We start from the raw sequence: 118,802 nt of genomic DNA on the forward strand, positions 1-118,802 counted from the left end.
GAGAGGAGCATGATATTGATGGTGGGGTTTCTTCCTCCTCCTTGCTATCAGGAGTGAAATAGCGCTGCTGATTTCTTTCTCCTCACTCTAGGATCTGTTTGGTATCACTTTTATATGCTTGTTAACGTATTTTACACATTGCTCCTTCTTCATCAGACTGCAAGTCCAGAGTAGATAAAAATTTACTGTAAGACATGTTTTACATATGTTGGGTACGTGTTCTTTGTTCTGTTACCACTAAGGCTGCTTTTACCCAGCTCCCGAGACTGCACTCCTTTAATGACCAGTAATAGATAAGGACGCCACTGTCATTCTGTGCCGAGGCCTCGTCTGTCATCCGAGTTCTCTAGCCTTCAATGCTGTGTTCTGTTATAGGGTTTGTTACAGTAGGCTGCAACTTGAGTGTAACAGTAGGCACTGCAACACAGCGGTGCAGTGCTAAGCAAAAGATAAAGTATAATACAATAATAGGTAACAGGCACCTAGAAAAAATATAATACAATAATAAGTAATAGTCACCTACTCCTTAATACTAGTTAATTACCAAAAGAGTTAGATAATTGGTCATAGAACAAAACAAACAAAAGCAGAACTTCTGACAGGCCAAAATAAATCCAGGCAAGCCCTAAGGCTCGTGTTGTTTGCTTAACACAAAGTCTGTGTCCTATTAGAAGCAATTGCATGCCACATTTACTGGGCTATAAGGCTACAACTTGAACAGAACTAAAAGCTAAGAAAAGCCCAGGAAGCACTGCGCATGAATTAGAGTAAAGTTTGCAGTTGCTTGAATTATCATCAGCATTAGCTGAGCTTGCAGACCTCATGTTTGCAGGATACATGTTTTTAGCTGATGGTCAGGAGGAGGGAGGTTCCTCTGTCAGGGCCATGGTATATTAACACTCCAGTGGCTGTGCAAATTAAATTGGGGATTGCCTTTGTCTGAAATAGAAATATGATTGTAATGGCCTCAGTACTTCCAGTGACAGGACGTGTGGGAATAGCTCAAAGCCGCATCAGTGGAGGTTCAGAGTAGATACTAGGGAACAATTCTTTACCAAAAGGGTGGCAGAACATTGGAACAGGCTTCTTAGATGGGTGGTTGATGCCCCAAGCCTGTCAGTGTTTAAGAGGCATTTGGAAAATGCCCTTAACAACATGCTTTAACTTTTGGTCAGCTCAGAAGCAGTCAGACAGTGGTACTAGATGATTGTTACAGGTCCCTTCCAACATTCCATTCCATGCCATGCCATGCCATGCCAATTCATTCTATTTACAGCATATTACTATGCCCACCATGACAGACCACTTTAAAAACAATTTGTGAGAGACAATTAAGCACTCTGTTTTGTTAACTAATGGCTATTCTGATGACTGCTTGCACACAAGGTTTCTGTGCTTTGTTTCAGTATCTGATTATAAGCTTAAATATATGAAACTTTCATAGCTGTATGTAATGTTATTTACATAACAGGTATGTCCTGGTTTGAGGTAAAACAGAACCCATTTTCTTTTAAGTAATTTTGATTTTCAGCTAAGCCTCTTCTAACTAACTGAACTCTCTGAAATTAACAGCATGTTTTTCAGACACTGTCCACTTCCAGAGTGATAAGACATGATTGTTTATCATTATACCAAGGAATGGTATGCAGAGAGGCTCTTTGTTATACTTACACTTATTGCTATAACAACTAAAGTCAGTTAACTTTGTTATTTGCCCTCTTGGAGGGTCGGAAGTGGAAGACCTTAGAGGGGTCCCACCTGCAGGGATGAGTGGACAGGACAGGTGTCTGTTCATCTGTCTTTGATCCCGATCCGTGGGTTCCTGAATCCAGATCTGGAATCTAGTCCCCATCCACTGATGAGTCCAGTCTGGGACTTCCCCAGTGCTTGCCAGTGACGTGACTGTCATCCTGGGAGCTCGGTAGGGTTTTGTATATACGGTATATATTTCATTATTTTCTTTTTATTATTTTATTAATATTTTCATTAAAGTAGTTAAATTTCTTTTTTTAAACTCATAAGTCTCTTTTCTTTCTCATCCTTCTCTTGCTGAAAGGAGATGCTCTCCCTACTCTGAAGGGGAGAGAAATAAAAGGGAGTGTCTGTCATTCATTTTAGTGGCCAGCCCAGCGCAAACCACAACACTGGTATTTGTAGCTAGAGCCACAACAGACCCAGCACAACAAAATCATAGAAGAATAGGTGTAGTATAGTTCAATTGACCTTACACTACTTAAAAAAGTCTTGGCTACGAGTACAAGTATTGTATCAGCCTCTTGCAGTAAGATAGGTATTAAAACCTTTCAGCAGAACAAGCACATTATTCCAGAAAGAGGGCACAATATATACCTGCATTCTTGGTCCCATATCTTGCATCCCATTTTTGGACCTCCTCTATAGGCCTCTGGAACTTACTCCTGATTTATTCTAAAGACTGCCTATTCCGTATTGGAAAGTAATGGGTTTTATTTCATGTAAGAATCAAGTCTCACCACTGTCGCTCTGGTTGTTCTGTACATGTGTATTTAAAGACACTGCCTGAATTTGTATTCAATATGCATTGACACAACTGTAGGCAAGTAGACAATGTTTTCCCTCCGTTTATGTTATAATAACATTGATTCTCAGTTTCCATGTTCATTTATTTTACTTCATTCTGTAAGTAATCTGCTCTGATAAAGAAGGAGTTATAAACTAGGCTCAGCCTAACTCTGTAGCTGAACTGGCTCTTCTCATTTGTTGTTGAATCTGGCAGTTTGCAATAAATACGTTGAAGTTGTCTTTAACTAAAATCCCTATCTAAGTACAATAAAGTATCACTTCCTGAAGGCAACATAAGACACTTCTTCCAGCTGCTTAATTGACCTGCTATAAGTGATTGTGATTTTGGTGTGCAGTGATGTCATTCTGAGCATTTATATGTCCAGTGTGGTATAGAACTATCAGCCTTCTGTACACCATGCCTGCCATCCTTCATTTCTGAAAAAAAAGTACATTTTTTAAATCCGCACGGTACACGCACTTACATGTGCATTACATTCAACACACACAGACCGACACAGTCGACATATCAGATAGTAACTATAACGTACTAAAACAATTAAGACTGAAAAAAAAAAAGTGTGAATGTTGAATGCTATAGTGACATTACAATATTCAATAAAATAGTTCTTGGACATCAGTGGAGTTTTATAGGAGTAAGGGATGTAAGATGGTTTCCCGAGAGAATTAATCTGTGACTGGTGACAGAATCAGCCATTATCTCCATTATTTTTATGAAGCTTTTATTTTAAAATTTTGTGTAGTTGTCTTGTATTTAAGGGAATTAGCTGAGACAAAAAGGAAGAATTAAGTCATTTCATACTGCTGTATGGGACATAGACTACAAATCTAAGACATTTTAGGAATTTTTCTGAGACATTCAGGAATTTTATAACTCATGTAGGTGATTTTATCAGGTAGTAGACTCTGCAATAAAATCTGTTTAGGAATACTGCTAAGATTGCAACCAAATGGGGAAAAAAAGAGAAATAAAAAAGGCTCTAGCTTTTCAACACAGGATGTGGATTTGTGTTACACTTTACCCATGATAACTGAAGACCCTGCCTTGTATTAAATTGCGGAGATCATACAATCACAGATTTTACCATCTGATCAAAAAGTAATACATCAGAAAAATTCTCTGTAATCAGCTCTTTGATCTGACATATCCTGTAGTAACCCTATTGCTAGATCTAATTTAAGAAAGGAGTGAGCAGGGCTGCCTGCTTTAGGGTCAACTTGCTGTTAAAAGTAATGTGAATCCACAACTGCAAACTCAAACTGCTGCAAGGACCAAAGCACACACTGACCGACACCTCTTGGTTTTATCATTCTTGGCTCCCACAAGCCGAGCATTTTCAGTATGCCTCTGTTCCTGAATTTTCTTTGTGGTGTTGCCTTTACAAGTTTTGTAAGAAGGATGGATTACGTGGCATTAGGATGACTGTGTCAGTCACTTGGTGTAGCGCATTATAAGAGGATAGGAGTGCCAGAATCCAACCCAATTAATTTTAATTTTTCGTCAATATACTCTGGGGGGTTTGGGATTTTTTGTTGCTGTCGTTGCTGTATGTAGCTGCTCCACCGCCTCCTGCACTCGCAGATTATCAGCCACGCTTTTGTACAGGAAATTGAAGTACACTGGTTTGGGAGGACACGTCGAACTTGCAAACCTGCAGGCCACAAACGGAGACGTTTTTCCATTTGTCCTGAGCAAGGTTTCCTGAGGCAGAGGAACTCGTCTCGGGCAGTTACAACACGGTAATTCCGTGCTCAAGGAAATGCAAAACCAGAGAGCGGTAAGGGAGCCATCCAGTGGACTGTTGTGAAACGCGCAGCAAAGACGAAACAAATAACCTCAGAGTTTTTTCTGCCTTTTTGGTTGCAAGATGTTGGGAGTTGTCATTTTGTGCAAAACCTGTTTGTACTGTTAAATGCCAAGTTCCTTCACTGTTTGTGTTCATTGTAAATGACTATTTTTCCCCAAAACGTGAAAGTTTTTGAAGACCAGGATGTGGAGCTCTGTTTTCTAGAATACTCATTCAATTAAACTATGAACACCAAGCTCCTTTTTTTTTCAGTTTATGTAACGGAAAGAGAAATGTACCATATAAAAATGAATGAGGTTGGACGATATTAATTCATCACTTTGATTTCTATTCTGAAATACAGTTTAATCCTAAATTTTTAGTTTTAAGTGTGTGATATTTTAACTGGCTTTAAAGGCTTTCCAAATTCTCATTAGAGATGTATTTAGATTTTTTCAAATTCTTAACGATGATTTATGGATGATTTATGTATGATTTGTTCACTTACCAGAGTAAACTGAAAAGCAATGGAAAATATGACTTTTAATGCTCAGCATTAGCATTAAGCAACACAAGACCTGCAATCCAAAAAATTTTAGATTATAGCTCAAGGAGTAAGGAGAAATTGCCAGTCTTTCCTAAGCTTGGAGAACACGTTAATTGGAAATAAAATTAAGATTTATCTTTATTCACGGAATCACGGAATCTTCAGAGTTGGAAGGGACCTCTAGAGATCATCTAGTCCAACTCCCCTGCTAGAGCAGGATTGCCTAAAGCACATCCCTCAGGGCTGCATCCAGCCGAGTCTTGAAAATCTCCAGAGAAGGGGACTCCACAACCTCCCTGGGCAGCCTGTTCCAGTGCTCTGTCACCCTCACCATAAAGAAGTTTTTCCGTGTATTTGAATGGAACTTCCTATGTTCTAGCTTGTGCCCATTGCCCCTTGTCCTGTCGCTGGGAACCATTGAAAAGAGCCTGGCTCCATCCTCCTTAAACCCACCCTTTAGATACTTGTAAACATTAATCAGGTCCCCCCTCAACCTTCTCTTCTCCAGGCTAGAGTCCCAGCTCTTTCAGCCTTTCCTCATAAGGGAGGTGCTCCAGTCACATAATCATCTTGGTTGCCCTTCGCTGGGCTCGCTCCAGTAGTTCCCTGTCCCTCTTAAACTGGGGAGCCCAAAACTGGACACAGTACTCCAGTTGTGGCCTCACCAGTGCAGAGTAGAGGGGGAGAATGACCTCCCTCGACCTACTGGCCACAGTCTTCCCTATGCAGCCCAGGATGCCATTGGCCTTCTTGGCGACAAGGGCACACTGCTGGCTCATGGATAATTTGCTGTCTACCAGGACCCCCAGGTCCTTCTCCTCAGAGCTGCTTCCCAGCATGTCCGCCCCTAACATATACTGGTGTTTGGCATTCTTCCTTCCCAGGTGCAGGACCCTACACTTGTTTTTGTTGAACCTCACTGGGTTCTTCTCTGCCCAGCTCTCCAGCCTGTCCAGGTCACGCTGGATGGCAGCACGGCCCTCTGGAGTGTCGGCCACCCCTCCCAGCTTGGTATCATCAGCAAACTTGCTGAGGATACACTCTGTCCCCTCATCTAGGTCATTAATGAATATATTGAACAAAATTGGTCCAAGTATTGACCCCTGAGGGACACCACTCGTTACAGGCCTCCAACTGGACTCTGTGCCGCTGATCACAACCCTCTGAGTTCTGTCACTCAGCCAGCTCTCGATCCACCTCACTGTCACCTCGTCTAGCCCATACTTCCTCAGCTTCCTAATGAGGATGTTATGGGAGACAGTGTCAAAAGCCTTGCTAAGGTCAAGGTAGATGACATCTACGGCTCTCCCCTCATCCAGCCAACCCGTTATAACATCATAGAAAGCTATCAGATTGGTCAGGCATGATTTGCCCTTGGTAAATCCATGCTGACCACTTCCAATAACTTCCTGTTCCTCTATGTGTTTGGAGACGACATCCAGAATGAGTCGCTCCATTACCTTCCCAGGGACTGAGGTGAGACTAACCGGCCTGTAGTTCCCTAGGTCCTCCTTCTTGCCTTTTTTGAAGATTGGAGTGATGTCAGCCTTCCTCCAGTCCTCAGGCACCTCTCCTGTTCCCCATGACCTTGCAAAGACAATGGAGAGTGGTCTAGCGATAACATCTGCCAGCTCTCTCAGCACTCGCGGGTGCATCCCGTCAGGGCCCATGGATTTATGAATGTCCAGCTTGGCCAAGTGGTCTCTGACCCGGTCCTCCTCAACTAAGGGAAAATCTTCCTCTCTCCAGACCTTCCCCCTTGCCTCCAGGGTATGGGATGCGTGAGGGACGGCTTTATCAGTAAAGACCGAAGAAAAGAAGGCATTCAGTAACTCTGCCTTCTCTGTGTCTTCCACCACTAGGGCACCCGTCTCATTCATCAGTGGACCTATATTTTCCCTAGTTTTCCTTTTTCTGTTGATATACTGGAAAAATCTCTTCTTGTTGTCTTTAACTGCAGTGGTCAAGCTGAGTTCTGATTGAGCTTTGGCCCTTCTGATCTTCCCCCTGCATAGCTTTGTTATATCTTGATAATCCTCATAAGTTGCTAAGCCCCTTTTCCAGAGAATGTAAGCCTTCCTTTTTTTCCTGAGGTCCAGCCAAATCTCTCTATTTAGCCAGGCTGGCCTTCTTCCCCGTTGGCTCGTCTTTCGGGACATGGGGATGGCCTTCTCCTGTGCTTCTAAGAGCACCTGCTTGAAGTATGACCAGCTTTCCTGGGCACCTTTGCTTTTCAAAACTGCCTCCCAAGGGACACTCTCAACCATGCTCCTAAACAGGCTAAAGTCTGCCCTTCGGAAATCCAAGGTGGCAGTTTTGCTGGCTCCCCACCTCCCTTCACCAAGAATTGAAAACTCTATCATTTCATGGTCACTCTGCCCAAGACGACCTCCAACCTTTACATCCCCCACAAGACCTTCTCTGTTAACAAACAGTAGGTCCAGTAGGGCACTTCCCCTAGTAGGTTCCTTCACCAGCTGTGTTAGGAAGTTGTCTTCCACACACTCCAGGAACCTCCGGGACTGTTCCCTCTCTGTTGTGTAGTATTCCCAGCGGACATCCGGGAAGTTGAAATCCCCCACAAGAACAAGGGCAGATGATCGTGAGACCTCTGCCAGACGCTTATAGAATACTTCATCGGTTTCTACATCCTGATTAGGGGGTCTATAACAAACTCCCATCATGATATCTGCCTTGTTGGCCTTCCCCTTGATTTTTATCCATACACACTCAACACTGTCATTCACACTGTTGAGTTCTAGACATTCAAAACCGCCCCTAACATAGAGGGCCACCCCACCACCTCTCTTCCCTTGCCTATCTCTTCTGAAAAGCTGGTAGCCATCAATTACAGCACTCCACTTGTGTGTGTCTTCCCACCACGTTTCCGTGATGGCAACCACATCATAGTTTCCCTGCTGCACGATGGCATCCAGCTCGTCCTGCTTATTCCCCATGCTGTGTGCATTAGTGTAGATGCACTTCAGTTGGGTTAATTGTCCTGCCACTTTCTTGGGGTACAGGCCCTGATTTGCACCTGATCATTCTCGGACACTACTGTAGTTACCAAATTATCACTACTCCTTGTGTCTATGCTGCCACACAATTCACTATCCCCCACCATTGCTGAGACAGGCTGCAAGACCTTGCTATCACTTTTACCCATGAGCACTGCTATGTTGCTCCCAGGCACCACTTTTGTGATCCTGGTTTCGTCCCCATCCCCCATCAAACCTAGTTTAAAGCCTTATGGATAAGCCCTGCTAATTCTTGTCCCAGTCTCTTTCTTCCCCTTTGGGTTAGGCTTCCCCCGCCTGATGCCAGCATGCCTGGTTTCCTGTAGATCAGCCCATGTTCAAAAAAGCCAAAGTCCTGCCGGACGCACCAGTCATGGAGCCAGGAGTTAATTTGCTGGCTCCTCCTATTTATCCCCTCGTCTACCCCTGCAAATGGTGGGATAGAGGAGAACACTATTTGTGCTCCCGATCCCTTAACCAGCCGTCCCAGGGCCCTAAAGTCATTCTTCATTGCCCTCAGACTTCTGGTACCTACCTCGTCACTGCCTACCTGAAATATCAGTAGCGGATAGTAATCTGATGACTGGACCAGGGAAGGGAGTTTCCTCCATATGTCCTTAATTCTGGCCCCAGGGAGGCAGCTGACTTCCCTGTGGGATGGGTCCGGTCTACAGATAGGACCCTCTGTTCCTCTCAGAAGGGAGTCACCTACTACAATAACCCTTCTTTCTTTCTTTGTTGAGGACGTCCTGCAGCGTGGGGGTGAGTGACGAGCACTGGGCATTTCACTGTATGGATCAGCTTCTCCATCCTCAATCGCCTGCTCCTCAATTTCCAGAGCCCCATACCTATTACGTAAGGGCAGTTGGGATGGTGAGGGGGGCCGTGAGAGGTTTCGCTTACCTCTCCGAGGAGGGATCTGACACCACTCCCCCTTATCCCTTGAGTCCTCTCCTTCTGCCTGGTGACAGGAGGGAAGTGGGTCATCCACTTCTGATAGAGCCTCTTCCTGCTGCCTTTGCCTCAGGGTATGGCTCCACCAATCTATTTTGTTTTCGCAGTTCCTAATACTTCTTAACCTTTCTACCTCTTCCTTCAGTTCAACCACCTTCCTGAGCAGATCATTTACTTGATCGCACCGTATGCACACAGTGTCTCTGGAAGCCTGTGGGAGCAGCGCCAGACTCAGGCATTCATTACAGCCCGAGACCTGCACAGCCACATGCTTGCAGAGGAGCTCAGTCTGAGTTCCCACGTTCTTCCTCGCAGAAGCTTTTGACTGTTTTGCAGCCATGTTCTTTTCTCGTGCCGGGAGATGGAGGATCTCTGCTGTTCGCTTCCCTCGCGCCCTGAGCCGGTGCCCTTGCACGCCGGTGTTCCTCTGCTTGTGGTTGCCCAGCTTCTGCTTACCTTAGACTCAAGGCTTCCAGTGACCCACCGTACGAAATGCTGCTCCTTGTTCGTTCGCTCGCACTGCGGTGCCGCCCTGGGTGACCCACGTAGGCTACCCGCGTGCTGGGTGCGCAGCGGCCGGCCGCTGCGCTCCGGGACCACCCGTTTAGAGCTGCTGCGTGTGATGCTGACGCCGCCCAATTATTCCACTTATTCCAAATAACCTAGCATGTAGTGAATTTTTCCTATCATTCTTACTGATCAAAACTTGATCAGGGATTGATCTTCAGTAAAAAAAACCTTGACTTTGTTTCTTGGCAAAGAATGGTTTAAATAGTTGCCGTGTTAAATATAATCACAAAGTCAGCAAAACATGCAACAGAGCAACTGTCATTTGAAAAGATAAGAAGAATTCATCACGATACTGGAGATGGGTTTCAATTTTTTATTCCCTCCTGTACAGTATGTACCTCAGAGGCATGTTTCTCTTCTGATCACCATTAAAAACTGACAGTATAAACCAGAATCTTTTGGTGAAGCTCACCTGACATAACAGTAAGTGTAGTTTATGAAGTAAGCCTGTCCTTAACTTTTTTATCTGAGGCAACTTCAAGGACTTTGTCTTTTTTTTTTATTTACTAAAAGGTAAGCAAAGCAAATTTTAGATAATCTTCATGAGTAGTCTAGGTAAGTATGTAAAAAAAACACTCTGAATTTAGCCAGGTTACAATATCAAATAATTGATCATGTTCACAAAATTTAATTTTCTTGTATTATGAATATGATAAGAAAGGTAGGCAATGTTATTTGTTACTTCACTGTCTTTTTGATGTGAAAATTTGAGAGCTTTAAGGATGTTTTAATCACTCTTTTAAACTTGTTTATTTATTTTACTACAGAATCTGGAAGGCTATAAGTCTTTTATGGGTCAAAACCAAATGCACACACAGGGTTGAAAACTACATATGCAGTAGTGCAGGGTATCATTTCTTAATGCTGTAGTATATGAACTATAGCTCTGGCTGACACAGCGTTGCAAAGACTTATGTCAGTTTGGTCAGCAATTTCCTCCTGTGAATTTTGTCATACATGCCTGTGCAAATTTCCCTGTTAGACAAATAAAAGCCTGGCTACAATTCATCTTCTTCTGTGTTGACTGAGAGCTGTGTTTAGAATCACGTTAGATTGTTACGGTCATGTTTTTCTGCTGTTCCAGTTGATTCTTGGACTATTTTGGGAGCACCCCTTTAGTTTATGAAAAGGAATTTGCTGATGTTGTGCTCAAAATAAAGTTATTTTATATTTCAGAGAGGAAGAAAGACTGGATTGGATAATACTTTTTATATTTATGCTGATGTTAGTAATTTGTTTTTCTTGAGAAACTAAAGCACTTGAAAATCATCTATTCCAGGGAAAAAACCTCTTCCTTTTTCAGTTTTTTATTGCCGTGTAGTTTAGGGATGGTTGGCTGGTAACAGAAAACTGAGCAGGTGCTCTTCTTAAATGCAGTTTTGTCCCTATTCTTCACATGACCACCAAATGAATTCCATGTGCAGCTCAGGTGGTTTCCTGGTATTCCACAAGTCTAAACTGGAAACTGCCTTTCTGTAGGAAAACCGCAGTAAGTAGGCTGATCCCTTTGATCAAGAAGGGCGATACCTTCATAGAAGCTGCTGCAATAGGTATGGATTGTGTCTGGACAGAGTTGTGCATGTGTTGATTCAAAGGGCACAATGCAATCCTGTGCTGAATTCTCTCATTTAAATGAAGTGAGGCAGAAAGTCATGGATCAGGATCCCCTTCACCAGGAAGCGCCTCCCATAGTTACCTAACTATACAGTAAGATCAGAACCTCTTGAAATGTGGTGCAAAGTGATCATATTTCACATATTTATCTCACGGGAAGTCCAGTTCTGTATTTTGAATAAAACAGTGACATTTGATTTTGTTCTTTCTTTCTGTCAGTCCAATAAAATCCATTTCCGGCTGTTTTAAAATGTATTTTCTGCAAAATAACTATTTTTAAAAGCAAACATTAAGGAATTGTAAATAACATACACTTAGTTAAAAGGAACAATTCGATAATATAATTACTGCTGGCAAAGCAGTTCATGCTGCTGTGAGATACAAGGCTTTCAGACCTGATACAGTATACAGCGCGTGCCACGTTTCCTGCAAACTCAAACCAGATAGAAAATGGTGCTTTCTCTTTTTTCATGGTAATTTTATTCCTTGGCCTCCTTGCTTCTTGTTTTTCTGTTTCTATTCTTTTTTCTTTTTTTTTTTTTTTTTGTAGTATTGGCTAGAAGAATACAGTTTCTTGCCAACACTGGGCTTTTATGTATGTTGGGAGAGGAAAGATCAACAAATAGACCTTCTGTATTGATTTCCAGCAGAACTGAGAGGAAGTAATCCGAAACTTATCCTGCTTGCATCTGTTTGTAAAGGTCTAGGGGTGGTGAAGAAGTTTCACTTTAGACTATAATAATAGGTTTTTTAAAAATGGTAATTTAAGAACATGTAATCATTTTCCATGGTGGAGCTGATAAATAAAATACTCGAACTAAAATTACTGTTCTCTTATACACTATATTTCATTGGCTTCTTTTTACTGTTAGAAATATGTCAGTATATTATAGGATTCATAGCTACTATATGAGCAACTTCTTTATAGAAACTGAATTGCTAGATGAGAATGTAAAACAGTCCTTCATATAATCTCTTTCAGCATCTAAAGCAAACCGGGATGTATCTTTCCATCTAGGGATTTGGGTTTTTTATCATGTCCCCATGCAGTTTTCAACAATGAAGCAGAATAGCTGATCTTTATCTACACTTTGATTATGGGGCAGCACCAAGCTGTATTTGATTCATCTGTTTGCTGATCCTAACAGTTACTGGAGAATGTGAAGCTTTTCCATAGCACACCCTGAGAAAGGGGCACTTTGTTTCTGACATTAAATCTTAAGTCCATGAAATCAAATTACGGTTAGGGACCTATATTCAAAGTAAATCAATTTCAAAACATGAGTTGAAATTACTTTCAGACTTCACATCTGCCTCTGACTTTCTCCTGCCAAAGACGAGGATTTAGCACTGTATTTTTATGTTTTAAGGAAAGTTATTCTCTTGTTGCTAGGTTAAAGACCCATTCAAACAGAAGAGGACTGAAATACAGTCTTCATTGTGCAGCTGAACCGGGAAGTGCTCAAGAAACAGAACCGTTACTAGGAGAGCTGAGAAACCGTAACTCACAGTAGCCCCAAAGCCTTTCTACAGTCTGTCTCTGCCAACAGTAGCAGGTTCCAAACGAAAAACCTCAGAGCCACTGTTTTCTTAATGCCAAGTCCTCAGCCCTGCCACCCCACCCTGGTTAATCTGGCCGGGAAACTGAAATGCTTCTGTTTTAATTATCTCAGGCACTTGTGCATTACTAGTATGCACCACTGTTTTAAAAGTGTGGTTGGTGATTTGGCCTAGTTTAGGCCACAGTTAAGAGCAGCGTAAACAACATTGGTGCACCAACACAAGCTGAAGCGTAGCATTCAAACGCAAGGAAACTGGTGGTAGCAGCACTGCTTTCAGCAGCACAGTTGCCTCTTTAGAAGTAGCTGAACTTTACAGTTCAGTAGTGGGATGTAGAGGACTCAGGGGCAGTCCCTAGTTTTCCATTTTCCATTAGGGACAATGGAGTTCATTACCACCACATCTTTAGCACAAATCACCTTGGTAATGTCTGTATTTTCTTTGTGCTGAACAGAAGCACCCCAAATGCCAGCAACCAGGTGGGCATCATAGCCACAGAAACGGATGGTGCTGCAGCCCCCAGGGAGGTGAGGGCTGGCTAAGAAGCATCACAATTGCCACTGTTACATCTCAGAGCATAGCTCACATTGCAATCTCTCTGTCTTAACCCCAAAAAATGCCTTCATCAAAATGCCTTCTGTCTTCATCCACAGTTAAGTAACTCACAGAATGGATTTGTGTAATGAAATTATTTTAATATTAACCATTTATAAATTAGCATCTCAGCATACAGCCAATAGTCTCTTTGTTTGCCAAACGCACATCCCCCTGTGATAAGGTGTATGTATAGTTGAGTTTAAGAATGGAATTATACTAGTACATCTGTACATTCTCTTATCAGCAATGTGTTAGAGAAAGAGTAGCTGTTCTGTTCGTTAGCAGTAATACCACAGAACTGCCTCCAAAGTAGCTCCACGCTGAGAGTGGGAGAATTGCTTGTCAGCAGCCTGATTCACCCTTACTGTTAAAAAAATGTTACTATCAGAGTTGTTAATATTTATATGTGTTCATTGTATTTATTTAGCGGTTAAGGGTCTGTAATCAGAACTGGACCTCATTGAAGTGTTATTCAAACACAGTTTGTTTAGATTTCTATTTAAAGTAAGGCACGATAAGAAAGTATAACAACCAATAGAGAGAATTGGATTATAGACAAGAAAGAATAAAGGTTTTGGTTTATTTCTGTGTCTGACCTGTAGAGCGTTATACTTTTTGTGGATTTTAATGCATTTTCTGATTTAAGGGGAAACATAGGGAGTAAAAGTCTTTCTGGGCTAAATGTCTGTTATGCGTCTAATTTCACAACCAGACTTTCTGACTCAGCTGATCCCTTCCATTTCCATGGCTGTTCTGTATTTACACAGGTAGTTCATAACTTTCAGCAGTCCATGGTAAATTGCTGGCCCTATGAAATTCAATTTCAAAGTCAACTTCAAGTCTTATTACTAGGCTTAAGGTATTACGAGATGGAAGCTGAAAAATTTTGACAAATATATTGAGATTAATCTTGGGTTGTAAATAAAAAGATTAGTTCATCATCATGAATTAAAGTAGTGCTTTCAGAAATTGAAGAGATGACTAAAAGACAAAAGAGAACATTGTCGTATCATCTGTTTGCCCATAAAAATGGCGGGCCCTGTCCTGCCATAAAGACTACAGGACTGAGGCCAAGATATAGTCGCTTCACTGTGAAGCTAAATACACTGGCACTTTGGTTTGCAGGTGACTTATAAGGAAGATATGGTGTATCTGTATTTCTAAACCGTCAGTTCAAAGCTATCAAAGCTTAAATCTGTTTTAAGTAATTAAGAGGAAAGCTGCATGAAGTTAGTTCGTTTTTGCTGATATTTGTCATCTATTAAAAAGTACACTGTAACAGACTTAAGACAAATGTAGGTTAAATTGTGTGACTAAAATTAAAGCAAAAAAGGATTAAAGAAATAGAAATAGGGGTAGTAAGACAGAGCACATTAAATATGCTTTGACTTAATCAACTAGTTGTTTTATAATAAACCAATTATTTTTTTTATGTCTGTGTAAGGAAGATCGCGGCAGGGCCTTGAGCACATCAGCAGGCTCTGTAACCCTCTTTCTCTGTTACTCCCCTCTGCAATCTCTTCCCCTCACTGAGTGCTTGACTGCTTTTATTTAAGGTCAGCTCACTTTCCCTTGCAGAGAAGCTGACCCTTGCTGCTCTCTGGCAGGTTGTCTGCCACTTCTTCCTCCAAACGTCTGTTATTAAGTGCCCCAAAATTGTATCTCCTCTTTTTAATAAAAATAAATGCAAATTCCAGGAAGTTCTCTTATAGGTCTCATAGTCAAGTTAAATTAAATAAATTGACCAAAATCTTTTTGAGAGTAAGAGCTTAACAAAGACCCATGATAAATATTTGCAGTAAATAATTCTCTGTCTCTCTGGAAAGAAAAAAAAAGAAAAGAAAAAAAAAAACAAAAGAAAAAAAGAAAAAAAAAAAGAAAAGCTGTGTTTGGAAGGAGAGATCAGGTTTACTTCAATGAGGTTTGCCAAAATAGATTATAATTAGAACACTGACAACAACTAAGATGACAGCAAATTTTGGTTGCCTTCTAAAAAGCATTTGTGAACCTTCTGTTAAATTTGCTAATTCTCTGGTGTCTGAATTTCTCTATACATTAATTTCTGCATTACACTAAAGGCAGTGTAAAATTTTTCTATTTTTAACCAGTTTCTGACAATTAGACTTATACATGAAACCTTGTAAAACAATAGTGGCAAGACTGTGCCTGCAGTTAAAAATTGTTAAGTTTATTGAGGTTTATATAGTACACATATACCTAAACACTGTAGATCACCTCATCTGTTAAAACTGAGTTCAGGTTGAAGTCCTTTCTAGCTTACTGTCAGTAACTTGTTATGTTTCATTAGGAGTAATAAAAAAAATGTATGAAATTACTTTCATTTTAGTTTTGAAAAAAGCAATTCAATACTTAGAGGTCAAAGTCAATCCTGATTGATGCCTTTGCAAGACACTTTGCTTTGCTTTGAAGTTCATACTCTAAAGTGTTCATATTCTGATAATTATGGAAAATGTGTTAGAATCTCACTATTTAGCTGTGAGAATGTGTGCGAATGTCAGACATCCAGCAAAGCTGCAATTCTGCACTGGAACAATACCGGAGGAATGTCTGCAGGACCGGGAATCATGAGTTAGTTAGAATTTTGCCATTTGCTATTGCCTGGCCTTGGCTAAGTAATTTTTCCGTTCCTAGTTTCCTCAATTTAAAATGCACACAATAAAACTTGTATTCACCTTTTTTGTATGGCAACATTTTACAGAATTTTGACTCATAAAGTACTATGGGATTGTGAAATGTTATTTCAGGCTGTGTGACTGTTTACAATACCACAACTTCAACCATTTTGCTTATTTACAGTTCTAAGATGTGGAAATCAGTGGAAAAAGTGCAGTGGGTTTCCACCCAATCGGTACATTTGGACCATGATACACATCCAATAATAACTTAGGAGGAGTTAGGGATTAACTTTATCGTTTGAGTACAGATGGTACAGCTACTGTTGTCAGAATGAATTTTTCAGTTACCTCTAAAAAGAGTAGATAATGCAATACTGAAAACACCGGGCACAGAATTACAAAGACATTGTACTTACACTAATATACTCTACCAACAAAGAGATTACTTAGGGTTCATATTTGAGGATTTAGCTCAATGTCCTGCCGCACAGAAAATTTCATACAAACGTTTTATTCTCACCCAAAGTGTTTTTATCTCATTTCCACATTCCCAATGTTCCTCCCAGAAGCAATTTTTCCAGCCCTCTTCCAGAATAGAATCACCAGGAGTTATCATGGAGTAATTTAGGTTGGAAGTGACCTCTAGAAATCACGTAGTCAGCTCTGCTGCTCAAAGCAGCGTGAACTCGAACGTGTTACTCATCATTTGTGATGCGCATCATCACTTTTTGTCTAATTTGTGGCTGATCTTGAGATCCATCTGATCTTGAGGAACAAATCTTAAAGTTCTTGTTTTCATCTGCTGCAAGAAGTGGGTTTTGTGCTTCATCCAGATTATGCTGTGTAAACTCCAGTTTACAAAAACATGGAGCAATTATCCCTGTTAATTATTAGAGTCAATTAAATGATAGAAAGTTGAGAAGAACGAGTACTGTCCAGAGACTGAAATGCCTCTAAGATACTTTGTCAGATGGTCTTTGAAGGCATAGCTAGTTGTTACCACCTGAAGAACATGGTTTTGGAAAAAAAAAGTACAGCAAAAGCACCTCAGTGTGACGTGGTGAAATATTAATTTTTTTACTCTCGAGTTAAACCCGTAAAATACTTTTAAGGCTTATTTTAAGAGTGAAGCTTAATTGTGAGCAAAGTTTGCTTGACGTTGCGAATACAGAACATATTTGTTTATAATGTTAGCAGTCAACATATGGTATTGGTTAATATTAGTCCTAATACTAATGTATTGGTATGACTAATAGTCTAGTGTTTAGTATGACCTTATTCAAGAGAAGTACATAATTACGAAGAAAATATTAAATTAATTTCAGAGGGAAAATGTGGAGCTACCAGTAAAGGAAGCAGCAAAGGTCAAAACTTATGGGTCTTCTAAAACTGTACTTTGAATTATATATCCCCTATTTCTAAATACCAGCTTCCTATATAGAAGCTCATACTGAAAACAAAGCAAACTCATAATTACTAATTAACTACTTTCTGTCTTTCTAAGTGATAAAAAACAATGAAATTGAAACCAGATTGAGAGATCCTGCAAATTCTGTAGTAAAGCTGCAGCGAATAATGAAGAGTATATGACTTTCTAAATAGCCAAAATGGAAGTACCCCACATGCGTGGATAGCTGTATTTACTACTTTTTTTTTTTTTTCCCTGCATTTCTTCTCATGCAGCATAAAAAAGTCATTCGATATGCCACTTAGTTAACATAATGTCTCCTGAGGAGCTAAATCTTCAAACAACAGGCAATAGATTTCATTTCAGTTGTATAAGAGCACATACCTGTTCTCTTACAAATACACCCCAGGGCACCGTTTCAGTTACTCTGATTTGCAGCTCCCTGTACAACTGTGGAATAACTTGGGGCCAGAGGTGATCACAGGGGTAAAAGAATTTGTTTAAACATAACTTTGGGACTTCTTTGAACTGTGGTTTGCACTCTCTTGGGAAATTACTGGCACTATGATGAAAGGGCTTTGGGACCACTACAGAGATTTCAAGACATGTCCTCTGCTCAGCTATGTGGGAACTACAGATTTTTACCTGGGGTTAGTGTAGGTATTTGTTATACCTAACTCTTCTATTTGTTAGTTTTCTAGAAGGAGGAAGAAATGCACACAGAATCACACTATTTTTTGTGCTTCGTTTTCAAACTTTTTCTTCATGTCTTCATTTTATACCTTTTAGATATTTTTTTTTTCTTCTGTATGTCTCCATACTGTGTCTTTCTGTTCTCATCTCTTCTCTTTCACTGTATTTTTCTCTCCAATTTCAATCCCTTTTCTAGACTTTCTCACCCCCTTCTTTTTAGGTACTTCTTAGTCTCTGTAAACCACCTTAGAATCCCTTTACAAATAAACTGGCAGCAAAGATGTATTAATCAACATTTTACTTTTTCTTATCAGTGTCTGCTAATTGCTTCAGTTACTTGCCTTGACAACAGTTATGCTTGAACCCCACCGCACCAACAACTTGACTAGAATACTGGAAATCTAATTGCTTTCTCTCTGTAAATATTTTTATGATAAAGCAATGCAAATGTCTGGTGTACTGCCTAACAGGACAGTCGTAATGTTACAGAAAATGTCATGCCTGTCAGCCACAACTTCGATGTCCATGAGAGAAAAATCTACTTAACACAGGAATGAATTATTCTGGTAGTAATTTGCATAACTTGTGGAATTTAGGTAACTCTTTTAGCTAGATGTATTAGATCTTTTTGTTTTTAACATTATTAGAATACCTAATAATGTACTTTCTGATTTCTTTAATAAAACTGTAGTTTACTCATTACTTTTAATAGCTGCAGCGGGGGGTGGAGGGGATCCTCACAGAACTGACCACACTTCAGTACAATGAGATGTGCCTACTGTATTTCCTGAGATCATACAAATATTGAAAAGACTATTATTGCAAGAAACAGTACACCAAAAACAATCAGGTAAAATGACAGAAGCTTTTAAATTCACCTGATAATCATATTGCGATTACTTTTTATTTTCCAAATGAACCCTTGTTTTCCTTATGCAGTTTTCTGCTTTGAAATAGCCCATGTGTTTTGATTTGAGTTTTCTGGAGATCAAGAGGGAATCTTTCCCTTGTTATGACGTTTTTTCTGACAGTGAATGTATTTTCCTTTGGGCTTAAGCCTGCATGCAGTCATGAAAGCATTGTGCTTTGGGATGAAATCAATAGGATTTCTTTTGATTGCTTTTATGTGGTTCTTCTCTATGCTCGTGTAGGTTGTATTGAATACCTTTGCTTAATTATTAAATTATTAGATTAAATATTCTGTAATTTCTAAAACAGTGAAGCTGCCTTTGAATCATAGTATCACAACATAATTTACGTTGGGAAGATCCTCTGGAGGTCATTTTTTCAAGCCACCTGCTCAAAGCAGGCTTACCTTCAGTGTTAGATGAGGTTGCACAGTGCCTTGTCCAGTTGAATTTTGAAAAACTACAAAGACAGACACTTTATAATCACAAAACCTGTCCCAATGCCTACATATCCTTATAAATCTTTGTTTTTCTTTAGAGGCAGGCAAAATTACCCTTGCTACAACTTGTGACTGCTGCCTATTGTCCTTCTGCTGTGCACCTGCTTGGCTGCCCACTTCAGTCATCCCAGATGCAGGAGATCTAGGCCCTATATCAGTCGGAAATAAGTATCAGGGTTTGGAAAAAGAAAGAAATTTTTTGTTTTCAGCCGCTGAGGACTTTTTTGTAGCTTGCTGATGTAATAAAAGTTGAATAACAGGTTTCCTACCATTCACGAGGAAGTCCACGAGATGGTGCTAGAGAAGGACAGCTTCAATGAACTGTATGTTAACACAGGAGTTGTGCTTTAGTAGCCGCTGTCTTTTCGTTCTTCGTAGTAGTTCACCCATGTAATTTGTCAGGATTAATGAGGAGAGGAGCTGGTAGAGAATCTGCTCTAAGGAATATGAGGACTGCTTCTCTGCAGCTATTCATATATGCATGGAATATGCGGAGTCGCGTTTTAAACACTTAAACGTCGGAGGAATTCAGTGTGCTTATGATTTCTTTGGTTAGGCAAATCATGGGCCAATTGAAACAAAAACAAGACAACATTAAAAGATTCTCTGTTTATACATATCTTTTACTTCAAAATTCATGCCATATGTATCTAAAAGCAGCAACACTTAAGATAGAATACTCGTCTGGCTAAATCAGTGGGGAATTATGAGATATATGTGTATTATTATATCTGTTGTAATGGCAACATCATCACATCATCCTATCTAAGAAAAAAGGGCCTTGACCTCAGACTGCGAGTGAATGGAAGAGTGAGAACCTCACACCAGGGAAGAGGCATAAGTGAGTCTTCGTCTATTGATGTGTTGTGTTACTAAAGATCCTTCACAGAAACTGTGTGATTTGGATTACTTATGAGTTTTAGTACTGTCGGAATTGCACTAGTGCTAGATTGTTATATTTTGTCTAGACTGTAAAAGCATTCATTAGACTAACAATTTTAATTCTTTTTTCTGTTTCTTTTGTCTAACCATAATGAAGGTGGTATGTAACACACTGTGTACTAGGCACAGGTTTCAGGGCTAGCAAGGCTGGCTGCCAGTCACTTGCTTTAATATATGACAATTGTTACTAAACTCACACTTTAATGCAGTCATTCTTTTACCAGTCTTCAGTGTTTTTTACTGTAAATGTTTTTGTTTGTGGTTTGTTTTTTTTTTTTACTGTAAATGACCATTCCTTTCTCCATGATTGAAAGAACTCTGGTTTCCTGAAAAATTAACACATAGATCCTAAGAAGATACAGTCCCCTCTTTTACATACGTTATTTTGGTTAGCTTTTGTCAGATTAACTAACATAAGAATCACATTCTTTATAGTTATTGAAGTTCTCACAGGTTTTATTCTAACAAGTCACAAATATGGTCAAAGTACTAGAAGTTATATATGAAGAATACTTGCATTAAATTGTTCCGCAGCAAACAGAATATGCTATTTTCTTTAAGGCACAGCTTTTGAAGAGGAGAAAAATAAGAGCAAAATATTTGTATTAATATTTTACTAATCATTACGTCTGCTAAGTAAAAGTTAAAGAATAGCGGTACTGTTTTGAAAATGAACTGCAAAATAGTAGTTATATTTCATATTCAACTGTTAGACACATTGGATAAATGGTTTTTTATATTGTAAGTGTTAGAGGCTATATTTTTCTAAAAGACTCACTGACTTTAATTTCCTATTTTTCAATAAAATTTCTACATGCTTTCCACCTCACAAAATAAAACCTTATCTGCCACTTATGAGACACTCAGATTAGTGGGAATTTGAAAGTGTCAGTTTGAAGAGTTTGTATGAGCAAAATAGAAATCCAGGAAAGATTAGGATCCAGAAATTGTAAACTTGTTTTTCTATGAACATTTATAGTTACAAAGCTGGCTGAATTTATTGTGTTTTCTGAGAAATATTGTCAAATAACATTTTTATCTTATATCTCAAATCTAAAACTTTACAAAGATACCACTGCTGCTTTCCATAAGAGCTTTTGTCCTTAAAATTTAAAAAAAAATCTGATTTTTAAGGTAGATGGTAAAAGTACAAAATTCTGCATATAACTGTAATTTAAGTTTTAATGATAAAATAGATTCAAAATTCAAAATTACTTTTTTGCTGACACAGCAATGCTGATTTCATTAGTGTGCTTTGTATGAGATTTATGATGAGTTGTTGTTGTTGTTGTTTCATCAACATACCATCTAGAGAGGATGTTCAGTAATTTAGTAAGGTGATCACATTGCCAATAATAATGTATGGTTATGAAGTGTTAGTGTATCAGTTAGTGAAATTATTGTAGTTGATAAATAATTGCATTTATTTCTTGTGCAACATAATAGATAGTGCTAAAATACTTTAATTCTAGTGTAATATATGCTGAAGTCAATATCTAGAGTTTGGGACATTTTTCCTCCTACTGACTTCACTGAACTCTTAACAGATCCAGAAGTTGTAAATATTATTTAGGGAATACTCAAAAGCTCTCTTCTGTTCAGTCAGCATTGGAAGCAACAGAATGATTTTCACTACTTGAATAATACACCAAGCCCAGCAGTGAAACTCCACACTGACAGTAGGGGGAAAAAGAATCTTCTAAGGTCTCTCAGACCTTTGGAGTTTGGTCTACTATAGATAATTGCCTTACTCTAGTGTGCATTGGCGTGATTGACTGACGTTAGGATTCTTATTTCAGGTATGCATTGTTTATTATACTTGCACAGAACAATTCCTACAGGTGCTATGTAGCTTGTAGGTTGTTCCACTGCAACTAAGTGATAATCTCTTGGCATAGGTATCATTTATACGCATACGTGCCCAAATGACTTGCATCAGTGAAAATTGCCACTAAATCACAGTGGGACTCCATGCGCAGCAGTAGAGAAACAGATCTTTAACACCTAGTGGTCCTGTGTACAATTTTGGTTTGTCTCCCCTTGTATTTCAAGTGTTTTGTGCCTTGCAGAGTACGGTCTGTGGACTTTTAAGTGTGAGCATATTTCATTTCCCACTGACAGACCCTGTTGCTAAAAGGTGGGTACTCTCACTGCCCCTCCATCTTGCTTGACGTAAGCACCTAGTGTTTATTTCATTCAGTCATTTTGAACATTTAATTATTTTTCAGATGTTGTTCTGCACTCTGCTTTGCAGCTGAACACATGATTGCATTTCCTTCTGTGATTCAGAGGTGGAAGCCGATATGTCAGGGTAATTTTCTGCCGGTGTTCGCTGGCATCTGTTAACGCCCCGTCAGTTCAGTGTGTCGCCCTTCCTCTGCCGGCATTTGTGACTCTCACGCTCCGAGTACATTTTCTTAGAGAGCTGCCGTGATGGGTGGATGCTGAAATTGCATAATGGAGTATATAGTCTGACTGGGAGCTGCAGGGGCAGAGAGATCGTCTGACTAATCTTCAGCCGCTTCTTTCATTCTCGGTTAGACCTGAGACACCCTTTCCGCTGCTTTCCCAAAGTCAGTCAGTCAGTCAGGACATGCACATATGCATTTAATAACTTCTACATGTTTTCTTCTCGTAAGAGACATTTTTTAAAAAGTTTACCACACGAAAAACTAACTGTGCTTTGTATTTCACATCCACGTATTCTTCCTTCTTTATCCCCTATATTCAAATATCCCCTGTGTATTTTTCCCCTTCCAGAAGAATTCAGGTCCTTAAAACCATACTTGTGCGGGTAAGACATAAAAAGACTGATCAGTTAGTATGCTTTTCAAACTTAGCCTTTCTCTTGTCCTGTTGAAAGTACAGAAAGAAAGGATGTTACTCATGCAAAATGGTGACTTAAGAAATTAAAAAAAAAAACAACAAAAAAAACCAAAATGGAAATAAGTTGATCTCAATGTTCCTTCTCTTCCATTAGCTGTATGGACACTTAGGCCACTGAAAGGTAGACAAGTTACTTTTCCTGTAAATATGACACCCTAAAGTAAAAATTTTTGTCCTCGTTGGGTTCTTTATTTTCCGGCTTGCGAATATCGAGTGAGTCGTCATTCACATACAAGTAGTAACTTCTGTCTTCATAGCACTGGAACTGTACTGAGTCTCCTTGGTAATGCATGATGAAGAAGTGATTATCTTCACTCAGCTATGAAAACACACAAAGTAAAGAACATGTTATATTTTTAAAGCCTTTCTACGGCGTTTCATGTGACAAAAATTCATGTATGTTGCTGGCTTGTTATATTTTGAATGCTTTTCTCCAGTAACACATATTCACCAATTTTTATGATAAATCTCTGGCAATACCTAATAATTGTGGGACAGATTCTGTGATAGCTATGAATAAAACAATACCCGTCTCCCTCAAAGGACTGAGTATTTCCAGACCCATAGTTGCATTCCTTTGCTTCACTAAAAGACCAGCAGAGTTTTCCTCTGCAGTACACCTGTTATTGGGATAATTTAGGATTTTTATCTGGTTATTTTCTTACCACAGACCTACCCTGTCAACTGCCAATAACAACAAAATTCGATCCACAGCTTTTCTTGCCTCTTCTGGAGTAAAATCAGAATCATACAGTACCACCACTGTTCTATTACCTATGGTTTTTCTATACCTCTCCAGTTTCCAATATGCCTTTTTTTAGATCCATCTTTGGAGGAATGGAGCAAAACAGCCCCTCTGTGTGTGTGTGGATGTGTTTGGGCTCTCCAGGCACCTCAGGGTGAGGATGGAGAAATAGTGACCAGAAAACACCACGCCAGAGAGAGGAAGAGTATGTGCTGCACAGTAGCCTCTGAAACCACAAGCCCTGGAGACTGGTAGCCCTGTAAAATGAGCAAAAATTGGTAAGCTCAGGGTACCAAGGAGGTGCTGAACCTGCCCAAGGCCTCCAGCAGGCACTGGCACCCATGATGGCGCATGTAACCCACACCACACCCAAGAAGGCAGCGGCGGCTGTAGGTGGACAAAGATTACAGGGCAGCATGTGTAAGCACATCTGCGGAAATGAGGGACCTCCTGTGTGACTGTGCACAGCTGCCTGGAAACCCCTGGAGTGTGGGTACGAGGCCCTGCTCCTGCGTGTGTGCACCAACTGAGGGAGCAACTGAGCAGACTGTGTGAACAGTTATCTGCTGCTGATAGTAACAGCTTCACTAGTAAAAGGCTGAGGTTTGTGTTTCCTCCAACTCACCCTCTTGTCAGGGAGCAGGGAATTTGTGGTACCTTTCGGGGAAGACTGAGGTGGTAAATGAATGCATCATAACCAAATTATTTCCTCTTCCCTTTGGAGGGATCTTTTCGAACACTGTCATCCTACCCACAAGACAGTTCTATAAATCTGACCAGCCTGGTGTATTCTGATTGTGTGCAATGCTTAAGGGGATCTCTAAAACAAAATGGAATGCTTGGGGAAAAGCAGGAGGATATTAAAGGGTACTCGCTATGCTGGAGATTACAGCAATGGCAACAACCACCTTTTCATGGAAGGAGGAATGTATCCTTTTAGCCCATATGCCGACAGGGGATGGAAAGAAAATGTCCTGCAGTTATTGCAGAGTTCACGGAAGAAACTTGAGGATACACCTCCTGTATTAGCAAAGCTATAACAGGAAGCGCTAAAACTTCCGGTCCGGATCAAGCCAGTGTAACAGCAGAATATCTACAGCTTCGATCAAAAAATTCTCTTTTAAGAAATGCTATTAAGAAGGTTGAAGACAATTTGTCTTTAGGAAAGAACCACCTTCTAGGGACTCAAAAGTGTAATATGGAAATACAAATAGAATAAGAGACTCTGGTGACTTCATGAAAAAAAAAAAAAGAAGACAGAAAACCTGCAGAAGCAAGAAGAAGGATTGATGTGTATAATGCAGAAATTCACCCTAAAGCAAGGGAGACTCCAATGGGATCTGGTAAATGTGAAGCCAAAATTAGGTGCTTGCAAAAGCAGATTGAGATGCAAAAATTAAAAATACCTGCTGTATCTGTATGAAATGGTGGAAAATCAGATGGAGATCCATCACAGGAAGATGATTTGGGGAATGATATTGTGTGACTAAGAGAAGAAAGAGATGCCGGGAGGAGAAGCATATCCAAACACTGCTAGGGCTGGGAGTTGCAGCGGGTCATTGAAAGAGCTCTTAGAACAAGGTGTTTTGCAAGAAATCATGATACAGATAATTCCACATTGTGGCCTAAGGCGTGGTTAGGAAGGTTAATGAGCAAACCTGGAGAATATGGTTCGGACTACTGACAGATGAAGTTGATCTTGAGGACAGCGACAATGACAGTAGTCATGCCTCAGAGAGCATTTGCAAGTTCCAAGAAAAAAACAACTGGTTTTCAGTTATAGATCTTAACTGTTTCTTTGCCGTTGCATTAAATGAAGAACCAATCTGCAGGTTAGTTTCCACATTTAGTGACAAAAAAATACACCTTTGCTCATGTCCCATAGGTGATTCACAATGCACTTGCAATAGCGTATATATGCTCATGTTAGGAAAATGCTACAAATGTTGTCTCCACAGGCTAAAGAAAAAAACATTGTCATATGTAATAATATCTCAGCGATGGAAGCTACAGAGAAAGATGTTATCCAACTTTTAAAATAAATAGACTCAAAATGACCTAAAGTCAGTTTGAATAAAGCACGATGAGCCCCAGGCTAAGTTCAACTGCTGCACTCTAAACCAGGAAACAGCTAAAAGATAAGGAGGAATGGATATGGAGGCTAGCTGAAAGAGAACAAATCATCTTACATTGCCACGGCATGTTACACAAAGGAGTACAGGGCACACTACAATCTGCATTTTGCCTCAGATGAAACAAGGAAATGAGCACATGATCAAAAACTGCATGAGTCATACGATGACGATAAGCAAACTAGTAAAACTGAGCTATTGCCTTGCTTGCATCAAAGAAGCTCTAGACCTTAGGAAGTATTACAAATGAGTTATGCGGACTTTGGATTTGTTTTGGCTGTTGCTGAGCATGCACAGCACCAAGACCTTCTCTTTTTCTCACTCTGCCCCAGCGAGTAGGCTAGGGGTGGGCAAGAGGCTGGGAGGGGACGCAGCTGGGACAGCTGTCCTGGGCTGGCCAAAGGGATACTCCATGCCGTGTAATGTCACGGTCGGCCATAAAGACTGGGGACTGAAAGAAGAGAGTGGGAATTTTTTGCTTCCAAGGTGGCTGTTGCTCAGAGACTGGCTGGGCCCCGATGTGCTTATGGGAGGAGGTGAGTAAGCACTTTTGCATCACGGGGGTTTATCTCGACTCACAAGTTTTCTCACTTTTGCTCTTGCGGTTCTCTCCCCTGTCCCACTGGTGGGGAGCGGGACTGAGCAAGTGGCTGTGTCAGGGCTTGGCTGCTGTCTAGGGCCAACACGCCTCAGTGCTTTTTTTCTCACAGCTGGCCCTGTCCTGACAAACAGTAGGGCAGCGCTTCCAGACCTGGGGCAGTCGGTTCCAGCTGTATTGTACAGCCCTCCACGTGGAAGCAAACCGTGGCCTGTACCCTGCTGCCAAAGGGGTCAAGAAAAATGCTTTGGCAATATCAGCTGTAGCATATACTCTGACACATTCAACTCCTGTTCTTATTGGAGCTCTAGAATGTCTGATACGGCAGCACTCAATGTGGCATTGCTTTGTTTAGGCCAGAATAGTCCACTGTTGGCTTCCACCCTCAGACTTTCCCACTGGCCGTATGGGAATACTGAAGGGGGAGTGAGCCTTGCTGATCACTCCTTGGATCTCCAATAGGTTAATCAATTTATGGAGCCAAAAGAAACCTTCAAGCTGCATGCCGGGTGCCAAGAAGGACTGCAGTAGGTTGACTCCAGCCAGCAGCCAAGCACAATAAATATGGCATTGTCATAACTGACAAGGTCAAAAGTTCTGAACTAAGGTAATTCTGTGCGCCTCACTTGCCAGATTTTTCCTGTTTGGAGTTTTGTTTTCTTTATTTTGGCCTATTTAACTGAAGAAAAGAGTAAGTCCCTCAGTAAGATCTGTCATGACTGCGTAGCTAAGCTCTGGCTTAAACTGTCTCTGTCTTGCTTGGCTTCATCTAACTACTCAGGAAAGTAGAGAGGAAGCATAGAATAAAAACTGTTACATCTCTTAATGGATCTTGGAGAGCTGCAGCCCCTCAGATCTCAGTCCATCCAGGCAGGGGAATTTCAGTCAAAGTTTTGGGAAAATGCTGTTGAGTTATAATTACCTAATAACACTGCATTTTCCACCAAGGGACAACAACTTGAAGAGGAGCGGTCGAATCTAGTGATAGAATTGTTGACTTCCGTAATCTTTCAAGCAAATCTGTCAAGTCAAGAGGGAATTTAGAAGGGGTATCAACCAGGAAAGGAAAGAGAAAGGAAGGTTTGAAACTGAGCGAAAACTGAGTGCTACTAGTACATAATAAGAGCTGAGAGGGTTAAGTATGCATATGCAAAGGACTGAGGGTGGTAATGTGTCATGAATAATAAAAGAGATGTGTACTTCTCTGATAAGCAACATAAAATCACTAAAAACTGCACTTCTGGAAGAATTAAAAAGTGATAGTAAAAATGTATAATTAATAAAAATGGTAAAATAAGAACATTAAAACCTATACATACATGTAACAACACAGAATGTGAACAACCCTCCTTGATAATTCCCCCCCATCCACCCCATTTTTTCCCCCTGTACTGCCTGCTCCTACTATCTGTTTAGCTGCTTGTGTCCCAAGGATACAGGACCAGCTCTGATATGACGAGGCTGCCTAGTTTTGGTCAAGACTTCTAAGGAAACTGCTAATTTAGAAGACAGCCTGCAAGAAGATAAGGCATGAAACAGTATCAGTCCAGTTGAGAACTCTTGGTCAAATCTAGCCATTAATGTCAATGGTGAATGTTAAATAAAACTCATTTCAACATCATAAGCACATGCTGGTTTTTTTCAGAAATTACTGGGATTAACACTTTCCTGTCCATGGACTCCATCAAGTGACAAAGTTTGTAAATGTAATCTTACTTGTGCTAAAAGAAACCATGCTGGCTAGTGGGAGAATTATAAATGTAAAGGAATGGGAAACATCCCTTCATTGTCAACATGTTGTGGGGACATAGATGGGAAAAACTTTTCTGTGAGGGATCTAAAGGGAAATGACACTCTGTATGTCTTAATTCATTCTTTTGTGTGGTTAACTGCGTTTGCTTGTACAGTATTATTAATTATTGTAAGAATGCTCTATTACAGAGTTAAATAATTACAGTTATAAGTAAATGTAAGCCTGCTCCTGAGTGAACCGCTGGGGTTGACCTTTTGGCTGCTGCTCCAGCTGGGCCCTGTGGGTGTGTGCCCTGCATGAGGCAGTAATGGCACGTATGACGCAGTCTTCTGCTCTTGCCAGCATAGTGTTGCAATAAATACTGGTTGCGATCCGTGTTACCTTCCTGACTAAAGCCCCTATCAGAATAAGATGTTGTTATAAACTATTATTTGCTGTTACGAGCTGTTATTATATTATTGTGGTAGCAGCCGCCTAATTAATGCAAGATGTTTTAATAAATATTGATTGTGAACTGTCTCTCCACAAGACTGGGTTAGCCACATGGAAATTTACAACACTGCGTGCAACTCTTCCTGCTGGTATAAAAGCTGGCTCCACAGATTCTCGTGTTTCTGGTAATTCTACTGGCAGTCTTCCAATAGAAGAAGGAAAATGCCTGTCTTTAAGACTTACTGTTAAGTGCTAGCAGCCTAAATATCACATCGCAGCACCACATACCTTTGTTATTGGCCATAAGAAGTATTTTTCCATCTCAGTCAGCTACTCACACACTTTTTCATCCTTGGGACAATGGAAGCTTGATTCATCTCACCAGAAATTATTTCCTGATCAGTGCACTCATTCTAGAAGGTTTAGTAAGAATCTCATGATTCAGACTTGACTATCATTTTCACGGCAAAATGTTCAAGTGCCGGCCACTGTTTTCTCCTCACACAAATGAGTAACTTTTTCTTTTTCCTCCTTGAAGGCACCAGCAAGAAACCATGATGAGTGGATCACTATCTGTCTTGTTAGGTAATAGATAGGTTCTCAGAATGAGTTTTTCATTCTAATTATCTGTTTAGAAACCCGGTGTGATGAATAAGTCTCTCCAGGCGACTGTTACACCTCTTCTTTGCAGCTGTCCCTCAAAACGTGCAGCCATCAAGACATTAATTCTTCCCCTATGAACAGCTCCACAGAAAAAGGCATATCTTTGTCTATTAAAAAGTGCATGAAATAGGTTTTAGAAGAAGGCAATATGACTGTGACAGTTTACATCACACAAGGAGGGGACTGGAAGTGGCCTTATAAATTTCCTAAGCTTTGTTGCTTTCTCCTGTGTAGAACAAAGGAATATTTGTGGCAAGTAAGTACCTCAGCAAGGACCTAAACTGAAGGACCCTCTTGCATTGCCCAGGTTCAGTATGCAGGAGATTTGATCATTAATTATTAATTTAAAAAAATAAATAGTACTGTAGCTCATACCTTTGAAAGATCATTTCAGAATGACTTCAAACAAAAAACTTTTTCTAATTCTAAATGAACAGAATTCCTTTCTGATCTAGGAGAAACATTAGCAATGTTAGAAATATTAGGCTGGGAATTTTAGGTTTTCAGTGTTTCAGATTCACTTTTATGAAGTTCTGAAAGCTATCTGATCCCTTTAATTTTGCTCAGTGGAATTGGAAAGATTGTCTTTTCAATCCCCTTAGACAGTAAATCGACTGGACTACAACACTAACAAAAATTAGTCTTAGCTACATTTACTTCATTTTTCATTTTCTCTAGCTTAGAATATCTGTCTAAGGTATCTTATTTAACAACTAGAGTAGTTTCCTTCCTGTGTTCACGATGTTTTACCATTTCTATCTAGAGAAGAGCCAACAAAATCAAGCTTTGGTGACAAAAACATGTTAAGAAACTACTTGGCTACCTGTATTTCTATACACAATGCATTACTCCTGATTTATAATCATCTGCTAAGAGAGAATTCAGTCTGAAAGTATTTTAGGGACTACTTTTAATTTCTTCTTTATATTAAATTATGTATCTTTTATGGTTTTATTATTTCCCAGAAGTTTTTCATTGATGGATTCACTATTTCTGAAAAACATCGTTACTCTTGTAATCTGACCCTTCTAGATCTGCTAATACACTCATCCAGATTTTTCAGACATTGTCTAAGAATTTGTACCAGGTGAAAACTATTTTGCATTTTATATAAGCATAATAATACAGGAAACATCTTTGCCTTTTATGTTTTAATTGAAAGTTAGATATTTTGCCTGTAGATTGAAGGATGTACTCATACATACAAGTCACGTCAAAGGTACGGAACAGTTCTTATTTTCCTTTTTCTGAGGAAAATGCTAAAAATCAGCTGAAGTAGTAAACAGTCACTTAATGAGTAACAGCAGGGTTGCATTTAGCTACACTTTTTTTACACCTATGTTTGCATACGCACAATCTCATACACATTTTTTATTTGTTTGATCAAGATTATATACCTGTTTGAAGTCAGGATCTTCATGCTCACATGTTTTCATGTTGCATCTTTCCACTGAAGGATAATCTGGCTCTGAACAGGATGTTTTTAAGACCTGTGTTTACAACAACCCAGATTGGTAATTTTGTCTTCATATTTTGCTCTTTTAATCCACCAAATGCAGCATTAATTCTAAAGAAAACTCTCCTTTTTATGGAGTTCATTAATGATTACATTCAAATTATCCACGATGAATAAGCTGGTAAATTCTTGAAACACTTCCAAGAATATATTTCTTTGTTACCATTTGCAATGCAAAATGAATTGGGTTGAAGGCAAATGCTGAAGACAGTCCTTCAAACTGTTTAAGGCCCACATTCTATTTTGCAATGCAGCCAAGACTGAACCATGTTACAGTAGAATACCAAAACTTTATCACAGGTAAGGAGCCTTGTCATCTTCCATATGAGAATTTCCCTTGAGATTAAGAAGATTATTCATATTCTTCTGGAAAGAAAGGTATATGATCCTTCCAAGTTTTTTACATATTTGGGAGACACTAAATATGTCTTACCTCATTTTCAGATAAGAACTGCTTTTAATCATGTCAAGAAACATAATCTGGTATAACCTGGTACTTTAAAATAGGGAATTGGGAAGTAAAATCCTTTAGGGCTCAACACTCAGTTCTTTCTCTGATTTGGTGGAACACCTTTCAAACAATTAATTTATGAAAAGGTAGTCTCAGAAAAATCCTTTCAAAATAGTTGTTTTTTTCAAGGGCAGAAAGGAAAATCCCAATGGGATAAACAGTTATAAACATAACAAATGGATCTTGCAACACACATTTACACAAATAATTTCAGGAAATAGATTTTATGGAAAGTCATCCGTGAATTAAAAACAAACAAAAAACATCAAAGACTTAATTTGAGGAAGTATTGGGCAATTTACACCATCATGCATGGCCAGTATTAGATGAAGGGTCATTCTTTATCTCAACATAATCTGTGTAAACTGAGCTTCTTAGACCTTTGCCCTGTTTTAGACCATAAATTCCAACATAAAGTTCTTCCTCAGACAGATTTTGGTAAAGGTTATAACTCTCCAATAAGGAAAACTATCCTTGGCTGCTCTTCCTGTGATAAACAAACCTTCACAAGACTGGAGAAAATGGGAATGCTCTGACACCAGATGGTAAATGTTTAAAACAGAATAATACAGTTCAGCTGTATTTTCTTTTCGTCATATTCCTTATCCTCTAATTCTGGTTGGTTAGGAGAAAATAATTCCCCTCTTAAACTAATCTCTTTCCAAGACAGCATTCCTGCTTCTTCCTCCCCTTTTGTTTCCTGCGTGTTTTCTGGTTAAGAAGCCCCCTCTCCCTCCACAGAGACTGAAACCCAACATTCCCAACATGCCCAACATGGCTGAATACGAGCCAGCAGTGTGCCCAGGTGGCCAAGAAGGCCAACAGCATCCTAGCCTGTATCAGGAATAGTGTGGTGAGCCGGACTAGGGAAGTGATCATCCCCCTGTACTCGGCACTGGTGAGGCCCCACCTCGAGTACTGCGTTCAGTTTTGGGCCCCTCACTACAAGAGGGACATTGAGGTGTTGGAGTGTGTCCAGAGAAGGGCTACAAAGCTGGTGAGGGGTCTGGAGGACAAACCTTATGAAGAACGACTGAGGGAGCTGGGGTTGTTTAGCCTGGAGAAGAGGAGGCTGAGGGGAGACCTTACCACCCTCTACAACTACCTGAAAGGAGGTTGTAGAGAGATGGGGGCTGACCTCTTCTCCCTGGTGACAAGTGATAGGATGAGAGGAAACGGGTTCAAGTTATGTCAGGGGAGGTTTAGATTGGATATTAGGAGACATTTTTTCACTGAAAGGGTTGTTAAACATTGGAATAGGCTGCCCAGGGAGGTGGTAGATTCACCATCCCTGGAGGTGTTTAGAAAAAGGGTAGATGGGGCACTTAGGGACATGGTTTAGAAGTGGCTTTTGTCAGGGTAGGGTAAAGGTTGGACTTGATGATCTTAAAGGTCGCTTCCAACCTCAGCGATTCTATGATTCTATGATTCTCTCCTGTCTTCTAGTGACGGTAGTCAACTACCTAACCCAATGATTTTTGCAATAACCTACTTTAAATATTTCCCCAGACAGAATACAGTGGAGGTAGTCAGAAGCTGTGAAATGTGGAATATGGTAAGTAAAGAAAAGTAATTTGAAAGGGTCTGTGGGAGAAATAGTCCTCTATTAAGAAAGAGAATCCACAAGTTACAAAGGAAATAAACTCCTTACCTTCAGAGATAGCTGTTTCTGACCCTTGCACAACAGGACAAATTCATTAAGTTTTGACCTCTGCGTGAGGATCACCAAATTTTTAGAATCTGTTTTACATAGAGGAAAATATTGTAATAAAATATATATCGCTTTGTAAAATGAAGCATAGCTAAAAATATTTTGTAAAGAGACAACATCCAGGTTCACTTTACATTGATGGGCATAGGAATAGAAACAAATATAATCACTCTTGATATGATTCTCGTCTATAAAGTATTTAAAGTCTATGACTTTATGATGCTCTAAATTTGCCGTATATATACTTTCTTTGTCTATAGTTAATGTATGGAATATCAGTTATACACAAATAAATATAAGGCATTTATATTAGTACTGAATGCATACATGTAATATACATGTTTATGCAATATACCTGACTATGTATATGTCACTATGGAAAATGTAGGAGTTTTTCCTTTTTATTTTCTGCATGCTTTCTATGTCAAAATCTTTCCACTATCATAATTGTGGGTGCATTGGATTTACTCACTTTTGAGATAATACTGTTCTTTCAGCTGCAGGAAATGTCACATAATGTCATAATTATGGAAATGTCATAATACAGGACACTCCTCAGCCTGATACACCAACAACATTCATTACCTTTTGGTACTTCAGGGCCTCAGATCCAGATACGTAGAAAGTAAACAAATTAAGGCTCCTTTTGTCAATTCATATGGCATACGAGAGTGTTATCTCACAAAGCCAGTGACATTAACAACTACCCAATGGTGCTATAACTGTAACATTATCCAAAGGTTGCAGATTTACTTCAAATAATACTACTTGTGCTTTTAAAAGTATCACAAGTGTACTGCTTAAGACAAAAAATATAAAAGAAAGTAGAAGTTGATCTATATGTGCATCATTGCAGCAACTGAATACTAATTTTACAGAGGTTAGGTAATTATGCATTAACAGATGCACTTAAGAAGATATTTTTCTCTTGTTACCAAAGGTATTTTTTAGCCTTTGAAGGATATTTGGAACCAGCAGAACACTCATCTCACCTGACCGGTTTTAGCCGCTCCAATCCCGGCCCTGATTTTAGTTACCCTAACTTACCCTAACTGTAATGCTTTTGTGGAAGCCTTCTGAAGGTATTTTTTGTGAGCCAGTTACAGCATGAAAATAACATTAAAATCCGTGTTAAAAATTGAGACACACTCCAGCCTAGTGCGTTTTACTCAGTTTACGTATGTATTCAGAAAAATGTAGTAGAATGTAGGAGGTCTAAAATTCCGCCATTTGTGTTATTTTTTTCTGACATCAGTTTAGATTGCCTCAGCCGCAACTGTCCAACTTCAGCTGCAGCATGTAAGAGGCACATCAGCAGGCAAGACAGATTTCATATCCAAGCCAAGAGTGTTCTGACCTAGAGGCATCCCAAAGTGGGATGCAGGAGTCCAGCCAGTGGACATGGAACATATGTCAGCAGGAGTTGCATTCTAATTATCCTTGGCTGCCTCTGTCTACAGAGTTTATTGCAACTTGCTTATACATTGTTTACTCTGAGTAAATGCAAAGGACTCTAACTTTCCCTATCACCTCTGAAAAACACGATGACCTGATAGGTCATCTGCCTATCAGGCAGACAGCGAGTGGCGAGGAAAGTAAGGAACCTTTCCATGATTTCGTAAGTAATACTTCCACTCCCTGATGGCCTTTGGATGAATTCGCTGGCCTCTTGGGTTACAAAAGCCTTACAAGAGTCTAAGGGGCAATTTTACAAATTCATTCAAAATAAATGCTTTGAACTCAACTAAATACAAGAAACCACTTCTTGCTTGGGGTGGCCCTGAAATGTGAAGTTGTTAGGGTTTGGGAGGATGTCAGTATTTTATACCATTACCTAGAAATCCTCATTTAGCCATTGTGCAGTCCTGGACTTGACGGATATTTGCTATACGGTTGAAATTGGAATACATTTATCTTCTACTGGAGTACCTTGCACTAATATATCTTTGATTTTCCCAGTCATTTCTCATGTTTACAATATGGAAGTTCCAAAAATGTGTCTCCTCTTTCTTCATATCCATTTCTTTTTGGTTTTCCCCTCTTGTTACAACAGGTCTTTGTTAGCTAAGACCCATATGCCAGCAACAGAGCACACACACTTTTCTTAAACAAAAAAAAAAACAACAACCAAACAGATTTTCTATCTTGTATACATTCTATTTCCTCATATACATTTGTCTTCAGGCCAAGCCATTACTCATAATTTGCTAAGGCAATTTTTGTGACGTCAAAGATTTCTTCTCATGCAACACAGAAAGGCTCTTTAATTTTTAGAACTGTCCAGCAACCTGACCTAAACAAAAATCTGGTATAATATGTTCCTTCCAATGTCAAGTCTGTGTATAAAACATTGCTAACTTCTTTTCCTACCCTCAAACATCTCTTCAAAAACAGACCCTAACAAAGAGAATGATGCCTTTAATTCCCATAGGAGTCTTACCAGTTACTGCTGGTTCATTCCTTGTGAACACGCTTAACCACGCAATATCTAAAATAAAAGATAATTAACAAATATGTGGAATTAGATATTTACATTCTTCAAATTTAAAAACACCACAAACAATTGAAAGAATTGTTCTGAAACATAATCTGAGTGTGTCTAGCAATAGGCATCAGGCTTCATTTCCTGCAGGTCTCTGAATTCATATAACCCCGTTAAGACTGTACAGTTAGACTCGTGAACAGGCACCCTGAAGTCTGAACTCAGAGTCTAATAAATACATTGATTGATTAACTGTCTTTTGCAAAAGAGAGCGCACCTGAGGAAACAGAGATCAGTAATGAGACATAAGGCCTAAAGAGAAGCCTGAAAGTTTTTGGCAGCAGATATGAGGACCCTAACACAAAATGTGCAAGATTGGAAAGTAACAGGTAGCAATGGCGTGGGGTTTCTGGCTTTTCTAACATCAGCCTGAACCACGTAGCCAGATATCTGGGGAAGGCATCATCCACTTCAGGCCAAAGTCACCAGCATCCAGGTGGTGGATGGTTCCTAATACGATGTTGACTTAACTGTACCATGAATATATGTTTGTGGTACTTGTGTTTACACATACAAGAATATCACATAGCATTGCCTTTTTTTTCTTTTTCTTCCAGGAACATCAGTATCTTCTACATCAGGATTGTCACATGACAAATCTATCCGCAAACTACTTCTATTGTATACCTACACAGGTTTGGTGTCTGTTCATAAATCAGCAATACTAATTGTATGAGTTACTTCAAAATTCCATGAAGTTATCAAGTAAAAGACACTTCAAAAGATGTAAAGCACACTTAAATACCTTATCAGGTACAGCAGCTGTCATTATTCACAATTTATTAGAATAAAAATAAATCAATTTAGTTTATAAATATATCAAACAAGCCTTTCTACGTCTTTATCTGAACCACATGTAATGGACTTCTCATTCCTGTAAAAGCTGGCATTTTTGTAAAAGATAAAGTTTTGGTAAATTGATAGCTATCTTCCCGATTTAAACTTTTTCTTGTCTTTTAGTTAGAAATATGGTTTGTTGTTTTTTCTCTCTACTTTCACATCTCTGGAAAATGTATAATTCTAGAATAATTGCATTTGTTGTTATTTGCCTCTTCTGTAACAAAAGAATAACCTCTAACAACTACTTCTTTGATGTTAGTTGTGATACCATTTTTGGTGTCAATTAGAGAAGCCGCATTTGAGATAAAGGAAGAGTTCCATGAAAAACAAAATAATCTTGCAAATTCCAAAATCTTCTCTATTTTTCTCCATTTAGCTCTTGTCTCTAAGGAGTATCTTTGTTTTTACCGACTTAATAGCCAAGCGTCTAGACTTACCATTAACTCAAATGGGAGCAAATAAAACAATCTTCTTTAAATTTATCATATACCTACTGTAAACTGGAATAGAAGTTTTCTTTATATCACTATCAATATTCATAAAGATGCAATATAATGTTACATGCCCCTCAGTGTCTTTCTTGTAGTGAGGGGCCCAAAACTGAACACAGTACTTAGTGTATTTAAAAATGTCTTATAGTACTAAACATACGGTTAGTGAGTTTTGGTATAAAAAGCACACTACCTTCATGGGATTGTGAATCCTTGGTTGATATTTCGTGATGACCATCTTCATCTATGTCAAAATGCACTGTTTTTGAATCTTCAGTCAGTATATAGCATTTCAGTGTTTTTCGCAGACTAAACCCTAAATAAAAATGAGTTGTAATTAATTTTACTAGCAACAGTAAAATGGTAAAATTCCATACTAAAAAGATCAAATATATTTTTATAGCAATCTTTGCTTGATAATCTATGTATTTTTGAACTATGAACAGTATAGCCAACACATAATAGAAATTATGCAGTGGGATTAAGCAATTATTTTGAGCCTTGGTGGTGTGAACAAGGAAAGCAAAGATTTCTTTGCTTGGAAGTTTATTTCAGAGAGAAGAAAAGATGCATGCTGAACCATTTGGAGAGTTAATATGTGCAAAAACTTGAAAAAATGGCTTCCAACCCAAGAGCCTGAGGGACAGTGTAAGAAGGGTGACTGTGGACAACCCGCAGATAGCTGTGTTGAAGGAGACTAATGGGGACAGGAGGAATTTGAACTCAAGAGAGGGGGCCTGAATTAGCAGTTGGCTGGTGAATGAGCAGTCTTACAGTGGGGGAAGGAGCCCTGTGGGGAGCCAGAGCCAAAGCAAGGTTGTGCACAGGAGCCTGCACATGGAGACAGGTGTGAAAAACACAGAATTAAGTTTCAAGTTTTTATTCTGAAGAAGAGGTGAAGTAGGGAAAGCATCTCTGCAGCATACTGTTTCTAGACTAGTTTCCTTTATTTTATAGATAAGTACTTGCCTGTTTCCCAATTTTGCACTTTGAAAATTGGATCTGTGTACAGACAAGAGTTTCGGGTTAGAGTGCATACGGCTACCTAAAATAGCAGCATTTATTCTGGGGACCTGAAATCTCCTACTGTAAAAAAAAACAGGTCTTGGTTGCTAAAAGCTGTCAGGAGTGTAATTGTTCCCCGTCACTACTGAACACAACTGTGCTGTCCTGAATGTCAGAAGGATGTAGGTCCAGCCACTTAGGTGTCAAACACCTACAGAATAACACTATAAGGCACAATTTTGATAATGTTAGCCTGAACATTTTTTTACCGAAGTAGGTTTGCTACTTTCCAATTCAGTTAAGACATTTCTGAGACCACACAGACCTCCAGGACATGCTTGTAAGATAAACACTCCTTTCTTTGCCAGAACAATTAGGCAATTAAAAAAACAGGATACTCAACGTGCACCAGCAGTGACATAATGTTCTGGGAATGCTTGACTTCGCCGAAAACATTGTTATTCATTTTATATTGATGTACCTTCTCTGAAACATCTGCATTTAAGCAGACATTTTGAAAAAAATAAGAGTTGTGTCGAAGAAGCTTTCTTCCCACGCTGTTGAGCCCGCGCAGAAACTCTGCGTGTACAGTCAACAAAAGAGACGGACAACGCACACCCTGACAGCCCAAGTCACACCCTCCAGAAGTGCCACCCTCTGACATGTCCTGTGTTGGACCTTCGGCATGGGCATAGCTGGTGTATGCATGGGCAAGGACCTTCTCTTCAAAGGTCTGTCAACTAAGGCAATAAGGCTTCCAGAAAAAAAAGAAGGGTTTTTTGAAGAAGCAACAGGACAGCAACTACAATAATCAATACAGCAAATCTTTTAAAAATTGTTATATTATAATAGTTACAGTGTAAGAATTCTACTTTTAACTAGAACTATAAGAACTAGTACAGTGTCCAAAATAAAATGGTTGACAGCCCTCTATATCATTCACTCTTTTCTAGGGAGGTATAGATGTACTTCGGGAATTACTGGTCTCAGTTTGGTGGCATGAAAAATCTAATGTCACGATTTGAGGAGTATATCTGTGCTGGTTGTTTTAAAGGAAGCTTTCAGTTTTTTTGTTCCTCCAGGTATTTTTATTTTTGAAATTATTATAGATAAGCCATTCCAGATACTTAATTGGATCTGCCTTGGACTGGAATCATCTTTCCAAGATTACAAACATACCTGTCGCTCGGGAAAGAGTTACCTGAATTTCCGGAAGTTTTTTTCACAGTTCTGAGCAGAGATTTACCCTTAACAGGGTGCCTTTTATGGAGAGACACTTCATATGGCTTTCTGCGGCCTGAGCGGAGCAGCATTGCAGAAGCACTTGAGAAATCCTGATAGCCTGAGTTGCGTCTCTTTTCCGTTCCTAAAGAAGGAGTTAAAATTTGTCACAATACTTCATGTTTTGGTTGAGAATCAATTTTGAAAGAGTATAATTTTGATAAATGACAGTTAAATAAAGTAGGATAAACTCAATAAATGCTTGGCTCCTTGCATGACCCATGCCTGTGTCTTGCAAGGCAAAAATGATGTTTCCAGTGATGGTAAATCAGTTATCTATCTACACTTCCACTAAGATCCAGGTTATCAGGGATACAGTTGTGTTGAAGGAATATATTTTAAAAGACTTCCCTTAGATAAAATATAAGCGGTTTATGTGACTTCAATTTAATTTATTTATGCTTCTCAATCGTAGGAAGCTATCTAGACTTCACTAGCTGGATTGAAAAATCGTATTTTTTTTGTCCTTCATAATACACTCTACGATAATTTTCAAAGTGGTCACAAGTGACTGAAAATTATGGCAACTCCAACACAGCATAAGCTGACTTTCTGACTTTCATTAAAGACATGCGGCCATATTGCAATCTTAAACCAAGGTTCAGGAAATGTTACCTCAGGAATGAGGACTGGAGTTTGGCAATTTGAGGAGTATAATAGAATTACTAATGAATACAAGTGACCAGAAAAAAATCAATCCCCTACCATTAGCAACCATACACATTTTCAAATGATTAATGTTTCGTTCACAATTCAATAATTTGACTTCAATGTGCTCTGCATTTTTTAAATGATATTGTATTTGTGACTATATTTACAAAAAATAACGCTCTTCAGTCTTTGAAGCTAGATGAATAAAAGGATTTAAGCATTACCTAGGCTAGATATTCTAAGGAGAGGTTAGTGTCTACGAATGGGAACTACATTGACTAAGGAACCATCCAGGCAGCTAATAAGATATCCTGAGGACACAGCTTAAATCCCTGCATTTCAGAAAAGCTAATGAGCTTACTTTGGTTTGAAGAAAGGGAAACAGGAATTCTCAAGTCTAAATACTCTTCTGAAGCCAATTGTTTACGACAACTGTTTATGGCACGTGCAGACTAAAGAAAACATCGCGCTTCAATTTTGTCTGGTACCCTGGTGAATGAACCAAGCGAAGAAGGGTGCAATTTTAGCCCCACGCAGCTTTGCACAGAATAAGTAAATATTAGTTAGGCCAGAGGGACCTTGGCTCTGACACTAATGTAATGATTTGTGAATTCACATGGGGACGGGAGTTCCATCATCTGCTTTGGTTCAGTTCACTGATTCAGAATTTCACATTAAACATTTATGTGGAATGGTAGAAATGAAAGACTTCTGTCCCTGGCAGTTCTCTTGTTACTAGACTACAAAGGCTAACTAAGGCTCTTTTTCACTCTCTTTGGCTTGCTAGTTATAAATAAACATTCAGTTAGGACACTGAAAAGTGAAACATTTATTAGAAACAATTAACTCACTCTTCCTAGTAAAGATGTCTCGTTTTTCAAATGTCTGATAGCTTGTAGCCAGAGGTAGAAAATAAAGCCTGTGTCTTCGTCCTCTTGCTGAAATTGCTTTATCACTGAGCCTGCTAAACAAAAGAAAAGACCCTTTGTGGTTTCCCTGACTGGGTCCTAACTGGGACCTGACCTCTACAAACATCTAACTGAATCAGGCTCTGCAGAGTATGTGGGCAGTAATACCAGCTTGTGCATCCTGAGAGACGTTAGTGTGCCAGGTGATCAGCATTAACAAAGCATCAAGACTTCGTTAGACCTAGGATGCTCAAAACCAAACATTTAATCCCTTAAAGAACATTTCTATTGAAAATACAGTGCCGTGCTTGATCAAAGTTCTGAAGATCCCAGTTCCTGATTTTTATACCCAGTGAAGCAGTCAGGGAATTGTCTTCTGCTGGATTTGCCCTTCATATACTGCAGTTACTCATGCAAATTTATGTTGAGTTGGTCCTAAGTGCTTAATTAAATTATTTTTTAATTTTTTTTAAAACCAATGTGATATCGTGCAAACCATCTAGATTCAGAGTCTTGCATCCATGTTGCTTACACCCGCTGCTATAAGAAAAGAGGGAGGATGATTACAAGCCAGGACCACGAAGAATTCCTGAAGAGGGCAGAACAGTTCAAAGAAATTTTCAGAAGCATATTTAGGAAGTGGATAAATTCTTAGGAAGCTTTCTATTGAGAAAGACAGACAGGTAATCTTGATGTTTTGAAGGATCGTACTTAAGTTTAATTATTTTGGCTTGTTTGAACAAGTAGAAAATGGACAAGTCAATGGTAGAACTTCACCTCTGTTAGATCTCCAGAACAAATAAAACTCTGCACAACAAATAACAAAAGCTTCCATAGCCTGAATTTCCTCACATGTCCCTTAATACTGAGTGACATATAAGTACTCCCATTTCAATAAGCCTTTCCTTTCATGCCATATTCTTACACAGATGTCACCTACTCCCACTGTTTTCATTCTTACTCATAGTTGTAAATGTTGTGTGTCTCTCCCTACGTCTATTTCTTTGTTTCAATGTCCTTCATGCCCATTTCTTCAGTTCTTTTCTCTGTTCTGTAAGGTATATGCTACTTGAAGAGGGCTTGGAAGAGCTGGATGCTGTTCTTGGCTGAAAACCTAGTCAAACACTGTTTGTTTTGGAAACTTGGGTCTGTTTTGTTTTGCTCCACATCTAAGCTAAGTACAAGGGAAGCAGAAAACTCAAGCTGTATCTCTTTAAACTGCTGTAATCAGATATACTTGAGCACATTTGTGGCCAAGGGCAACAAGATCACCCTAAAACCACAGGGAATTTGAAAATTTTTCCTGCTACACAGACCATATCAATTCATTTCTATGAAGGCAGCAAAGAAAACCTGTTACATAGCTTCTCTTGCCCCCTTAGTGATCTCGATTGTTCTTAGCCATCATTCTCTCTTCCACTTACCCCCAGACACATGTGATCATAAAATTAAAACAAATTCGAATTAAATTAAATCAAATCAAATTAAATCAAATGAAATAAAAATTTCAAAGTACATGAAAACAGAATTAAAAATTTTGGAGTTCATTCACATGGTGGTATGATCCAAATAAAATTTCATACTATATTGCGATGTTCATAACAAGGTATCACTAAGACTGTTAAAAGATCGGATCGTTTGTGGTTTAATCTATTGGGTTGCAGCTGACAGTCCTGCTTCCAAAGAACGAAAGTAACCCCTCCAAGTTTGTTACAATTTAACCGTGGACTAAAAAGAACTTTTGTCACCCTACAGCTAATAAATACTGAGGTTATCGTCTCTTTCAAATCAGACGGACTTTACGAAGTCTATACACTAAATACAGGACTATATAAAAAAAGACACAAACCAGACTAAGGAAGAGATTTCAGAAGAAAACTTTAAAGTCAACTAAAAAAATCACTATTTGTTAAAATCTAGACAAGCAGTCTGATAAAATAAATTGAAGCCTATTGAAAACCCTGCTGTAATCTTCAACTCTTGCTTACCTTGTTTTGCCTCCTATTGTCTCTGCTGGGATACTTCTACTCAGCGGAATGCTAGAAGCAGCTCTGTTACAGCCAATTTATTGCCTGAACACATGGCAGGAAGCCAAACCTCCGAATAAAAGAAGTCTGACGCGGACCTAGTCTTTCAGATTAACTTTTTTACATCATTCCATTAACTTTTTTACATCAGTATTCTCCTGGTTCTAACTACTGTGGGAATTCCAGTGGTGTTGGAAATAGTAAGAACAAACTTTTAAACGTCTGCTTGTCTAAGACGACACAGAAGCTGTCTTCCCTGGAACTGTATGCAAATTTTTAGCCAGTAGTTCTGTATAGTGCCTGGATATATTCATAAATACCATTCTTATATTTTACGTCACTGATATTGTTCTTTCTATCTGTCTTTCCTTACAAGGCTGATTCAAGGGCAGATGCTGGGTTTATGGTACTATAGCTATATCAAAAGTAGGAGTGTAGCCTCAGTTGCATGGAGCTGGAAACAGGTTAACTGCTTAAACATTTACCCAGCTATTAAATGGGCTTTGCAGGCATTGCACCAATGGCAATAGTTGGAGTGCTTGTGACATGAGTGAACTTGTTTAAAGCGGATGTGCTGTTTTTCTTTGCCCATAAAGCCCAGATAATGGTTTTTATCATACAAGAGCTAGCTCTTTCATTATCGGATTTGGCATGTTCAGTTGGCTTTATCTATTTACCTACGTACATTGCTAACCCTTCACTCCCTTATTGGTCCTCTCTATTCATACACATCACATCAGATTTGTACTAATAAGTGAGCCTTCCTTTTTTAAAGGAGTGAATCAGAGTTTTATATACCTCATTGAAATAATGACATTCCTCTACAAACCATGATGACTTCATTTTTGCCAGAGTTTTCTTAAAAACAAGGAGCTACTGCTTTTATCTAGAATTCATATATTATGTCAAGAAAGTTCTATATTTTAATTGTGGCTGGTTTAGGGAAAGTCTTTCTTAGTTCATTAAGTCCTCACTGGACATTGGTCTAGGTCAGTAGAAAGACTTTGTTAAAAGATGTATTCAATGACAGAGCAATGTGAAACTTTGAAATCTCAAGTCTTTGGCTATTACTCAAGCAGACTGAAAAATGTGAAAAGGATTCTAAATGTTATAATGTAAGACTCATTACAGGAAAAATACAATGAGAAATGTATGCTGCAGCAAAAGCTTTTCTTTTTTTCTTGATACAGCTGTTCAGAGGCTACATGGGGTCAAGATCTGATGACGCTGCAGCTGCTGGTAAGGAGGAGATGGATCCAGGCTGCAAGATGTAGACAGCATGTCATGTGAACTGTCCTTACAGGCTGTATCTGTTCCTTTGCCATGAGGTAACATTCCAGGTTTAAGTGACATGTTTGTAGTCCCTACAGCCCACAGAACAATTTTTTTTATTTTAAATGACCAGCTGTATGAAAATTATAATGCACTACACCAACTCTACTGTAGATTAGCTAAATAACATATGCCATCAGCAGCCACAAACAGAAACAACCTTTAACTAATTGTAATTGACACAATCTGGGTAGATTAAGACATGTAAATACTGAGGATGCATCCCCATTGCTGCTGACCTTCCATCTTAGCCTTTACAGTTTATTTCAAACTTTGTTGTTGTTTAGACTGTAATTTCCTATGTCATTGAGGATGTCTGTATCTGAAAAGTCCTTCTAAATCCACATCAGTAATGGCCTTCAACAATAAGTAGAAGGTTTTCCTTAATTGTATCCCGAAGTTTAGTGTTGGCAGAAAGTTCAGCAATAAACCAGCTGTACAGCACCTTCCCCGGCCAGCACCATCCATCAGCAGCTACCATCAGCAATAACAGCTTCAAAAGAAAAAACAACAAATGAGGAATTTGTGCAGGTCCTGAGGAAAAATATCAACCTATTGTGGGAAAAGTACTATCGGGGGGACCACCTGCTCCACGGGAGAGGGAACTGGGGAAAGACATTCATCTGGGTAGCCCCACACACTTCTCTTACTGGCTGGCCACTGGGAAGCATTTTCCATTCTCTCTCTGGCTCTGTATCTCTCTCCACCTTCCCCCTCCCCCATTCTATCTTTTTCTTGGCACTTTCATCTCCCTTTTCGTATTCCTGGAGATTTCCTCTTCTTGCATTCTCTGCCCAGTCTCTATCTGTGCTTGGGATTGCCCAACCCGTGTGCAGGACCTTGCACTTGTCTTTGCTGAACTTGTCTTTGTTGAACGTCATGAGGTTCACACGGGCTCACCTCCCAAGCCTGCCCAGGTCCCTCTGGATGGCATCCCTTCCCTCCAGTGTGTCAACTGCACCACACAGCTTGGTGTCATTGGCAAACTTGCTGACAGTGCGCTCGATACCACTGTCCATATAACCAACAAAGAAGTGAAACAGCACTGGTCCCAATACCGACCCCTGAGGAATGCCACTCGTCACTGGTTGCCACTTCGACATTGATCTGTTCACCGCAACTCATCGAATGCGACCATCCACCCAATTTCTTATCCACTGAGTAGTCCATCCATCAAATCCACATTTCTCCAATTTAGAGACAAGGATGTTGTACAGGACAGCGTCAAATGTTTTGCACTAGTCCAGGTAGATGATGTCAATTGCTCTTCCCTTATCTGCCAGTGCTGTAACCCTGTCATAGAAGGCCACCAAATGCACAGTTGTCAGGCACGATTTGCCCTTAGTGAAGACATGTTGGCTGTCACTGATCACCTTCTTATTTTCCATGTGCCTTAGCATAGTTTCTAGGAGGATCTGCTCCATGATCTTGCTGGGCACAGAGGTAAGATTGACTGACCTGTAGTTCCCCGGGTCTTCCTTGTTTCCCTTTTTAAAAATGGGGATTATGTTTCCCCTTTTCCAGTCAATGGGAACTTCACTGGACCACCACGACTTCTCAGATATGATGGATAGTGGTTTAGCAGCTTTATATGCCAGTTCCCTCAGGACCTGCGGATCGATTTCATCAGGTCCCATGGACTTATGTACCTACAGGTTCCTTAGGCGGTCTCGAACCTGATCTTCTCCTATAGTGGGTGGTTCTTCATTCTCACAGCCCCTGCTTTTGCATTCTGCAACTTGGGCTGTGTGGTTAGAGCCCTTGCCAGTGAAAACCGAGGTGAAAAAATCATTCAGTACCTCAGCCTTCTCAATAGCTTGGGTGACCAGGTGTCCTGTTTCCTTCCGAAGAGGGCCCACATTTTCCCTAGTCTTCCTTTTTTCACTGATGTACCTGTAGAATCTTTTCTTCTTGCCCTTGATGTCCCTGACCAGCTTTAACTCTATCTGGGCTTTAGCTTTCCTAACCTGATTCCTGGCTGCTCAGACAATTTCTCTATATTCCTCCCAGGCTACCTGTCTTCCAGGCTTCTACCAGGCTTCCACCCTCTGTAGGCTTCCCTTTTGTGTTTGAGTTTGTCCAAGAGCTCCTTGTTCATCCGTGCAGGCCTCCTGGCATTTTTGCTTCACTTGCTCTTCGTTGGGATGCTTCGCTGATGAGCTTGGAGGAGGTGATCCTTCAGTATTAACCAGCTTTCTTGGCCCCTCTTCCCTCCAGGGCTTTATCCCACAGTACTCTTCCAAGCAGATCCCTGAAAAGAACAAAGTGTGCTCTCCCGAAGTCCAGGGCAGTGAGCTTGCTGTGTGCCCTCCTCGCTGCCCTAAGGATCTTGAACTTCACCATTTCATGATCACTACAGCCAAGGCTGCCTTTGATCTTCACATTCCCCACTAGCTCCTCTTTGTTGGTGAGAACAAGGTCCAGCATAGCACCTCTCCTCATTGGCTCTTCTATCACTTGGAGAAGCAGGTTACCACCAATGCATTCCAGGAACCCCCTGGATTGCTTATGGTCTTCTGTGTTGTCCCTCCAACAGATATTGGGGTGGTTCAAGTCCCCCATGAGGACCAGAGCTTGTAAATGTGAGGCTGCTCCTATCTGTCTATAGAAGGCCTCATCCACTTGGTCTTCCTGGTCAGGTGGCCCGTAGCAGACCACACTGTAATGTCACCTGTCCCTGCTCTCCCTTTAATCTTGACCCATAAGCTCTCAGTCGACTTCTCATCCATCCTCAGGTGGACCTCCATGTACTCCTGCTGGTCATTGACGTAGAGGGCAACACCCTCTCTTTGTCTCCCCTGCCTGTCCTTCCATTCCAACATTCCAGTCATAAGAGCCATCCCACCATGTCTCCGTGATGCCAATGAGATCATAGCCCTGCAGGCATGCACACGTCTCCTAACTCCTCTTGTTTATTCTCCATGCTACATACGTTTGCACAGAGGCATTTAAGTTGGGCAGCAATAAAGCTGACAATGTGTGCTTGCAGCCCAGAAAGCCAACTATATCCTGGGCTGCATCAAAGGAAGCATGGCCAGCAGCTCAAGGGAGGTGATTCTGCCTTTCTACTCCCCTCTGGTGAGACACCAGTTGGAGTACTGCCTACAGCTCTGGGGCCCCCAACATAAGAACGGCATGGACCTGTTGGAGAGAGTCCAGAGGAGGGCCACAAAGATGATCAGAGGGCTGGAGCACTCCTCCTGTGAAGACAGGCTGAGAGAGTTGGGGTTGTTCAGCCTGGAGAAGAGAAGGCTCCAGGGTGACTTTATGGCAGCCTTCCAGTACCTAAAGGGGGCCTACAGGAGAGATGAGGAGGGACTCTTTATCAGGGAGTGTAGCGATAGGACAAGGGGTAACAGTTTTAAACTGAAAGAGCGTAGATTTAGATTAGATCTTAGGAAGAAATTCTTCACTCTGAGGGTGGTGAGGCCCTGGAACAGGTTGCCCAGAGAAGCTGTGGATGCCCCATCCCTGGAAGTGTTCAAGGCCAGGCTGGATGGGGCTTTGAGCAATGTGGTCTAGTGGGATTGGAACTAGATGATATTTAAGGTCCCTTCCAACTCAAACCATTCCATGATTCCATGATTCTGTCACTCGGTCTCTCCATCTTCTTTCTTGTTTTTATATATTTTCCTAGCTACACCATTAGAGTCGATGCATTTCAAGAGCTGCAAACCCTGCTAATGACTGTATCCCTAGAGTTACAATGCTAGGGCCAATCTATCACTGGACATATCTTCAAAAATTTCTTCTAATTCAAATTAATATCTCATATTAAATTATCTTTAAAGGGAACAGCCTTTACAAAACAGTCATATGGAGAAAAATGTCAACAAAATTGCTATAAAATTAGTTTTAGTATAATTATTAGCTTTTAAATTATTTCTATTGTAAAGCTTTTTAGCCAAAGTTGTTGTAAAAGTCTGTTAAAACTTTTCATCATAATTTATTTTGCCAGGTAGTGCTTGACTTCTTACTGTTGCCCAAGAGAGTGATGACAACAGCCTAGTACCTAGGTGTAAATCTTATTTCTAATTCTGACTCGAGCATATTGACAGATTTACACTAGGGAGAAGTTAGATCACAAATATTACTATTCTGAGGAAAGCCTATCCAAAACATTTTCAGTGAAAGCAATTGAAAACATTAAAACAGATGTGAAAGACAGGATTTTCAGATTTCGGAGATGTCAGGTCAAGAATAGTCTAGTTTTGAATCCCGAGTTTCTAGTTAGAATTCAGTGACTTACTATTAGAGAGTACAGATTATACCTGAACATACATTATTATTTTATGAAAGTTCCTCTTTTTCTTCACATTGAGGTCTTTCTCCCCAGAAGTCATGAAGATACCAAACTGAACATATTTAGCAGCTTACTGAAACAAACTGACACAGCAATCTATCAACACGCTTTTTTCTTGGAAACTGTAAGGTTTTTTAATATTCCAAGAACACTTTAACACGAGCATGTAACAGTCAACTTTATCTTACTTCGCATCCTGTTTACATGCCATGCCAAAGACATATATAGGACTAAACTGAGTCTACTGTAGCCTATCTATTGCTTCCAGTACTTCCAAACTGTCATTAAACAATTCTGTTCTACTGTACAGTGAAGCTTTCTACTACTCAAAACTGCAGGCACTTATTTAAACCTCCATGTGTTTCTGCATACAACAGAAGACTAACGACTTTGCCTCTTGCAAACTGGTACGTTAAAAAGGACATAAATGAAGAAGCATTAAGGCAGCGAAGGAGAAAGGAAAGCGATAACTGACTTTAAAAGACTGCAGAGAGGAAAAGAAATATATAGACTAGCTATACTTATAAAAAGGGGACGAAAGCTCTGAGCTATAGAGGAGGGAGATGGCATAAGAAGTAATAGAAGACTTTAGACAGATTTCAGGCTATGGAAGTAAGTTTTATGGAACGGCAAACACAGGCAGAAATGAAAGCTCTTACCAAGTTTTTAACTTGGTAGTAGTATAACAAGCATAGTAGCTTCCTCTGTTAAATGAGCCACTGTCTAGTATTGCAAGCATTGCAAACTTTCAGAAAACTTGACAGAAAATAATTTTAAGAAATAGCACATATTTTGCAAAGTCAAGGGAATGGAAACTGAGAGAAACAAGAGAATGTCGTCTCCTTTCCCAAGTAATAAGCAATAGGACGAGAGGAAATGGCCTCAAGTTGTGGGAGGGGAGGTTTAGATTGGATATTAGGAAAATTTTCTTTATCAAAAGGGTTGTCAGGCATTGGAACAGGCTGCCCAGGGAAGTGGTTGAGACACCATCCCTGGAGGTATTTAAAAGATGTGAAGCCACGGTGCTTAGAGACATGGTTTAGTGGTGGACTTGGCAGTGTTAGGTTAACAGTTAGACTCGATGATCTTAAAGGTCTTTTCCAACCTAAATGATTCTATGATTCTATCATTTAGTAAAGCCTATGCTGACCACTGTTGTGAAGTCTATGATTTTTCCAGAAACCTCTATTCTTAAAAATGTACACACAAAAGTGAAAAACAACACTGTATAAATGGAAGCTATTTCTGCTCCAATGCCATTTTACTGTTTTTTAAGATTTCTCAAAGTCTACAGGTCTTACACTGAATGTTCCTGCATTTGTTTTTTATTCATTATGGGTTACATCATTTGGTGCTTCCAAGAATAGCAGAAGGATGATGTCTTTTGAACTTGAGATCACAAAAGATGAGCTCTCTTCACTCTCTAGGGGACACAGGTCCACAGAAAGGGTTCAGCAAAAGTGGTCAACTGCACAGCAATATGCTGCCTTATCCAGCAGTGTTATAAGTTGTGTGCTTTCACTGCATATGGAGAAAAACCTGGAGGCTGTCAGGACATCTCCTTGGACTACAGTAGCTTCGCTTTCTTACCTGCAAAATTGAGTCACGTAACTTTGGCTTTTGCCCTTCTATTCCAAAGAACAGTAGGGTTAACTTCAAAAGAGGGTGGGAGTGACACAATGTAAAGGGACATTCCGTAAGTTTATATTTTCATATTAAACACAAAGGCTGTGCCGTATGTTTAAAAAGAGATCAGCTCTTCTCCTTTTCTTTAGTTGTCTTGATTTCAATGGGGATTTTCAATGAGGCACAATGAAGACTTATCTTCAGCAGAGAAGGATACAGTCAGGGAACTTTTAAACAAACTGGATGTAAACAAGCCCTTTGGACTTACCAGAGTGCACCCACAACTGCTGAGGGCACTGGGCAATGTCATTGTGAGGCCACTCTTGGTTATCTCTGAAAAGTCGTAGCAACTGGGAGACGTTCCTGGAAGACAGCAAATGCCACTCCTATATGCAAGCAGGACGAGAAGAAGGATCATGGGAAGTACTGACCAGTCAGCTTCACCTTGACCTCAGAGAAGGTAAAACAAATAATACTAGAAACCATTTCTACACTATACGAAGGACAAAATGGTGACTGGGAGTAGTCAGCATGAATTCATGAAAGGTAAATGATGCCTGAAGAATCTGATAGTGTTCTGTGATGAGATGGCTGGCACAGTGGATCACAGGAGAGCAGTGGATGCTGTTTATCTTGACTGTAGTAAGATTTTAGACAGTCTTCCATTGCATATCTATTGACAAACTGATGAAATATGGACTGGATATGTGGTCAGTGAGGTGGGTTTAACACTGGTGCCAGGCTTAAAGGGTTGCAATCAGTGCCGTGAAGTCCACCTTGGAAGACAGTCACCCATCATGTACCCCAGGGCTGGCACAGGGGTTTAACATTTTCATTCATGATCTAGATGATGGGGCAGAGTCCTACCTCAGGAAGTTTGCAAACAACTCAGAATGGGGAGGACCAGTTGATACACTGGATGGATACACCAGGTGCTGCCACTCAGAGGGAGCTTGACAAGCTGGAGAAACAGGCTGACAGGAACTTCATGATGTTCAACAAAGGGAACTGCGAAGTGCTGCACCTGGGGAGAAATGACACCCCACACCAGCACAGCCTTTGGTCTGATTGATTGGAAAGCAGCTTGACAGAACTGGAACAGGTTGTTTGGAGAGCTTGTGGAGCCTTCATCCTTGAAGACAGTCAAAACCCAACTGAACAAGGCCCCTGAGCAAGCTGTTCTAGTTGCCCCTGCTTTGAGCGTGGAGGCATAGAGGCAACAGACCTCCAGAGGCTGTTTCAACCTCAACTATCCTGTGATTCTGTGAAATTAATATTAAGAAAAAAAATAATTATTTATATGGATTGATTCATTTATTTGCTCTGAGTTTTCTAAATCTCCTATTTGGAAATAATTGTGCTTTTTTCTTTGAATATAGAGTCAAAACAGATGTACAGAAGAAATGTGGTTAGATGAGACTGAAGACTGTTACATTTTAACCAAATTTTACTGATGGATTCCTACAACTTTTGTGAAATCACTCCAGAACAAGCATCGGTATTTGTAGTTATCCAGAAATACAGATCGTCCTTTTAATTTACACTTTTCAAGTACTGCCTGGTCTTTCCACTATTCTTCATTGATGGACTGGTACAGTACGATACAAGTGTCATCTTGTATGCGTGTTCAATGTGAAGGTGATTAAGCACTGCCACAGCTTCTTTTGTTTGACACCAGCCACCAGGCACAGTGATACACAATGCGTACTCTGTAAATGTTGACAATGTGAGCGTATTCGGAGGAGTTCTTTTTTCCCGTCAGAAGCAGACATTCATATCTAGGTGACTGCAGTTTTAGCCCTGGCCGTGATGCATCTTCTGAGATACTGTAGAACATGGTCTTTACAGTTAATGACAATAAAGGAATTGAATGGGCAGTGAACGGAACAAATGCTTTAGTTCTCTAAGCGTTGCCTCTCTGTGTACTTTTAAAGTCTGTATCTATCTATTAAAGTCTCTCTTTGCTAGTAAAATTATATCCTTGTATTTTTTTCCACTCTTCATCAATGGGAAAGGGAAATAACTGCCATTTCTATAATACCAGAACAATGAAAAACAGGTTTCAGCCCAGCAGTTGGACATAGTTAAGTATAATTGCAAAACCTTCCACATAAATAAACGTTAAGTCTATATGAAGGAATTTTGTCGTGGCTTTTCTTGTGTTGCACAATTACAGAGAGAAGAGTAAAAATTTACAGTGTTGGAGATGACTAAGTTCCTGTTACCCTGATTTTCTAAGGAACTGAGGCTTATGCAGTTGTCCTGTCTGTCTGTCCTCTCCAATCACTTTTTAACCTGCTGGATAATTTTGACCAAGTTTAGCAAGGGCATGGAATGAGGAAGCTTAGCTGAAAAAAATATGGATTCTTTCAAGTTTTGTGAATGACAGCAGCTGAATAGCAGGCAGATCGACAAACATTGCTGAATGAAAAGCTGCAGCCTGATCTCCACAGTTATTCTTTGAGATCAGACCTCAGCAGAGTCTCACTTCTCTTTGGTTAAGGACCTAATTATCAGCCTGTAGGTACAGGCTGTCCAGCTGCCCAGGAGCAACACAGTAAATGACAGCCCACAGTGGATCTGAACACTGGAGTCTATTGCAGAACCAAAGAGATTAGATCTTTTACCCTACTTGATTATTCAGCACAATCACTCACTCACGTCATATTCCTAGGTCTCAACTTGCGTCCTCTGTAGGAAGGTCCCTGCTGGTCTGGGATGGTCAGGCAGAAAATCATGTTGGTTCCTGCTGTGCCGATTCCTGCAGCCTCCAGTCTCGGGCATTACGACGAAGGTCCCTGGGCATACCACAGCATTCACCTCCACACAGCTCTACCATCTCCAGGATCTTCCCCACTTACTGGATCTTTCTTCCAGCCAGGATTTCACCTTCTGCTTTCTGGGCCCCTTTCCACTTCGTGATACCACTTTTATTCAGGGACCCATTTTTGGAGCCTGCTCTTTCCACGTCCCCAAGTCCTCCGTTTTCTGATAGTCTAGCGCAGAAGCACAATGCATGATCTGCCTCCTAACTGGTAGGTTTGTCTCTTTATTAACTGGAAGGTTCAGGACACGCCACTTTTATTTTGTCCAGATACTACCAAAATTTACAGCCAGCCCGTATCTACTGCACCTAGCAGGTAGCAGGCTTCATCACCACCTCAACATGCAGCTATTGTCTGCCACCTTTCAGCGTTCACAGTTTAAGGTGTTTTTTCATCTGTGACACCAGCAAGCACACATGTAGCTGAACCAGTCACTCTTGCCTTGCTGTTAATGGAAGGTGTGGCAGGGAATGAGGGAAGGTTTAAGGATGTGAAGATAGTGCAGCAGAGTAACTTCCTATCACTACACATCAGTTCACAGGGAACCAGCTGAGGTCAGTTTTACCATTCAGCAGCCAATGTCAGAGCTACATCTATGTTCTGCCCGTCACATATTTAAGCGACAAAAAGCAATTTTGATGCAGAGTTATGGAGAAAAAGTAGATGGCACTAGGTGAGTGAGTTATAAAATGTAGAAATGGGAAAGAATATAAAACTTTAAACTTTTAGAATAGAAGAAAGATGGCAAGTTCCATCACACTGCTCTTCAGGAGGAGCCTAGTTTAGCAGTCTAATCAGAAGTAACTAGATCACACAGTGGACTTCAAAGGCAATCTGGAATCAAGAAAAAACATTTGAATTTGTTCAGTTGCTGTTATGGTTTGAGAAAACCCACAATAATTTATTGTCATTTAGACAATCATTCTATCACCCAATGACCCCTCCCCACCCAGAAAGGGGAATCGGGGAAAGCAAGGAAACACAAGGGTTGAAATATAAATAGATTTAACAGGATAAGACTAAATAATTAACAATAATACTAAAGAAACAGTATTGATCCCAATACTAATATAAGATATACAAGAATTATACTCAGCCAACTCTACCAGCAGGAAGATGCGCGCTCCCAGCAGTGGACAGTAAATGTGGGACACTGCAAGCACAACGGCTTCGGTAGGAAGGGAAGGGCTATGGGGTCTGGCACTGGGGCAAGGAGTTTCTCTGGACCGCCGCCATCAAGGGAGAGAGAAACTACACAGCAAACTTTCTAATTTCTATCGAATGTGACGTTCATGGTACGAAATAATCCTGTTGGCCCGCCTGAGTCAAATGCCCAGGCCTTGCTCCTCCTCATCCCTGGACCTGATAAGGCCTGAAAACACTGAGACCCTGAATCCCACCATAGCCTAGCTGGCTATAAAATAAATATTTTCCCAAATTTAGACACTGAAGTCTTCCAAAAGTGGAGTTTTGCCCAGCGTTAGAAGAGAAATTAGTCCTATGTCGCTGAATCCAGGACAATTGCTTTATTCTTTCTCTACTTCTACAAAGATATCACAACAGAATTTTGAATCGTAACATGTCATATTAATAAAAATTCAATACTTATTCATGGTCTTTGTAAGAGAATGGATTTTTGGTGCATGGTAATACATTGTAAAATTTTACTTGTGCTTTCCTTTAAGTTGCCAAGGATGACTTAGAAGATGTCTTTAAGGAGAACTGTAATTTTTCAGCACTATTTACCACAGAACTTTCGCTGGAAAACACCTTCAGCTGTGAGAACTCAAAAAAGGGGAAATGCCTCTAAAGTGCAAAATTCAAGGATGGTTTCTTTGTTTTCTGTCAGCTTGTGTATCTAATCAGCAATGAGGACAGCATTAGCAATAAAAAGTAGTATTGTATCCCTAAATGGGAGGAAGATCTAAGTAATGCTGGTGGGACATGTGAGGAGATGAAAAAGACCAGCAGAATAACTCATCTGGAACATATCAAAGATTGGTCATTTTCTTCACACACCAGAGACCCTGTTCGCTAAGAATTTTTGTGCAGCTGATAAAAAGGAAACTTCAGGCGGAAGATCCTCAAAAGAAAAGAACTTTGACAGCATTTTCTGGATTTTGGTGTTGGTTTTATTTACCAGCATGTGGTTATTTGGGCACACAGTTTAACTGTTTCTACTGGCAGTGCTCATTTAGTCCCCTCACAGAAGAGCTCCAAGGACCCTTAATGTGGGCCATCTCCTATTTCACAGCGGGGGTCACATCAGTAGCAGAAAATTGAATCTCGGATCCATGGGTTTAACGTATGAACAGCAGAATCTGTTCATGAACATGAAGAAGAAGAATGAAGGCAATCGTAAGCTAACCAGTCACTATGATATGCCAGGAGAAGAAGAAAATGATACACTGAGTGGATGTGTGTTATATGAAGAGCAGATTTTTTTTCTGGTATGTGAAGCATAACCTGAAGTTGAAGGTGGAAGATACTTTTTGATCCCCCTTTACTGCTCCAGAAGCAAATAGATAACATTATTTCAAGATTCATAAAGTCCAGGACTTCATGGTAAGAAACAGACAATTTTACTCTTCTTCCTAAACACTCTTTCTGTGCTGCTGCTGTGGACATCATCCTTCTTTCTTCATCCCACACCCTGAAACAAGCAGCTTCTGTCCATATTACGACACAACCTTCCAGTGTCCTAATATGCATATTATAATTCTGCCAGACTAAATGATTCTTTGAAAGTGGAGGAATGGTGATATCTTCCCTCTCAAAAACGCTTTAGTCCTCTTGAAAAGGTTAGGATAGACAACAACTTGGGCTCGAGGGCCTTTGGATTTAAGAGGTTTAAACTAGTTTCTGTAAAATGTTTTACACATTTTCTGACAATTATGTATAAATCTGTGAGAATGCACATATAATCTGTTGCTAAATATAGACAATGGCCACAAGTAACTGAGGAAGTTAAAACTTTTCAGTTTTACCTAGTAGTTCATCTTACTGTATATAATATTTGTAGCCATTAGCTGTTCCTTTATGGTCTAATAACAGATTTCAGTTTGAGAGCAAATGTAAAGGCAAAGCATCAGGTTCAGGCACACTATAAAAACTTTAGAATAATATCCAAATCAAGTTTCAGGAAAAGAGTAAATATTTACATTGTCAATGGGTGCCTGTAGAATTCGTGGATGCTTTCACAGCCAGCCTAAAATATTCTCTTAACTTTAAATCCCTGAATTTGGCCTCCATGACCTGCTAAGGTTCCCTCACCCAACAATCGTATCAGAGGTACAGGATACTGGTCATGTGTGATAGTTTTTTCTATTCCTTTACAAGATCATTCTGTCCTTTGTGAACTTTATATGGAAGATTATTCTTTCTCAAGCATATCTCACATTTCTCCCTCATGGTATACCTTTATCCACTTGACATTTGCACTCTTCCCTAAATACCTCAGACACTGGGGATAACACTATACTTGGAAAATTTCTTGCCATCTCTGTGGTAACATGAAGGCAGAGGGCCTCATTTAGTGTCACATTCTGTCTTAGAGAAGATCATGCAGATCCACATTTTTTTAATGGTTAAAAAAGATGTAAAACTATATCCTGATTTTTTTAAAAAACAATATATCAAATTCAGATGTACAGAGATAAATTAGAATAAGACTCATTGAAGTGTTAAATTTATCAGCTCTATTTATCCAGAAAAATTTTTTTTTCTGATATGTAGGTGATTGATAGGTCCTGTTACTAATACTGAATGTGATAAAACACAACTCCGTTTATCGCTGTTACATATTTATAAAGTAAGTTTGGTTTTGTTTCAGCGGTTTTATCCTTGTTACATCGAAATGGAGTACTACCTCTAACTTAAAGCAGGAATGGGGTATGGGTTTTATTCAACAGTGCCCTCGTGTGACAAGACTTAGAAAGTACATAGATAGTATAGTGTGGGATTGATTAAATGAAATGTATTTTTTCGTTACAGAAGAAAAAATAACATATAAAAGTCATTGTAGATAGATACAATGATCTGTTCTCCAGTATAATTCATTTCAGGTACTTTTTTTATGCTTTTATCCTACTTTGATTGCATACTTAGAAAAAATACCCTTTTTCAAATATTTTGGTGATACAAGTCACAGCTCCCAATAAAGGATATTATCTCGTTTGGTAGTATGTGGTCCCATTCTTCACTGGAAATTTAATTTCGGAGGGTAGTCTTGATATCTGTATTTCTTTCATCACCATAAACCAAACGACCTGTTTTCTAAGGCAGACCTGAATATAGTTGAGATGTTATCACACCAAAATCTACAGACATAATATTTTGTGGCTTCTCAGGTAACTAGTTCATGAATTGTATGCAGAATTCTGATTACGAGTTCTCACAGCCTCAAGGCAAGGCCAGATGTATAGCAAGAAGTATCAACTTTTATTAAGCTACCTGGTATTGTTGAAGAAAGTATAAATGAACTTCCACGCAAACAAACCCTCCTTCCAAAAAAAAAAAAAGTGGAGTTGAAAGCTAAACAGCTAAACATTCATTGAAAACAATTGCTCTTATTTACTTAGATATGCAGCATATGATATAACCATCCATGTTATCTCAGTCCTGACTTGCAGGGAAGACCTACAAAACACTTTCGAAGACGAGCATTGAACCAAAATTCTAACTTTTTGGAATACAAAAAAAGTGGAAAACAGATACTGGCTTTGTGGTTCATTATAGTCTCCCCATCACAAAGCTGCATGTTCCAGAGACTACAAATTCTTTTTGTTTCATTAAGAAGACAGACACCTCAAAGAAATCACAATAGGCACCTGTACACCGAGAGCTTTTAGACAGCTGGAGAGATGGTAACTGATTAGCTGACACAAATCAAATCGACTTTACTGTTGCCATCTCTAGTCTTTGTGAAGTTGTATTTCAGGGAGAAAGAAATCCTTTGGAGCACACCACCCACATTTTGGGCAATCGCAAGCAGTGTAGGTCAGTATAATGTAAGCGTTAGGGAGCAGATGGCTAGCCAGGAGCAGAGAGACACCACAAGGCACGCAGGGCAGAGCGCTCACGAACAAGAGCTGCAGTACTACAGCAACCAAACAAGAAGAAGAGGACTTACAATTCCCTCTCTCCTACAATTGTTCATGTTAGGTCCAACTGAAATAGATGGACTATCCATAGTCTTGCAAGGCTTTCTTTTGCTCTGCCATTTCGCGTGGCTAACAGACTTCTTGCAAAGTGTCTGGCTGCCGGCAGGTCGCACAGCGGGGAGACTGCAAGCAACCACAGCTCAATGGGTCTGGAACACAGGAGAAGGACATTCACAGTCCTGAAGAAATAAAAGCCTTGTCTTGAAGCCTACTAGAAAGTGGATCCTCGTTAATCCAGGGCAGGCCTGATCTCAAGACTTGTGAAGACCCATGGCCTTATGTGTTGTTGGGCCAGGGATTGAGAGGAGCAGGGAAGCAACTGAGTGTCCTGTGGGAAGAGGTCTAGGAGTTCTCCTTGGATGAATTTTCCCATCTGGCTGACCCAGCAGTACGTGAAAGTGAGTGTTGCTGGCCGAACAGCCCAAAGCCACAAAGCTGATAAAAGAGCTGCCAGTCTAATCTACTTTTGTTCAACTTATACTAGAAATTCTCAGTGTCACTTGGTGTCATGGTTTAGCCCCAGCTGGCAACAGAGAACCATGTGGTGTTTTGCTCGCTCCCCCTGCAGTAGCGGGATGGGGGGAGAATCAGAAGAAAATGGCAAAACTCATGGGTCGAGATAAAGGCAGTTTAACAGAACAGCAAAGGAAAGAGGAAAAGGACAACAATAGAGGAATATACAAAACACGATTAATGTACCACCACTCACTGACCCCAACCCGAACCCGAACCTGCTCCCAAGCTTCAGTTTCTGACTTCTGCCCCCTCACCTGGCCAGCTCCCCCAGCTATATACTGAGCATGTCCCTCACATGGTATCAAATACCTGTTTGGCTAGTCCCATCTCAGCTCCTTATGAAAATTAACCCAATGCCCACCAGAACCAGGACACTTGGCTGGCTGCTTTCCATCACCTTCAATCATCCTTTTTCAACCATCGACTTAATCTCCACCTATGTTGCAGGAAGCCCCCCACTCTTCTGTCCTCCTTATGATGACCCTCCACCTTCGGCTTAGAGCAGGAATTAGACAAGCTGAACGCTCTTCCTGAGATAAGTTATTGAAGAAAACACAAGACAGAATTCCCTCTGTTTTGCACCAGGACACGGCGGTCCATTATGCTGCCAGTAAGAAAGGCATTCAGACTCTGCAAATTATCATTTCAAATGCAATTTATTAGAGTTACACCATAAAGAAATAGAGAACTGTTATCATACAGCATCACAGATGCCACAAACCATGAGTAGTGCAGCATCAAATGAGCCTCTGAGGAGGGCACACCGTAAAGACCTTGTCTGTGGAAGGGCTACCCCATTGTGGTCATTCAAGCTGTTAGAGGACTTTCTTAAAAGAAAACAACTCTATTCATCATTTCTACTGTCAAACAGAAAGGATATTCACATATCTTCTTGCTGCACTTTTAGATAAAGGCAAGATCACGGCGGTGGTGTAAACAGGCATGAAGGTCACGTTTGGCTGTTGCATGGGTCACTAAGGTCTCAATGCACTGTGGTCCTCCAGGAAGGACCATCTCCCTCCAATGTGGAGGCACGCAGCAGCTTGTGCTCCAGTACCACGTCTCACCTCACTTCTTTGGAATCTGCAATTCAAGAGGAGATTTTGGGCCATAAAACTAGGTAGCTATAATATCAGTAAGTGATCAGGAGAGGAGGCAGGACCTTGGGGATCAGCCTTCATGCACACGCTGTATTGGGATAGGCTTTGTAGACTGGGGTTGGAAAATGGGGCTAGAGGGGGATTTTGCTAACCTCACGGGACCCAAATGTCTGTCATAGAATCATAGAATCATAGAATTGTTGAGGTTGGAAGGGACCTTTAAGATCATCAAGTCCAACCTTTACCCTACCCTGACAAAAGCCACTTCTAAACCATGTCCCTAAGTGCCCCATCTACCCTTTTTTTAAACACTTCCAGGGATGGTGAATCCACCACCTCCCTGGGCAGCCTATTCCAATGTTTAATAACCCTTTCAGTGAAAAAATGTTTCCTAATATCCAATCTAAACCTCCCCTGACGTAACTTGAACCCGTTTCCCCTCGTCCTATCACTTGTCACCAGGGAGAAGAGGTCAGCCCCCATCTCTCTACAACCTCCTTTCAGGTAGTTGTAGAGGGTGACAAGGTCTCCCCTCAGCCTCCTCTTCTCCAGGCTAAACAACCCCAGCTCCCTCAGTTGTTCTTCATAAGGTTTGTCCTCCAGACCCCTCACCAGCTTTGTAGCCCTTCTCTGGACACGCTCCAACACCTCAATGTCCCTCTTGTAGCGAGGGGCCCAAAACTGAACGCAGTACTCGAGGTGGGGCCTCACCAGTGCCAAGTACAGGGGGATGATCACTTCCCTAGTCCGGCTCACCACACTATTCCTGATACAGGCTAGGATGCTGTTGGCCTTCTTGGCCACCTGGGCACACTGCTGGCTCGTATTCAGCCGGCTGTCAACCAACACCCCCAGGTCCTTTTCTGCCGGGCTGCTTTCGAGCCGCTCTGCCCCAATCCTGTAGCACTGCATGGGGTTGTTGTGTCCCAAGTGCAGGACCCGGCACTTGGCCTTGTTGAACCTCATACCATTGGTCTCAGCCCATCGGTCCAGCCTGTCCAGATCCCTCTGCAGAGCCAACCTACCCTCAAGCAGATCGACACGCCCGCCCAGTTTAGTGTCATCTGCGAACTTACTGAGGGTGCATTCAATCCCTTCATCCAGATCATTGATGAAGGGCCCAGGCCACGGGGGAAGTGTAGCAGTGTGAGTGCTACACCTGCAGCCTCCGCTCAGGCCCCTTCCACAAAAACAGCCTGACAGAAGCATTTATGAGTGCCAGCTGTGACCAAACAAAGATGAAGGGGACCGAAATTTCACAGTGTCCTTAGAATAAGAAAATACAGTAACAATAGGAGAGTGGTTCTACATCTCTTTATGTTGCAAAGTCTGATTTATTCCCATCAAGATGCTGTCATTGTTACCTGAAATAAAAGCTCTTGAAACCAAAGGTAGTTTAGAGAGGAGGTATTGCTTTATTCAATGTCAGGTGCTAGGGGGGAAACCCACAAATCTAGCACACCTTACCGGGGATATTCACCCATTATTTATTCACAAAAGATTCTCATAATTCTGCCTACCTAACACATAACTCCACCTAGGCTTATGTATTCTTTAGGATGACTGAAGAGCCCTTTTGCACATGCGTATTACATTTTGCTGTGTCAGCAAAACACTTCCGTGCAAACGTGAGCTTCTCGGTGGTCGTTTGGGTAAGGAGACCCTTCCTCACATTATCCTTTTAAGATATTGAGTCATCTCAGAACAGTAAAAGTTTACTGAAAGTTTGCCAACTTCTTGAGGATGATAAGGATGTTCCTTGAAGTAGCCACAGCTCTGTCCTAATTGGTATAGGAGTACATACTTGACGCATAAAAGAACCTTGAAGTGATTAACTGCTTCTTGTTATCCTGTCCTTGGTGATTAGCTACTTCTGGCTGTCTCCTCATTATCACTATCTGTAGCATCAGCTCAGTGACTATTTTCTCACGCTCTAAGAAGGTCAGTAATTAGCTATTTTCTCACACAGTAAGAAGGGTAGTAGGAAACAATCAACATTTTAGTTACCATATCATTATAAACAAAGCAGAGGCCTGTCTTTGGTAACACCATGAGGAAGGTCTCTGGCATGATCTCTGCAGAAAGTTACCTTGCAGAATGGACAGGAATGCCCCTATAAAAGTAGAGTCTTGATCAAAGAAAGCTTTTTGAGCCTTGTATGTTTTTTCACCCTTCCATTCATTGCCTCTCTCTTAGCAAGGTACCTTAAGTGTTTCAGAGTTATGTACGTTGGGGGGGACAAGCTCAAAACTGTGCACGCAAATAACCTACTCCCCAGTGCTGAAGGCTACGCCTGTGGGGTCCCCTGGCGCCCAGGCAACGTTCCTCAGAGCGCGCTTGTGAGGGTGAGCGGGACCTCACAGCGCCCAGGGCAAACCGGGGAGTGCTGCTGCAAGCGCACCCACAGGGTGGTCCAACGTGGTCTCCAGCACCTTCCACCCACAAAACCTCCTCGGGCAAATGCCTCAGCAGTTATAACTGAACGCTTCGGCAAAACCCCTCGCGCTAACCGCTGCAACACCTTTGACGCCGGGGAAATCCGGGTGTCCTTAGAGGAAATCTCTTAGAAGAGCAAACGTCCCTTTACGCTTTGGCGCGGCTGGTGGGTGCCATTACGCCCCTGGATCGACAGCTGCGCTGTCTCCAAGACAGCGGGAAGGCCCGAGGAACGCAGAACCACCGCCACCACCGCCGCCTCCTACCCACCCCATCCTTATCCTTCCCCTTCCCCTTCCCCTTCCCCTTCCCCTTCCCCTTCCCCTTCCCCTTCCCCTTCCCCTTCCCCTCACGCCGCCATTCCCGCCCCTCGCGCCTGCGCGCCAACAGCCACCGCCCCGCGCCGCGCAGGCGCCCTCACCCTCCCGCGCCCCGCCCCGAGCCGGGCCGGGCCGGGCCGGGCCGGGCGCCCACTGATGACGCCACCTCACCTGGCGTCCGGCGCACCCGGCGTGCCGCCGCTCCGGCGCGTGCGCCTTAGGTGGGGCGCCGCGTCCCTTTTCTCTCGCCTCTCTCCCGGGCCGCAGCGCCACCCCCTCCCCCACCCCGCCCCCCGCCACCCCGGGGCGCGCGCAACGGCCGTTAACTGTCACTGTTGCCGGCCGTTAACTGACACCGCTGCCCGCCGCGCTGTGAGGCGAGGAGGGGTGGTGGTGATGATGGGGGGGGGGGGGCGGGAAGCGCTTCGCCGCACAACACGGGCCAGCCGGGGGCGGCCAGCGCGGGGACGGCACCTGCCGCCCGCTCCTCCCCTCTTCAGGAGGGGGCCGCGGTGGAGCGCAGGAGGGAGGCCCCATCATGGGCGGGGGGAGGCCGGAGGGATGCGGAGCTGCCCGCCGCCGGGGGCGGCCCCCGAGGGCGAGGGCGCGGTCCCTGGGCGGGCGGGCGGGGCCGTACGCAGGCCCGGGCGAGCCAGGCAGAGGCCAGGGGAGGCTGGCGCCGGGGAGAGGCGGGCCAAGCCCGGCGGCCGGCCGCTGCCTCCTCTCCGGCATCCGCGGCCTTCTTCCCCCCCGGCCCCCAACCTTCACAGCTGGGGGCAGGGCTGAGGCCGTCGCGGGTGAGCGTTGGCGAGGGACTGAACCGTATCTCTGTGCATAGGTGAGCCCGATGTCGATTCGCCGGCTGGGCGAGGGGGAGCGCGGCTGTCCCTAGCTGATGCTGAAGAGCCGGCCCGGGGCCGGCAGTCCACCTGGAGCCGGCGGGGCCCTGTGCGTGCGCGGGGTGGGAGACATGGACTCGGCAGAGCCCGCGGGCGGAGACCTTTCGTCCGATCGGCCCGCGGCTATCCGCCTTCGCTACGGGGAGGAAGAGCCGGACAAGGAGGGAGATGATGCGGGAGGGAAGAGCGGCGGCTGCTCCTGGGAGCAGAGCCTGAATCCCGAGCTGCAGCAGGGATACCGCATCTTGCGCGAGTTTCTCATGGAGAAGTACCGGCCGCTGACAGCACCGTTTTTGAAGCCTCTCGCGGAGCAGTCATCCATCAGGGAAGAAGGAGTTGGCTCCCTCTCCGGTCGCAACAGCAGTCACTCTTCTCAGCAGTCGCCAGCTGGAATGTGGCTGTTGAAGATGGAAGAGAAATTTTCCAGTGGGCAGTACACAGGCATAGCAGATTTCGTGGGTGACTTCCGCCTGATGCTGGAGACGTGTTACCGGCTGCACGGTGTAGACCACTGGCTCTCCAAACAGGCCCAGAAGCTGGAGATGATGCTGGAACAGAAGCTGGCGCTGCTGTCCCGGTAGGTGTATAAAACTCTATAGGGGTCCTGCGAGATGCCGTTTACATAAAGTAGATCAGGAGGGTGCCTTTCTTCAAGTAAAAAATATCATTTGAATGGTTTTTAAAAAAACACACAATAAACCAAATTTGAATGGTTCCCATGAACTCTCAGTACTTCCACAAAGGGGAACGTTTCCTACTGGGAACTATCCAAATCTGAATTCAAAATGCTTTGGAGATTCCAAACCCAAAAATACTAAAATGCAAAATAGGGTACAACATTTCCTGGCTAAGATTTTCCTTCTGAAAGAAGGCTTTATGAACATGGAAGCACACTTGTTTAGACAAGATGTCAAATGCTCCTTTCTTTATTTTATGCTGTCAAAAGCAAGTGAAACTACCCAAACTCTGTATAATATAAACAACTGTCACTTAAAAATTGTGATTTTTACAGTCTGTGAAATTTTTAGTGTCTTCCAAATAAGTAGGAAAAAAATCTTCAGCCAGAGTATGTGCTTTGAAATGGGTAATTTAGTGTCAGGATATTTTTTGATAATCATAAAATGAAAGGTAGTGCTTGGCATGTTATAGTCTTGAATGGCAAAATGGAAATTGTGACATGTTTAAATATAAGTCCCTGGCAGGAACTTGTTTATCAGCCAAAGCAGCTGAAGCATAGAAAGCTGTCAAACTGTATAGTAGAAAGCCCAGCATAAATCACAGCTGAAATACATGGTTTCTTACGAGTCTGACATAGTCTTAGTTTGGTCATATTCAGAAAACAATGGTTGCTTCTTACAAAGAAAGGGTCATCGGTCTTCTGAGTGACATAATATTTTGCATGTAAAAACCAGGAGGATTTTTTGGCAAAGGGTGAAGGTGAAGAAGGAACAGTATTAGGAAATGTGTAAAGCTGTGCATGTCCATCAACCTTAAACTTGCTAGTGACACAGAGCATTAGCTGCCAGCTGGTAAGAAGAACCTTGCTTGTGTAGTAGGAACACTTGAGGAGCATGGTGCAGAACTCAACTGAATACGCTGGAGTTAATGTATTCTGTGTTGGTGTAGCAACACTGTATTTGAAACTTTTTTTGTGTAACAGCAGTTTTAGGACAGTTTGGGAGCAGAACGGAAGGAGTTGAACCTAATGGGGCACGAATGTTGGTAGTTTGCTTGAGTAAAACTTGATTATTATTATTTTTTTTAAATAAGCAGAATTCCTGGCTTGAAGAGTTACTACTGGCAAATAAATAGGTAACCAAATGCAGCTTGGAAGATTTGTGCCAAGTTCCTTTCTGTATGTTGTGTGACTGTAACATCTCAACTGTATTGAATTGAAGGGCATTTTGTTGAAGGTTCTTTGTTGCATTATGACTGCTCATTGGATTAGGTAGGATCTGAGAATGCTCAATGCCTTTTTATTAGAAACTCCATAAGAAAGCGGAGTCAATTTATGTACTGTGTCATCAAATAGCAATATATGTATTTACTAAAAAAGTTCAATTGCTGTTGTAATTCTTTCACAAATGCACAGTCTTTGTTCAAATAAATACTAAGAAATATTAAACTGACTAAAAATAATCCTACCTCAATATATAGTGAATTTCTCTTATATTAGCTCTTCAGAGATTTTTAAAGATTTTTTCAATTTGTCTGTGTACACTGTCTTGGTAGAAGTTTTTAAGAACTATATATAGAAAGGATTATGGAATCTAGACTTCTCAAAGTTCCTTTTCAATTTTTGCTCAGATAGATTTGTTTTATGTGTGTAACTAATTTTATTAGTAAAATGAAATTCAAGAACTACTTCTTGGAATAATCATCCTTGCTTCATTACAGAGCAGCATTTAGCTCAATGATCACCATCAAGTGACTCAAGGGAAGCAATCAATGTTGGTTATATGATTCTCAGGTATTACAAACCATAGAAAGTTAACTTAGAATGGAGGTTGGCTCCCTCCCTCCCCCCCAAAAAAATGTTTTCAGAGGTTGTGTAATGGAGTGTTATTTCTCATACTGGTTTTGCTGGAGAACTATAAAACAGTGTAAGATGAAATGTAAACTTTACAACCAAATTTGTGGTGTTTTGCTTTTCATCTTTTTAATTTTTAATGAAACTAAACTGCTGTTTAACACTCCCTCCTCCTTCAACCCAAACCAAAAAGTGCGCTTTTTTTTTCCCAAAATATTTTTAAGTGTCTTCTGAAAATAATAGTTTCTTATCTCAGGTCTTGTGAAAGTATTTTATTTTCAAATATTTATGGATTAATATAGAAAATTCAATCTTCAAATAATGTTGGGTTGCTTGAGATAGATCTCCACCATTTTTAAGAGATGTGAAAACATAGCTCATGTTAGCATGTTGGTTTTAAACTTAAAATTTCGTAAAGGAACGTTCAAAGTGGAAAAAATGTCAGAGGAAAAGTCACTGCTTTTTTCTGCGTAAGTATGCTTGATCTCTGATTGGTAGTGTAGGCATTGAAGTGCTGTTGGTAAGGGAAATTGTAATTGTGAATTAGCTTGCTTTTTTCTTCTAGGCATTTAAGAGAGAAAACATCGATAGCTGTAACATCTAGAGGATGCTATGGGCTGGAAGATGAGAAAGGAACAGCATGCATTTCAACAAGACGTCGTTCCACACCTCGCAATTTAGTAGGCTTGTCAACAGGCATGTTTGAGTCTGTGATGGTTCAGGTTCTAAGACAAGAGGAACAGCTGAGAGCAAAAGAGGAAAAGAGGTAATAGGAAAAGCTGTTTTGTTTTGGTTTTAAATAATTATGTATTCCTAGTTCTCTACAGGGCTAGCTCCTTAAGGCTTCTCTAGGTAAATAAATGTGTCTTAAGTTCATGAATGAACCTAGGACTTCAATACAGTGCATCCACAAATCACGAAATTAGTTTTTGATTTACCACGTCATTGAAAAATTGCTAAAGTCATATAAGCTTTAAAATAAATTAAGGCTGCTGTTATTTCAGGATTATGAAACTGTTAATAGTAACTGAAAGCATCCACAGCAATTTCCCGTTAGCTCAGTCATGGTTTATCATGCCTCTCCTTGGACCGTTTTCCATGCAACAATGAGATTAAAAACTATCAGAATGCTAACTACAGTTTAATTCTGTGATCTTGTCACTGCTTCCCTCACTGATAGCTAGAAGCAAATTACCTCTGCCAGCGCCACTCCTGTTATCTCACTGATGTGGCATTTCAGCTTCTCAGTTAGGTAACAAATTTAGAATGTGTGTATAATTAACTCTGTGGGCTTTTGTGGTTTTCATAAATTGAAGAGGTATATAATTCCAGGCAGTGTTTAATGTTGATTGTGATATGTTTCACTTTGAGGAAAATTAAGCTTATAAGCTTATATACTTTAACAGTAACTTGAGAGACTGTGTCTGAAGCATGGAACATGGTGATAAGACAGTATTAGCTTTAGGAAACAAAATATTTCCAGCTTTTTTCCCATATATAACCAGTTCACTCTCATTTTGCAGGTAATCTTCATTTTCAACAGATTTGAAGCCATACAGTTTTGGCTGACTTCAGTGTTAGCCAGTACCCTTTCCCTAGAAATGAGTGAATCTTTATTTCCACCTCGTACTTCGCAAAAAAGCAAAGATCACTAGGGTTATTTTTTCTCTGTTAAAACTGTCTTAATTTCTGTTCAACTCTGTGCTCTAGATCACTGAACTTGATGGCACTGTTCTATGATTCTTAGAACTAAAGTGCTACTTTAGTGGATACAGAGTATTTTATTGATTATTATTATTATTGATTGTTTCACTTAGCCTTTCATCACAGTTGTAACAGAATGTCTGTCCAAATCTGTTGCTATAATACAGGGTATCCTATGTCAGAGTATAATTATGAATGACTGTAATGGTCAACTCAAATGAGTGGGAAAGCTGTTTAGGATTTTAGTTTCTGCTGTACTGAAATTTGCCTTCCTCCTGGTCTTGTTCTGTTGCTCTTTTTCCCCATAAAACTGTGTATAGTGTGGTAGTATAACTTGCTTGTGTGCTGGCAAATCAGTTATGTTTGGACAGTCAGCACCTCCTATTCACTCAACTTGCAGATGAGTTATCCGGAACATAAAGTACTCGCTTTCTGGCTGTCCAGCTAAGCACTCAGTATACCTGTACTTTCTAGCTAGTAATTATCCTAGTTTAGGCTGTTTAGCTGCCTCACTAGAAGAAGTTACATACTTTCGGCCCTAGATAAGTAAGGCTGCAAATGCAAGTGCCTTTCTACAAAACTTAGCCTAATACATAAAGAAATTGTGTGTGGAAGTCCAAGTTAATATCTAATCCTTTGCTTTGGATATTTAGATACTCTTGTAAGGCACAGGCATCTTATGATGAGTAGAAAGAACTGCAGCAAATGAAATCTTTAAAATACTTTTAGGTTTTTTTTCCAAAATCCTTGAAACTGATTTTACGAGCCTGTTTTCAACTGCGTGTTTTGGAAGAATATCCTGAATGTGTTTTTTTATCTTCTTTTCTGTAGCTAATGGCAATCCTACTCCAAGTCCTTTCGTTATTTTTGTTATATCCTTTGTAGAGTTATCCTTGTCTTTCTTGTAGTTTATCCATTTCTTGCATAATCTATTTAATTTTTTTCTTTATGTAGTGTTTTATAGCCTCCCCCAAGTGACACATGGTAGGCTTGATATGTAAAAACGGAGCAGATGTCTTTGCAAAGCTGATTTCACTATTTTGCAGTTAATAGTTTCTGTACAGCAGCAAAAGTACTTCCCCCCCGCCCCAGCTATCTGGTTTACTTTTCATGTCAGTTTTGTTTATAAACTTTCCTTTTGTTCAATTTTTCTAATTATCAGAATATTGAATATCTTCTTTGGATTGTTAGTTACATTTCCAGGAGGTTCTACTTGGCTGCTTGGTTACATGCTAATTAAATAACATGTCAATATGCATACTAGCTTACATATTAGTTAACAATAAATAATTATTATATAATTGATAATACTTGCCTATACAGGGGCATTTAGATACCAAAACATAGAGGTGACTCCTACTGAAATTTTTAAAAGCACCAGTGAATGCCAGGTGATTAAATGATTGATTTCAATGGGAATTAAGTATCTGTATGACTCTGGTTTGTTGAATATTATGCTAGGCAGCTCCATGTCTTTACCATCTCTGAAAACATGATCCTGGGGTAAGTTTCAGACATGTTCATTAAACATTTTAAGAATCCAATTCTGTTTGCAAGTTAGTTGTTTAACATTATAGAAACAGAATTAAGGTCACACGGGCATCTCCAAATTTAATATCTTCTGACTATTAAATCTCGATTTAACTTAGAATAATAAGTAACATTGCTATTTTGTATGTAGCTTTCTAGTTTGTTTTTTTTTTAAAGAAAGTTTATAAGAACGAGTTATCGTAGAATTAAAACAGTTCTCTGTACCTTCTCATCAGAGTTCCAGTGCCATACCTGTGAAAAATTACTCAACACTTAAGTGGGTTAGAAGGTGGTAACTGGGGGGGAGGGAAATACAGTCTGGTCTTTGACACCTCTCCCCTCCAAGTGAAATCTCTTGTTGCAAGTGAGAAGGAATTAGCTGGTGAGACATGTCTGTTGTCTTAAGGAAGAAAATGATAAGAAAAGTGGGGAGTTATATCAGGAGTCTGGTTTAGGTAGTATCTTTACTTGGGGAGCATGTCCGATGAGCTTTAAGGTCGGGTGCCGTGGTTTTATCTGCTCAACAGCTGCAAAAGTGCTGCAGGCGTGTTCTAGGAGTATGTTTGTCCTTTGTTAGTCTGGAAATGTCAGCCTGACCTTAGAATAGTTTTGTGTTATTATTGTAAACACAATACATGCCTGCAAACATATTCCTGATGAATGTAAATAAAAGTGTGAAGCAACCATATTTTTTTTTACAATTGCTGTCAGCATAAAAGCCAAATATGCTTGTCCAGAGAATTTCTCAGTGTAGGGATATTTGCCCTGCTAAATATCAAATGTTTCTCTCTGTCTCCCCTCCACCCCTGCACCCTTGCCCCACCTCCTCTCCCGTCCTCATCCCCATCCTCTCTCTTAAAAAAACACCACAGGAAAAAATTATGCCCCCCAAAAGATGGGCAGCTAGTAGGAAGACTTCAATAATGAAGATATGGAAGTGTGCTATTATTTACATTTTCCCTTGAATGTCTACTGAGAATGGACTACAGATATTGTGATAAAATTATAGCTTTAAAAAAAAAAAAGGGAAACTTTTTGCAGGTGAAACAATGTATGGTTTTCTATTTTAAAACATCTTTAAAATACTGTAATGATTGTTATTTTATGAAGTGCGAGACAGAGGTGAATCTAGGGTATTGTATTTATTTTGAGAATTTTACCTTAATTTGAATTACTAATTGATGGTAAGTTAAAACCGCTTGCAAAGGCAATATTTTTAGATCATCTGCAGCCTGTGTTAGACGATACTGGAATGTGATTGTTTCTACAGATGTTCTGTCTCACTGTCTATTTATTCATATTTAAGCTTATTTCCATATTTTAATAGAGCTCACACCTTTTGGAGGCAGCGGGTTATTTGGAAGTATGTTTTACACTTAGGAGGGAGGAGGGAGTGGGATTCAGGAGTACTTTGAAATTTATTTTTGGGAACACTTTTTACTTACTATAGTTTCTTCCTCTGTCCCACTTGTTAATTATTTATTTTTATTTATTATATTAATCCATGGAAATAGGACAAAAGACAGAATTAAAAAAAAGCCCACTTTACCTACGCAGGTTGTATTGTTGAATTTACTGGTTTGTTCACCTAGAATGGCAAATGGGATTTTGTCATTAGATCACATTCATTGTGTGTTTAAATTAGTTGTGCAAAGTGGGATTTTGTCTTTAGATCCCATCTATTATATGGTTAAATAAATGCTACATTGGGAGAGTGAAGTTGAGAATTTACTGACCTGTTTGCATTTGCATTTTAATTTTATGTTTTACATGAATCTGTCTTTCTGCATTTGATGGGTACATAAATAACAAGGATGCATGTATGTGGTATTAAAAAATTCTGTTGAAATTATGGTAACAAGTCACTTGAAATTTAATTTAATTATGTAAGGTAGAGCATTCAGTGGAATCTTACTGTATTATATGTCGTATTGCATACACAAAGGATGCAAATTTTAAGTTTGTGGTCATGACTTATATCTCCTGCATTGATACTAAAATATGGGCTAAGCTAGGTTTGTTGCATTTTTTACATTATGAGATACCTAGTCAATGCTTCAAAGACACATTCTTCATGCTAGAACCCACTATAAGCTTCATGTTGTCAAAAGAAAGATTTTAATATACCTTTACTCTGAATTTGGAAGGCATTGATGCTTTGCATGGATACATGGCATTTATTTGCTACTGGTATATAAAGAAATATTACTGGAGGTTAGCAATCTGGAAATAAGGACTTATAAATTCCAATAACAGGTCATATTAGTGATACATGCAGGTGATTGTTTCTAGCATTGGTCAGTGATAGAAGCTTCAGAGAAAAAGATATGAGAAACTTTGCATGAGCTCTAGAAAAATTTTCCTGTAAGTACAGCTGTATCCTAATCCTATCTTTTGGAATTTCATCATGTCTTGAGGCAAAAATGTTAGTTTACCATTGCAGCATTAAAGAAAAATCCCTCCTGCTACTAGTAACCCTTGGTAATTATGTGATTCATGCAGATGTCCTCTTTTTCACTTTGGAACTAAATTAATGTATCTTGTGTTCTAGTAAGTTAGATGGTAAGATGCGCATGATTGTTTATCCGAAGTGGAAGCATTTCTTCCTCTTAAACTTGTTGCCTTTAAATTTCATGATCAATTTACAAATAAAAGTAATTAGAAGTTCCCAGTCTATCATATTAGTTTTGTATATTGCTGTCATGTTTCCTCTTGCTAGTGTTTTGTGTAGAGTCCCAGATTTTCAGAAGTTTTTACAGGCCTCTGATTACTGATAATCTCTTTCTCTGAATACCCACTATTTCTGCTCTATCCTTTTTTTAGATAGGGGGACCAGAACTGAATACAGTTTTTCAGGTGAGGGCAAACCATTTATTAATGTAATGACATTTTATTTCTGGTGTTATTTTCCATCACATTCTTCATGCATCCTGATATTTGTTTCTTTTTTGACCACCATTACAAACCAACTAGTAACACGCCTGTGGGTGGGAGGGAAAATATATGTGAATGAAGCACTTAACAGTTAGGCATGTATACTTGTGTATTGCAGAAGGGAGTTACAAGGTAGGTGACACAAGCCACAAGGCAACCATTTGAAAGCAAGACTTACCTGGAATTCGTTTTCAGAAATTTTTATATGGATAGTTTGTTGGAAATACTTAATCCTGCCAGAAAGACACTGGGGAAGGGAATACATTTTTTAAAAAAATCTGAACTACCTGAACTATTGATATCTGCCAGGTTTTCTTCTTACCTTTTCCCCTTTTTTAAACTAGTGGTCAGAGAAATAAAAGACTACAATTTCCCATTTTGGTGCAGTGATGTGTTGTGTAATCCAAATTAAGACAAACTGAATTAAAACTTTGTGTATTGTGTTCTTTATTACTTCTAGATGAGTATGTTTGTCATGATGTAGTTCTGATTTTTTTCTTCTCAGTTTCTTTTTGTTCACCTGATACCTGAATTTTCATGAACTTTCTTTTAATAGGCTGAGAGAACAAGAAAGAAAAGAAGCAGAAGAAGCTAGTCAGAAAGAAATAGAAGAATGGGAAAAGTCACTTTTAGCTCAAGCAGCACCTACAAGGATGGAGACAATGTGGGAGATTCCAGCTATTGGTCATTTTCTTTGTTTAGCACAACAGATCTTAAATTTACCTGAAATAGTATTCTATGAATTGGAACGTTGTCTTCTGATGCCTCAGTGTAATGCTTTTTTATCTAAAATAATGACTTCTTTGTTAAGTCCTCCTCATCGCAGATCTACATTACATCGCAGGCCTACACTTTCTTACAGGACTTGGGAAGCAGCACTCAGACAGAAGGTACAACACTGGTATACCATTGTAGGGCAGACTGACAATCCTAATAGCTCTGCAGAAAAACTTGGATTGTGTCCACAGTTTTTCAAAGTCCTCGGAGAAGTTAATCCCTTGGAGGAAAAATCATTTCATGAGCTACCATTCTACCAAAAAGTGTGGCTGCTAAAAGGTCTCTGTGATTTTGTGTATGAAACACAAAAGGATGTTCAGGATGCAGTGCTAGGTCAGCCTATCCATGAATGCAGAGAAGTAATCCTTGGTTATGACTACTTGGAGAATGCATATGTTCATTTTCCACAGTTCTGTGGTGCAGACGTTCGGATTTACAAACAAAAACCTTTTCAGGCTCCTGAATTCCCATCTCCTCCCATCAAAGTTAAAAAAGTGTCACGTATTAAATTGGAGAAAGTAAAACATGAATATGCAGGCAAAAGCAACGGGGAGGTCAGTGCTGGTGGTAGAGAAGAGCTGCTACATCATTCCAAGACAGAAATAGGGAGAAGCATGGACTCCATTGTTATCTGTCCAGAAAAAAAAACACATTTAGGTAGCTTTAGAGTCACTGCAGAGGAGATTAAGATTAACTGTGAAATCAAGACGTCAAGAGTCTGTGACATCAAAAAAACTGATTCCTATAAAGAGAACTTGAGGAATTCGATTAGTTCAGGAGAGATTGTTGGTATGGGTAGTCACCCTAGTTCAGGAGAGATAAGGGCTGTGGACAATGGACAAGGTTGTGCTGAAGTAGCCAGAGTAAAAGCTGAGATCAGTCCATTCAAGGAGAACACATTGAATGCTTGCCAGATGCATGTCAATGGTGCTCAAAATGACAACCAAGACGTAAATTACCACGAATCTGCTAAAGACATAATGCTAGAGAACTCGCTGCGAAATCATAAGAAACTAAGTAAGTTGCAGGCAAAAAAGAAGAAAAAGAAAAAAAAGAAGTTGAAGGATATTCTAAATGAAAATCTACAGAGAAAACTTGATGACTTGCAAAGAAAGCGTGAGATTCATCTTCATCCATTCAAATCTTACAAATCTGAGATCCAGAACAAGTTGTTTATAATTAAAAAGAAAGCAAAACACAAGAAGCACAAGTCTGGTAAGTTGACATTTTCATCTGTAGTAAACCTTAGGAGGGTACTGATTTTTTAATTTTTTTAATTGTTTTCTTAGCTAGTCTACATTTTGTTTTGTGAAATATGACAACCTTATGGCATTAGACTTTTCTGATGTTACTTTTAGCGTGAAAGTCTCCCATTCAATAACACAAGCATATAAAACAGGCTCATTTGCTGATCAAACCATGATTCATTTGCGGAATGTATCTTTAGAGAACAATTCATTGGAAGAGTTTGTTGCAAAAAATACTTAGGGGAAGGAGTCTGACTGACGGGTTAGCATCAGAGAGTGTAGCTTGAACTTGTTTTATGCTGTCTTATGTCATAGCAATTGTGGAAATGTATCTCCCCTTTCTGATAATACTGCCTTATCCAAATTACAAAGAAACACAGAGTAAGTACATGTGATCATGAATCTAAAATCATTCCTACTGGAACTGTGCAGTCTTAGGTCACCAAACAGTACTGCGTTGACTGTGGGCCTGATGATATTTCTGCTTAGTCCAACAGTTGAGATACAGAATTTATGCAGGTAGCATTTTTATCACAGATGTGGGCAGCATCTAGTTAAGTGTTTAAGGTAGGTGATACACGATCCAGATTTCAGTTATCTCACTGGAAAATTTTGAAACAATTTTGAAACAGTAAAGTTATGAAGTCCTTTAGTGAGTTCAAATTGTTTGGTAGTTGTAGTATTTTTGATGTCATATGAAGCACCATAAAGCTTGATCTGCTATCTTATTGAGTCATGCTATATTTTAGCAGACAGCTTCAAACATTACATTTTTTGAAGCAATGAGCTTATTTTTAGAACAGTGTAGATTGACAGGTAAATGCTGGATTTCATCTGAAAAACAAGAGTCAAAACCAAAAATCTGTGTAACAAAACGTCTTCTAAACGGTAAGAGAATTCAGAGATCTGCTACCAATGCATTTTAGCTAGGAGTTGAGTGGACATTTAAAGCTAATAAAGCAAGTAATATTTAGATCCCAAATATTTTTGCTGAATACCCAAAGAATTGCATTGCCATATAAATCACAAACTCCTCCCTCCAAAAAAAAAATTCACTGCACATCTAAACATAAATTTTAAGAGTTACAGTCAAAGTTCTTACATGTAGTAAGTGTGTCAGCAGAATTTAACGTGTAGCATGTTAGCAGAATTTTTTTTCAGTTACAAATTATGTTTTGTTTTTAAAGATGAAAGACAAATTTTGAAGTGCTATTAGAAGAACTGTAAATACTGGCATGTGAGTTTGAACTTTTTTTAAAGAAATGCATCATGAACAGCTATCACAATGTTTGTATTTATAATAAAAATATATAATATAGTCTCTGAAAATTATCATGTTTTTAATTTCTAATTTTTAGTCTGTAACATTAAAGAATTTTTGGTCTTGGGTAGATCCCAGACTAAAACCGACACTGTTAGTGGAAACTGTAGTGCTTACTGTAATATGCTTAATCACGCTACTTAAATACAGGCGGTTCTTTTGGTTTGAAATTCCTATCTTTTAATTGACACAGCAGAAATTTAACTCATTGACAAAACTGGAATCACGAGAGTACTTTTCTTCAGCCAGTTTCCTTTTTGTATCTTGCATATGATGCATGGATGCTAAGTGAAAACAGAAACCCCTGGCATTTCATTATCCCAGTTACCTTACATATATTGACTTGTGTAGTTATTATGTGATCTCCATTTCTTCCAATAAGTTTGTTTTGTTTTCTAAAGCGCTAAAAAAAGTTTGGCTTTTGTAATATCTTAATACCAAGGCTCATCTAATGCTGATCTGATACAGGATTATAATGGTGATTATTTATCCATTTATTGTCCTTTGTGCTTCATGCTAAGCTTTATTGGAATGTATTTTAGGACCCAAATATGCTTCAGAAACTTATTATAAAACAAGCTAGTGTTCCATACCACTAAAAACATGGGAGTTAAAATAGTTGTTCTTTCAGTTTTAATTTGTGGCTTTACATGACTGAATATTAAATTCAGCAGTAGAATGCTACGTACCTCTGTTTTTTCCAATTCCATATTGTGTCATAAGGAGCTTAACATTATCGGAGCTAATTTAATATAGAAAATAATTAGTATATAGTTTTGTTAAGAATATGTGTCAGTAACTATAGACTAGTACCAGATGATTTTAATCTTCTGAGCTTAGGTTTTAATTATATATATTTTCTTCATCAGAGAATGCTGCATGTATAGTATTACTCCCTTTCATTGTCAGTTTCAGACAGGAAGATGTGTCAGTGCAGGTGGAAATCCAGAAAAGAGCAACAAAGTTTTCTGTCACACATTCTATTGGTGTTTGCAAGTTTTGCAACCCTGACTACACATGGGGACGTCACGTATGTCTAATCAATGAGAAAAGATGGAAATTCCTCTTCTCCACTTTTAATTTTCCCGTGTCTCTTACCTACTTGATCTGCTGGATCTAGTAGCCTAAGTTAAGCTCAGATGGTGTGTTTGTTTCCACTCAGGTGGAGGGCATGATACATTCTTTTTCATCTGCAGGTGACAGGCATTGTCCTAGGCATGATATGATTGGTCCTTTTTCTTATGGTACTTTCTTGTCCTTTATCTTTTAATATGTTGAGACTTTTCCCTTCTTATTCTGACTACTTCGTCATTGCAAATTTTGGCCTTACTGGAGAAAATTTTCCTAATACATTGCAGTATTACAAGAAAGAGCTTTTCTTCCTATGCTTGTTAAGTGTCCGTTAATCCTGGAGCTGTTAGGCTGAAATGGATAGGATTGGATTGAATTCATGATAATGCCTTATTGTTTTGTAATGATTCATGAAGTTTAAGACTACGTAGTTTTTCTTAAAGCTCTTCTGAAATTTTACCTTCTTTTTAAAGATACCCTTACAATGTAAAATAGAGAAAGAGATTTGGTAAAACTTGTTCTGAATTCACAAAAACATTTGATTTAAATCTGGTTATACCCATAATTGCCCTTTACAATGTCCTTTAAAAGTACAGGAGGTAGAAGAGCGCAACAGGAATGTAAAAGTGAGTACCTGTCCTTTTTTTTTTTTTAACAAGGTGATTATTTTTTTTTCCCCACTATTGCTTCTCTAAGACATCTAAATGTAACTTTGAGTCATGGTTCATGTTTCTAGTGAGATGATTTGCACATTCCTGACTTGCTGTAGCAGTGATACCCAAAAGATACTGTTAACGAATATAGACTGGTTGTGCAGTTCTTTTTATCTGAAAACTTCTCATAATTTTGTGAGCAAAACTCCCTGGAGAACACAGCCATGTTTTGAGCATTGACATAGTTATGAGGTTTTCTTACAAATTATGAAAGGGAAGATGTAAGCACTTTATTGAATCTGTGTATTTGAAACACAGTGATGCTTATTGCTGTGGCAGTGTTCCGTGTCAGTATTTTTGACAGAGTAGTACTGAATATAATGGAAGACAGAATCAGTAGTTCTGTGAACAACTTGCATGCTACGCATTCATTTTACGTGTTATTACTGGAGTTAGATAAATTAGGTTGTAAATCCTTCAATTACACTGTGACAGTGGTGATAGGCTTGTTGGATCTGGGCTAAGGCGGCTATGCTGAAATAAATCATTGGGTACAGCAAAGATTGCAGTGCAAGGCACAGTACAAAAGCATAACAATTCCATGATTACATGCTTGAAACAGGGATTGTATGAAATTCAGAACATCCATAGGGTTGAGAAAATAGGAGGGACCAGAGGCTGCTTGAAATAACTATGATGTGCCTGAAGCGGAGGTTTAAGTAAGTGTGAGTTGAATCTCTTTTATTCCATTTGGTATAGAAAACACCAATATAGCACATACCTTTAGAAGAACTTTGATGTAAATTCTATACCATATACTTGTGCTCTGAAAGATTTATAGCAGTCCACCTGCTTAAAGTCTATTTCATAGTGTATTTTATTTCTTTGGAGTACCATTACGTTTGTCTGTGAAATCAAACATTGCTTGAATGTGAAGAACTGAATTTAACAGCGTGGCAGCAGTTTTGTAGTGTCTGGTGTACTGTCCTTGGGAGTTTAATCTTCACTTTCATCTTCGGAGTTGTAAAACCGTCCTTGTAGTGTTGTCTAGCCTCGAGATCTGGTGTAGCCTGTTAACAATGTTGAAAATTAAACAAAGTATTCCACCAAGTTGTAGCAGTGTATTCAAGCTCTGCCTTAAGCTGCAGTGTCAATATCTTCAGCAAGGTGTACCACTGAGGTTTTATTGGGTTTACCGAGGCTGTTCTGTAAACCAGCATTATTAATGCACTTGTTCAGACTTTGCTTTGCTGCTTTGACTATATAAAAGCTGTGTCAGTGTGGAAGCTTCAAATGTCTATAGTAACGCATCATTTTCCAGATTATTGTACATTGTACCTCCTAAAAGAGGAGCTGTTGGTAGCAAGATAGAAGATTAGGAGAATAGAGAGAAAACAAGACAGGCTCAGTAGTTGCCAAATCTTTGAAAGGCATGAAATGTGTCTTACGGATTGTGAACAGGAAACTTCAGGCCAGTTTTTCAATTTGAAAACAGTGAAGTTGCTGCTAAAATTTAATGAGAAAACAGGAATTCTTGCAGTTGCGGGGGGGAGGGCAACAACTTTATTTTATCATGACAAATACTACTGAGTAAGTGTTTGATGTCAAAAACATCCATTTCCCCATCTGGGGAAATGAAGCTCTGCTGCATATGTGGTAAAGATTGCATTTTTATTAGAAATTATTATTAAAATAAAATTTTGTTAAAAATTGCTCAATGTTGTCACTTTATAATTTGGAGCATGGGTTGACATTACTTCTGTCCTTCAAGGAGGAGCCATGAGGACTCAAATATCATAGTTCATAACAAAGAGTTTTACTAGATCTGTAAAAATGTTCCTGTTTTCAAGTCAAAATGATTTATGTTATGATAACTTATAAATTGGTCATATTGTCCTAGCTGAGGTAATTTAAAAATGTCAAGAGCATTTCTGTTGCTTAGTGTTTTATTTGTCTACATTTCTTTCTCTCCAAAATAGGACTAGAAGAGATCTGAAATAACATTTATTTATTTATTCCCCCTTCTTCATCCTCAGACAACAAGACCAACTTGAGATGGCTTCTGGTTTAGTTGCACCAAATCTCCCTAGTGGGTTTTTTGGATGCTCATAACTAGTGTCCAGGCCCTAGTTTTTATGTTACCTTGTTAATTGCCTGCACATCTATTCAGTGATAATGTCAATGGAATTTATTTTAGCTTGAAATGAAAACCTGGGACAGCCAGATATCTTCTGGACCTGCTGATCTTAAATAACATCTAAGAATTTTCTCAGAGCTGGCTAAGGGGGATCTTGGCTAGTAAAATGTTGATTTCCAGTGAATCTTAGAACAGAAGTGTTCCAGCAGTGATGTTATTTAAAAGGAATAAACTTGAAAGATCTGTAGATCTGGATTTGTTTTTCACTTTCAGCAATGAGTTTGTTTAACAAACTATTTTATGGCAATTATAAATATGTAGAAGGAAATTTGATAAAAAACCATCTCTTAACTATCAGTCAAAAGTATAAAATAATCCACTCTCTTGGGAGTGAGATTAGAAAAGATGATAACTCAAAACAGTATTAACTCAGGGAAGTCGTATTTCTTCTGCTCCACCTATTGTGATCACCATTGATTTAGCATTAAAAATTAAAAAAACAGTCATGTAAAAACTGTTCACCTTTGAATTATTTTACTTATTTATTTTGGTTTACTTTTGGGAGTTTTTATGTAAAGTACTGTCTTCACTCTGAGGCAGAGTCATACATGAAACGTGGAATACACTATTTCAAACAGCACAGATATTTCAGTGCTTTCCAATACAGTGTTCACTTAATTTGACATCAGCTTTTCTCAGAAGAGCATTTGTTTCACATTGACTTTAGTGCTTTCATTAACCTCTGCTATTGGCTAATACTAATACTCACTCTACAAGTTTCTGTCCTCATCATCCTTCAAGCACCAAACACTGTCTGGGTGGACAGGGCAGTGTACAAGTTAATGTTACTTCATAGAATCATAGGGTTGGACGGACCTCTGGAGATCATCTAGTCCAACCCCCCTGCCAGACCAGGGTCACCTAGAGCATGTTGCACAGGAACGTGTCCAGGCGGCTTTTGAATGTCTCCAGAGTTGGAGACTCCACCACCTCTCTGGGCAGCCTGTTCCAGTGCTCTGCCACCCTCAAAGTAAAGAAGTTCCTCCTCATGTTTAGGTGGAACTTCCTATGTTCAAGTTTGTGCCCGTGACCTCTTGTCCTGTCACTGGGCACCACTGAAAAGAACCTGGCCCCATCCTCCTGACACCCACCCTTGAAGTATTTATAAGTGTTGATAAGGTCCCTGCTCAGCCGTCTTTTTTGCAGACTGAAGAGACCCAAATCCCTGAGCCTTTCTTCATAAGAGAGGTGCTCCAGTCCCCTAATTGTCTTGGTAGCTCTCTGCTGCACCTTCTCCAGCAGTTCCCTGTCCTTCTTGAACCGGGGAGCCTAGAAGTGGACACAGTACTCCAGGTGTGGCCTCACCAAGGCAGAGTAGAGGGGGAGGATGACCTCCCTTCACCTGCTGGCCACACTCTTCTTGGTGCACCCCAGGATGCCGTTGGCCTTTTTGGCCACAAGGGCACATTGCTGGCTCATGGTCATCCTGTTGTCCACAAGGACTCCCAGGTCTCTTTCCACTGAGCTGCTCTCCAGCAGGTCAGCCCCCAACCTGGACTGGTGCATGGGGTTATTCCTCCCCAGGTGCAGCACCCTACGCTTGCCCTTGTTGAATTTCATAAGGTTCCTCTTTGCCCAGATCTCCAACCTGTCCAGGTCTCTCTGTATGGCGGCACAGCCTTCCGGTGTGTCAGCCACCCCCCCAGCTTTGTGTCATTGGCGATCTTGCTGAGGGTGCGCTCTATCCCCTCATCCAGGTCATTGATGAATATACTGAAGAGGACTGGACCCAGAACTGACCCCTGGGGAACACTTGTGTCTGCTTAATACAGTTCCCAGATTTTTTGACAGATGAGTAAGGGCTTGCTCAAGTAAGTTTACTGTGGAAAACCTGTATTTTACCGCACGGTCCCTTACTGCAGATTGTATGCATTTTGACAGTGTTTGTGTTTTAATTTAATATTCAGCAGGTAAAGTCAGGAAATGTGCAAACTGAGCTTTTGGGCTCTGATGCTACCAGCTCTAGGTACAGGTTGGTAGTGTGTTATTGCAGAGAACTATTACCTCAAATCACGGAATCACAGAATCTTCAGAGTTGGAAGGGACCTCTAGAGATCATCTAGTCCAACTCCCCTGCTAGAGCAGGATTGCCTAAAGCACATCCCTCAGGGCTGCATCCAGGTGGGTCTTGAAAATCTCCAAAGAAGGGGACTCCACAACCTCCCTGGGCAGCCTGTTCCAGTGCTCTGTCACCCTCACTGTAAAGAAGTTTTTCCGTGTATTTGAACGGAACTTCCTATGTTCTAGCTTGTGCCCATTGCCCCTTGTCCTGTCGCTGGGAACCATTGAAAAGAGCCTGGCTCCGTCCTCCTTAAACCCACCCTTTAGATACTTGTAAACATTAATCAGGTCCCCCCTCAACCTTCTCCAGGCTAAAGAGTCCCAGCTCTTTCAGCCTTTCCTCATAAGGGAGGTGCTCCAGTCCCATAATCATCTTGGTTGCCCTTCGCTGGGCTCGCTCCAGTAGTTCCCTGTCCCTCTTAAACTGGGGAGCCCAAAACTGGACACAGTACTCCAGTTGTGGCCTCACCAGTGCAGAGTAGAGGGGGAGAATGACCTCCCTCGACCTACTGGCCACACTCTTCCCTATGCAGCCCAGGATGCCATTGGCCTTCTTGGTGACAAGGGCACACTGCTGGCTCATGGATAATTTGCTGTCTACCAGGACCCCCAGGTCCTTCTCCTCAGAGCTGCTTCCCAGCATGTATATATTCTATATTCTATATGTTCTATATTCTTAGTTCATGGCAGATGTTAGCCTGGGAATTGTGTCTTATATTACCTATATTCTAGTAGGTATGCTTTATGATAATCCATGTGTCATACTCTATTTTCAAAGACTTTTTGTCCTTGATTCAGTTTACATAGAAGGTAAGGCTTACTTTCCATGTGCTTCTAGTCAGGTTTTTAATTCTTGTTCTGGCTGTTATCCCGGATCTTCCCTGCTGCATGCTTTTCACGTGCTCCTGCAAGGGAAGAAATATTTGCTTTCTTCCTTTGGTAATTAATTGTAATTCTTCCTAAAAATTTTTCCCCCTTTTTCAGAAGGAAATATTCGGGGAAAGAGTATATTTCTGTTAACTCTGTTATTTTTTGAAGTACACTGCATCATACAGCACCTGATATTGATGCTCAAAATATTCAAGTAAATATTTGCTGAAAAGTGTGTTGAAAATATTCAAATAAAATGGAAATTTTCATTTTAGTCATATTCAAATCTTTGTTATTGTAAAGAAGCAAGACAGTGTAGCTGCCCCATGTTTTTATCCCTTCATATTCTGCCAGATAACATTCTTCTACAGGACTATAACAAGGAACCACCTTGTCACCAGACTGCTTTTTGACTCAGTTTGTCAAAAAAGCTTATATTAGATGTCTGCTTTAGTTCTTAAATGAACAGCACTGTTCTCAGTAGTAGCAATTATGTTTTTAATGCAGCTGGATTAATAAAATATATAACAAAAATGTGGACCCATTGTCAAAACATTTGGGTCATTGTTCTAATAAACATGCATCTCTGTTTTACCGCTGGTTCTGTAATGTGAAGTCTTATGTGTGTTTATTTTTGGTAGTTGAGGTCTCTTTAAATTCTGTTATGTGTTCAGTATGTGGAGTTTCAAATCTAGATCTTTTCAGCCCTGTGCTCTGTCTTTTAAGTGTGTTTTATTTCAGATTCGGGTAGGATGTTCAGGAAACTCACAGTGTGATAAACTGAAGTTATTGATGCCTAGGCATCTATGAATAGGTGTATGTATATGTACATACTCATTTGCACACACAAGCAAGCATCTATTAGGAAAAAATTAAATGCAATTCCTGCCAGTATTTTCGTTAATATAAATATCAAATCTGCCTGCATTTGTGTTATTACCAAGTGCTTGTAATGATTCTGACAACAAATTCCACATGATTTATTTGATATTTTATTTTGGTTTGTTTTGTTTTTATATGAGCACAGCAGTAATCTTAGAGTGATGGTTTTGATCTCAATTAACAGGTCAAAAGTGGACTTGTTTTAATTTACCATGTGAGTATAGAAATAACCATATAAGAAACTCCACTATCTGGCATATCTGGCTTGGTGACATAACTACTTGATTTGAGAATTGTATGTGACTTGTGAACCCTGATACTATAGGCAGTAAAGCACTTGCCTTACCTCCAAGAAGGTTTTTAGTTATATCCATGTTCTTATATAGCACAGTTGGGTGTGAAGGCCATTATCAGAAGGTGTTTGCTTTCTTCTAAGATGTTAGGTTTTGCCACAGCTGGAAAAAAACAAATCAGTAATCTGATTTCATTGGTAACTTCAGTACGTTCATTTGGGGATTTCTAGATACTGCTTGTGCTTTGAGGGCGTTTTTTACTATCAGATACAGAGGTCCCATACGCTAATGTGTGGTTCGTTTTACAGTGTCATAGAGCAAATCTTGCAGGTAAGATGCTATATTTCTTAAGTTTGTGGCATAAGTTCTGGATTTCACTCTTTTCAGAACAGTGCTATGAATGTTTCTTTTATGACTTAAATGTTTAGGTGGTATATTATGAGCATTGTAATGGGTTTGTTCTTTTTTCTCGTTCTTTCCCCTTTTTTTTTCTTTTTTATTTCCCCCCCCCCCAGAAAGACCGCCCTATACAGATATTTGTAGTTTAATGTGTTCTTTTGCTGTGTCTAGTTCTGATTCATCATGTTTACGTGACTTACTGTCAGCCGTCTGTTAGTTGTAGTTTAACTTTTCAAGTCTGTGTGTAATTTGATTTTATTAATGAAGTACAACAAACAGCATTATGAAGCTTTTCTCTTTTAATCTTACAAGGAAAAAAATCGGTATCTAAAAAAGCAATCACAAAGAAGAGGAAAGGTGTCACAAAGTCTACCATACCAGAATTTCAGGTAAATTATTTTAATTTTTGTTTTAAGCACTTGAAATCTAAATGTCTGTAAAATAAGTTCTTTAATTTCTGATAGAGACCTTGAAAATCCTAATCAAAAATGAATTTCCTTCTTCTATTTCAAAAGGTTTAATCTGATAGTGTTTCTAAAAGAGCGTTTCACCTTTTCTTTGTAGAGAATGTTTTAGCTTTTTTTATGTGCAGCTTACACACTGGTTCGCAGTATTGTTTAAGATCCCAGATAAATCTGTTACAGGACAAAACCTGTAAAAACTAGGAGTTGTTCGTGGGATTTTTAAGGTAGATATAATTTTCTGGGGTAAGATTACTTGGGTTTTGTATGAAGTGTGACACTGTGGTCCGTGAACCGAAATCTAGCTTGATTTACTGACAGACTTCCAAAAACTTTTAGGCTCCTGTGCTCATCTTGTTTGCAACTTTTACCCCATTTCTGCGTGGCCTTTAGACCAGAGAGCAGTAACAAAAGAGTGCTAATTATGATAATGTGGTTTTACGGTACTGTGATAGAAGCGTTGAAATGTTAGAGTACTTCAGTTCTAAGGCGCAATTTATTTATGTATTCCTGCTTGCATTGAAGTTCTCCTTTAGCTATATTTTTTTTTCAGAAAGCAAACTGTGCTATTCTGAGCAGTAGACCCACATTAAATCATGACTGTTCTGTAAAACCCTCACACTGAATCATTTAATTCCATGATGATGATGTGTTTCAGGCGGAGCTAGTAGAATTTGTGGTGATAAAATTGGTTAGTAACAGTCAATATTGAGAAAAGACTAATATTTAAATATACACTGACTTTTGGCTATATTCTAGTGGTAGTGACTAAAATGTTTCCTAGCTCCAAAAATAGGTAGTATCTAAAAATTTTATTTTCCCCAGCACATTATCTGCATGCCATGGATGTACACGGTTAGGTTAGAAATATTTTTTTACAGTATTAAACTACTGCTTTCAAGTAGTCTAAAACATTATCTAAAACTTAACCCAAATTTTTATCTAACCAGGGTAAACTGTACGTGTACATATCTAGCTAAATGTAAAATTAATGTTATTACATTTACCTATTTAAAGTGTTAATTAAAATGTAACAAAATAATTCTGTCTCTTTTGATCAAGCTAGGCTTTGTATCTGTTTTAGGTGAAGCTAAGATTGATTAGTAAGAGTAGTTTCATCTTATTAGGGAACTTTTTAACAATTTAACCTGCCTTTTTCAAGAGGAGGGGCAGGACTGGTATGACTGTCAGAAGTATTTGCAAATATTAAAACATTTGCATTTGGAATACTACTAAGACTGTTAGAGCCCAGTAAAGTATGCTTGGAGATACTCTGCTCCACATATGTGGATGGCCAAACTTAATAAAATTCTGTAACGGTTTGAAGGTGAGAGTGTATTTTTGAAATATTTGGTAAGACAGCTTGAGTGTATACAGGCCATGTGAGGTATGCAAGGGTGGGTATAGCCATAAGAATATTGCTATTCATATCTAAACATCAGTTCTTTTGGAAAGAAAGGAAATAAATTAAAATTTGTAAGATGTTTTGTGTGCCTGCAGGCTACACATGAAAAAAACCCCAAAACTTTAGGCACTTTATTTCGTAAGACTAGATCCTGTATTTAAGTATAGATCCTTTACCTGAAAATCATAACTTGACATTAAAGCTGAGAAAATTAGTATTAATAAATCTTTTCATATGTGCAGTGACCCCAAATTATACATTAAAATAAATTATTTACAAAAAAAATCAGGAGATAATTGTACTACTTAATCCTAACATTTGTAATGCTAATTTAAAACAACCTTTTGAGGAAACATAGTGCACAGATTTTCTGCTCTCTATCGTAGTTTGAATGTCCTGGACAAAGCAGTGAAAGCATAGATCAGTGAACATCATTCCTTCTTTGTATGTGATTTCAGACCTTATATTAATTTCTTAGCTCAAGGCTGCTTTAAAAAAAAACACAAACAACAAAACAAAACAAAAAACAAATGCAAATCAAAAGCAGATGCAAATTAAATCCTCTTTGCCAAATAAAACCATACAAAAAACTTGTACTGTTTTTAATATTTTGAAAATTATTTGAGAAGTAAGTTTACAGATTCATAGATTGTGAGTTAGTTGGCTGTTGCATATTTCCTTTTAAAAGAAATTCTGAGTTCCAAACTTATTATTACTGTTGCTCATTAATGTTTTAATGAAACGAAAAATTATATTGCTGTACAGAAGGGGCGCTAATGTGTGGCTTTTGGGTTTTATTTCCAGTTACAAAGTACATTTAGGTTTGGTAACAAGTGCTTTGTCTCAGTGTTCCCTCCTTTCCCCTCACATATATACACATATAGCCATATAGACCTACATGTATTATAACTAAGGAAAAAAGAAATGTGCACATTGTAAAGAACTGGGCTAACTTCAGCTTTTCTGTTTAACTGTTTCAATTTTATCAGCCATGTTTTATAGTAAATACAGATCTTGAAAGGGGGCTATCTGGATATTTTCCATATGGATATGGCAGCAGTAAAAATGCAGATTCATAGGTAATAAAAGTATAGCTTACAATCATTACACAGATAACCTAAAGCAGGAGACCCCACTAGAGTTAGTAAAAATTATGCTAAAAGATTGGCTGAAGTTAAGGAGGGCAAGGAGGGAGCATCAGTGCTCGGGGGGGTTGTACTGGGTTTGTATTTATGAATAGATCCACAGATTAGACTTGGTTTTACAATGATAAATAGTTCATAAATTCCGAGAAATGGATCACAGGAGAGTCCCAAGTCGGAATAGAACTTGGCCCCCATGGCTTTCCTTACAAAAGTGAGAGGAGATTTGCTGTCTTTCCTCCTTGAACTTCTAGGAATCAGTGAGGGTCTTTGAGAGATTACTGAGATCTGAGATTGTATCCTAACAGGAAAGTTGAACACCAAATTTGAAAATTTACCGGAATACTGAATACCTGGAGCTTCCATTGTATTCAGTTGAAAAAAAGAATGCTTATTGTCTATGAAAATTAAGCCCATATGTAGTAAGTACTGTGCCTGATGTGAAAACGTCTGTGTTGTAGTTAGCATGTACATAACTAATTACATGACTTGTACATTAATGGAAATATTTATAATCTGAATCTTTAAGACACCATGTAGTGTTCTGGAGAATAGGAACTAATCTTTCACTACCTCTGATTAAGTCATAAAGGAAACATTTTTTTCACTTCAGATTCTTTTTCTTTTGATAGATGATTAGAAGGCATCTTCAAGAGCAGTATGTGAAACTACCAGTGAGCTATTGGAATGTGACAGGATGATTAGATTGTAACATTAATACCTTTCTTTTTGCCTTCACATTAACTTACCTGTTAAAACGTACAGAGCAATTTACAAAGGCAGTGTTTGCAGGAAATGGAATTACTAAATTCAGCCAATTAACAACCATGAACACATAACACTGAAACATACATTAGAGTCTCATTGTGAGAAATAGCAGCTAGATTCCATATGAAAATGATCATACAAAATACACTACATTTTTTTTATTACTGTTCTTTTCATCTTTCCTTCAAAATGCCGGCTTCATTATGCAAGATCGGAAATGACAACCAAGTGAGAGAAGTTTTAGAAATAGCTTCTTCCCAATCAGTGTACATCTTTAGTACCTCATCTCAAATCCTACTGTGAACGAAGAAGTATAATTTTTTTCTTAAACCTTTTTATAGTGGTTTTCAGTACAGTATTGGAGTATTTTAAATGCTAAACTCATTTTGACAGTATATACTCTAAGCTGAGCTGCTGTTACCCTCCTTGTTTTACCAATGAGTAAAACACACAGATATTAGCCTCAAATGTACACCTCTGATGAAAATTGGGACTTAGAGATTTGATTATTCTTCCCTGTCACCCCCAGCCCCAAAACAACTAAACTATATATTTGCATTGGTTTTCCCATTGATGTAGTTTGGATTGATGCACACTAACAATTTTGCAAATCAGATCCTCGTGTCTCAAGTGACTGTTCTGAAAATGAGAATCAGGACTGGGACCTGTGAGAAGTTGGGCCACATTAATTATGTGGTGACATATAGGAGCTTTTTATGGCAGTCAAAGATAGAGCTGGTGTTTCCAGGACAGCGTTCAACTAACAATAGCAAAATCATCCTTCTCCTTGCAAACTTGCCTTTCAAAAAGTGAGTTCCTAGTGAGAAATTCACCTGCTTCTAGGAAATGAAGACGGTATCTTTTTTTTTAGTTCCTAGTTGTGCTTTATCTTTGATCCATGGTACACTGAATTAAACATGTCTCATAGGAGAAAATGAAAAAGCAGTAATACATTTTAAAAACTGAATTATCAGAGGAGGAAATTAAAATTGCGTAGGGAAAATCTTTACCATGCCTTTATTGACTTTTGTCATGGGCTTGATGTGACAAACTTTCACTTTTTTGTACAGTAATACAGTATCATAGATTTCTTTGGAGGCCAGATGGGAAAAGAAAAGCCAGTATTTTGCTTCCAGTTTACTTCTTATGTGTTTGGAACTTTAAGTGCAGGACAGACATGCATGTTGAACCGAGTAGAGTTACACATAGTAATACCGTTTTCCGGAGTAAGAGAGAAACCTTTTCCAAGTTAATTTTACATACATTGTCTACAGCAAGACAGTGCCCATTTCCTTATTCTATTTTAAACTTGACCAATGTGAACACTGTAAACTTTAAGTCACACAAATTCCCAGTGCTCTCAAATGTACACAAGTGTTACAAAAATAACAGCATTTATATGTTAGGGTTTTGTGAAACCTATGTATTTTGCTAAAAGTGTCATTTCTGTATTTTAATAGTGAAACAAAGGGTGGGTTTTTTTAATATGAATTTGCTGCAATCTAAAACTTCATGTAATTGAAGTAAAAGTATATTATTATTAATTACTGATTTGGGGAAAAATTAGCAGTTTTATCATAAAAGTATTTTTGTGTGGTTGTTTTTTCTGTCTGGATTTGAATTTATTAAATTATTTCAACATGTTTTCAGTAGTAAGGAAAACATTTCCACTTAAGGGTGTTCGGAAAGAAGCAAGTTTTAACACATGATAACCTGGAAGAAACTAACACCCTAATAATTTCCTGTTTATTCAGTCTTTAATTGCCCTAAATGATGGTAAACCAAAACATACAGATTACTTTTGTTTGACGATTTTTTCAAGAAAATAGCATACATATTCTGAAAGGAAAAATGTAAAAAGCTGTTTTCTAAAGACAGGAATAAGAAGAATATAATACTTTTTCAAAAGGTAGATGGGTAGGGAGATTTGATAGACATGGCTAGGTTGTCTTTCAGGAATACTCTGTGTTAATTGTATAAAGTTACATTCAGGAAAATCTTGTAACAAGCGCAATTATTTTATCACCACAGTGTAGTCCTAAGGTAGTATACTTTAATTCACCAGGGAGTTGTTTGGTACTCACACCTGTTCCAGCTCATTACTGTACTTGAGACAAATTTGGTAGTTGTCACTCACAGAAGTTTTAAGAAAATACCTACCTTTTGAAATGGAAGTTTCCAGGCAGAGATGTGGTTTATGTCTGAAGAGTGAAGTGTTTTCTTATTATTCCTTATTCCTTTCAAAAAGTCCTAAAAATGCTATAAGGAAATAAAAATCAAATGGCGGCACTAAGTAATAACATGTGCTTTTAGATTTTATTTAACTTCATTGTACATCTTCCAAGTCCCACATTACCAAGTGTTTGTGTTCATTTGTTTTTTAGCTTATTTGCACTAATCTTGATGAACTCAGGGAATTAATCACAAAGATTGAGAATGAACTCAAAGATCTGGAGGACATTAAAAAGAAATCGGTATGTGACATTAAAAGCTTTCTCTTGTATGGGTATAAAATGGTGCCAGTTATTTCCTGAGGCCTGTCAACTGAAAATTTTATGCCTGTTCCATAACTGCATGAAGGTTGATACCTGGAGACTGTAATCTTAATCTTTTCTATATATAGTGCTCTGTTCACAATGTTTTTATGATAAGTAAATTCAGTAACTATGTTAACACTTCTCACTGCCAAAATAAAATGTGGATAGTGGTAATACTGTAGAAGGAGTAGTTCATGTGACCATTCTTCCCTGAGGACAAACTGTTACTGAACAAGCAATCACAGGATAGAGTTCTCATATCTGCCTATGCGGTGCTCAACAGATCTTCGTGTGGGCTGACTCTTAATTTGCTTATTAGGGTTCCTAACTTTTTTTTTTTTTTTGCAATTAAGTTATTAAAATTGTCTTTGATTAATTTTTATTCAAGTAGGTTGTACAGGAAAGCATGCTATCTAGCTTTTGATACCATATTGGGATACAGATTTCACCGGTGTACACTGGATCACAGTCTATGCAGCTGAAAACCTCAAAAGAATAATGGTTAGACAAGAGAATCCAACACGTTTGACATTTTGGAGTAGGCAGTGATTCTCATCAAGGTGGTGGATAGTTTTAAATACATAAATAGTACTCATTCAAATGGACCTCTGCAGCCAACTGTTATTATTATTCTTTTTCATTGCAGTTTTGTTTATTAAACCTTTGCTAGGCATTTCTGTAGCATTTCTATGAACGGTAGTAGTTAAAAATGTTGCTTTTTTATCCCTTAGAAGTTGGGCTGCTAATTTCCATGAATGCCTTCAGTCTTATGCAGAAACAATTTATTCTTAAATTATTTGAATAGTGGACAGAGATAGGGAGAGGCAATACAATTTAGGACTCTGAAAGATGAATTTCAGTGCAGACACTTAGCATAATAGTTGTTAAAATATCCAAAGGCATCAAAACAGACTTAACTTAAAATTATTTTGTAGTTGCTAAATTGCAAATTCATTTTATGATAAGATTGTCAAGAGGTTATCAGAAAGGCTATGTCAACAATAGAAGAAAAAGCTAAAAATGAGAGTACACATCAGTGTATCAATACTCTTAGTATAGGTGAGACTTTTAGTCTACTAGTAAAACCATACCAACAAGACTTTTTCAAGGGTAGACAAACGCTATATATGTCATAATTGCTCCTTGAACTGAAATCTGATAATGTCATTATGTAAATAAGTTGCATGACTTCAGCAGGAATACTATGTTTAGTTCTAATCGCACCGTCTTAAAAAAACCAAACACTTAAGTACAGGGGAGTTAAGATACAACTCATTCAACATTCAGAAGTTGTGAGGTAAGGACAATCTTTCTGTGTGCTTGGATAAATCGATCAGATCATGATTCTGGGTCTCTAAACACTTGTTAGAAATTTTATGTTAAAAAAAAAAAAGCTAGGATTAACTGCTGAAGAAGTGATTATAAGGAAACAGTAAAGTATTGATTTTTAAAAAATAATTATCAGGCAAATTTCATATTCACTTTTTAAAAATAGAAATAGATGTTAAATTAGATGAATACTGCTTAAAATTGACTTGCTAAAATGAGGTTTCACTTTGCAAGAGAAGTCATTAGAATTTCATTTTTAATGTCTAACACCATGTTTAATTAGGTTAGATATATTAAAAACTGGAGGAAATGCAGATTTTCATGCTTCAGCTCTGACAAAAATGACAGTGGCAATTTCAGAAGCATGCAAAATAGAGTTTGTTTCATCTGAAGTGCCTAGTCTATTAAATAAAACAATGTTCTAATTTGATGATGGAAATTTGACCTAATGTGAAAGCTTATTTTAATATAATGGTACTCATTTTGATGCTGTTCACGGATGACTTTCTTGTTTTGACCTGAAGATGGTGGTGTTCTTACTACTTCATGGTAATTCTATTGATTTTTGTTTGCAATAATGACATAGGTGAAGCCATATGAATGTTTCTTCATGATGAACCTACTTGGTAATTCCAGTTTTAGTATGTATTAGTATTTCGTATTTTAGTATTATTTAGTATTTAGTTTTATATTCCAGGTTATGCTACTCAGAGGAACCCTCAAGGCAAGCTTTCAAGCTTATGTTAAGTACTAATACACACTTGAAATACAGCTTGTCTAATTTTTATTAAGACTTTAAAGTATAACATTTTTCTTAGTCCTAACTACCTTTGTTTCCTAAGAAGCCATTCTAGAGTACATAAAAGGAATTCCTTCTCCAGAACTTGGAAGTACTGGAGGCCTAATGAAAGAGCTGAGCTGTAAGACTTCTTTAACATGACTACACTTACTGGTTTCCTACATTTTTTGTAGGTAGTTGGACTGGTGGTATCTGACACTTTTCAGAACATCATCATGAGCCAACAAATGACATGAGAGATTTTTAGCCCGAACAAGTTTTGTTTGGCAAGTTAAAAGCAAATTAGAACAGGGTTATGTAATGGAAAGCCATGGGTAATTTTAAGTGTAGGCATTACTACTGGTTTCTCCTTCAACAATGAAATAATAAACCTGTTGGAAAGGATTTTCACTGTTTGGTTGATTAAAACAGTTTGGTTCTGTACTCTTTTGTACACCTGTATTGTCTTTTGAATTGGCTATGAGTAATATTTTTCCATTTAAAATGTCATGCACTTTTGTTTGATTACTGGTGAGTTTGTTTTAACAATTATGAGATTTGCCTTAGTGCCAGTTTGCCATTACTGTTTAGAGAGGAAAATGAAATTTGACCTCAGTTCTTTAATTTTAAACAGAAGTTCATCTCGGTCTCAGTATTATCCTGACTGCTTTGCTCTTGAACTATAGCCACAGTTCTGAATCAAGGCTGCAATTTCACATATGCTTTCAACTGACATAAGCCGAAACTGCTGCCAAATAAATAGTTCCAACTCTCTGTGTCTCTGGCAGCTTATATTTTCTGTGCCACCCCATGAGAGAGCGGGTAGCAAAATTCTTTGTTCAGCTGCATGGTGAGAGAGTTCATCTATGATAAACGTAACTAGTTTTTTACTGCTGTTGAGGCGTTTGTAACACAGATCAGTTTTCTAGTGCAATTTATCATGCAGTTGCACAAATACCTGTGCTCGTGTTGTTATACAGTTTGAGGGGTCATTTTAAGGACAGGAACGAGCATCTAGGGGCAAAAGAAAGCAGGATTGCTTTTGACAGGAAAAGTGCCATTTCTGTCAGGTTATATGTGATATTACAATCAGGGGTGTTCTAAAAGGTCTGTCGCTTCAGCTACTAAACAGTTACTCTCCTTACCATCTACTACATTTCAGGAGGGAGAGGAGAGAATAAGTTAGTCAGATTTACTATTTATTTGAGTACCTGGCTGGACATCAGAAAGCAGGAGATGCAGAAAGTAGACTTGAAGGACTTCACTTTAATGCTCTGTTCACTGTCTAGTGAAAGGATGGAGGGTGGCTTCCTAAGGAGTGTCTGAGCTAGAATGTCTTCTTGCTTTGGTACATTCCTTAGGACGTGTGAAGTGACATCCTTTCACTTTAAAGCAGTGTGACTAAAAGAGTAAAAAGGGAATTAATAGAAAAAATAACAGAATTTACAGTAACAAGAATTAGATTCTAGTAAAAATTATGTCTATTTTGTTGCTACTACTGACATAGATAGATGTGGGGGAACTTACAAGCAGTCAGTAGGCAATTATAAACCTGAAGTGGAACATACTGGCTAAAAAGTCTGTTGAGATTCTGTTGCATTTTTACCTCATGTTTGCTGAAAATTTACTCTGTATGTATTAGCATGGCAGTTCAGTTGAATGTGAGCTCTTAGAAATTTCCTATAACTAGCAAATGGATCAAGACATGCAAAGTAGCCTAATTCCACGTAAAAACTACTCGCAGTGGTATTAATGAAAAAATAATTGACAAACATATGTGGTATTGAAACATTTTCCCAGTATATTTAGGATACCATAAAGGCTTCTGTCTAATATATGGAATTTCTGTTATGAGAAGAGATGGTAAAGTAGCACCTTATATCCTGATCAGTATGCAAGATAACAACCATCAGTTTCTGACATTTTGGATCCCATTTTTCCTTGTTGTCTTCTGTGTCAGGTAAAGTCAGTGGGAGTTGCAGAGTGAATTGAAATCTCTTTACTGTCTTTCAGATAATCAGCTTCTCTTGTGATCTGAAGACATCGGTGATTTGTGTGAAATTGTTAATTAAGCTATTCTGTAGATCAGTTGTATGTATTTGTTGCATATCGTAGCAGAACTTGATTATTTTTTTTAATCCCTTCTTGCTATTGTGTAGTATGAAACTGACAGGATTGCAGATACTTGTATCAAATTGTGAACTTTGGGGTATTTTTGCAGATATCATTTTGCAAGCTGACTTTGTAGTGAGCATGTTTATCGTAAAAAGAACTGAGTTTTGACAAGGACAGTAAATTCTAGACCCTATCCTGATTATGTTAAAGCATAGACCGCCTTGGAGGGAACATAAACATTGAAAGATTCCTTGTTTACTGAAATGACAGACTTTTGGTAGTGCCATTGGATTTGAATCATTCCCTGCAAGCATAGCTGTCTGAGGAGTGAGAAGGGAGGCTGGAGCCCAGGATTCCCACGGTGAAGCTGACACGGTTGAAATAGATAAAGGGCGGTACCTCCGCAAGAAGGAGCCCAGACTCTCCCTACAGGGAGAGAAAAGTCAGGCAAAGGTGAGAGGAAGGAGAATTACTTAGTCAAAGGACACCACCAAGTTCACAACTAATTAGGGTTTGGAGAAAATGCATTGAAGATTTTATTATTTTGCAGAGGTCTGTAACACACTGACGTTCTTGATTTAGTAGTAAAAGGGTAAAAAAGTCCCTTATAAATGTTTTGGGTTCTGCCATGTTCTAATGTTGTACCTGAGGGTTTTAATTAGACTGTTGTACTTCCCAAGACAGGTGAATGTCTATCTGTGCAAGTGGATACATCTTTTAAGCAGGTGAGTCAGAAGGGCTGAAAGCATACTGAGCTTTTCGGTAGCTCTAAGTCCATGTCGCCCACAGAAACATGTATTTTGGAGTGCATCTGAAAATTCAGAGTTAAAAACCTACGGGTTCAGGTCAGAAATATTTAGAACCTCCGACATAAATTTATTTGTAGGATACTGAGGCTATCCAAAGGAATATATTGGGCCAGGGTGGAATATAATATTTTCTGTGTCTGCTTTTTTTTGAAATTCCAAAAAGGCTACTGTTAAATTTGTTCATAGGAAGTATCTAAACTGAGAGAAGAGATGGTTTTCTAGGTTTTTTTATTAATTTGCTTTACTTTGCTTTAAAAGAAACAGTTAATATATGGCGAAAATAATGCAAAATGGCTCATTTACTAAATAAAAGTTTATAAAAATAGTTCCTCTATGTAAAGAAATGGGAAATACTGCCGTAAGTTTGAAAACGTTTGATAGGGAGACTGTGTTTAGACAAGACAGTACAGGGACTTCCCAGAAATGCTCATCAGAAATTCATGTAACCATCAAAAATAGATTAGGGCTCTTACTAATATTTTAGTGAATCAGACCTCAACTTTACAAAAAATAAAGTGGAAAAACTTACTGTATCTTCTCATTTGGGCTCTGTGGAAACTTGATTATTACTGGGTTAAATCTTTACTTTTTAGGAGGAGGTGAACCTCCTTGTACCCATTCCTTCCTCCTCCTCTCCTGACCTCTTCCACCCCTGCTTGAGACTTTTGCATGTAAGGAGTTTCTGGTTATACTTGTTTTCATCTGTATTGCTACGTTTACATAAACGTACATGCAAACAAATAATTTTATAGTCTTGAGAAGTCTGTGTTTGCACAAAAATTCACAGGTTTAAACTGCAGATGAAGAGATCCTTAATCCAATAAATATTTAGAATAACAGAATTTTAATAGACCTGCTTAAAGTTTTGCAGCTGAAACATTTTCTTTTAATTTCAGCTTAGGTTCTGTGTTACTGTGCATCTTCATCTTTAAGGTATCTAACATACTCTCTTTTTCCATTCTTTGTCCCAAAAACTTGAATTTTACATTAGTCACTTTCAAATAGTCTGTAATTGCTTCTCTCTAGCTTGCCATCATCTTTTAAAAACAGTGATATGAGCCCAAAATGTTGAATTTTGAGTCTGAAATTTACACATTTACATCCATGCCATTTCCTGTACTTCTGAGGAGAGAGTGAGCATGTGGAGCTTTTCAAAATCCAACCAGCTATTTAGTTGTATAATATGAATGTATAAAGCCAATATTAGGCTTCAAATTTTGAAATCTTCTTCACAATAATTACTTTTTCTTCTCTGGTATTTCTGTCTTCTGCTTATCTCACTAGCTTTCAATATTTTTGTCTCAGTCTTCATTTTTTTCTCAGCTCCTTAAGCATCTCTTCTTCTGTCTATATTGCCTGGTTTTTTGGGAACTATTTTCTCTTTGCTTCCCGTGATTTTTCATGCCTTTACTCATGTGGGTAGCCCTCCAATAAATGTTTGGTAAGAAGCTTTCCTCAAGCCATTTTTATCATGTACCTTTCTACAGTTCCAAATGTGAAAGTGCGGATTTTGCATCAAAGATATGGATGTGTACTTATACATTTAATCTGGAACTTTTTTGTCATAGATACTACTGTATATTCAGAACATTTCACAGTGCTTTGGATTTTGTTCAGTTAGTATGTTATGTTGAAAAAATTATTCAAGGCATTCCTGTCAGCACACAGTTACAAAAAAAACCAGCTGATTTTAAGATGTTCGGTGAAGAATAGAGAAATACTTGTATATCCAGAGTTAAGAAGATTCAGAATTCAGCTATATGAAAGAGAGTTAACTAAGAGTCATAATAGCTTGAAAGACACAGCTGTTTTGTAAATAGTTTAAGACACTGCATACATGCAGTTTCTTTATGAGTTACAGCAGTATAAGTTAGTTAATATCTTGAAGTTCTAATGAAAAGTAAAACGTGACAGTTCAGTGCAGGATAATTTCACTGTTCTGAGTCAGTTTAAAAAAAGATAGTAAGATCATGCTGATAATAAACTTTATCATGTGTTTTTGTGGTTTATATCTTTAAAATAAATGTGGTAGATTAATCAACGCAATGATGATTGTGTGATAATTTTGCTTAAAGAAAATTAGAGCCTGTGGGTAAGTGTCTGAATGAAAATTCATTTCATAGACTATATCACAAGATAAAGACACTTCTGGTGGCAAGATATTAATGGCTTTTTTTTTTTACTTCATTGGTTTGCAATGTTTAATAAGAGAGTATGGGATACCATTTTAGGATAGGGCATGGTATGATCAGATATGTAGGTCATGGAAGTGCAATCTGAAGTCTTTTTTTTTTTTTAAAAAAGTTTGAGGGCTGATACATAGTATCTTTTCGTTAGTTGATGGTAAATGCTCAAAGGTAAAATTGATTAACAGATGTCATGAGTGAGTTTGTTTTATAATCTACTACAAGTCATTCTTCTGACTATATTCAGTCCCAGTCTTCAAATAAAATCAGAGGTTAGCTGTTGATAGATATGTATAATATTCAGAATGACATTGCTGAAGGTAAAACACAAGATACTGACTTTCAGGAACTTTTACTGTAGAAGACAACTCTAAAGATTTTCAAAATGAAAACACTTTCAATTATAGATGAGTTTGTATAATATGAGTACATAATCTTCTCTTGCATTCTTATTCATCCAAAATTGCAATTGAAGTAAGTGTCTGAAATTCTAGCATTTGGCCCATAAATTGTTTAATAAGAACATTAAATATCAATCCGTATCTGAATTTCTTTTCTTTAGGTATCTGATGTCCAAAGCAGCTGCAGATCACCAACTCCCTCTCTGTGTGACATCACTAGAAAATGCTAGACTGGTGATGTCACACATACCACAGAACCCCGCTGCAGAATGGAGCAGGCGTATTAAGGGTAAGGTAAGTTTTTTCCCCTCCACCACCACCCCTTTGCAACAATATTGCATGGTTTTATAAGATTTCTAATTTTCTTTATTTTATGTCCCTGGGAGATAAAGTAAAGATTAAAGAAAATCTTATAAAACTGCATAATATTGTGGTTGTGTGTGTGTAACAAAACAAAACCTCCCCTATAAAGTTCAGTCCTTACCCCATATATCCATATCCTGGCTCCAGTCTGCTTTGGGGTTCCATGATGCGTATGCCAGAATAGTGTATGTTGGGGCATCACGGAGAGTGGAGTCAGCATTTCCTGGCTGCTCTGGATGTCAGAAACCTTATTGTAAAAGGTAAGTTTTCAGTTGAGAATGTGTTGAATGTCTCTCTCTGTTTATATGGAAACATTCAGCACATTTCTAAAATGTATTTTTATTGTTTGCATTTTTAAAATTTACTTGTTACTTAACACAGCTGAAAGTCACAGTTTATACTTGTCCTCTTTCTAGGCATTTTTTCTCTTTTGTTCTGCTAATACCTTACATTCTGTTTCTAGAAGAAAACAGTGGTTTTGTTTGTCACTACCTGGAACAAGATGGTAACTAGAACTCAGATCCAAGGTATAGAAGCAGTGGTACAGGGAATGTGAATTACAGACCACTTAAGAACGTAACTTAGTCCACACCAAAGTTAGGTACTGGATATATCTGTTTAAATAATCAGTTTTGGAATGCAGGCTCTTACCAAACTTAGAATTAGCTCAAGTAAATTGAAGAGGAAGAGTTTCTTCAGACAATTACTAAGAGCAAGCTCTCCAGTGATAGAGAAAGACTATTTTTACCTCTAAAGTACCATCTTGGGTTGATGTAGGTGTATAATTTTAGTTCAAGTCTACTAATAAATCCTGCTGGATTTCATAAACATTAGAAGGCAGTGCATCCAGATCTCCATTTCTACAGACCCTTTGTGGACGAGAGGACTGAACTACTTGGCTGTAATAGCTATTCGTTTGTACTCATCCTGCTGTTCCACTAAACCACTGCTCATGGAATTTTCTTACCAGCTGTATTTTGATTATTTTGTGTGGACCAGTCGTGGGTACTCTGCTGTGGTCAGTTCCTTCTGTGTCGTTAGATGTTGCATTCCATTTATTTGCTAATCCCGTAACAGATCAGGTCATAGTGGGAGGTTTTTATCTTTCATCATAAGGAACCCTGCGGTGAGTGATTGAAAGGGGCATTTGAAGGTCTTCCCATCTTGAAGCAGGATTATTGTCAGTGCATCCATGACCTGCCTAGCCAAGTTCTGAAAACAAGAAAGAAAGAATGGATATTCAACAGCTTCTCTGTGCAACCTGTTCTAATGCCATATGTTTCTGATGAAAATGTACCTTTTAAGGTCCAGCCTGAACCTCCTAAGCTTCAGTTTATAGCTGTTCTCCAGCATTATATCATTTGGTATAACTGAAAAGATTTTGCAACACAGACATGTGTAAAGGCAAGTTTACTGCCTGTAGAAATTAGTAAGCATCTATGTAATGCTGAAGTAGGGAGTTAAGTCCTAGCTTTATCAGTTATTGAGTTGCTGTTTTTTCTTATGGAAAAAACACAGGACTGTGTTAGAGAATGAACTTGCATAGAAAAGGTAATGCTAGATTTTGTAGTGATGTGTCTTAAGGTTATAGACATTTTTTTAATGTCCCTCTTTACTATTTTAGTATTTAAGGAATAATAGTTGATAATTTGTGTAGCATCTAGGCTTTGCAGAAATCTTATGTGTTTGCATAGAAAATCAACTGAACCACTGAACCACAAAGGAATGTGGTTTTTTTCCAGTTGTTTTTTGGACCATGTTTGTTCTGTGTCCTGACTTTTTCTAAGGAAAGAAGATTCTTCTCATGGCTTAAATCTGTGTATGTTTCCACTAACAAATTTATTGTCAACTCCTAAACCTCAGTAAGAAACTTGAGTAACTGGGATACAGGGAAAGAATTAATTTACTTTTTTTTTTATTATTATGTTGCTATAATATTTGCATTAAAATTATTTGGAAGCAAATGTGGAGTTTTCCAGAGCTTATATCCAGACGACGCTATTTGTGTTAAAAACTACCTCTAGAATTTGGGGGGCAGAGGTTTGGTTATTATTTTTTTTTTGTTCATTTTTGTAAGCAAGGAGAAAAGTGACTTGTATTTGTTCTTCTCTGAAGTGTTAACAAAGGCAGTAAAGTCTTGAAGTCTACTCTTGAGTAAGCCTTCTGCTTGTGCCTGGCTATTCAATGCTTGATACAGTTAGCACTTCGAAGTTTACTCACTGGTCAACTGATATTTATCTCTTAAGAGTATTGTAAATACTCTTTTTTTTTTCCTACTTAAGCCAAGATCTCAGCCTTATTTAAAGATAAATAAGTCCCAGAAATTAGTAGTTTCTTGTTGTTTTTACTCTGTAGTAATTTTTCATATCTTTGAAATACTGTTTTCACACATCCTGGTCTTTGCTATATCAAATGCATGTACAGCATTTCCATATCCTGATAGTAGTGGCATTGTTGATTTTTACCATTTTGATTTTTGTTTTGATACAATCCACTAATACTGTGTAGTCTATAAATTCATCCTTTTCAAGCTGTTTGTGAAATATTTTGTGTATCTTACAAGAAAGATAAATCTGCGCCCATGATATTCTTTTTTATGTTAGCAGTTAATTCTGTTGACTGCTAACATTAGGAGGTGATACCAAATGCCTTGGTACTCTACAGCATATACAAGGGCTGTTTTCTGTTGCAGTGTTTAGTGGCAGATTTTATTCTGCAGTGCATTGTATTTGCAAATATGACAGGCTGCAAATGAGGGAAAATAGAGTTTGTTTGCGTGCTCAGCACTGACCATTGTGTGGTAATGTGGCATAACGTCCTACTTCAAATCTTTGCTTCTGTAATTTTCATTGAAGAATGAAGGAGTAGCTGTTCATTTTATTATGAAATGTGTAAACTGTTACCAATAAAAAATAGATACCTGGACTTCAAACAAGCATTCAGCCTGACTGATCTTTCTGTACATTGGAGAGATCTGCTGAAATTCGTAGAAAGGAATTTTTCCAAAGTCCATAGAAAAAGCATTACTGTAGACTGCTGAAAAGCAACCGTGTCAAGCTTTATCCAGCTTTTCCTGCTGTATATTTCTTGGTGTGCTGGCCCACATGAAGCTGTGAAGGATATGAGCTCTATCAAAAGTGAAATATCATAGAATCATAGAATGTGTTGGGTTGGAAGGGACCTCCAAAGGCCATCTAGTCCAACCACCCTGTAAGCAGGGACATCTTTAACTAGATCAGATTGCTCAGAGCCTCATCGAGCCTGGCCTTCAACATCTTCAGGGATGGGGCCTCCACCACTTCTCTGGGCAACCTGTTCCAGTGTCTCACCACCCTCATTGCAAAGAACTTCTTCCTAATGTCTAATCTAAACCTACCCTGCTCTAGTTTAAAACCATTGCCCCTCGTCCTGTCGCTACATACCCTTGCAAACAGCCCCTTCCCAGCTTTCTTGTCTCCCCAGAGCCTTCTCTTCTCCAGGCTGAACAACCCCAGCTCTCTCAGCCTGTCTTCATAGGAGTGGTGCTCCAGCCCTTTGATCATCTTCGTGGCCCTCCTCTGGACCCGCTCCAACAGGTCCACGTCCTTCTTGTGCTGAGGGTTCCAGAGCTGGACACAGTACTCCAGCTGGGGTCTCACAAGAGCAGAGTAGAGGGGGAGAATCACTTCTGGATCTGCTGGCCACAGTTAAAATATGTATATGAAATAAATAATTTCCCAAGTCTTGCTGCTTTTTTTTTTTTCCAGAACTATAATGTCTTTACTGTCTTCCATCCTCTCTGACAAGTCAAGAGATAAAATCCTCATTTACATAAAATGCACAGAATTAGTAGAGTGGCAGAAGTACTAGAGTATACCACATCTCTATTTGTAGCTGTTACATATATATGCATTGTTCAGTCTTTTATGTAATAAACTACAGAATAAAGTTTTGGGAAGAAATTCTTACAAGAGGTATCTTAAGAGTATTAAGGGATGTGTTCTGCAACATTATGGCCATTGTGGTTGTGCTGTGTATATGTACACACGCTAATTGTCATTTCCCAATGTCTTTTATCCTCATTCAGCCTTTCCAGATTTATTAAAACATGAATTCTTCATGGAAGACTGTAAGATTACATATATCGGTTTGGAATATAAAACCATTTTTAATTTTACATTTGAGTTAAAAGCTTAAAGCTTTTATTTTGGAAAACCGGACTCTGCTGCATAGCCTATTACTTTATAAATGACCAATCTGCAAAACTTAAAAAAACCTTTATCTAGAACTTTGAATAAAATACAAAAATATACTGCAAAACCTCTGTATTTGTTATCCCTGAAAATTGTTGTAAGTTGTTTTTGCAAATAATAATATAAATTACATCACTTAATGTTAAAAGAGGTAAGATTTTCTGTAGAAATTTTGTCTCTAACTATTAAAAGTGTACACACATAGTTGGTTTCCCTGACCTGAATGGATTACTACGTATGTTTGTTACTTATTTAAGTAATTTTAAACACATGATGTGTTCACAGGATTTTGCTTCGGTTTTAAGTTTGACCTGTAAAAAGTGAACATCCTTATAGTATTGCTTTTTTAACTAGGATATTATCTCTCTGTAGTATAAAAAAGTGGGAATATTAATGTCTTACATGTGTAGATGTAACTGTGAAACTTACTAATACTTTCTTCCAGTTATTTTCCTCATATGCTGTATTACTGTACCAGGATTACTGTAGTACTAATACAATATAACAAGATATGCAATGATAAATAAATGGTATTTATGTTTGCAGGGAAGATGGTACCACCGGAAGCAAGCAGTAAAGGAATTGCATGGTACATTGATACGACTGCTTAATGAACTGTTACCATGGGAACCAAAGCTAATGAAAGCATTTCAAAGAAACAGGTAATTAGCTGCTCTTTTTTTAACAATAGTGCATGGGATGGAAAACAGAACAATTTTCACCTTTTAAAACTAATCAATCAGTTGGCTTCTCAAATGAATTAAATGAAAATACCTTGAGGAGATGAGTGAGGCACTGGCAGTGCGTTTGTTGGAAGAATTATTTAATGTTACAGACTTAATGTCTCTAAATAACGTTGAGTTTAACCTCTTAATATTTTTTTTCCTCTGAATGCTCTAGAATCCTTAAGCATGCCTGTCAATAGTTGTATCACAATCCACCTAGGATTTGTATCGCTCTTTATTTGGTTAAGAGGTGCTGAAGACCTGTAACTGGAAAACTAGACCAGGGGTTCTTGGAATACTTTGTCCCACTACTTACTATCTAAAGCTACCTAAATTGGTTATTAATGGATTCTCCACAAAGCAATTCTTAAAATGTGATTTTGAGGTCTTTGTAACCCTGTAAACGTGAAATGCACCTGGAATGAGGTGTGTCAGAGAAGTATCAGTGAAATAGTGACTGATTTAAATCTAGTAAGGGCAATTGTTGGTAGCAGTGAAGGTACTACCTAGATCATAAATCCTGGAGAGACTGGGTGTTGACTTGGTATCATCATTGTGTATTGAAGCTTGCTGCCATTGTTGTCTGTTAGTGATACAGCTGTAGCTAGAATCATACCTTTCTTTTGCCACATAGACATTTAAAAAGCAAGTAATGATCAGAAGCTTAAACTCTCTGTCAAATGATAGGTAAAATTGGGCAGCTGCTTAAACGTTGAGTGTGAAGGAAGAAACTTACAGAGTTACGTAGTGCAGAACTAATTTTCAAAAGTGTAAAAGGTATTATGTTTTTAAAAAAACCCAAAAACCACCACCATAGCACCAAAGACAGTAAATAGATAGAATAACTAAGAGTTTGTTCCTTAGTAGCTCATTTTATCGATATCATGCATGAATTAAAATTCTTATTTAGAAATTTAGGATGTTGTTGAACATTTTGCTTTAAATAATGGACCAAAGTACAAGTTTTGCTTTTTTTTCTCTTCCTTTCTATTCAAGTTTCTGTTAATTTTCCTTAGTTGTTCATTTCTTCTTGTGCGTAGCAATTCAGACTCCTTTTGGAAGTGTGGCAGATAGTAATACTATTAAAAGGGATTTCAGTTTCCAGTATATGGAGTTTCCAGTTTTATCCTTTATGTAAATTCTGCTGTGGAATGGTTTGGTGCCTAGTGTTTTGGTGTTTTTTAAAAGTGGTCATAGAATACAGAAGTGTCGTGTAAAGTGTGTAGAAATACTACATATTAGGTATGCCTCACAGGAGTAAATTTTAGTCTGGAACGGAGTGGCTGAAGTCTTGCATGTACATGTGCTGGTAGCTAGAGAAGCATGCACTTAGAATGGAGGATAATTTCTGAGAATAATTTAATGTTTCTCAGAAGGTAGGTTTTAAGCTGTAACCCTAGTTTATTCAGCAATGCTAGCCTCAGTATTTCCATGACATAACTGCTTGTACAGACACATAGTATACCGGGGAACAGCTCCAGCTGAAAAACAATCTGCAAATCATGGGGAGGAAAGAGAAATGGAGGGGGGAAGGCTAGATCAATGTTTTGGTCTGGTTCATTATGCAGCTGCTAGACAGCTGTGTGGTGCCAATGACAGTGGTGAAGAAAGGTGTCATGTGACAGGGAAAAGGAGTTGAGTAAAGATTGCTTATGCTCGTGTAAACAGCAGCACCAGCACAAGTCTAACTGCGGTTGCAGTGTCTATAGTGTCTCAGCCAGCTACTGACATCTACTAGTTGAATGACAGTGTTGGCCTTCTAGGTTGTCAAGGGCTGGGCAGAGCTTCCTTCAGTGTAAGACCACAGTATGGAATGTGGAGTGGAATAGTCTGGAGTTTTCCTTCCTTCCTTTTTTGTTGTCCTTGATTAGTAGGAGCATTCTTTATGATCAAAGTCCATTTTTTCCCCTTCTGAAAGGTTCTTTCGTCTTTTCAAAATTATGACAGACTATAATGTTGAATGGTATTTCAATAGCAGGAAGGTTTAAAAGGAAAGCTTACTTGTGCCCACTGATCACATTTGTTCACTGGCCCCACAGCAGAAGTTCTTGAAAAGAAAAAAGGAAATTCCCATGCAGAAGCTTTAGTACAGTAGTGGCTCCCTAGTGTAGTGGTTCAGTACAGTAGTGGTTCCCTAGTAGTGGTTCAGTAGCAGTGTCCCTAGACTTCAAGCTCAAAATCCTAATGACAGAGTTGAAGTAACATCCACACTACATCTTCATACAGACTTTGAGGTTGTCTTCTCTCAGTCAGAGTGTCAAAGCTGTGAGTAAACTGTTAGGTCTCACTGACCCTGACCAGCCTCGCCTGGCCTCCATCCACATCACCTGCCCATGGGCCCAGGATCCCCATTTTCAGGTCATTCTACAGCCTTCAGTCTCTGCTGTAGGATTTCCAGTTTCTAGCTCAACTACGGCAGTTACTCTGCCTGGTCTTGGGTGTTGCTGACCTGGACTGACCCTCAGACTGACCATGGACCTGCATCATCACTGTGGACCTCCCCAGAAATCACTCGACTGGTCCTGACCCTAGCAGCCATCAGATCTGATGCTGATCTGAACCTGTGAAGTGACTTCCGAGCTTGACCTTAGACCTGGCCTCAGCACTAGGAACTTGCCTGTTGATCTGGGCTCTTGGTGAACCCAGTTACCACCCATAGGCCTGCCCCACTCCCTCATTCAGAGGCAGTGGGATGGTGTCCTTGCTGATGAGGCTTATGCCCTGGCAGCTGTGACATCATGCTTGGCTCCTACCTCTCCATCCCTTAGGGAGCAGCTAGACATTGCTGCACTCAGTGCAAACAACTGTTATTGTAACGCACAAGAAAAGGTAAATTTAAGATCGTAATCTTACTGTCGTAAGGGTTAGATCCAGACTGAAGTCTAGATTCTACTCCACACAAGGTGCTAATTGCTATAATCTATTTATTTGTTTGCGAAATAATCCTCCTGGATATTATGTTGGTTACCACCAGCTGAATCCTATAGTTTACTGTATTTGTGTACTAAAATACCCCTTAGATCTCATCTAGACAATGGTTTAGAAGAAGGGACAATGGAACTATGTAGCAGTTTAGGAGTATCAAAGCAAGCAGGTGTGTTTCTGAATGGTGTTCAAATAAGTAAGGCAGCTGTGTATTTCCATCATATGCACATTTCTTAGTGGAGTGTGAGCCTGTGGAAATGACAGTGGCAGCAGTTCTAATGGCCCAGAGATAAGAACATTTTCTTAAAGGAGAAAGTTACATTATGGTCACATAGCTGGGCCAAAAGCATGGTGCATGTAAGAAAAAAAAGATTTACTTAATTCCTTAGTTGGGGTTGCCTTCAGAGGAAAGAGTAGACTTGTTACAGTTACTCAAATGCTTGCTACTCAAGTCCATACAGGTACATTTGCCACAATGCAAGATGAAGGAAGAAACAGAAGATTGATGCAGTAAAACAGTAACGTTCGCTTTTACCTCAGTCTTTTTGCCTATTGTTAGAGAACTTAATAACATAGAATTTAGTTTTGGTGAAGGAAGGGAAATTACTGTCACTTAATGTTTTCTGGGTTTTAAAGACTTTGCAGGCAGAGCTACCCTGAAATTTTTGAAGGGCACTCCAACTTTTTGTGTGGAAGCGCATACAAATAAATAAAAAAATTTTAAAAAGTGTGGTTCTTCAGTAAAGTTAGTTTTGTTATTTTGAAGGTCTAGATTAAAGAAGGACTATGATGACTTTAAAAGACATCCAGACCATGATAAATTTACCAGAGAATTGTGGAGTAATGATGAAAGTGAAGCTGATTCTGGCAAAGATTCTTTTGCAGTAGTATGTGGTAAATCTTCAGAGTCTGCAGAACATGTGGAGGTTCCCAAAAAAGATCGCCCAGACAATGGTAAGCACTTACTGGAATTTGGTAGCTTGAACTTGATTCAGGAGCTGAATCAAGTTGATTTGGGAGCTTTATTTTTCTATGTGTCCTACTTTCTACCTTAATTACTACTGTGATAATATTGAAATAGCTTGTGATGCATGTCTCACAGATGTAGGTTAGAAGTGGGCAGATATGACCAAGATGTAAATTCTGATTAATGCAAGTTTTTGCCATTTTTGCGCTTAACCATTTCTGTGATAACATAGTAGGCCTGCTCGGAATTTATGTTTATGGTAGGTTGACCTTCGCTGGCTGTCGGACACCCGCCCAGCCACTGTCACTCCCCTTTCTTAACAGAACAGGGAGAGAAAATAAGACAGGAAAGCTTCTGGGTCAAGATACAGACAGGAATACCACTCACCAGTTACTGTCACAGGTATAACAGACTCGGGGAAAATGAATTTGATTTATTGCCAATGAAAAACAAAGTAGGATGGCAAGAAACAAGGTCAAAAACTAAAATACCTTCCCCCCCCAGACCCATCTCCACCTTCTTCCCAGGTGCAACTTTGTCCCCCTTTCTACTACTTCCTCCCCTGTCAAGTGTAGGAAGTGCCTGGAGCACTTTCACCTCCTTTACTGATCTTGGTGTCTGTGGGGTTGTTTCTCCTACATTTTTTCCTCACTCCTGTCTGTCACATTCTTCTGTGCAGCTTTTTCTATGAATCATCATCAGCTTAGCTGACCGGCTCAGCCACATCCTGCAGTGGATCTGTTTGGAGCCAGCTGGGTCTCACACAGGGCAGCTCCTGGCCTCTCCTCACAGATGTCCCCCTGCAGCCCCGCACTGCCAGAACCTCAGTGCACAGCCCCTCTGTCCACCCGGCACACCTGCCTGCATCCTGGGCCCTCTTTATCCACTTCATGCAGCCGCTGCTCCCTGGCTGGTCCAGCTTGATGCTCAGTGTGAAACATGTGTCACCCTTGTCCCACAGTCACCCCACAGTCACAAGTCTGCCTGATACACCAGCCCAGACCCCAGGCTCATCAGCTAGTCTGACTTGAAGTTTGCCAGTGAATACACGCACACCGCCCCCACGCACACTGGATCTGGGGAAGGTACAGTTATCCCGCAGCACCAGGGCACACAGGCTATGACCTCCTATTCTGTCCTTGCAGTTCCCCCTTCCTTCTCCCATCTCTTCCTGGGTTTGTATAGCTCTACTGATTCCCCCACCCCTCCCAGTCCAGTGTCGAGGATCTCCCCTGGTTTACAGTCATATCAGTTGAAAAGTCTAGATTGATCTCCCTGTAAGGGGCACCTGCAGTTTCTTGATTGACCGTCAGTTGTGATTGGTGAGGTTGTTTCTTATCATTGTCTCCATGTTTGATTTGGTTTGTTAGATCTGTGTGTCTCTGTATTTTTTTTCCTGGCTTCTCCCCTTTTCCCCTTCAGTGTCCCAATTAACCAGGTCCTTGATGAGGTAGATTTACTGGAGTAAACATTCTCACGCTCTCACATGCCTTCATCAACTAAATGTGTGAATAACCAGGTTTGGTTTTCCTCACTATCTCCCTTGTTGATCAGGTTCGTGCACCTGTATGTTCGTGTTTGACTTCCTTCTTTCCTTATGACTCCCTTTTTGCATTGAAAAAGGTCCTTGACCAGATGCCCTTAAAGAAGCAGACATTCTCCTTCCACATATCCTTACACTTGCAAACTCGCATTTTGCCTTTAGCTAGACACTGTAAAATTGTTGTATAGAAGGTATCAGTTGCAAACATGTAAAACACAGTTTCTCTTTTAATACCATTGCAGATGAAGTGAAACTACTAGAGATGAATTTACCTGCAGGAAAAAACAGAATTCTGAAAAAAGAATCAACTTCTAAAGAAATACAGAAGACACTGCCCAAATGTGTTAAACGACAGTCCAAGCAAAACAGTTGTCTGGATCAAAGTACTAACGAGCTTTCACCAAGGAAGAAAGCTAAGCTGAGCACTAATGAGGCTGGGGTCCAGAGTTCAGAAAGTAGCCTGCAGCCAGATCGTTGTTTGACTGAACTGAAACAATTTGAAGGGTCAACTCTAGAATCATTTTCCTTGACAGATCCTGCAACATCAGCATCAAATTTTCTGAAAGGGACCAAACCCATCCAGGCCTTGCTTGCCAAGAATACTGGGAACAAAGTGACCTTAACAAATCAACTGTCACCTCCCCCAGGCATAAATGTATCTACTTCTGAAAAGCCAATTTTATCACCTTTGGAATCATCACTGATAAAACCAGCATTGCCCTGCCAGACCAGTTCAAAGACTCCTTTACAAATGGTATACAAAATGCCAAATGGGCACTGCGTACCAATAGACCTTCACAACAGCTCTGTGAAAATTCAGATGCAACCTGTGATTGACCCTAAAACAGGAGAAAAAGTCATGCAACAAGTTCTTATTTTACCTAAGAATTTTCTTATTCAGCAGAAGGAAGGAAAAATGGTGTCCAAGGACATTCAGTCACTACAACAAAAATCATCTGAGATGCACTATATAACTTTACCAGAAATATCAAATGTCAGTGTTTCTTTAACACCTGTTCTGGTAACAGGCCCTGCAAATGCTACCACTCAGTCACCTACTACGATTTTTAACAAGAATATTACCCGCTTGTCACAAGTGACTAGTCCCATGAACACTACACAAACGTTGCCTGTTGTAACTTCAGCGAGTAAATTATCATCAACAATTAATGTGAGCCAAATGGAAACTGACAAAATCAAGACTACAGTTTCAACTGCTACATTCCCTGTGTCTTTGACTTCACCTACTCTTTCCACAACTAGCCAGTCTTTGATATCAGCAACAGCATTGAGTGGGTCTACAAACACCGCTTCTGCCTGTCATAATCTTGCATCACAGCAGACAGCCGACTCCTTTGAAACTAGGCAAGAGCTGAAGACAGTGTGTATAAGAGAATCACAATCTATTCTGGTCACAACCCGAGGTGGAAACACAGGAATTGTTAAAGTGCGAACAAACCCAGACCAGATTTCACCTAGTAGTTTATGTTCTAGTTCAGTTTTCACATATGCACCTCAACTTCAGGCTTTTCTTGTGCCAAAAACCACAGCATTATCGTGTTCTACTCTTTCATCTGTAGCAACCGCCACGTCTGGTCTTCCACATATTGGACAATCGTCTCTTTCTGGATTTGCCCCCTCAACAGCTGCTTCTGTTAACATTCCAGCTTTCCCAGCTGATTTTACCCAGGCAATGGAGAAAAATATCAAATTCACATTACAGCAGCCTGCTATTGGGGGCACGTTGGGTCAAGTAATAGAGAACTCCTGCTATGTGTCCGCTCCTTCTTTATCCTCCGTTTCATTAGCTAGCAATTTGATATCAGCAACTCCAAACAGCCCTGTTGGTGGGACTAGCATTGGACAAAATAACACTGTCATAACTCCAAATTCTTCTGTGCAGCAACAAGGTTATACTAAAACTAAAACAAATCCTGTTACACAATCTGAGTCTAATTCAGCAACAAATGGAGATTTAATCAGTGGTACTCCAGTCCAGAAACTTACATTAGTCACAAATCCACCTATTTTATCACCCTGTGGGGCATCAGGAGTCAGTATTATACCCTCTCCAGGATCCACTGGTGTTAACGCTCAGAAGTTGGTTTTCATTAACACACAAATTGCCAATGGCCCATCAACTGCCAATCTAGTTGCAGAGTCATTGAAACATAACCTTCCTTCTTCCCTAAGCAATGCCTTTGTTAGTGCCACAGAGCAACCACAGTTGGTTCTGATCCCATCTACAGTAGGAGCACCAATAAGAATAAATTCAACACCAACTATTGCTCAAGTAAAAGATGCGAAAATTGGACTAAATATAGGTCAAACCATTGTAAATACTAAAGGCAATGCACAACAGGCTCCACCAGTTAATATATTGCATTCTGCTGTTTCTAAGGGAGAAGACATAAAGAGCATGGGCTTGGCGCTGTCTTTGACAAGTAGTAGTACATTGGTTCCAGTAACAAATTTTGTGAGTAAAAGTGCTGTGTCAGTTAATGAATCTGTATGTGTTGCAACAAAAGCTGAAAATGCCTTTACAGTAACAACAGCAAATGCACGTGTGGAATCTGTTTCAGTAACATCAAGTGGGATGGCTTCTGGGACGTGGCCAACTGTCTTGATTGGTGGAAATGATCCCTCAAAAATAAGGCCAGTTCTGGGTAATCGACTGTGTACATCAAATATTGGAAATACTGTGGGTATATCAACTGTGAAAACAGGACATCTTGCTTCATCTGTGCTGATTTCAACAACGCAGCCAACAGTATCTCCTCAAAACTTAGCATCTGCTTTGCAGCTTCCAGTGATTAGCTTGCCTGGATCTGTAGCCACACCCCACAAAGTGTTACACACAATTCCTCAATTGGCAGCAGTTCCAGCTCCTCTTCCAGTACCAAAAAGCCAGTTGCCCACGCTGCTTCAGTATCAATCATCAGGAGTTTCAGCTGCTATGCCAAATAATGCAGGTATTCACAAACCTCAAAGTGTGTTGCCCCCTCCGTCTCCAAATGCAGGTAAAGTCATTAGTTTTCCTAATTTTTCTTCCCTACAATGCCAGCAGGTGCCTCCCAGTACAGAGAAACAAAGTCATGCTTACCCTTGTGCTTCTACCATTCAGATGTCTTCAGCTTCACCAACTGTACCAAGCAAGGCAGGAAGTCAGCTGAATGAACCTTGCGTTCAACAGAAAATAGTCATTAACACCTGTATGCCTTTGGCACCTGGAACTCAGATAATGATTAATGGTACTCGTTTTGTTGTTCCTCCACAAGGCCTTGGAGCTGGTAGCCATGTTCTTCTTCTCTCTTGTAATACAAAACAGACTCCTCCTTTAACTACTAACCATGGTCAAGAAGCTCAAGGTGTACCAATTGTTAATCCAATAACCTCAAAAATCGTGCTTGCACCAGGGAATTCATTAAGTTGGCAAATATCAAAACATCCTGTGAAAAGCTCTACAAAAAATGTGAACTCTTTTGGGTCTGCAGATGCTTTACCCATCGTACATGCAACACCCCAGATACTCAATACTCCAGCTAGCTCATGTACTCCGCTGTCCACAGCGACGCTGTCTGTGTCTTCAGTGATAAAACCTCCTGTTAGTGTTGTAGCTACATCTTCTGTGGTTTCTGCCACTCATCCTCTGAACTCTCATTTACCAAGCAACACTTCAGTGTTTCACTTAAACACTTCTATCAAAAAACTGTTGGTTAGTCCAGAAGGAGCCATTTTGAATGCTATAAACACGCCGGCATCAAAAGCTTCTTCCCTGTCTTCATCACCACCTCCTGTTGTTGTGTCCACAGGCAGAAATCCTGCCACTGTCTTCCCTGCTTCTCAGTCATCTTCTCCCAATAAACCTGACAAAGCTGCATCCTGAATTTACTGCAAATGAGCCACTTTGAAATTATGGGGATTCTTCTGACTTCAGAAGCTGTAACTGTTGAATAATTTGTTACATTGTTTGAAACAGTTGATTTACTGACAATTACTTAAGATTATAGTTCTTTCTTGTTTACCTGTGGGGATTAGGAGGAATAAAAATTTATTTAGTCTGTCAGAGTTTTCAGTGAGTTCTTTGGTAAAAAGGTCAGAAATGACTAATGTGTTCATTAAACATTTTAGTTTGGAGAAATCTAGCCTTTTGCACATGTTCCATCTTACAGTATGGACTGTTTGCCAGTGTGTTTATGACAGTATATATCTCCTTTTTATTTGTCAAATTTATTTTTGGTTTGTTTCTGTAAACAAAATACTTATGCATTGTAAAAATGCAGTCTATGGAATAGAATTGTACATATTCATGAATTCCTAACAATCTGTACTAAACTATATGTACAAAGAACTATGCTGTCTTATTTATGTTTTGTTTACATAATGTATAGTTTTTTAAGTATTTTAGTAACTTTGGACCAGTGTACTGTTTAGCAACAATGCAGAAGAATCTGCATATAATAAATCAAGTTGCTGTACTGCTTTGTGTTGGCAATAGTTTAAAAATGTGTTTATCTATTACACCATGGCAGAACACATACCTATACATCTTCCTACTTAGTCTCAGCTTTTGGAATATACTAGAATGAAATTATTTAATCTCTTCTGCTCTTCTTTGTGGTTTACATTTCATGTGATTTGAGAGGAAGGAAGACCGTCTTGTCGATCCTCCTTATAAAGGGCAGGATAACCCATACTTCATCCATTCTTAATAAATGTTTGGTTATATTGCTTAAAGTCTCCGGTGATGTGGTAAGGCTAGAAATAGTTTCTGAGACACCAGTCTAAGTCACACTGGTTGCTGTTCAGGACTACCATGTTTTGTCATAAAGCTCATAGATCTGCTGAACAGTTTATTATTCTCTTTTTTACAGCCATGTGTGCATTTACACATATCTGTTATCTGTAACAAGGCCACTCTTTAATCTTCTGTCTAGCCCTAACAAGCTAACCAGTTTTATTACCAGTCATGCTTTCTAGATCTGCATTTTTTTTCTTTAGCTTTTAATTGATCTATCTGGAAGGACAATGCTAAAATATCACACAATATTAAAGGAGGCCTTACTACTGCTTCGAGTGAGAATAATTCACATATTACCTAAACCTTCCTTTTTTTATGCAGTGTATTCAATATTTATTGGCTTAGATTCAGCTTTTGATCTGATAAACCCCTTGGGTTATTTTCTGCCAATCAGATGAGTTCCCAGGTGCCTGCTCCAGCGTTCCTGAAATAGGGAAATTTTTTGGTATATTGTGAGACTCAGCATATAAAGAAGACGGTTATTTTAGAAATGCTGATTTAAAATCTGAAGTCGAAGTCTCTGTTAGTTGCTTGGAAGATCCAGTCTGAGGCTGGACATCTTTGTATGTGTGGGATTCTTTTTTGTTTCTTTTTTTTTAGAAACTAGAAGGGAAGATTTCAGAAGAACTCATGAATGTTAGTTGCTTTTTTAATAGCTATGACTTCAAAGGGGGATAAGAGCTTACATATCTGCATTTAGCAGCGTTCTTTGACTGATTTTCATCAAGATGAATCTTAAGCTTTTGCTCCTCATCCTGTCGAGTTTTCTCCTTCCTTTCGCCATTTGCTGTACAGTTTTGGCAGTTTGGATCTTGGGTTGAAGAATAAGACCACAGCTTACTCCCTCTCTCTTGGCTGCCCTTCATATTGTCCTGAAAAGTAACCTGGTAACTAGTTAACTAGCGTTCTCGTTCTGGGAAAGTTGGGGGAAGAAAGGCCTTCCATAGGGAACCTTCCCTTTCTGGACTAATGAAAACATTTGAATTGGGAAAATGCCTCTTTCTAGATCAGCAATCTGCATCTTATCTCAGAGCTGCGAAAGATGGAAGCTGTCAGTTTTGGGGTGAGAAAAGGTTTGTGGTATTTTAGAAGCTACCTAGTACACTTTTCCTACTTCCCATTAAAGGTGTTACGTCATTGATTTTGAAGACACCCGGTAGTGAGTGGTGTCTGCCTGCCAGAGTTTACAGTATTAAGGCTTCTTAAATCTGACTGCATTTTGCGTTACACTACAGGTGACTTTTACAACAGAGGAAGATAGCGGAGAATGGCAGTTTCTTCATGGACATTTTATATACATTAAAACCATATATACAAGCAACACATTTTATTTCCGTTTCTCTGGTGGAACCTTGGGATTGACTGTCTTGGATTTTTCTCTTACAATGACTGTTTTTTCATTTTTATTTATGTTTGTTGTAGAGTGAATATCTACATTGTTTGAGAAGCTTAAGACTAGGTTCTACTATTGCTGGCAGCCTACATGGAGAAAAGAAATCTTGCATGACATTTTTCTGTGTGCTAATGTAGTAGAAAGATTTATGCTATAATCAGTTCTAATAAAGAGAAAAGTTAAAAAAGCTTAATTGGGGAACTCGGAACTCAAGCTACGTACCTGACTGATTTTTAGAAATTTTCTGAATTAGCGCAATAATATTTTATAATTGTTTCATAAATATTTTATAATTTGGCAGGCATAAACTTTGCAACATGCAAAGTTTGATGCAGTTTCATTAGAATTTTCATGGACTTTTGTTCTGTACTGGACACATGTTCAGATTCCAAATCTTGTTGCAGAAAGGCTGTGTAATGGGTTTGCCTGATTCATTATTTTGTAAAACAAATTTTAGTCATTTTTGTGAATAAAATTACTCTTCCCATCACTGTTCTCCAATAATATAAATGTTGGTCAGAGTAAGACTTTCTTTCAAATGAAGATAAATAGCAATTGACAATTTGCTATGTATCTTTTGTTCTCTGTACCAAATATATCATATATATACATATAGCACAAAAAGAATGGTAAAAAGTAGATTATATTCGCAGACAAAATGAAAAAGCAGAACTACCTGCTTGAAGTTTCACTTGAAGTTAAAAAGAATTTAATTACACATATGAACAAGTGCATCTATAAATCAATCTTTGAAGAAAACATGTTCAACTTTTCTGAGCTTGTAAAATGCCTTGCTTTTAGACCCCTTCAGATACTGTATGCAGATGTTCAGACACTATTATATACAAAACTTCCAATTTATTAATGACTTGCAACATTTTGCATGATATCTTTGATATTTACCTAAATGGAAATACTCTGCACAATAGTTTTGCTTTGCTTTGAATAGAAAATTACATTTGTCTTGCCTCACTGTTCAAACCCGTGTGTCTCGGGGCTGCCGTTTTCTCCTAGGAATTCTGCCGCTACCATACTCGAAGCAATTAAATTTCACAAGTATTAGGAGTCACAAAAGAACTTGTTCAAACCAAGTGTGTTACTGTCAACTCATTCAAACCCACTGTGATTTCCTTGTGACATAGCAAGGAGTACAATGCAAGAAATGAAGCAAAAATTCTCCTGGTAAGTAAGCAAAGAGAAACTTATTTGTCTCGTGTAGGCTAGAAAATAACTAAAAGCTGTCATTTGAAGGGCATCCATGGCCTTATCACAGAGTTTGTTTCATAGCTGGTTTTGCTTATATTTTGTGGTAGTGCAGAATTTTAGTAGCCCAAATTGATTTTAAATTAAATTAATGCTCACAAAGACTTAAATTCATATAGCCTGTTTTCTGTAAGCTGCGCCTGAAGCAAGTTTACTGACTCAAAATAAGATTAGTAATGCTGTATCAGACTAAAGGTCCATCTCTCCTAGCATCGTGGTTCTTGGAGCAGTCATTAGTAGCAGTCCAGAAGAGCGTAATAACGGGCCTGAATACTCTTCTAATACCCACTGATCTGTGAGACAAAGTCTTCGTCAGACAGCTGTGATTTATTTTTTTTTCAATTTAATAGCCCTCAGTGTATTTTTCTTAATGAAATTGACCAATGCTTTCTAGAATTCTTATAGAATCATAGAATGTGTTGGGTTGGAAGGGACCTTTGAAGGTCACCTAGTCCAACCCCCCTGCAACGAGCAGGGACATCTTCAGCTAGATCAAGTTGCTCAGAGCCTCGTCCAACCTGCCCTTGAGTGTTTCCAGGGATGGGGCATCTACCACCTCTCTGGGCAACCTGTGCCAGTGTTTCACCACCCTCAGCCTAAAAAACTTCTTCCTTATATCTAGTCTAAATCTACCCTCTTTTAATTTAAAACTTTTTAGTGTGAACTATTACCATGCACAGTGTCCTGTGGTAAAGAGTTTTTAACACAGTGTGTTAGATTAAATCCGTTTGGTTCTGAACCTGGCACCTGCTAGTTTCATTTGGTGCAAATAATATTTATATTGTAAGACGCAATAAGCCTTTGCTTTTTATTCATTTTGCCATGTGGCCTGTGTAGACCTTTGCCATGTTGGTTGTTGCTTTTCTAGAATAAAGAAACATAGTCAATTCAATTATTTCTTAGGTGGAAGTAACCAGTTACTGTCGCTGCTGTATGTACCTTTTTCAGTTTTACTATGTCCTTGAGATGTAGGATCAGAATAGTGCATGTTCTAAAAGCGCTACAAGTCTATTCAGCAATTTTTCTCTCATAATTATTTCAAAATTTTGGGGTGGTTTTCTGACTATTGTTTAGCCTTGTACTAACTTTTTCATAGAAATATCAGTTGTAAACCAAATACACAGCAGTGTCAAATTCAATTCATCCTATAAGACTATACCACTTGCAGAATATCATGGCTGTAAAGACATGATCTTTAAACCACATTCTTGAAACCAGTGCAAGTCTGGCACTCTCTATACAGTTACTAATTTTGTTTGGTTTAGCTCTGTTGAAAATGTAGAAGTACAAACTGCTGTAATGATTTTGAACACGATGATTTTTTAACTGTCATTATTTTTGTGCATAGCATGCAAGCCTAAGCCTGTCTATTAGGTGCATGATCAATTTATACACATTGGCACCCAAATGAAAATTTCTGAGTTGTTGAAGAGGCCATTTTCACAAATGTGACACGAATTATGTTCTATTTTAAATATTTTCCTTGGAACTACAGTGGCGTAAAGCAAACTTTAAGATCTTGATAAATATGTCTTTTCTTCTTTTCTCAAAATACTGAATTTGCGGATCAACAGCCATACCTGGATGTCTGACGTAAACTTGGAAACTGGGATACTTTGTTGTTTCATAGATGATTGGTCCAGAAGTTCTGCAGGAAGTTGGTGTTCTTAGAATGTCTTTTATTTCAATCTCAGCTGAACTAAACACAGTAAATGGAAATGGTATGTAAAAGCAAAGTAAAGGAAATGTAGCTGATTGCTTATAATATTTCTTGACATTAAGTTTATTACACAGAAAGTGCATTAGAATGTGCATAAATATGATTTTCCGCCTTTTGCAGATGAAGACAATAAAGTATAGAGTTCTCGGAGCAAGATGGAAGAACTGGGAACAGGATCCTTGGTCCCCTGACTCCTCTTCCAGCATCCTGTCCATAGTTAGACAACTAGACTATCCTATCTAGTTAGACAACTAGATAACTGCTGCATTTTCCCCTATTCTTGCTTTTTACAAAGAAGAAAAATTATTTAGAAAATGAAATTGTTTTCAAGAATGTGAGTGGCACTGCCAGGTAGCATTTATAAAAATTAAATCGCGCAGGGAAACAAGATAGGAAAGGAACCACTATAACTGTGATTTTTGTGATTGTCTTCAGGCTTTAGAACTTTGCTTGGCAATATTGATGTCATAAAAAGAAGACAATATACTTCTTTAATTAGTTGTTCATGTTGGTTCCTTCTAGTGTACAAGTATAAGATCAGGTTATTTTGGCTATTTAGAGGTCATGGGCACCTAGTACCAGCACAGACATTGAGATCCTGTCCACATTACATGCTGGTATTTGCAGCATCACTCCTCACTCCCTTTTTTTTTAATCCCATGCAGCTGTAAAATAGAGTATCAAAGAGGGATTAGTGATTGGGTATTACTATGTAGCCATAGGGTGTCTTGATTATAATAAGGAAAGAGTGGAATTACGATGGAATCAGTTTATGCCGTGTAAAAAGCAGGCTTGTCTGGACAGTATTCTACAGTTTGGCTATATGTTATGCCTTCGAACTCTTGTTCTTGCCTGTAGAGTGCTTTTCTGCAAGGTGGTCTTAGAAGAACCTTTGATAGACAAACACAAAAACTTGTGGGGGCCTGTCCTAAAGCGTTTCCCTCCTTCCATGGCCTAAGAAATT

At 39.1% G+C, this 118,802-nt stretch overlaps 2 protein-coding genes across 6 annotated transcripts; one reads left to right on the top strand and one right to left on the bottom strand.

Moving 5' to 3' along the window:
* Positions 1-21,040: 21,040 nt before the first annotated feature.
* Positions 21,041-62,562, bottom strand: LOC134509061 (uncharacterized). Its single transcript, XM_063321531.1, has 9 exons — positions 62,468-62,562; positions 40,904-41,013; positions 39,322-39,486; positions 38,085-38,117; positions 37,309-37,431; positions 35,683-35,730; positions 33,183-33,271; positions 30,902-30,994; positions 21,041-23,500 (listed from the first exon to the last, which is right to left on the bottom strand). The coding sequence occupies exons 1-9, from the start codon at positions 62,560-62,562 to the stop codon at positions 23,312-23,314; spliced, it is 945 nt and encodes a 314-aa protein (XP_063177601.1). The 3' UTR covers positions 21,041-23,311.
* Positions 62,563-62,817: 255 nt separating this feature from the next.
* BRD10 (bromodomain containing 10) lies at positions 62,818-115,335 on the top strand. 5 transcript variants are annotated; one of them, XM_063319636.1, is made up of 9 exons: positions 62,818-62,984; positions 63,446-64,083; positions 66,602-66,802; positions 72,761-74,196; positions 84,288-84,364; positions 90,136-90,225; positions 103,048-103,163; positions 106,918-107,105; positions 108,904-115,335. In XM_063319636.1, exons 2-9 carry the CDS (start codon positions 63,503-63,505, stop codon positions 112,545-112,547), a joined length of 6,333 nt encoding a protein of 2,110 aa, XP_063175706.1. In that variant the 5' UTR covers positions 62,818-62,984; positions 63,446-63,502; the 3' UTR covers positions 112,548-115,335. The 5 variants fall into 5 exon arrangements, with proteins under 5 accessions (XP_063175706.1, XP_063175708.1, XP_063175709.1 ...); XM_063319638.1 differs by having other exon boundaries at positions 62,818-62,979; XM_063319639.1 differs by lacking the exon at positions 90,136-90,225.
* Positions 115,336-118,802: the final 3,467 nt, after the last annotated feature.

This window comes from Chroicocephalus ridibundus, chromosome Z (assembly GCF_963924245.1).
Source record: "Chroicocephalus ridibundus chromosome Z, bChrRid1.1, whole genome shotgun sequence".
Lineage (NCBI taxonomy): Eukaryota > Metazoa > Chordata > Aves > Charadriiformes > Laridae > Chroicocephalus > Chroicocephalus ridibundus.

Excerpts from the sequence above, each read along its gene's own strand:
- BRD10 (XM_063319636.1), top strand. The coding sequence starts at position 63,503 with ATGCTGAAGAGCCGGCCCGGGGCCGGCAGTCCACCTGGAGCCGGCGGG. Across the intron at positions 64,084-66,601 it reads AAGCTGGCGCTGCTGTCCCG|GCATTTAAGAGAGAAAACAT; the intron begins GTAGGTGTATAA and ends TTTTTCTTCTAG. Across the intron at positions 90,226-103,047 it reads AGGACATTAAAAAGAAATCG|GGAAGATGGTACCACCGGAA; the intron begins GTATGTGACATT and ends TTATGTTTGCAG.
- LOC134509061 (XM_063321531.1), bottom strand. The coding sequence starts at position 62,562 with ATGGGGTGGGTAGGAGGCGGCGGTGGTGGCGGTGGTTCTGCGTTCCTC. Across the intron at positions 37,432-38,084 it reads AGTGCAAAATTGGGAAACAG|GGTTTAGTCTGCGAAAAACA; the intron begins GCAAGTACTTAT and ends ATTTTTATTTAG. Across the intron at positions 23,501-30,901 it reads AAGATCCTGACTTCAAACAG|CTGAGTGAAGATAATCACTT; the intron begins GTATATAATCTT and ends GTGTTTTCATAG.